General features: G+C 47.1%; 3 protein-coding genes and 1 long non-coding RNA gene across 5 annotated transcripts; 2 read left to right on the forward strand and 2 right to left on the reverse strand.

The window, feature by feature from the left end:
- Window positions 1–15,026: 15,026 nt before the first annotated feature.
- On the forward strand, window positions 15,027–16,445 carry LOC140189949 (uncharacterized). Its single transcript, XM_072246323.1, has one exon. It carries the CDS (start codon window positions 15,127–15,129, stop codon window positions 16,252–16,254), a length of 1,128 nt encoding a protein of 375 aa, XP_072102424.1. The 5' UTR covers window positions 15,027–15,126; the 3' UTR covers window positions 16,255–16,445.
- Window positions 16,446–24,770: 8,325 nt separating this feature from the next.
- On the reverse strand, window positions 24,771–60,559 carry LOC140189965 (uncharacterized). The gene is made up of 3 exons (XR_011883519.1): window positions 60,464–60,559; window positions 59,623–59,705; window positions 24,771–25,348 (listed from the first exon to the last, which is right to left on the reverse strand). It is a non-coding gene; the product is annotated as an uncharacterized lncRNA (long non-coding RNA).
- A 209-nt stretch (window positions 60,560–60,768) lies between these two features.
- Window positions 60,769–95,683, forward strand: lig1 (ligase I, DNA, ATP-dependent). Its single transcript, XM_072246309.1, has 26 exons — window positions 60,769–60,882; window positions 62,696–62,764; window positions 62,993–63,203; window positions 70,217–70,343; window positions 77,391–77,498; window positions 77,681–77,986; window positions 79,819–79,930; window positions 82,141–82,251; window positions 82,346–82,402; window positions 82,958–83,130; window positions 83,343–83,509; window positions 85,169–85,245; window positions 85,422–85,513; window positions 85,803–85,890; window positions 86,308–86,393; window positions 86,781–86,896; window positions 86,983–87,078; window positions 88,113–88,223; window positions 88,511–88,582; window positions 88,698–88,842; window positions 89,324–89,406; window positions 89,689–89,841; window positions 90,617–90,670; window positions 90,854–90,997; window positions 94,692–94,784; window positions 95,254–95,683. The coding sequence occupies exons 1-26, from the start codon at window positions 60,866–60,868 to the stop codon at window positions 95,338–95,340; spliced, it is 2,955 nt and encodes a 984-aa protein (XP_072102410.1). The 5' UTR covers window positions 60,769–60,865; the 3' UTR covers window positions 95,341–95,683.
- Window positions 95,684–114,591: 18,908 nt separating this feature from the next.
- On the reverse strand, window positions 114,592–128,698 carry LOC140189954 (uncharacterized). Of its 2 annotated transcripts, none has more exons than XM_072246332.1 (5): window positions 128,341–128,698; window positions 126,514–126,738; window positions 119,666–119,896; window positions 119,341–119,589; window positions 114,592–115,928 (listed from the first exon to the last, which is right to left on the reverse strand). In XM_072246332.1, exons 1-5 carry the CDS (start codon window positions 128,372–128,374, stop codon window positions 115,804–115,806), a joined length of 864 nt encoding a protein of 287 aa, XP_072102433.1. In that variant the 5' UTR covers window positions 128,375–128,698; the 3' UTR covers window positions 114,592–115,803. The 2 variants fall into 2 exon arrangements, with proteins under 2 accessions (XP_072102433.1, XP_072102431.1); XM_072246330.1 differs by having other exon boundaries at window positions 119,341–119,592.
- Between the last annotated feature and the right edge of the window lie 15,481 nt (window positions 128,699–144,179).

A 144,179-nucleotide genomic window follows, 5' to 3' on the forward strand; every position in this document is an offset into this window, starting at 1 on the left:
CCTATTCTCATAAGTCATGCTCCCCAATCCAGGCAACGTCCTTGCAAAATCTCCTCTGCACCCTTTCAATAATTTCTACATCCTTCCTGTAGTGAGGTGACCAGAAATGAACCTGGGGCGGGGGGGGGGGGGGGTGTTGTCTGACCAGGGTCCTATATAGCTGCGACATTACTTCTCAGCTCTTAAATCAGGCCTTTTAAGAGACTCCTGGATAGGTACATGGAGCTTAGAAAAATAGAGGGCTATGGGTAACTCTAGGTAATTTCTAAAGTAAGTACATGTTCGGCACAGCGTTGTGTTTGCTTTATATTGTTTTATAGATTTGCATTATATTCAGGAATGAGAAGTTTACCGTATGAGGAACGTCTGGCAGCTCTTGGGCTGTGTTCCCTGGAGTTCAGGAGAATGAGGGGGGATCTCATAGAAACATTCTGAATGTTATAAGGCCTGAACAGATTAGATTTGGCAAAGTTATTTCCCATGGTAGGGGATTCTAGGACAAGAGGGCATGACTTCAGGATTGAAGAGCGCCCTTTTAGAACTGAGATGCGGAGAAATTACTTTGGTCAGAGGGTGGTAAATCTGTGGAATTTGTTGCCACGTGTGGCTGTGGAGGCCAAGTCACTGGGGGTATTAAAGGAAGAGATAGATAGGTTCTTGATTAGCCAGGGTATCAAAGGGTATGGGGTGAAAGCAGGGGAGTGGGGATGAATGGATGAAGTGGATCGGCCCATGATTGAGTGACGGAGCAGACTCGATGGGCCGAATGGCTTACTTCTGCTCCTAAATCTTATGGTCTTATAGTCCTAAACTCAATCTCAGAGCTGACGAAGGCCGATGCACATAACTTCAGTATTAGCCAGGTAGTGCCTTACAAGGTGGGATGACTGAGTGACTCCCTTCCCACAGCCTACCTAGGTGAACGGCCTCACCCCAGTGTGAATTCACTGATGTACCCTCAATTTAGATGACCATGTAAACCCCTTCCCACAGTCTGAGGTGCTGTATGGCATCTCCCAAGTAGGAACTCACTGATGTGTGTGTGTAGGCTGGATGAACGAGTGAATCCCTTCACACAGTCTAAGCAGGTGAACAAACTTCCCTCAGTGTGAACTCACTAGTGTGTCTGCAGGTGGGTTGAGCGTGGGAATCCATTCCCACAGCTTTCAATCAATTCCCTCTCAATCCATTGTCAGGTGTAGTGAATGCCTCCTACAAACAATGCAGTTAAGTACTGATCTCCAGCGAACAAATGCTGGTGTGTTCTCAGCACCTGGGGATCTTGTGGATTTCACTGAGTTACAACAGAAAACCTCATTTCAGAGACAAAACACATCTGCAGCTGGGATGAGATCATTCTTCATCTCCCAGGATCAACAACTGATATATTGGTGTTACAGTGCAAATAACTGTTCACTCCTTAAATATCTGGACAGAGAGACAGCAAAACTGATTTGTCGTTGTGTTTGAGAATCCCTAAGACATTTTTTTGCTATCTCTAACCAGTAAAAATATTTACAAAATACATCAATGGGTGAAGGACAGCATTTCGTGAATAGTCTGTTCATACACTTTGGTAGGAGAAATAAAAATAGACGATTTTCAAAGTGGAGAGAAAGTTCAAAGGTCTGAGTGCAAAGAGACTTGGAAGACCTCATGCAGGATTCCCTAAAGGTTAATTTGCAGGCTGAGTCAGTGGTGAGGAAGGCAAATGTGATGATAGCATTTATTTCAAGAGGACAAAAATATAAAAACAAATGTTGAGGCTTAATAAATCACTTGGAATATTGTGAGCAGTTTTGGGCCCCTCATCGAGACAGGATGTGTGACATTGAAAGGGGTTCAAAGGAGGTTCACAAAAATGATTTGGGGTTAAGGCTTTTCATACGAGGAGTGTTTGATGGCTCCGGGCCTCTACTGACTAGAATTTAGTAGAATGCAACAGGACCTTAATGAAACCTAGAGAATGTTGAAAGAGTGAACATGGAGAGGATGTTTCCTATGGTCGGACATTCGAAGACCAAAGGACACCACATTCAAAATAGATGGATGTCCTTTTAGAATGGATAAGGAATTTTTCCAGCCAGTGTGTGGTGAATCTGTGGAGGTCAAGTGATTGGGTACATTTACGGCAGAGGGTGATCGACTCTTGATTAGTCAAGCCATGAGGGTGATACGGGAAGAAGGCAGGTGACTGATGCTGAGGGAAAGTGGATCGGCTATCAGGAAATGCCGGAGCCAAATGGCCTAACTCTTCTCCTATATCTTATACAATAATTTTCTCATCCTATATCTTGGTGTACCCCGCCCCCCCCACCCCAGCAAGCCTCAGGGTCGCTCAAGTCACTGTTGTCTAGGGAAACAGCCCTCGGCCCCGCCAAACTGGGCAATTAGTTTGTGAGGATGCTGTGTGATGTACCCCACCCCGCCCAAATAACAGACAATACACCAGATACGATTAAATGAATTACAGTTTATAGATATTACTGGAACTATATAATTAATAGAGAATAAAATATAAAACGTGCCACACTTATCAAAGTTCAATCTCTTTGTGCACAAACAGTTGGATCTCTAGTAACAATCCCCTCTTCACCACTCGATCCTCTCTGACCACCTCGACCCGCCACCTGGGACCAACCACGGTGGTCGACCAGACGCTCCACACGAGTCTGTCTCCGTCTCCTCTCCTCGCCGAAGACCCTGGGCCTCGGACTCCTGCTCGGGGTCCGACCCCGTTCGCAGGCTCACATCACCTTATCGATCCTCTCTCTCTCCATCGCGCCTTCTGCCCAAAAACCCGTGCATCACAATAACTTACAGACACACAAGAAAGAATAACATCTATCCCAATTGGTTCATTTGCTCTATTATCAATAATATAAACCAAACAAGCTGCTAGCAAGAGGACTTTTTCAGCATTTAACATAACAAAGAAGCCATTTTAATTAGCCTACGCAGTAACATAAAAGAAGAAACCCCTTACATTGGTTGCAGACATAGAAGAGTACAGCACAGGAACAGGCCATTCAGCCCACGATATTATGCTGAACCAGCTAAAAAGCTGATCAAAAACAACTAAACATTAATCTCTCCTACCCACATCATGTCCACATTCCTCCACTTCCTTACATTTATCTGCCTTTCCAAACATCTCTTAAAAGCCTCTAATGTGTTTGTCTCGACAAACACATCAGGCAACGCATTCCAAGCATCCATGACTCTCAGAGTAAAGAAACGTATTCCTCACATCCCCCTTGAATCTACCCCTCTCATCTTCAATGCATGCCTTCTGGTATAAGACATTTCAACCCTGGGAAACAGATTCTCTCTGTCTACTCTCTCTATGCTTCTTGTAAGCCTCCATTAGATCTCCCCTCAGCCTCTGACACTCCAAAGAAAACAACCCGTTTATCCAGCCTCTTGTATGATGGTATTCATAGTATTCATAGTCATAGTCATACTTTATTGATCCCAGGGGAAATTGGTTTTCATTACAGTTGCACCATAAATAATAAATAGTAATAGAACCATAAATAGTTAAATAGTAATATGTAAATTATGCCAGGAAATTATGAAATAAATCCAGGACCAGCCTATTGGCTCAGGGTGTCTGACCCTCCAAGGGAGGAGTTGTAAAGTTTGATGGCCACAGGCAGGAATAACTTCCTATGATGCTCTGTGCTGCATCTCGGTGGAATGAGTCTCTGGCTGAATGTACTCCTGTGCCCACCCAGTACATTATGTAGTGGATGGGAGACATTGTCCAAGACGGCATGCAACTTGGACAGCATCCTCTTTTCAGACACCACCGTCAGAGAGTCCAGTTCCATCCCCACAACATCACTGCCCTTACGAATGAGTTTGTTGATTCTGTTGGTGTCTGCTACCCTCAGCCTGCTGCCCCAGCACACAACAGCAAACATGATCGCGCTGGCCACCACAGACTCGTAGAACATCCTCAGCATCGTCCGGCAGATGTTAAAGGACCTCAGTCTCCTCAGGAAATAGAGACGGCTCTGACCCTTCTTGTAGACAGCCTCAGTGTTCTTTGACCAGTCCAGTTTATTGTCAGTTCGTGTCCCCAGGTACTTGCTGAAGTGCAACAGTGCAATAAAATCGAAAATGGTGACAAATACAGAACTGAATGTGTTCTATTTGAATGCGGAATGAGACCTTGTAACGCAGTTAGAGATTGTCAGACATATGTTGTGGAGGTCGAGGCTGAAAGAACCCACGGTGCTTGTGTGGCTTGTGGGATTGTTTGCCACCTCCCTAATTGTGAAATATTGCTCTCTGCACGGCACCCACAGCAATTGGCGGTGAGCGCAACCGATTCCCAACAACCCTTTTGTTCTCACACACCTCACAGTCACTCCGTGTCACTTCACAGGTAGGTGTCCATGGCATGTGAATCTCCTCCAGCATCTCATCTGAAGGCAGCACCTCACCCCAACACACTATGAAGTTCGGAGTTGTGGGGGGGGGGGCACTGTATGAGCGCGTACTGCACTGTTCGCTCTGCGTCCCAAAACTTCTTCACTTCCTTCAAACAGGAAGTCAGACTCCATGGGTAAGAGGATGTGGAAAGCTGTGTAGTGAGTTAAATGAACCTGACGCGCTGGATTATCGTGCTACTGGAGGAGTGAGAGTGCTTCGGCACTAACAGATGGAAGAGCTTCTCCACACGTGGAAATCCAAATGGAAAGAACTGTGCAAACGGCTACCCTCAGCTCCAGTAGCGAATATCCGATTCTGGTGTGGTCACGGAGCCCCGAACTGCATCCTTGTGATCGTCAAGGATTCCTGACAAATTTTCAATCCCAGATCTCCTCGAATTAAATCTGTCCTGAAATATACTGCAAATAGAACAGAGAAAACTGAAGAGGAGGACCGGCCCTTCGGCCCACAGTGTTTTGCCGAAACTTTAACCAACTCTAAGGACATTCTAAGGTTCTCCCTAGGCAACCCTCCATTTTTCTATCATCCATGTGCCTATGTAAGTTTCTTAAATGTCCCTAATGTACCTGCCTCTACCAACACTCTGTCAGCCCTTACCACACACTCACCATTCTCTCTGGAAAAGAAACATGCCAAACTCAACAACCCAAACAGATTGCGCGTCAAATTTGAGAGATCTATGGACGTAAATCTCTGGCCTTCCACACTTCTAAGAAGCCTGTCATTAGCCCTGCTTCTGCCTTCACATTTGTCCTTACAATGTGACACGTTGCTCTTTTAGAGCACAAGATATATGATCAGAATTAGGCCATTTGTCCCATCGGGTCTTCTCTACCATTTCATCATGGCTGATCCATTTTTCCTCCCAGCACTAATAGCCTCCCTTCAAGCCCTAACTAATCAAGAATCTATCAACCTCTGCCTTACCTATATCTAATCACGTGGCCTCCTCAGCTTTCTGTTGCAACCAGTTCTACAGATTCACCACTATTTGGTGAAAGAAGTTCCACCTCTGTACTAAAAGGACATCCCTCTATTCCGAGGCTGTTTCTCTGGTCTTAGATTCCCACACCATAGGAAACATCCTATTCACATCCACTCTTTCAAGGCTTTCACCGTTCGATATGTTTCAATGAAGTCCCCCCCTCATTCTTCTGGATTCCAGTGGGAAGAGGCACAGAGCCATCAAACACTTCACATACGATAAGCCTTTCAATCCCTGAATCATTTCTGTGCATCTCTTTTGAACACTCTCCAATGTCAGCACATCCTCTTAGATAAGAGGCCCAAAACTGCTCACAATACTCCGTGACACCTCACCACTGCTTTATAAATTGTCAATATTACATTACTGATTTTATATTCCAGTCGTCATAAAGTGAATGTCAACATCGCATTTGCCTTTCTCACCAATGACTCAATTGTAATTTAACCTTTAGGTTAACCTTTGAGGACTCCCAAGTCTTTTTGCATCTCAGGTTTTTGAATGACCTCTCTATTTAGAAAATAGTCTACATTTTTATTTCTTCTATCAAAGTGCATGACCATGCACTTCCCAACACTGTATTCCACCTGCTATTTATTTTCTCATTCTCCTAATCTCTCTGTCCTTCTGTTCTCTGCCTACTCAAAAATACATGTCCCACCACACAGGCATAAAGCCATCAATTCTGTCATCCACATCATTGGCATATAACAAAAAAAGTGATCCCATGTAGATCACGCCAAGTCACTGGCACAACCAGAAAAAGGCTCTCTTTATTCACATTCTTTGCGTCCTGCCAAACACCCAATGCTCTATCCATGCCATCATCTTTTCTGTAATACCATGTGCACTTAACTCGTTAGGCACCTCATGTGTGGCATCCTGTGAAAGGCCTTTTGAAAGTCCAAGTGCACAACATCTACCAAATCTTCTTTGTCTATCCTGCTTGTTATTTCTTCGAAGAATTCCAACAGATTTGTCAGGCAAGATTTTCCCTGAAGGAAACTACGCAGACTACAGCCTATTTTATCATGTGCCTCCAAGAACTCGGAAACCACTGTTTTAGGTTATGAGGACACACAGCCCTCTTTTATTGTCATTTAGTAATGCATGCATTAAGAAATGATACAATATTCCTCCAGTGTGATATCACAGAAACACAGGACAATACTATAACTTGATGGAGAGCAGACCATGGGCACAGTAAAAAAAAGTCTCAAAGTCCCGATTGACTCCCAAGTCCCCAAAAGCAGGTGGCAAAAGGGAGAAACTCTCTGCCATAAACCTCCAGGCACTGACAACTGCCGATGCATTGGAAGCAGCCGACAACAGCCAACACTGAGTACGTCCGTCCGAAAACTTCGCGCCTCCGAACAGCCCCTCTGAAAAAACTTCCTAAGCACCATCCTCTGCCAAGCGCCTTTGACCTCGCCCCGGCCGCCAGAATAAGCAAAGCCGAGGATTCAGGGCCTTCCCCTCCGGAGACTCTGGACCACACAATAGCAGCGACAGCGAAGCGGGCATTTCAGAAGTTTCTCTAGATGTTCCTCCATACTCTCACATCTGTCTCCATCAAATCAGACTTATGCACGGTACCCTACTTGACAGATAACAGATATCATTCACCGGAGTGGCTGCGCGCGCTGCGTCATGGCGTCATCTTCTCCTCCTCCTCTTTGTGTATACTAAGAATCTTCCCCAACAGTGAGACCCGGTGTATCCCTAATACATTCTTTGAACAAACCTACAACACTTGTCACCCTCTAATCCTCTGGTACTACTGAAGAAGGCAATAGGAATGCAAAGTTCATCGCCAAAAGTGCAGAACTATCTTCCCATAAAAAACTGGGGCACATCTCCTCTGGGACAAGGGACTTATCTATCCTGATGATTTTAAAAAGTTCCAGCTCATCCTTCTTCTCTATCCCACTGTAACCTTAGACAACCCTCACTTTCACCACACACCGTTTTGGTGTTGTCCACAACCTCACTAATTGTTTGACCTACGTTCTCCTCCAAATCATTAACACACGTGACTCCTGGTCTGCAACTGGACATTGGGCACCATTTTCAGACAGGTCCAGTTGGTGCATCTCACAGCCTCTATTGTCATCACCTCGACAGCAGCTTAGTAAAGCGACAGAAAGAGATGATGGTAGAGCTCAGCTCAAACAAAACAGACAAGCAAAACAAAGAGCAGGTAAAATGTCCAACTGCAGGAGATATGGCAAATCTCCATCCGATGTCAATGAGCTCTATCCCAGTGAACATAGCGAACATGGTCATTATAAAAGCCAGTGTCACTCGAATCCAGCCCTAAAGCAGATCAAAAGAGCACGATTCATACAAACAGCAAGCTTTCCTTGGGGCTCTAGATTTAAATAGACAAGGCTGCAGTACTACGGTTCAGTTCACCTCATCAATCATGGGACCACTTCGTCAAGCACCTCTGCACTATTCTCCACAAGCAGGAATTCCCGGTGCGCAAACATTTTAATTCACCATTAGCCTCCTCTTGAGCCAAGATGTGGCACCTTCAGAGTGGACGGGCAACACCTTATATTCCATTTGGGTAGCCTCCAAACTGATGGCATGAATATTGATTTCCCCTTCCAGTAGAGAAATCCCAAATCCACCCCCCCACTGCCTCTATTCCCCACTCTGAGGTTTTAGCTCTCACCAGCCCATTACTTTCCCCAGAGTCACCTCCTGCGATGGTCCACTCTCGTCTCCGATCAGATTCTTTCTTCACCAGCCCTTGACCCGCCTTCACTTATCACCTTCCAGCTAGCCTCTTTCCCTTCCTCCCACTTTTTCATTCTGGCATCTTCCCCCCTTGCTTCTCAATCCTCAAGATGCTGCCAGAGGGGCTGAGCTCCTGCAGTATTTTGTGTGAGTTGTTTTGGATTTCCAGCATCTGCAGACTCCATCGTATTCGGTGCAGAATTCACCACCCATGCCCAGGCGACCAAACGCGCATGCGTAAGGGCAACAGGCTGGTTCGGAAACTCGCGCATGCGCTCAGAGGACAAAAGGCTCGGCGATCGACAGCAGGTAGGACCGGGCACCAGGTTGGGTTTGGGCTCTCACTGGCGCCGGTGGCCGAACTGCGACCGGAGGAGAGTTATTGTGAGCTCTAGGCACACCGTGGCTCCGCATTGCGTGCCAGTTCCAGCCCTTTCCCTCTCTCTGAGCCCTAGAGTCCGTAGCCGTGCCCCGCTGATCGCTGACTGAGCTGGCACTATCGCCGTGGCGCATGCGCATCGCTGGTACCGTGGCAGATAGATGGGGCTCTCTTTCGTGGGGATCACTGGGTAAAAAGGCAGCCATTGGTGGCACTTTCTATACCAGTTCATTGTACGTGTTTGAAAGGGCAGGGGGCGGGAATGAGAGCAGATGGATCTTCCAGCTACTTCAGAGCTCCAGCTATCCAAGTCCAAGGGTTAAGAACTTGGAACAAAAATATAGCTCCTAGTTAATCTCGGATGAAGAGTTTACTTTCCAATCAATGAAAATGGCAATTAGTACTGCATGTGAAAACAGAACAAAACCATTCATCTGGTTTAGTTCTTGACAAAATCACCTTTGTTCTAACTACTCATGTGCTCTGCCCGTGAGAACCATAACACACAAGAGCAGAATTAGGCCATTTAGTCCATCAAGTCTGTTCCGCCATTCCATCATCGGTGATCCTGGATCCCACTCAACCTCATACACCTGCCATCTTACCATATCATTTGATGCCCTGACCGTTCAGGAAACTATCAAATTCTGACTTTGGTACATGGAGCTTAGAAAAATAGAGGGCAATGGGTAACCCTAGGTAATTTCTGAAGTAAGTACATGTTCGGCACAGTGTTGTGGGCCGAATGGCCTGTATTGCGCTGTAGGTTTTCTATGTTTCTAAATATATTCACAGACTTGGCCTCCATTGCCACATAGGCAGAGCGTTCCACAGGTACAGTACTCTATGCCTAAAAAAAAAATCCTCCTTACCTTTGTTCTAAAAGGTCACCCCTCAGTTTTGAGGCTGTGCCCTCTAGTTCTGAATATCCCCACTAGAGGAAACATCCTCTCCACATCCACCCTATCTGGTCCTTTCAAAATTTGGTAGGTTTCAATGAGATCCCCATACATCCTTCTCAATTCCAGTGAGTACAGGCCCAAAACTGCCAAACACTCCATATATGTTAACGCTTTCATGCCGAGAATCAACCTCGTGAACCTCCTCTGGACTCTCTCCAATGACATCACATCCTTTCTGAGATATGGGACCCAAAACTGTTGACAGTACTCCAAGTGCGGCCTGACTGGTGTCTTATAAAGGCTCAGTGTTATCTCCTTGCTTTAATATTCTATTCCCCTTGAAATAAATGCCAACATTGAATTTGCCTCCTTTACCACAGACTCAACCTGTAAATTAGCCTTCTGGGAGTCTTGCACGAGGACTCCTTAGACCCCCTGCACCTTTGTAGTTTAAACTTTCTCCCCATTTAGATAATAGTCTGCACTATTGTTCCTTTTACCAAAATGCATTATAACATATTTCCCAACACTGTTCCATCTTGTAATGTTTTGCCCATTCTTCCAATTTGTCTAAATCCTGCTGCAATCACATTGCTTCCTCAGCATTACCTATCTTTGCAACATCTGCAAACTTCGCCACAAAGTCATCAATTCCATTATCTAAATCATTGACAAACAATGTGAAATGTTGCGGGCCCAACACCGTGAGTCACCGGCAGCCAACCAGAAAAGGTCTCTTTTATTCCCACTTGCTGCCTCCTGCCTGCCAGCCATTCCTCTATCCATGCCAGTATCTTTTCTGTAACACCATAGAATTTTAGCCTCATGTGTGGCACTTATCAAATGCTTTCTGAAAATCCAAGTCAATGACCTCCACTGCATCTCCTTTTTCCAGTCAGCTTCTTACTTGCTCAAAGAACTCTAATGGATTTGTCAGGCAACATTTCCCTTTACAGAAACCATGCTAACTTTGTCATTAGTGTCCAAGTACCCCAAAACCTCATTCTAATTGGCCTATAATTTCCTATCTTTTGAGTTCCTCCCTTAAAGAGTGGAGTGACATTTGCAATCTTTCAGTCTTCTGGGACCGTGCCAGAATCAAGTGATTCTTGACAGATCATGACCAATGCATCCATTATCTCTTCAGCAACCTCTCTCAGGACTCTGGGATGGAGTCCACCTGGCCCAGGTGACTCGTCCACCTTAAGACTTTTGAGTTTGCCCAGCATTTTTTCCTTTGTAACAGCAATGACACTCACAGACCTCTGGCACACTCTGCTTCCACAGTAAAGACTTAATAAGTTGGGTCTGCCTTAGCAGTGAGCTGTGCATTGGTGCAGTTGCTGGACTGGCCACAGACCGTGTCGCTGCCTGTAACAGGAAGGCATCAAAGACACTGGAGTCGGTGTACAAAGGGGGTGTGCTGTGTAACGGGGGTGGGGGTTAACTGTCTTGATGTTCTTGTGTTCACAAAACTGATTAATTCACACTGACACAATTGCAATTCTAAGCTATATTGACTGTTCTGTTGTATACCTTACAGTACATACTACAGTCGACCTCCACTAATCCGACTACCTGTAATCCGGTTCCTTCGATAACCCGGCACTGATTTCAAATTTTCCGCGCAACTGTAATTTCAAATTTCGCGGGCCACCGTACTATTCTGCTGCGCATTGTTTTGGTTGCACTAGATCTGTTCACGTGTTGGCGCGCTCTTGTAAGCACAGACAGGTGGTTCCTGCTTGTTTTCCTGCATCTATTAATATCATTGGCTCTTTTTAGCCCCAGTGAGTAAAGGAAATGCACCTCGTGCTGTGAAGCGGAAACACTGCACGTTATCCATTAAAGATAAGGTTGAACTCTTGAAAAAACTGGACAGTGGTGTGTCGGTGAAAAGCTTGTGCGAGTGTTACAACATTGGCTCTTCCACAGTGTACGATATAAAGAAACAGAAAGAAAAACTGCTACATTTTTTTGCTGATAGTGGCTCAAAGAAACAGATGTGTGTAAGAAAAACAGTGAAAGACGGAAGAGGTTCGGAACTAGATAAAGTGCTGATAACGTGGTTTAACCTTCGTGTAGGTGAAGGTGTTGAACTATCTGGAGATATGGTGAAGGAACAAGCAAAAGTGCTTCATGAGGAACTAGGACTAGATTATGAGTGTGACTGTAGTGAAGGCTGGCTTCATCGGTTCAGGCAGCGTCATGGCTTACAGTTTCGTGCAGTGACTGGTGAAAAACGTTCAGCAGACAAGGAAACAGCAGCAGAGTTTGTTGACGAGTTCACCAAGTTAGCTTCCGATGAAAAAGAGCTAACTAATCCTGCTGCCAAGGATCTTGCATCAAGGTTCAGTGATGAATGGATGAATATCGATGAGGATGAGCCTACTGTTCATCATTCGGAAATTGTGCAGATGGTTGCACATCCAGAGAAGGAAGATATTGGAGGAGAAAGCAGTGATGAAGATGAGGACGTTGTAGCAGAGAGACTTTCTATTGACAGGTGAATTGCTGAAAGGATTAGAGCAACAATGTTTTATAACTGAGCAAGAAATAATGAGTGTTTATATGCTGCAGGATAAGCTAATCAGAGAGAGACCAAAATATATGAAACAGCTTACCTTGGAAGATAGGTTCAAAAAAAATTGCTAGAAAGAGTGCAACAGGGGAGCTAACACTTCAAAACGCAGTGTCATCAACGTCTGCTCACCCAGATGTGCTGCCACTAACATCAACAGTCTTTGAAGAAGCTGCTGTGCCAGTTTCAGCACCAGCTCGATGCTTCACTCACTTTTCAAGATGAAGATGCTGATGATCCTGACAGCCCCACACTTGCAGACATGTAACTTTGCCTGAAGGTATATTAAACGTCTCACTTTAGAAGCGGAAGTGCTCAACTTTTCTGTACAAGTTAATTCCTGTACATTTACCTGTACCCTTTATTTTATCTGTGCCTGTACAGTATATTACTTTATTAAAATTTCACTTACTACTCATTAATATTTCTGTTTCATTATTATCTAACTTGTATTGATTTATATGATATTTTTAAGGTATGATGAGGCGGTTAGCTATTGCTTCATGTGATCCTTCTGTAATTTGGCATTTTCACTAATCCGGCACTCCTCAGGTCCTAATGGTGCCGGATTAGTGAAGGTCGACCTGTAGTTACAAATCACTATAATTTGCACATTGCACATTCAGGCGGAGACATCATGTAAAGATTGTGACTCTGCGTGTAAGTGATAAAGTCAATTCCATTCAACAGAGTTAACAGTGCAACCATGCTCACTGACAGTGTAACTTGCCAGACGAACCCTCATGAGTGCTAGGTGACAGTGGCACAAGTACAGAATGGACCACTCATTCCCGTCTTAAAATCAGGAGAAGAAAATAAAGTTTTTCGACCGGAAGGTTCCGCTTGAGGGATAATTTGTGGATGGATCGTCATCAGTTCAGGATAGATAGAGACTTACAGGATGCTATATAAGACCAGAAAGCACAGGAGGGCCATTTAGCCCAACGAATCCGCTCCAGCATTAAATCGTGATTGATCCTTTTTTCCTCTCCTCAACCCCATTCCCCTGCCTTCTCCCTGTAACCTTTGAGGACGTGTCCAATCAAGGACCTAATGACCAGTTTTCCACAGCAGTCTGTGGTAATAAATTCCACAAATTCAGCATCCTCTGGCTAAAGAGCGCGTGGTGCGTAGAGTTCTCAAACCAGCACAGGCAGTTTAGGTTGATATTTTTAGGTTTCTGCATATTTTTCATAAATATATGTGAACCAGAATAGTCTTACTGTAAACTCTTCCTTCTTGTAGATCTCACTGGGTCTGTAGCGCCAATTGGTCAACAATCATCCGCTTCTGACACCATCACAAACAGGAGAAAATCGGCAGATGCTGGAAATCGGAGCAACACACACAACATGCTGGAGGAACTCAGCAGGGCAGGCAGCGTCTGTGCAAAAGAGTACAGTTGAAATTTTGGGCCAAGACCCTTCAGCAGGGCTGGAGGGAAAAAAAGATGAAGAGGAGATTGAAAAGGTGGGGTGAGGGGAGGGGGGAACACCAGGTGATCATTGAAACTGGGAGGGGGGAGGGATGAAATAGGGAGCTGGGAAGTTGGTGAAGGAGAAACAGGGCTGGAGAAGGGGGAATGCGATAGGAGAGGACAGAAAGCCTTGGAGGAAAGAAAAAGGAGAGGAGCACCAGAGGGAGGCGATGGGCAGGCAAGGAGATAAGGTGAGAGACGGAAGAGGGAATGGGGAATGGTGAAGGGGGGCCATCACCAGAAGTTCGAGAAATCAGTGTGCGTGCCGTCAAGTTGGAGGCTACCCAGGTGGAATGTAAGATGTTCCTTCAATCTGAGTGTGGCCTCATCACAACAGTAGAGGAGGCCATGGATAGACATATCAGAATAGGAATGGGAAGTGGAATTAGAATGGGTGGCCACTGGGAGATCCCGATTTTTCCGGCGGATGGAGCGTAGGTGTCCTGCGAAACAGTCTCCCAATCTACGTCAGGTCTCACCGATATACAGGAGGCCACACCGGGAGCATCAGGCACAATATTTGACCCCAACAGACACACAGGTGAAGTGTCGCCTCCCTCTGGTACTTCTCCCCTTTTCCTTCTTTCATGGCTGCCTGTCTTCTATTAGATTCCCCCTTCTCCAGTCCTGTATTTCTTTCACCAACTTCCCAGCTCTTTACCTCATCCCTCTCCCTCCCCGTTCCACCTATGATCTTGTGTTTTTCACTCCCCTCCCCCCAACTTTTAAAGCTACTCTTCATCTTCTTCTTTCTCCACTCCTGCTGAAGGGTCTCGTCGCAAAACATGGACGGTACTTTTTTCCACAGATGCTGCCTGGTGTGCCGAGTTCCTCCAGCATTTTGTGTGTGTTGCTTCTGAAGCCATGTTGTGTTTGTTACTGAGGGAGAGTGCAGAGCAGCATGTGGGATGCTCAACTGATAATCACGCTGGTACAGTATGTGAATTCTTTTGATGGATGGGTGCCTAACCGAGTGGAATAGAAATAACACTATTAACAACAACTTACATCTCCCCTTCTTGAAAGAAAAAGAAAAACTGGGTGTATACTTCTTGTCTATAGAGACTAAAATTATTTCATCTGGAATGCTGGCCTTCACCCATTGATGTCTTCTGTAAATAATTTTTCAGGTTACAAGGACCAAGAATTTGTGAATGGGAATCACAAAAAAACGACGACACATCAGTTTGCCTGTCTCTGACTGGATATTTAAGGAATGATAAGATATTTGCATCGTGACACCAGTATATCAGTTGCTGATCCTTGGAGATGACAAATGATCTCATCCCAGCTGGAAACGTGCTTTGTGTCTGAAATTTTCTGTTATAATTCAGTGAAATCTACTGGAACCAGGGTCTCAGTTCAGTGTGGATCGGGATTTTTTCATTCAGCCGAACCGCAGACACATTAGTGACTTCACAGTGGGGAGAGGCATTAGGGTATGGGACAGTACGCGACTCTGTGTACGGGACAGGATCTACTCAGTCATCCAGCCTGAAGATACATCAGAAAACTCACAGCAGCAAGAGGCCGTTCACGTGTTCTGTGTGTGGGAACAGACTCACTCACCCACTCAGCCCACCCAAAGAAACACCAATGAGTCAGTCAGTTCTCACTGGGGAGACACCGTTCAGTTGCTCAGACTGTGGGAAGAGGTTTACTCAGTCATCTGAACTGAACGTACATCAACGAATTCACACTGGGAAGAGACCGTTCACTTGCTCAGACTGTGGGAAAGGATTCAGTCAGTCATCCAACCTACTGGCACACCAGTCAGTTCACACTGGGGAGTGGCCATTCACCTGCTCTGTATGTGGGAAGGGATTCACTCAGTCATCCAAACTACAAGCACACCAGAGAATTCACACGGGAGAGAGACCATTCACTTGCTTAGAATGTGGGAAGGGATTCACTCGATCATCTGACCTACTGGCACACCAGCGAGTTCACACTGGGGAGAGGCCGTTCACCTGCTCAGACTGTGGGAAGGGATTCACTCGATCATCTGACCTGCTGGCGCACCAGCGAGTTCACACTGGGGAGAGACCATTCACATGCTCAGACTGTGGGAAGGGATTCACTCAGTCATGCAACTTACAGACACACCAGCGAGTTCACACTGGGGAGAGACCGTTCATCTGCTCAGTTTGTGGGAAGGGATTCACTCAGTCATCCAAACTACTGGCACACCAGCGAGTTCACACTGGGGAGAGGCCGTTCACCTGCTCAGACTGTGGGAAGGGATTCAGTCGATCATCTGACCTGGTGGCGCACCAGCGAGTTCACACTGGGGAGAGACCATTCACTTGCTCAGACTGTGGGAAGGGATTCAATCACTCATCAAATCTACAGAAACACCAGCGAGTTCACACTGGGGAGAGACCATTTACTTGCTCAGACTGTGGGAAGGGATTCACTCGATCGTCAAACCTGCTGGCACACCAAAAAGCTCACACTGGGGAGAGGCCATTCACCTGCTCTGTATGTGGGAAGGGATTCACTCGGTCATCTAACCTACAGACACACCAGTCAGTTCACACTGGGGAGAGGCCATTCACCTGCTCAAATTGTGGGAAGGGATTCACTCACTCATCCAAACTACAAGCACACCAGCGTGTTCACACAGGAGAGAGACCGTTCCACTGTTCTGTGTGTGGGAAGCGATTTACTCGGTCATCCCACCTTGTGGCACACTACAGAGTTCACATTGCCAAAGAAGTTTAAACAAGATGCATGCGGGATATTTAACCTTTACAGATGTAGAATGCAGAATTAAGTCAAAAGTGACTGTTTTTGCTAAACTCTGTAATTATTGCTGTTCTTATCAAACCCAGTTCTGCACGCTGGTCACTGGGCATAGGAGAAGTTTCTTCTGATATTCACCTTTAATGGGACTGGAGTTTACTCTTCTGAATCTGTTACAAATAAATCAGTTTTATTTTAGACTCTGTCTCAGGTATTTACTGAACCTACAACACAGCCAATGTACAGTCGGGAGTCACCTCAGTTCAGCTGGTCCCTGCCAGTGAATTTGTTCAACGATAGTTCTTTTATAGACAGCTATTTTATTAGCCTGACTTATGTGGTTGAAAGGATGTTGGAGTCAATTGTTAAGTATAAGGCTATGGAGTACTTGGTGACACAGGACAAGATAGGACAAAGTCAGCATAGTTTCCTTAAGGGGAAATCTGACAAACCTGTTGGAATGTTTTGAGGAGATTACAAGTAGGATAGATAAAGGGGATGCAGTGGATGATGTATATTTGGACTTTCAGAAGGCCTTTGACAAGGTGCCACACATGAGGCGAGGTTGCTTACCAAGTAAAGACTCCGTGGTATTGCAGGAAAGTTACTAACAATGGTTAGAGCATTGGCTGGTTAGTAGGAGGCAGTGAGTGGGAATAAAAGGATCCTGTTCTGGTTGGCTGTCAGTGACTAGTGGTGTACTGCAGGGGTCAGTATTGGGACTGCCTGCTTCTTATGCTGTGTATCAGTGATTCAGATGATAGAATAGATGGCTTTTTTGCCAAGTTTGCAGATGATATGAAGATTAGTGGAGGGGCAGGTAGTGTTGAGGAAACAGGATGCAGAAGGACTTAGACAGATTAGGAGAAGGGCAAGAAAGTGCAAATGAAATACAGTGTTGTCATGCACTTTGGTAGTAGAAATAAATGTGTGGACTATTTTTGAAATAGAAAATCCAAAAATCTGAGATGCCAAGGGACTTGTGTAGCACACCCAAAAAGTTAACTTGCAGGTAGAGTTGGTGGTGAGAAAGGTAAATACAATGTTAGCATTCATTTCAAGAGGTGTAGGATACAAGAGCAGGGCTGTGATGCTGAGGCTTTATAAGGCACTGGTGAGACCTCACCTTGAGTATTGTGAACAGTTTTGGGTTCCTCATCAACAAAAAGATGTGCTGGTATTGGAGGGGGTTCAGAGGACATTCACAAGGATGGTTCTGGAAGGGAAGGGTTATCATACGAGGAACGTTTGATGGCTCTGGGTCTGTGCTCCCTGGAATTTAGAAGGACGAGGGGGAATCTCATTGAAACCTTTCAAATGTTGAAAAGCCTAGACAGGGTAGATGTGAAAAGGATATGTCGCGTGGTGGGGAAGTATTGGACAAGGGGGCACAGCCTCAGCATAGAAGAGTGTCCATTTAACACAATGTGGAAAGATTTCTTTGGCCAAATGGTGGTGAATTTGTGGAATTTGTTACCACAGGCAGCTATGGAGGCCAGTTTGTGAGTGTATTTAAAGCAGAACTTGCTATTATCTTGATTCGACATGGAATTAAAGTTACAGGGAATAAGGCTGGGGGGTGGGGGAGTAAAGGATGACTGAATGGCAAAGCAGACTCGATGGGCCAAATGGCCTAATTCTGCTCCTATGTCTTATGGTCTTAAATCCATCCCTGTGTTCACTTCTCACTCTTCCTATGGTGATGGGTTGCAATCACCACTCTATAGGTGCAGAGTTTTGTCTTGAATTTCCTGCATGCCTTTCTACAGGCTGAAGAAGATGAGCTGACTGGGGTTATGTCTGACATGATCTTCGTCTGTCAAATCTCTGGGTGGAGGAAGAGTGACATCGGTAGTTAACCTCATTATTTCCTGCTCGTTTCAATGTTGTAGGTCATTTTAACTGCTTGCAGCTGGATTGTTAGAATACACCACTGTCCTCTAAAGTCTGAAAGCAGAATGGGGAACCATTAGTTGGATGTACAGTGGAGCATGGTTGGAACCAGAGACTTTGGGGCTCTGGTCAGTGGTAAAGCATATGACAAGGAGCAGAGAAACAGAGCCGGGGGGGTGTATGTGCAGGCGTGGTAATGAATGACAGGATGGCAACATTTGGAAGCTGATTGACAGTAAAATTCAGATAATTTTGACTTGACACACACAATGCCTGTTGAGTATATTGCTTGTGGGAGCTTGCTGTTCAACTGGCTTCTGAGTTGTCATAAAAATATTGATTGGATTGGTGCCATTTGGCAGAGGGAAAGGAATGTTTAAAATTATTTCAGTGGCATTGTTCTTACCCAGAAGCCGTTGAGCTTCAGAATGTACATGCTTTCAGTGGACAGAAGTTACGTAATGAGTACGCTGGACCTCCCATACACAGCTGAGATCCTGCTTTCTAAACCTGAGGATTTGGAACTGGAATGAAAAAGTTTCTGCAAGTTCATCTTGCATGAAAACGTATACTGTGTCTTTCACATATTACCGATTTTCTACCAGTTGAAGTGAATATTGAGATCAGGTTGGAAGGCCAAAATCAGCTGATGTCTAGATCTTGGTAATCAATGGGAATAGTTGAGACTGAGGCCTAAAAGAAGAGCTGTGTCCAACTTCCAGTGCATTAAAATGCCAATTATAGCCGCAAGGGTTAAACAAACTTGGCACTTTTGGTTCTTTAGCAGATCACATTTGTTGAACGTCATCTGGTTCTGGATCCTTCTGCCAAGTAAGACCATTGTTTCTTAGAGTCATAGAAAAATACAGCACAGAAACAGACCCTTTGGTCCATCTAGTCAGTGCTGAACATTTAACTTGCCTAGTCTTATTAATCCGCACTGGCCCTCCATGCCCCTGCCATTCATGTACCTACCCAAACTTACCTTAACCGCTGAAGTGAAGCTCACATGCACCACTTGCACTGGCAGCATGTCCCATGCTTTCACCACCAGAACTGTTCAGCTATAGTAATGGACAGAGACACGCTGAGGAAAATCACAGATAGATGACAGGCAGGATTTTCCCATTGTGATACGGACAGGTGAACCGTGATCGGATCGAAGTTGAGGATTTGTTCTCTTAACTTGTGTGGAGTCTTATTGTCGCCGTATGATGTCACAGGTCACCTTGGAGACTAAAGCTATCTCATCTGAAATGCTGTTATTCACCCATTATTAAGTTCTATAAACCTTTGAACAGGGTAGAAAAGGAAAAGGATTTGTGTCCAGCAATCTCAAACACAACACCTTATCAGTTCTGCTTTGACTGTCAGTTCACCAGTACCATCCATCCATCTTTGAATGTGGCATTGGAGGTGCTCGATAGCATCTGGATAGTACCATACCAGTCACAGCTACGTGTGTCGGTATACGGGTAACACTTGGATGAAGCAACATGAAAGTAAGCCTTGTAAGTTGTTTTCAGGTTACTGAAGAAGTGAACAGATATTCCTTTGTAATACCAGTATATCAGTTGTAAGTCCTGGGGGGGGGGGGTGTTGGAAAGGCACATCACATCACAGCTCAAGACGTCTGAAATGAAGTTTTCTGTTTTAATTTCTCTTTGAAAAACCCTTTGGATCCGGACATTCCAGCATATCCTCACTCGAGATCAGGTGCTCAACAACTTGTATGGGAGGGATTCACTACATTATCTGACCTGAAGGTGTACTAAGGAGCTCATAGCAAGGAAAAATCACTCCCCATTCTGAGTGTGGGAAGAGATTCAGTCAACTATCCAGCCTGTGGACACACCAGCGAGTTAACAGTAGGGAAGGGTCATTCATCTGCTGTGTGTGTTGGAAGGGATTCACTTACTCATCCAGACTACTGTTAGAAACCACTGCAACACACATCAAAGTTGCTGGTGAACGCAGCAGGCCAGGCAACATCTCTAGGAAGAGGTACAGTCGACGTACAGCATCCTAGAGATGCTGCCTGGCCTGCTGCGTTTGAAACGTCAACTGTACCTCTTCCTAGAGATGCTGCCTGGCCTGCTGCGTTTGAAACGTCAACTGTACCTCTTCCTAGAGATGCTGCCTGGCCTGCTGCGTTTGAAACGTCAACTGTACCTCTTCCTAGAGATGCTGCCTGGCCTGCTGTGTTTGAAACGTCAACTGTACCTCTTCCTAGAGATGCTGCCTGGCCTGCTGCGTTCACCAGCAACTTTGATGTGTGTTGCTTGAATTTCCAGCATCTGCAGAATTCCTGTTGTTTGCATTAGAAACCACTGATTCTTTTAATAATACTTTTAGCAAACTCATGCATTTTTCACACACACTGGCAGAAAGCAGTAGAGCAGCTAAACTAACAGTTCTTCTTTGGCTGAGGAATAGCTCATTACCCACGTGATGTAATTGTTTTAATTATGTAATCTATTAACCAGTTCATTCCTGCCTATAGAATTGTCCTTAGCTTATTATGGGATAGATTTTTTCAGAAGTATCATGTTTATTCCTTTGTCTTCATATACATACACTTAGCATCGATTCTCGGCTCTTTATTTAGTCTCTATACTTGTTTGTTTGTTTGTACCATACAATAAATGATTGTTGGAATTAAGACCATAAATAATAGGAGCAGATTGATGCCATTTGGTCCATTGAGTCTGCTCTGCCATTTCATCATGGCTGAGTTAAGACTGGTCATCATTCCTGACTCCTGGATGAACCCTAAGGATCAGGTAATAAACAGAAATCCAACACCCTGAACTATCAGGATTTTGAACCAAAGGGGGTAATTTCACTCAACTTCACTAACCCCGTTATTGAATAGTTCCCAGAACCAATGATCTCAGAGATCCAACACCCTGAGCCACCCGGCTTTTGAACCAAAAGGGGTAATTTCCGATTTAAGATGCCACTACCGAAGACATGGCACAGCTTACAGGTGGTTCGAAAGCAAAGGAATTTGACTAAAAACATTATTAATAATGGTTTTTAAAGTAAATTGTGGAAAACTATCACTGCAAACAATGACAAGGTGAGTAAGCAAACTTGAGAGGTGTGCGCTGCAAGATTGATGCATGGAGTTGGAGCTGTGCTGGTCGGGGTGGAGGATTTGGAGGGGAGAAGACAGGTCAGAGGAATTCCGATGCATGTCCAGCTAACCCGGGTAGATCGATTTGGAGAGATTGAGAACGGCTTCTTCTGGACAATCTAAACGCTGGCCCAGTTAGACTGGAAAGGCAAGGTGTTGAGAGTCACACGAGGTTGGCTTGCTCTGGGTGCTGAGCTGATTTGGAGAGGATTGTAAGGGGTTTCTTCTTTTATGTAACTACTAAGACTAATAAAATGGCTTCTCTGTGATGTTAACTGCTGAGCAAGTGGTTCTCTCTCTAGCAGCCTATTTGGGTTATAATTACTGATAATGAGAATTGTAATCATTTGCTAACCAATTGGGATAGATGTTACTCTTTCTTGTGCGTAAGCTATTGTTTTGGCGGGTTTTGGGCAGAAGGCGCCATAGGGACAGAGAGAGGAGACGCAATGCTGTAAGCTGGCTGATGGAATGGACCCCGAGCGGGAGTCTGATGCCCAGGGTCTTCGGCGAGGAGGGGAGACGAGGACAGACTCGTGTGGAGCGTCTGGTCGACCACCATGGTTAGTCCCAGGCGGCGGGTCGGAGGGGATCGGATGGTGGAAAGAAGACTCCGTTAATTGAGCTCCAACGGTTGTGCATGAAGTGGTTGAACTTTGATAAGTTTGGCGCCTTTTACTTTCCTTTTATATTTTATCTCTATTAATTACATAGTTCCAGTAAAATCTATAAATTGTAATCATTTAATCGCATATGGTTTATTGTCTGTTATTTGGCGTGGTGGAGTACATCACACAGCATCTACACAAACTCGATTACAGAGTTTGGCGGGGCCAAGGGCTGCTCCCCCTAGACGGAAATGAGCTGAGTGAGCCTGAGGTGTACCAGGAGGCTACAGGATGAGGACAGCTTCTTCTGGAGTGAAATGTAGGTCTGGAGCGATTCGCTGAGTGGCGAGATTTATGTCCTGAGTGCTTCGCCGTAGAGGCGCCCAGGGTTCTAATGAGAAGTACAATCTGCTTTAATATAAACACCTGCCAAGATAGTCTGGCAGCACCTCCCTCTGTGACACTAAGGCCATGAGTCTGCCCCCGGCCGCTGTGCTTTGTGTCTGAAAACTGTGCGGTGATTTGCCCTGCTAATATGATGACCTGAATGCTGAAGCTTTGGGCCTACGCTGGGATTTGGTTCGGAATGCTTTTGTTGCTCGCTTCCATTGTTTGCTTGATCTGTTTTGTTTTTTCTCTTTCTCTGTGGGCACTAGGGGTTGGTCTTTTTTAAGTGTTAGGGTTCCTTGCTTTGCGACTGCCTGTTTAGCAAACAAATCTCAAGGTTGTATAATTTATACATTCGTTGATATTAAATTCTCTTTAAATCTTTGAATCTAACTTCACTAGCCCCACCATTGAACATTTCCCATAACCAATGAACTCAGAGATCCAACACTCTAACCCTAACCCCGATGTGAAGTGTCTCGGTTCAAAACGTCAACTGTTTACTCTTTCCCATTGATGTTGATTTGGATTTACAGCATCTGCAGATTACCTCGTGTTTGAGATAATATCGAAGACCATCAAGTCAGCAAAGGATGATTTGAAATTAGTTGTTGCCAACATGGTGAAGCTAACAAGGGAAATTTCGAGCCCCTGCTGAAGATGTGGAATGGGATTTTGAGGTCCAAACAAGATCAGTACAGATCTTACAGGTCTCCACCTGCTAACCAACAGAACAAGTGGATTGGATGCAAATTATGTGGTAGAGGAGGACATTGGACTAGATCTTGTTGGCATAAGAAATCAACTTCACCACAGGATCAACAACAAACTCAATCCCCTATCTCACAAGGAAAGAAAAATGTTGATTGGACGGCACAACTTTGGCTGTAATTGCAGATGTAACGGCAATGTTGTCAAAATTGCAAAAGTGACTCTGTCCAGCACTGCAGCCTTTGCCTGCAGTGGAAGAACAAAAATCGGAGGGCATAAGTACACAGTCAGTGAACATGAAAGTCTAGAAGGATCAGAACAATAACATGCCAAGAAGGTGCAAGTTGTCAAAAAGAAGCGCCTTTGTTGGGCCAGGACCTGGTTCCTTACAGTGATGACTCTTCAACCATTGAGGGAGGAATTTGAATGGCTGGTTAGGCTGCTGTCTCAGAAAATGGGAAACATGGTTCTGGTACCTCTGCACAATGGGCAGAACTGGAAGCTTTAATTGAAGCCTGTAAACTGGGCGAAGGAAGATCGGCTAATATCTCAATATGCTTCGGAGTCGTTCATGACTTTGGAAATTTAAGGAGAAAAGAGAATTTCTTACAGCTGTGGGAACTCCAATCAGAAATGGCGAACCAGTACAAAAATTCATGGAAGTCATGTGACTACCATCAGAAGTTGCAGTAATAAAATGTAAAGGTCACTCTCAAATGACCACATGGAAAGCTGTGGAAAAGCTTTTGCAGACAAAACTGCAAAAAGGACAGCCAAAGAAGGAATAGAGAAAATTCCCAACAACTAAAACTAAGAAAGATGACCATGCGAGATATTCAAGAAATACAAGATCGGTGCTCACAGGATGGAAAACGGTGGGTGTTTAACTTATGATGGAGTATGGAGATACGGCACTAGTCATTGGTAGCCACAGCTCAGTTGCTTCCTCACCTGGCACAGCAGACACATTGGAATTTAAAAGATGGTTGACATATTCCCCCAGTGGTGGTGGAATCCAAAGTTCAGGATGCAAGCTCAACAAACAGTTGACAGATGTATGACATGCCAGGAAACAAGCCACAGATCAATAGAACGGCCACCTCAACTAAGTACTCCTGCCCCAACTAGTGCATTCTTACATCTACAAGTGGACTATATTACTTTACTGAAGTGCCAAGGATATTCAGATGTGTTAATGACAGTGGACTAACAGTGGACAAATTTTCAAGATGGTTGGAAGCCAGCCCAGCAAGAAAAGCTACTGCCACACACACAGCTAAGACTCTGATTAAGGACCATATTCTTCAATGGGGATTGCCATAGCACACTGACTCTGACCAAGGCAAACATTTCACTGGAAATGTTTGACAATAATTATGTCGACTGATGAACACTGAATGGTCTTTTCATTGTCCACATCTTCCAGAGTCATCAGGACAAGCTGAAAGAATGAATGACATTATAACAATGGCTGACTAATTATCTTGAGGAAGGTGTACTGTGGCCGACAGCTCTTCCTTTGGTTTTATGTGGCATCAGAACAACCCCAAACAAAATGGAGTCCATTTGAAGTGATGATGGGGCAACCTATATCACTACTGGGAGCTTTTGATCTCAAAGAGGCTGATATATGGTATGTGTTATTGCAAGTATGTTTATTATCAAAGAATATATAAATTATACAAGGATGCACAAAAATGCAAAATGCATTTTACACAAAAATTAGATTAGATTAGATTATGAGGACACGCAGTCCTCTTTTATTGTCATTTAGTAATGCATGCATTAAGAAATGATACAGTGTTTCTCCAGAATGATATCACAGAAACACAAGACAAACCAACTGAAAAACTGACAAAACCACATAATTATAACATATAGTTACAACAGTGCAAAGCAATACCGTAATTTGATGAAGAACAGACCGTGGGCACGGTAAAAAAGAGTCTCAAAGTCTCTTGAAAGTCCCATCATCTTACGTAGACGGTAGAAGGAAGAAAAAAAACTCTTCCTGCCATGAACCTCCAGCGCCACAAACTTGCCGATGCAGCACCCTGGAAGCACCCGACCACAGCCGACTCTTGAGTCCGTCCGAAAACTTTGAGCCTCCGGCCAGCCCTCCGACACCGAGCACTGAACACCATCTCTGCCGAGCGCTTCGACCCCGGCCCCGGCAACAGGCAATAGGCAAAGCCGAGGATTTGGGGCCTACCCCTCCAGAGGTTCTTGATCGCACAGTAGCAGTGGCAGCGATGAAGGCATTTCAAAAGTTTCTCCAGGTGTTCCTCCATGCTTCTCACGTCTGCCTCCTTCAAATCAGGATTGTGCACAGCCCCTAGTTAACACATACGATATCATGTAACTATATGTAACTATATCTGAGGAAAACTGGACAATAATATGGAGGTATCAATGGAAGTGTACCAGTTCACAGAAATGGAGGGAGTTTGGTTGGAAAAACCTGATAAGATATTTTATTACACCCTCTCAGAAATCCCATTATGACAGTAATCTCCCTGTTTGCTGGAGAAATTGTGGAAATCAAAATTCAAACCATTACCATATTTTCTGGGAATGTCCCATTATGAAAGACTATTGGAGTGGGATACACAATACCCTACAAGACATTTTAAAATGTGAAATGCCCTTAGAAAGTAAGACCATATATTTTGGTTATATACCTCAAAAATGGTCGAAAAGAGATAAATATTTAATGAATATACTGCTGGTGGCTGGTAAGAAGACTCTTACCAGGAAATGGTTATCACAGGAGAACCCAACTTTAAATGCATGGATGGAAATTACAATGGACATTTACAACATGGAGAAGATAACAGCATCTGTCAATCATAAATTGGAAACAATTTGATTCATACTGGGAAAAATGGTTTAACTACGTATCACCCCATAGGCCTGATTTTATTCTCACAAGTCAATGATAATGTTGTAAAAAAATCACTCCCTACTCGTACATAGTTTTCCTTTTGTTTGTTGTTTCTTTTCTTTTCTAAGGGTATACCTCAGATAAATACTATATGGAGATTTGTGGCAAACATGAATATATGATATATACATACAGAATCTGAAATGCATCTTATGGAAAATGTTTGTATGATGCTGAATTTCAATAAAAAAATTACAAACAAAACCTCCATATTCCTGCCTTCTTGCCATATCCTTTGATGCCTTGACGAATTGACAATAAGCTGGACTGGTCAAAGAACACTGAGGCTGTCTACAAGAAGGGTCAGAGCCGTCTCTATTTCCTGAGGAGACTGAGGTCCTTTAACATCTGCCGGACGATGCTGAGGATGTTCTATGAGTCTGTGGTGGCCAGTGCTATCATGTTTGCTGTTGTGTGCTGGGGCAGCAGGCTGAGGGTAGCAGACACCAACAGAATCAACAAACTCATTCGTAAGGCCAGTGATGTTGTGGGGATGGAACTGGACTCTCTGACGGTGGTGTCTGAAAAGAGGATGCTGTCCAAGTTGCATGCCATCTTGGACAATGTCTCCCATCCACTACATAATGTACTGGTTGGGCACAGGAGTACATTCAGCCAGAGACTCATTCCACCGAGATGCAACACAGAGCGTCATAGGAAGTCATTCCTGCCTGTGGCCATCAAACTTTACAACTCCTCCCTTGGAGGGTCAGACACCCTGAGCCAATAGGCTGGTCCTGGACTTATTTCATAATTTACTGGCATAATTTACATATTACTATTTAACTATTTATGGTTCTATTACTATTTATTACTTATGGTGCAACTGTAACGAAAACCAAATTCTCCCTGGGATCAATAAAGTATGACTATGACTATGACTATGATCAGGAAACGTACCCATGGATTTGGCCTCCACCGCAGTCTGTGGCTGAGCACTCCACAGATTTACTATCCTCTAGCTAAAAAAAAATTCCTCCTTACCTCATTCTAAAACGTCACCCCTCAATTCTGAGGCTGTGTCCTCTAGTTCTAGACACCCCCACCATAGGAAACATCCTTTCCACATCCACCCTATCTCGTCCCTTCAACATTCAATGAGATTCCCCACCCCCAGTTCTTCTAAATTCCCGTGAGTACAGGCCCAAAGCTGCCAAATGCTCATCTGTTAACCCCTTCATTCCCAGAATCATCTTTGTGAACTTCCTCTGAACTCTCTCCAATGACAACACATCCTTTCTGAGATATGGGGCCCAAAACTGTTGACAATCTCCATGTGGCCTGACAGGTGTCTTAAAAATGCTGAGCATTATCTCCTTGCTTTTATATTCTATTCCCCTTGAAATAAATGCCAACATAGCATTTGCCGCCTTTACCACAGACACAACCTGTAAATTAACCTTCTGGGAGTCTTGCACAAGGGTTCCTAAGTCCCTCTGCACCTCTGATGTTTGAATTCTCTCCCCATTTGGATAACACTATACTATTGTCTCTTTTACCAAAATGAACTATCCTACATTTCCCAACACTATATTCCACCTGCCACTTCTTTGCACATTCTTCCAATTTGTCTAGGTCCTGCTGCAATCCCATTGTCTACTCAGCACTACGTACCCCTCACCTATCTTCGTATCATCCACAAACTTTGCCACAAAGCCATCAATTTCACTATCTAAATCACTGACAACGTGAAAATTAGCGGTCCCAATACTGACCCCCGAGGAACACCTCTTCTGGGGCAGGTATGACCTGTACAAAAAGGATGGGAGGGTTGTACTTGAATCTGAGGGGGACCAATATTCTGGCAGGAAAGTTTGCTAATGCTGTTAGGGAGGGTTTAAACTAGATTAGCAGGGGGCGGGAACTGAAGTGAAGAGGCAGAGGGTTGGAGCACAAGTAGGGACAGCTTGTAGGGAGTTTGTGAGGAAGGATAGGCAGATGTTAGAGCAAAGAACCACTCAGACTGATGGTTTGAGATGTGTCTATTTCAATGCAAGGAGTACCATAAACAAGGTGGATGAACTTAGAGCGTGGATCAATACGTGAAACTATGACGTTGTGGCCATTACAGAGACTTGGATGTCTCAGGAGCAGGAATGGCTGCTGAATGTGCCAGGCTTCAGATGTTTCAAAAAGAACAGAGAGGGAGGAAAAGAGATGGGGGTGTGGTATTGCTAATTAGAGATAGTGTCACAGCTGCAGAAAAGGAGGAAGTCATGGAGGGATGGTCTACTGAGTCATTGTGGGTGGAAGTCAGAAATAGGAAAGGGACAATAACTCTACTAGATGTTTTTTACAGACTCCCCCCCCCTCCCCCCCAATAGTAACAGGGACATCAAGGAGCAGATAGGGAGGCAGATTCTGGAATGGTGCAATAATAATAGGGTTGTTGTGATGGGTGATTTTAACTTTCCTAATATTGACTGGCATCTCCTTAGTGCGGGAGATTAAGAAGGAGTGGAGTTTGTTAGGTGTGTTCAGGAAGGTTTCCTGATGCAGTATGTAGATAAGCCACTAGAGCAGAGGCTGTACTTGAAAGTGGTCCACAGCAGAGGTGATTGATAAGTTCGTGGCCTAGGGTAGAAGGAGATGCGTTATTAACTTCAAACTTTCTGCATAATCACTCAAAGAGTTGAACTACATGTGCATGCAAGGAGAGCTGTATAACTCATCTCCTTTCACCTTAGGCCACAAACTTATCAATCACACCTGCTGTGCACCACTTTCTGGAGGTCCAAGACGCCGACTTCTACAAAAAAGGGATCCGTATGCTCCACGACCGCTGGACTAAGTGTGTAAATGTAGCAGGGGACTATGTTGAAAAATAAATGTGCTAGGTTTTCTAAAATTGACTCCTTCTACTCTAGGCCACAAACTTATCAATCCTCCCTTGTAACTACTGCCAAGTGTCTCAACTCCCATCAAGCTCGTTGGTCCCTGTTTTTCTCAAGATTCAGTTTTACTCTGTCCTTCCGCCCTGGTTCCAAGAATGGAAAACCTGATGCCCTCTCCCAAAGATTTCCTTCCTCTGAGACCCCTGAGGTCCCCGATGTCATTCTCCCTGCTCACTGTCTCGTGGGTACAGCGCAGTGGGACATTGAATCCATTGTGCAAGCTGCTCAACAGAGCGAAGCAGCCCCTAGCCAATGCCCCACTAAATGTCCCCAGCTCTGTCCACTCACAGGTATTGCAGTGGGGTCATTCTTCCCGGTTATCCTGTCACCCTGGAACCAAACATACTCAGGCCTTCATCAGTCGGCGGTTCTGGTGGCCCTCCATGGGAGATGACATCCGCAACTTCGTCTCAGCCTGATCGGCCTGTGCTCAAAGCAAGAACTCTAATCGGTCACCCGCTGGTCTGTTACAACCCCTCTATCCCCAAGAGACCCTGGTCCCACATTGCCGTGGATTTTGTCACCTGTCTTCCCCCATCAGATGGTAACACCACCATTCTCACGGTAGGTGATCGTTTCTCCAAGTCTGTACACTTCACTCCCTAACCTGAACTCCCCTCTGCCAAAGAAACAGCCAGATTACTAGTACTGTATGTTTTTAAATTACATGGTTTACCTGTAGATGTTGTGTCAGACAGGGGCTGTCAATTCACACCCAGCTTCTGGAGGGCATTCTGTAATCCTCTGGATGCCTCTGTGAGTCTGTCTTCAGGATTCCACCCACAGACCAATGGCCAGACCGAGCGGCCCAACCAACAGCTAGAGACAGCATTGTGGTGTCTGGTCTCCCAGAACCCCTCTGCGTGGAGTCAGCAGCTACCCGAGATACTAGACACGAGAATACTACAGCACAGTACAGGCCCTTCGGACTTCGATATTGTGCCAACCCATATTCCTAAAAAAAAATGTACTAAACCCACACTACCCTGTAACCCTCTATTTTTCTTTCATTCATGTGCCTGTCCAAGAGGCCCTTAAATACCCCTAATGTTTTAGCCTCCACCACCATCCCTGGCAAGTCATTCCAGGCACCCACAACCCTGTGTAAAAAAACTTACCCCTGATGTCTCCCCTAAACTTCCCTCCCTTAACTTTGTACATATGCCCTCTGGTGTTTGCTGTTCGTGCCCTGGGAAATAGGTAACTGGCTATCCACCCTATCTATGCCTCTCATAATCTTGTAGATCTCTATCAAGTCCCCTCTCATCCTTCTACGCTCCAAAGAGAAAAGTCCCAGCTCTGCTAACCTTGCCTCATAAGACTTGTTTTCCAATCCAGGCAACATCCTGGTAAGTCTCCTCTGCACCCTCTCCATAGCTTCCACATCCTTCCTATAACGAGGTGACCAGAACTGAATACAATACTCTAAGTGTGGTCTCACTAGAGATTTGTAGATTTGCAACAATCTCTCTACTCTTGAACACAACCCCCCTAATAATGAAGCCTAGCATCCTACAGGCCTTCTTAACTGTTCATCCACACTCTTAAGTAACCCTGTACTCAGCCTTCTGGTTTGTCCTTCCAAAATGCATCACCTCACACTTATCCCAATTGAACTCCATCTGCCACTTTTCTGCCCAACCCTGCATCCTGTCTATATCCTCTTGTAACCTTCAACAACCTACAGCTCTATCCACAACTCCTCCAATCTTCGTGTCATCCGCAAGCTTACTCACCCATCCTTCTGCCTCTTCATCCAGGTCATTTATAAAAATCACAAAGAGCAGGGGTCCCAGGACAGATCCTAGTGGCACTCCACTAGTCACCGACCTCCAGGCAGAATACTTTCCTTCCACTACTACCCTCTGCTTTCTTGCTGTAAGCCAATTTTTTATCCAAACAGCCAAGGTTCCACTGATCCCATGCCTCATGACTTTCTGGATGAGTCTCTCATGGGGGACCTTGTCAAATGCCTTGCTAAAATTCATGTAGACCACATCTACCGCCCTATCCTCATCAATTTCTTTTGTTTCCTCCTCAAAAAACTTGATTAGGCTCGAGAGGCACGACCTTCCCTTCACAAAGCCATGTTGACTATCCTTGAGTAGACTGTACTTCTCCAAATGCTCGTAGATCTTATCCTTAAGAATCCTTTCCAATAGTTTGCAGACTACTGACGTAAGACTCACCGGTCTATAGTTCCCAGGATTCTCCCTATTACCTTTTTTAAACAAGGGAACTACATTTGCCATTCTCCAATCCTCCTGCAGCCAAAGAGGATTCAAAGATCATAGCTACTGCTCCAGCGATCTCTTCTCTCCCTTCCCACAGCAACCTGGGGTATATCGCATCCAGCCCTGGGGACTTATCAATCTTGATGTTTTTAAGAAGATCCAACATTCCTTCCTTAATCTCCACATTGTCCAGCACACAGGCCTGCTCTATTTCAACCTCACCCCGATCAAGGTGCTTTTCTCTTGTGAATACTGAAGCAAAGTATTCATTTAGGACCTCCCCAACCTCCTCCGCCTCCAGACACATGTTGCCTTCTTTATCCATTAGCGGCCCCACCTTCATTCTTGTCATCCTTCTGTTCTTCACATACGCATAGAACGCCTTGGGGTTCTCCTTAATCCTACATTCCAAGGTCTTCTCATGCCCCCTTCGAGCTCTCCTAAGTCCTTTCGTAAGCTCCTCCCTGGCCACCCTATATTTCTCATGAGCCCCTCCTGTTTCCTGCTTCTTATATCTAACATATGCTTCCTTCTTCCTCTTGATGAGTTGCCTCACGTGTTTCATCAGCCACAGTTCCCTTTTCCTACCATTCTTTCCTTGTCTCAGTGGGACCTATTCTGAACCCAGCACAAGTGGTCCCTAAACTTCCTCCACGTTACTTCTGTGCTTTCACCCTTGAACATCCGTTTCCAATTTACTCTCTTTTTTTAATCTTTTTATTAATTTTCAAGTTCATAAACGTAATAACAATAGTGATACAGAGATTGGAATTACCTTATTGTTAATAAACATATACAAAAAAAGACTACAAATAGTACAAGTGTTATAGACTTCCGAACTCTTCATATAGTTGATCGTGGAGAAAAAAGAAATAAAAAGAAAACGATATTGTAAAGAAAAACCCCCCAAAAAACAGGGAAAAAATATAAAACTAGTGGCTAAACCCAAAAATAAACCAGAACTAAACAAGGCTGAACCAATATATTAGATCGAATACACTCATTAATGTCGTCAACTCTGCTCCTCTATTCATATATTCTAAGTTAATAAAAAGGATTCGGAAAAGGTCAAACTATATCATATGAAAATGTTGAATAAATGGCTTCCAAGTCTCTTCAAATTTAACCGAAGGATCAAAAATGACACTTCTGAGTTTTTCTAAATGTAAACATGATATAGTTTGGGAAAACCATTGAAATGTAGTAGGGGGCTTGGTCTCTTTCCAATTCAATAAAATGGATCTTCTGGCCATTAATGTAACAAATGCGATCATCCGACGGTCTGAAGAGGATAAAGATCTATGTTCCGTCATTGGCAAACCAAAAATTGCTGTAATAGGATGAGGTTGTAAATCAAAATGCAAACCTGTTGAAATAATATCAAAAATATCCTTCCAAAATTTTTCCAAGAGAGGGCAGGACCAGAACATATGAGTCAAAGAAGCCACCTCAGAGTGACATCTGTCACAAATAGGATTCATATGGGAGTAAAAATCCAATTTACTCCCGCTAGTTCCTGCCTCGTCCCTTCATAGTTAGCCCTTCCTCAGTTAAGCACTTTCCCATTTTGTCGCTATGCTGAAGCTAAGGGAGTTGTGGCCACTCTCACCAAAATGCTCCCCCACCCAGAGGTCTGCCACCTGACCAGGTTCATTACCCAGAACTAGATCCAGTATGGCATCTCCTCTCGTCGGCCGGTCCACATACTGTGTCAGGAATCCTTCTTGAACACACCTGACAAATTCAGCCCCATCTATCCCCCTTGCAGTCAGGAGATGCCAGTCAATATGAGGGAAGTTGAAATCATTCATAACTATAACCCTGTATTTCCTGCACCATTCTAAAATCAGCCTTCTTATCTGCTCCTCGGTGTCCCGAGGGCTATTTGGGGGCCTCCAGACTACTCCCAGCACAGTGATTGATCCCTTCCTATTTCTGACTTCCACCCACACCGACTCAGTGGACACTCCCTCGCAGTGTCCTCCCTTTCTATAGCCGTGATACTATCCCTGACTAGTAATGCTACTCTCCCCCCACCCCCGCCTTCTCTACCTCCCATCCTATTCCTTTTAAAACACCTAAACCCCAGCACCTGCATCAGCCAATCATGCCCTTCCTCCAGCCAAGTCTCAGTAACGGCCACAACATCATAGTTCCATGCTCTAAGTTCATCCCCTTTATTCCTAATACTCCTGGCATTGAAATAGACGCACTTCAACTCCTCTAACTGGCTACATTTATGTTTTGTCCCCTGCCTGTCCTTCCTCACCAACTCAGAACACACAGCATCATGCCCTTGTCCTTCTACCCTAATCTCTGCACTCACATTCTGATTCCCACCCCCCTGCCAAACTAGTTTAAACCCTCCCCAACAGCTCTAGCAAACCTGCCTGCCAGGATATTGGTCCCTTTCCAGTTCAGTGCAGCCCATCCTTTTTGTACAGATCAGACCTTCCCCAGAAGAGATCCCAGTGATCCAGTAATCTGAACCCCTGCCCCAACTCTTCAGCCACGCATTCATCTGTCATAACTTCCTGTTCCTACCCTCTCTGTCTCGTGGCACAGGCAGCAACCCCGAGATTACCACCCTTGAGGTCCTGCTTTTTAACTCCTTTCCTAACTCCCCATATTCCTTCTTCAGGACCTCATCCCTACTCCTATTTATGTCATTGATCCCCACGTGGACCATGACATCTGGCTGCTCACCGTCTCTCCTGAGAATACAGAGAACTCGATTCGAGATATCACGGACCCTGGCACCAGGGAGGCAACAGACCATCCGGGATTCTCGATCTCTCCCACAGAACCTCTTACCTGCCCCCTAACTATCGAACCCCCTATCACTACTGCGCTCCTCTTTCCTCTCCTTCCTTTCTGAGCTGAGGGTCCAGTCTCGGTGCCAGAGACGCGACCACTACAACTGGGCCGAGTACGCCATGAACTCTCATCCGTCCTCATCCACCAGTCTGTTCCCCTTCGAGTGCTGCCTTGGCTACCAACCTCCACTGTTCCCTGCCCAGGAGGAGGAGGTTGGTGTTCCATCTGCCGAGGTATTCATCCACCGTTGTCAGCGGACGTGGAGGCGCACTTGCTCTGCCCTTCTCCGTGCCTCTGCTAGGATCAAGCGTCAAGCTGACTGCCATCACTCCGAGGCCCCACGTTACCGCCAGGGACAGCATGTGTGGCTTTCAACCTGACACCTGCCCCTCTAGGTGGATTCCTGCAAGCTCGGCCCCCCCCACTTCATCGAACCTACTCCCATTGCTAAAGTCATCAGCCCTGCTGCTGTCCAGCTCAAGCTCCCCTCCACTCTCCGCCGCATTCATCCCGCCTTCTGTGTCCCGCATCAAGCCTTTCATGATCCACTCCCTCTGTCCTGTCCCCAACACCCCCCTCCCCCACGGCTCATCGATGGGTCAGAGGCCTTCATAGTGCGTCAACTGCTGGGCGTCCGTCACTAGGGACGTGGTCTCCAGTACCTTGTGGACTGGGAGGGCTACAGTCCTGTGGAGAGGTGCTGAGTACCCGCCTGTGACATCCTGGACTTTCATCGCCAGCACCCGGCTCTACCTGCTGTGACGCCAGGAGGCGTCCTTGGGTGGGGGGGGGGGTTTACTGTCAGTACCTCCAGTTGATCTGTCTTTTTGTGTGTTTCCCCCCAGCTGTCAGTCTGTGGTTTTGTATTGCCATGTGCTCCTGTCCCCACTCTTGCTCTACTCCGGCCCCTGTATTACTGAGTACTCCGTCTCTCACCTGTTTCTCATTGTTACCTGTATCGCTGCCACCTGGGTCTCCAGGTACTCCACCTATCATCTGCCTCTCTGTGTATTGTCAGTGTGTTTCAGTCCTGTGTTTTCACCTGTTTGTTGCCGAATTGTGCCAGTGAATTTTCCTGAGCCTTTCCAGCATTCGTATCTGTACTCTGTCCGTCTGAATATCGACTCTGCCTGTTTCCCGATTCTGGTTTTTGGATTTCTCTGGATGTTTTGATCTCTGCCTGAACTTTGATGCCAACTTTGTTTGCACCTCAGGATTTGTTACTCAACTAATATCACTGTGTGCACAGTACTGGGTCTGCGATTGGATCCCTGCTCCAGTGCCCTGACAGGGTTATACTGGGCACAAATCAAACAATTCTTACCATATTGTTCTACATATCTTTGACATTTTGGCACTAACACAGATTCTTCAACTGTTTCATGGTCTATCTGTGCCCAAAATGCCACATTATCAATACATCATTTGGTTTCTTCCATTTCCTGGCACCACAATCTACCATAATTAAGTTCAATTCCAATGTGTATCAATATTCCTGGATATTTCCCATACTCTTCAGAATGCTATCCTTTCCTAACTCCTGACCATGTTGCTGTACCTTGACTAACTCTATAGGTATACTGTTTGCTGGTTTCTGTGTCACCCTTCCCTCTACATCTGTATTCCATTTCACCCTGCATCTTGCTCCTAGTTTGGCTGGGTCGTCTGCCATCCTTCAAATGAGACTTCACCATTTTTACTCCATAAGTGTTTCATAGAAACATAGAAAACCTACAGCACAATACAGGCCCTTTGGCCCATAAAGCTGTGCCAAACATGTCCTTACCTTAGAACTACCTAGGGTTACCCATAGCCCTCTATTTTTCTAAGCTCCATGTACCTATCCAGGAGTCTCTTAAAAGACCCTATCATATCTGTCTCCACCACTGCTGCCGGCCCATTCCACACACTCACCATTGTTTTGTTTTAAAAAAAACTTACCCCTGACTCTCCTCTGCACCTACTTCCAAGCACCTTAAAATTATGTCCTCTCATGCTAGCCATTTCAGCCCTGGGGAAAAGCCTCTGACTATCCACATGATCAATGCCTCTCATTATCTTGTACACTTCTATCAGGTCACCTCTCATTCTTCGCTGCTCCAACCTATTCTCATAAGGCATGCTTCCCAATCCAGGCACCATCCTTGTAAATCTCCTCTGCACCCTTTCTATGGTTTCCACATCCTTCCTGTAGTGAGGTGACCAGAACTGAGCACAGTACTCCAAGTGGGGTCTGACCAGGGTCCTATATAGCTGCAACATTACCTCTCAGCTCGTAAACTCAATCTCACCATTGATGAAGGCCAGTGCACCATATGCCTTCTTAACCACAGAGCCAACCTGCGCAGCAGCTTTGAGTGTCCAATGGACTCAGACCTCAAGATCCCTCTGATCCTCCACACTGCCAAGAGTCTTACCATTAATGCTTTATTCTGCCATCATATTTGACCTACCAAAATGAACCACTTCACACTTATCTGGGTTGAACTCCATCTGCCACTTCTTTTGCCTTCTCAAATATCTATTTCAACAATAGTTTACCACCTGCTGAGACATAACCTCTAGCTTCCCATTATGGTAAGTATTCAGTCAAGCTACCGCAGACATACAGACTAGCTGAGGATATGGTTGCTCCTGAGGATAGCAGTCTGGATGACTAACAACAAAAGCTGGAGCAGCAAGCACTGCCACTTGAGCACTCCTTGTTGTGGGTAACGTGATTTCAACATTTTCCATCTCTACTCTTGCCTCATCTGCTGCATTTATACCACATCCTGTAAGTCTCTCACCATCCTGCAGTGAGGATGATCTGTCAACAAATATCCCTAAAGAGGAACTTCCTGGTCAAAAAACTTCATTTTCAATAGACAATAGGTGCAGGAGTAGGCCATTCGGCCCTTCGAGTCAGCACTGCCATTCACTGTGATCGTGGCTGATCATCCACAATCAGTATCCAGTTCCTGCCTTATCCCCATAAGCTTTGATTCCGCTATCTTTAAGAGCTCTATCCGTCTCTTTTTTGAAAGCATCCAGAAACTTGGCCTCCACAGCCTTCTGGGGCAGAGCATTCCATATATCCACCACTCTCTGGGTGAAAAAGGTTTTCCTCAACTCCGTTCTAAATGGCCTACCCCTTATTCTTAAACTGTGGCCCCTGGTTCTGGACTCACCCATCAGCGGGAACATGCTTCCTGCCTCCAGCGTGTCCAATCCCTTAATAATCTTATATGTTTCAATAAGATCCCCTCTCAGCCTTCTAAATTCCAGAGTATACAAGCCCAGTCGCTCCAATCTTTCGACATACGACAGTCCCGCCATCCCGGGAATTAACCTTGTGAACCTACGCTGCACTCCCTCAATAGCAAGAATGTCCTTCCTTAAATTTGGAGACCAAAACTGCACACAGTACTCCAGGTGTGGTCTCACCAGGGCTCTGTACAGCTGCAGAAGGACCTTTTTGCTCTTATACTCAATTCCCTGATTTTAGGATGGGAATGAATGGTCCATTCTGTATGTTCTACAGTCACCTAAAGCTCATGAGGTTCACCCAGTAAGTTAAATTGTCAGCGAACATGGTTGTACTGTTAACTCTGTTAACAGCAACATCACGATCCTGTAATAACAATGTCCATTGGACTAGTCAATTGTGACTGGCTGTTCCATCCTTGATACAACCATCCAGTATAAGCTGAATTGGAGCGTGTTGGATGTCTGTTATTTCTGACGATGAGGTAAGGAGGAGTTTTACAGTGAAAAAGGCACTGCCCTGGGACTGTTCCACTCTCTCGGCCTCAGAAATTTTGGTTCAATGGTATGAAAAATCGTCACAACCGGAGACTTCCTCAGCTGAACTGGAATATGCTCTGTTAAAATGGTTAGTGCATTGAGACTCACAATATTAGTGAAGTGCTTATCTACCCAAAACAGTGCTAACAGATGACGCTCACATTTCCTATATTCTTGTCCTTCTGGAGAAAGCATTCAAGATGCATCACTGGCTTCAGTCGGCCATGCGTCTCCTTGAATAACACAGCTGACATCCTGTTACTGGTGGCACTGGTCTCCAAAGACAATAGCTGGGAAGGATTCGGGGTCTTAAGAGCAGATGCTACTGCAAGGCTAATTTTCAGGTCTGCCACTGCCGCTGTGTGTTCTGGCTTCCATTCCCATGAAACATCTTCCTTCAGGGGCTCTGTAAGTGGGTAAGCTTTAGTGGCAAAACCAACTACAATCCTCCACCAAACCTAGAAATGACCTCAACCCCCCATGTCATTGGGGAGAGGTAGTTTTACCACCACATCCACACGCTATTTATCAATCTCTCCTCTCCCAGGAATTATGACCATTCCCAGGTAACTAACCTGCTGCTTCATGACTCAAACCTTTTTAGGGTGTCACTCCACTCTAAGAAGGGAGGAAGACAAAAGGAAGGAAATTATAGACCAGTTAGCCTAACCTCAGTGCTTGGGAAAGTGATAAAGTCCATTATTAAGGATGAGGTTTCGGGGTACTTGGAATCTAGTGATAAAATAACTCAAAGTCAGCATGGTTTCTGCAAAAGGGAATATTGCCTGACAAATCTGTTGGAGGAAGTAAAGAAGAGGCAGTAGATGTAATTTACTTCGATGTTCAGAAGGCATTTGATAAGGTGCCTCACATGAGGTTGCTTAACAAGATAAAACCTTTAGTTACAGGAAACATACTTGCATGGACATAGGAATGGCTGGCAAGCATGAGGCAGTGAGTGGAAATAAAAGGGACGTTGAAGGTAAAATAAAAGTAGCCAGCAAGTTGGAATAAAGGTGGTGTTTTCTGTTTGGCTGCCGGTGGCTATGGTGTTCCTCAGGGGTTAGCATTGGGACTGCGACTTTTCACATTGCTTGTCCATGATTTGGATAATGGAATTGATGGCTTTGTGGCAAAGTTTGCGGATGATAGGAAGATAGGTGGAGGGGTATGTGGTGCTGAGGTAGCAATGTGATTGCAGCAGGGCTTCGACAAATTGAAAGAATGGACAAAAAAGTGGCAGATGAAATAAAATGTTGAGAAATATATAGAAACATAGAAAACCTACAGCACAATACAGGCTCTTCGGCCCACAAAGCTGTGCCGAACATGTACTTACTTTAGAAATCACCTGGGGTTACCCATAGCCCTCTATTTTTCTAAGCTCCATGTACCTATTCAGGAGACTCTTAAAAGACCCTATTGTATCCGCCTCCACCTCTGCCGCTGGCAGCTTATTCCACGCACTCGCCACTCTCTGTGTAAAAAACTTACCCCCGACATCTCCTCTGTACCTGCTTCCAAGCACCTTAAAACTGTGCCCTCTTGTGCTAGCCATTTCAGCCCTGGGGAAAAGCCTCTGACTATCCACATGATCAATGCCTCTCATCATCTTATACACCTCTATCAGTTCACCTCTCATCCTCCATCACTCCAAGGAGAAAAGGCTGGGTTCACTCAACAGTAGTGCAGACTATTATCTAAATAGGGAGAAAATTCTCTGCGCAAAGCGCTGAATCAAATATCTCTGTGATGATTGTACGCTCTAGTATCAATTGTTTGGCGACAATAAAGTAAACCAAAGTAATTCAAAAATCAGAGGTGCAGAGGAACTTGGGTGTCCTCATGTAAGACTCTCAGAAGGTTAATTTACAGGTTAAATACACAATAGACAATAGGTGCAGGAGCAGGCCATTTGGTCCTTCGAGCCAGCACCGCCATTCACTGTGATCATGGCTGATCATCCACAATCAGTATCCAGTTCCTGCCTTATCCCCATAACCGTTGATTCCACTATCTTTAAGAGCTCTATCCATCTCTTTCTTGAAAGCATCCAGAGACTTGGCCTCCACAGCCTTCTGGGGCAGAGCATTCCATATATCCACCACTCTCTGGGTGAAAAAGTTTTTCTTCAACTCCGTTCTAAATGGCCTACCCCTTATTCTTAAACTGCTGCCTCTGGTTCTGGACTCACCCATCAGCGGGAACATGCTTCCTGCCTCCAGCGTGTCCAATCCCTTAATAATCTTATATGTTTCAATAAGATCCCCTCTCAGCCTTCTAAATTCCAGAGTATACAAACTCAGTCGCTCCAATCTTTCGACATATGACAGTCCCGCCATCCTGGGAATAACCCAGTGAACCTACGCTGCACTCCCTCAATAGTAAGAATGTCCTTCCTCAAATTTGGAGACCAAAACTGCACACAGTACTCCAGGTGTGGTCTCACCAGGGCCCAGTACAGCTGCAGAAGGACTTCTTTGCTCTTATACTCAATTCCCCTTGTTATGAAGGCCAGCATGCCATTAGCTTTCTTCACTGCCTGTTGTACTTGCATGCTTGCTTTCAGTGACTGATGTACAAGAACACCTAGATCTTGTTGTGCTTCCCCTTTTCCTAACTTGACTCCACTTAAGTAATAATCTGCCTTCCCGTTCTTACCACCAAAGTGGATAACCTCACATTTATCCACATTAAACTGCATCTGCCCACTCACCCAGCCTGTCCAAGTCACCCTGCATTCTCATAACATCCTCCTCACATTTCACACTGCCACCCAGCTTTGTGTCATCGGCAAATTTGCTAATGTTACTTTTAATTCTCTCATCTAAATCATTAATATATATTGTAAACAGCTGCGGTCCCAGCACTAAACCCTATGGTACCCCACTGGTCAATGCCTGCCAGTCCGAAAGGGACTCGTTAATCGCTACTCTTTGTTTTCTGTCAGCCAGCCAATTTTCAATCCATGTCAGTACTCTGTCCCCAATACCATGCGCCCTAATTTTGCCCACTAATCTCCTATGTGGGACTTTATCAAAGACGTTCTGAAAGTTCAGGTACACGACATCCACTGGCTCTCCCTTGTCCATTTTCATAGTTACATCCTCAAAAAATTCCCGAAGATTAGTCAAGCACGATTTCCCCTTTGTAAATCCATGCTGACTCGGACCAATCCTGTTACTGCTATCCAGATGTGTTGTAATTTCATCTTTTATAATTGACTCCAGCATCTTTCCCACCACCGATATCGGGCTAACCAGTCTATAATTCCCTGTTTTCTCTCCTCCTCCCTTCTTGAAGAGAGGGACAACATTAGCCACCCTCCAATCCACAGGAACTGATCCTGAATCTATAGAACATTGGAAAATGATTACCAATGCATCCACGATTTCTGAAGCCACCTCCTTAAGTACCCTGGGATGCAGACCATCAGGTCCCGGGGACTTATCAGCCTTCAGACCCAACAGCCTATCCAACACCATTTCCTGCCTAATATAAATTTCTTTCAATTCATCCATTTCCCTAGGTCCTTTGGCCACTATTACATCTGGGAGATTGTTTGTGTCTTCCCTAGTGAAGACGGATCCAAAGTATCTGTTCAACTCGTCTGCCATTTCCTCGTTCCCCATAATAAATTCACCCGCTTCTGTCTTCAAGGGCCCAATTTTGGTCTTAACTATTTTTTGCCTTTTCACATACCTAAAGAAGCTTTTACTATCCTCCTTTATATTCTTGGCTAGTTTACCTTCATACCTCATTTTTTCTCTGCGTATTGCCTTTTTGGTTACCTTCTGTTGCTCTTTCAGGCACAAAAACAGCCACGCCAATATTCCCTAACCTCCTAAGATGAAGATCGCCTAACCTCCAAATATGATTCCAAACATCATCTCAAGAGCATGGACAGTCATATGTCCAATCATATAATAACATATATCATTCTTTCCCGTAGATGTCTAACCTGCATTAATAATAGTCTTCTTAAACTCTCACAATATGAAGTTTATATCAGTGATACTATCGTTGCTACAGCTCACTTCCAACGCATCAGGGTATCACTGAGAACATTACCCCTACGTTGTTTAACATCTTCACTTAAATGATCTTGATTATGAATCGCGGCCAGTAACACAACCTTCACTATTTCACTAACAATCATTTTACCCTCACCAATCAATACTAGAATATTATGATCCCTACGAACCTCCCTCCCCCCCACACACACACTTTCTTTACCATGGTCTGTGCCGTTTTACACTTAATAAGATCACTCGGAGACTGATAGTCCTTAACTTTCCTGAATGCCTTACTTCTCTCCCCAATTGCCTGCATACACACATCAGTCCACCATGGTTCAGACTTTCCTCTATTAATGCACCTTTTAATAGGAATCACTTCCAATGCAATTTAATGCATAACCTTCCATTACAAAAATCCACATTCAGCCCTGGTAAACCTTCAGCCCTGTCAGATGTTCATCATACAAAAGCTTAAACTTCTCCCAATTTGCTTTACTGAAATTCCAGCTCCTCAAAGTGGCTGCTTGTCCCCTATGTAAATCCAAACCCAAGTTTATAAATATAGGAACATGATCACCATCCCCGCCCCAGGTCTCATCTCCCATACCATCCTACACACTCACCTGAGCCAGTGTCCAAAACTAAAATTTAATCTGTAGCAGTTTCAGAACTATTATGTTCCACCCCATCATTCAGACACACAAGATGAGAAATATCGAACATCTCTTCCACAACCAAACCATTATCATTCCACAAACGACCCCACAGTGAACTATGTGCGTAAAAAATCCCCAAGCCATACAACCCTCAGTGACATGGAACTTTATATATTAATAGAAAGTTTTCCATAAGGATTGTAAAAACTAAGCAACTTAATACTCCTATCTGTTGAATCAAATATTTCCACAAGTGCCTGATTCATTTAATTTACATTCACACCTGTATACCCTGCTTCTTTCCTTATTAAACTGGTAACACCACCCCATCTACCAACTAACCTATCACACCTAATGACAATATAATCCTGCCAAGAAAAGAACTTGAATGTAGTAACAACAGGATTCTCAAAGCCAAATAACATCGGGAGGATCTGACAAATCAGAAGTAAACTTTTTAAAGTCTTGACCATTAGAAATCAGGCTTCTTGCATTCCACTGCAATATTTTAATCCCAGTCTGTACCTTCACAAGTGGACTGGGACACAGATACGTCACCAATCAGAGCTTCATTTACAGCTTCCCACATAACACCGTTATATGAAGATACTTTTCTGCAGCTTTCACAATAATTTTAATTTCCTCAATACGACTAGGTGTCTGAGCAGTACGATTCATCACATCCATTATAAACATCACAAACTTTATTTTATGCACCAGTAAATTATCTTTTATAAAGTACTGTGATGCCAACACATATCTACTGACTTCACACTCTGTTCTCTGACTTGGTAACACTTTATCAACACTCGGCTTAACTTTTTGCAAGGCCTTTGCAGAAGACACATCCAGACTGTACTTTAACCTGTTGAACTGCAGCTGCCTTCTTAAGCACTTCACATTCTCTATAAGCTGCACCATATTCTCCTCCACAATTACAACAGTTAAACATTACACCTTCTCCACAATCTTCAGACTTATGTTCTCCACCACACTTAGTTTCCCATGACATACTGCTGCAACATGCCCAAAACACTGACATTTATAACATCTAAGTGGTGGTGGATTATAACTAACGTACCCTAAACTTACTTTGTCAAGGGGCTTCACCTCATCAAAATAAATCAATACAGATAAACTATCCGTCTTTCCCTCATTTGTAATCACTTGCAATCTGCTTACCTCATTGACCTTACCACCCAATGAATGAGATTGAACCTCTTCTATTGAAATCTCCACTGGAACACCCATTATAACACCCCTAATACTCTATTTTCTTAAGGCAGCATAGATACTAGCTTATTACCAAGCAAAGTCTTCAGACGTAATGCCTTCTTACTCTGTTTCTTATCCTTACAAATGATTAACACATTCCCTCCTCTCAAAGTACGACCACAATCTATATCCCTTATAGCAGATTTCAACACTCTTGTTAACTTAATGGGATTGGATGAAGAAGGCTGATTTGGGTCAAATTTAATACCTTAAAGTCTTCCTTTATTTCCCCAAAAATCCAACCATTTCTCTCTATCACCAGAAATCACTCCAATATTATGTTTCTTAGTCTGTTTTCCACATCTAGATTCAACTTCATTCAGACCTCCTCCCACCAATCTGCGCTCATTCCCATTCTGATATGTCTATCCACGGCCTCCTCTACTGTAAAGGTGAAGCCACACTCAGGTTGGAGGAACAACACCTTATATTCCGTCTGGGTAGCCTCCAACCTGATGGCATGAACATTGACTTCTCTAACTTCTGCTAATGCCCCACCTCCCCCTCGTACCCCATCCATTATTTATTTATATACACACATTCTTTCTCTCTCTCCTTTTTCTCCCTCTGTCCCTCTCACTATACCCCTTGCCCATCCTCTGGCTCCCCCCCCCACTTTTTCTGCTCCCCGGACCTCCTGTCCCATGATCCTCTCATATCCTTTTTGCCAATCAATTGTCCAGCTCTTGGCTCCATCCCTCCCCCTCCTGCCTTCTCCTATCATTTTGGATCTCCCCCTCCCTCTCCCACCTTCAGATCTCTTACTAGTTCTTCCTTCAGTTAGTCCTGACGAAGGGTCTCGGCCCGAAACGTCGACTGTACCTCTTCCTAGAGATGCAGCCTGGCCTGCTGCATTCACCAGCAACTTTGATGTGCGTTGCTCTCCTCTAGCCTACTCTTCCACATGAACCTCCCCACCACGTGAACCTACACCACCACTTCGCAAACATCCCACACTCTTCACAGACCAGCGCCACCAACTGCCTTGGACTTCTCCAGCAAGAGAAGGATTTGCAGATGCTGGGAATCCAAAGCAACACACACAGAATGCTGGAGGAGCCCATCAGGCCAGGCGGGAGCTACGGAGAAGAGCAGCAGTCAATTGTTTCTGGCCGAGACACTTCTTCAGGACTGAGAACGAAGGGGAGAAGTCAGAGTAAGAAGGTGGGGGGGGGGGGGTGGCAGAAGTGCACGGTGGCAGGTGAGAGGTGAAACCGGGAGAGAGGGGAGGGGGGAAGTGAAGAGCTGGGAAGTTGATAGGAGGGGATAGGACACCATGGAAGAAAGGGAAGGCGGAGGAACACCAGAGGGAGGTGATGGGCAGGAAGAGAGAGAAGGTGAGAGAGGGAAACAGAAATGGGGAGTGGTGAAGGGGGTGTGGTGTGCAATTACCGGACGTTGGAGAAATGGGTGTTCACGCTATCAGGTTGAAGGCTAGCTGGACAGAATATCAGCTGTTGCTCCTCTAAGCTGAGTGTGGTCTCATCACAGAGGCTGTGGACTGACATATCGGAATGGGAATGGGAAGTGGAATTAAAATGGGTGGCCACTGGGAGATCCCACTTCTTCTGGCAGGCAGAGTGTAGGCGCTCGGCGAAGCGGTCTCCCAATCCGCGTCGGGTCTCACTGATATACAGGAGGCCACGCCAGGAGCATCGATCACAGTATATGACCCCAACAGACTCAGAGGTGAACTATCGCCTGGGGTGGAAGGACTGTTTATGGCCCTGAATCGTAGTGAGAAAGGAGCTGTGGAGGCAGGTGTAACACTTGTTCCGCTTGCAAGGATAAGTGCCAGGAGGGAGGTCGGTGGGGAGGGATGAATGGACAAGGGAATCGTGTAGGGAGTGATCCCTGTGGAAAGCAGAGGGTGGGTGGGGGGAGGGGGGGAATCTCTGATACACTGCCGAGCTTCAGCTATCTAAATCTAAGGATCAGGACCTTGGAACAGAAATATAGTTCAAAAGTTCAAAGTAAAATTTATTATCAGAGTACATGCATGTCACATACAGTCCTGAGATTCTCTTCCCTGCGGCCATACTCAGCAAACCTATAGAACAGTAACAGTAAACAGGATCAATGAACGAGCATGAGCACAGAAGACAACAAGTTGTTGAGTGCAACCGTAAATAGATAGCAATAAATATCAAGAGCATGAAATAACAAGATTAAGAGTCTGCAAAGTGAGATCCTTGGTTGTGGGAACATCTGAATTGATGAAATTATCTACTTTTGTTGAAGGGCCTGATGTTTGAGGGATAATAACTGCTTTTGAAGCTGGTGGTGTGAGTCCTGAGGTTCTTGTACCTTCTGCCTGATAGTAGAGGTGAGAAAAGAGAATGGCCTGGGTGGTGAGGATCTTTGATGATGGATGCTGCTTTCCTAGGACAGTGTTTCATGTAGATGTGCTTAATGGTTGTGAGGGCCTCATCCGTCACATACTGAACCAAATCCATTACCTTTGGTTGGATTTTCCGTTGAAAGGCATCGGTGTTCCCATACCAGGCTATAACCTCTGTGGAAGTTTGTCAACGTTTTTGATGACATGCCAAATCTCCTAAGCAAGTGGAAGTGCTGCCGTGCTTTCTTTCCAATTACATTTATATGATAGATCCAGGACAGGCCCTCCGAGATAGTGACATCCAGAAGGTTAAAGTTACTGATCCTCTCTACCTCCAGACCTCCAATGAGAACTAGCTAATGGACCTTTGGTTTCCCTCTTCTGAAGTCAATAATCAGTTCCTTGGTCTTGTAGATAACGAGTGAGTTTGTTGTTATGACACCACTCAGCCAAATTTTCAATGTCCCTCCTGTAAGCTGACTCATCACCAGCTGGTGGTGCCATCTGCAAACTTGAATATAGAAACATAAAAATCTACAGTTTAAATTTAGAAAAAAATAGAAGTGATATTTTTGATCCTTCAGTTAAATTTGAAGAAACTTGGAAACCTTTTATGCAACATTTTCATATGATGTAATTTGACCTTTCAGAATCTTCTTTATTAACTGAAAATATATGACTAGAGGAACGGAGTTGACGACATTACTGAACGTGTTCGATTCAAGATATCGGTCTAGCCCTGTTTTGTTCTGTTTGCTTTTTTTGGGTTTAGTATTTAGTTCTTCTTTTGGGGGGGTTTTCTTTGTATATTTTTTTTTCTTTTTATTTCTTTTTCTTCTTTATGATTAATTTCATCATGAGTTTGGACGTCTATGTTATTTGAAATCTTTTTTGTATATCTTTATTAACAATAAGATTATTCCAATCTCTTTGTATCAACATTGTTATTGTGTTTATAATTCTGAAAATTAATAAGAAGATTTAAAAAGAAAGAAATCTACAGCAGGTTACAGGCCCTTTGGCCCACAATGTTGTGCTGACCGTGTAACCTACTCTAGAAGCTGCCGAGAGTTTCCCTACCGCATAGCCCTCAGAGAGAGTCAAACTGATTGAAAACAGGCAGAAATGTCCCATTCTTATACAGACAGGAAAACTGATGGAAGACTTTGATAGTCAGTCCAGATGCCTGCACCGTGCCCAGCAGGAAAGAAGGTTTCTTCCCCCAGCTTGGGTTGAACCTCGCTGTAATAGTGTGATGTCATGTGTCAGATCTCCCGATGGGAGAGTATTTTGGAGTTAGTGATCACAACTCTATCTCCTTTGCCATAGGGCTGCTGTGTACATACATCTATCGAAGCTTCTGGACACATCTTCAGTGATGTTCCTGGAATCATCGGGTGTTTCGGGTCTTTCAACATCATACAACCTCCTCCAGGTGACCCAGCCGGGGCTGATCAGACCCCAGCTTGTGTCCAGATGGCTAGCTACTTATGGCTCCATGGCTCCCCTCTTTTGAGCCACAGCCATCTTGAGGCCCTCTCTGCCGCATCGGTGGTACTGCGGATGGCTCTCCTCTTCCTCTCTCCCTCGATGCCCAAAATGCTGAAGGCTCTAACTAAAGAACGGGCTACGAATCCCCTACAACCAACCTCCACTGGGAGACACCTCGCTCTCCATCCAGCCTGCTGACAGTTGCTGACCAGTCCTGCATACTTGGAGAGCTTCCTTTCAAAGGCTTCTTCCAAGCTATCTTCCCATGGGACTGTCAGCTCCAGCAGCACCACTTGCTTAGTAGACTCAGACACTAGGACAATGTCTGGTCGCAGGGTGGTGGCTGCGATATGGTTGGGGAACTTCAGCTGCCCTTCGAGGTCCACCAACAGCTGCCAGTTCCTTGTAGAGGTCAGAATGCCTGCAGATGTTCTTTTCCCCAGCTCTGACAAAGGCAATGGTCTGCTTGGAGGGTCGGGACCACTTCGCCCACTCAACTCCTGCGCTGACGGCTTCAGCGATTGTCTTCAGGACCTGATCATGCCTCCACCTGTACTGTCCCTCACCAAGTGCCCTTGCGCAGCCGCTGAGGATGTGCTCCAGGGTTCCTCGCTTGAGAGGGATAAGAGCAGACAATTTGGGAAAACATTTATTCGGGGAAGAGGGGAAATATCATGCAGGAACTTGGGAGTAGATGTTCTCATGGAAATGCATGTTAGAAATGTGGCAAATGTTCTGGGAACATTCACATGGCGGTTTGCATAGGTATGTTCCATTGAGGCAGGGAAAGGACGTTAGAGCAGAGGAACCATGGAGTACAAAGGATGTAGAAAATCTAGTTAAGAAGAAAAGTTTAGGGACCATGTTAGGGAACTGGAGATGCAGCTCGATGACCTTCGTCTGGTCAGGGAAAGTGGGGAGGTGATAGAGAGGAGCTATAGGCAAGTGGTCACACCGAGGCCTCGGGAGACGGATACGTGAGTAACAGTCAGGAGAGGGAAGGGCAGGAGTCAGATACTAGAGATGTACCTCTATGGCTGTCCCCCTTAGCAAGAAGTACTCCTCTTTGAGTACTGTTGGGGGTGGGGGGGGGGACGGCCTACCTGGGGGAAGCAACAGTGGCTACGCCTCTGGCACAGAGTCTGTCCCTGTGGCTCAGAAGGGTAGGGAAAGGAAGAGGATGGCAGCAGTAATAGGGGACTCTATAGTTAGGGGGTCAGACAGGTGATTCTGTGGATGCAGGAAAGAAACGCGGATGGTAGTTTGCCTCCCAGGTACCAGGGTCCGGGATGTTTCTGATCGCATCCACGATATCCCTCAGTGGGAAGGTGAACAGCCAGAGGTCATGGTACATATTGATACCAACAACATAGGTAGGAAAAGGGAAGAGGTCCTGAAAACAGACTACAGGGAGTTAGGAAGGAAGTTGAGAAGCAGGACCTCAAAGGTAGTAATCTTGGGATTACTGCCTGTGCCAAGCAACAGTGAGTATAGGAATCGAGTGAGGTGGATGATAAATGCGTGGCTGAGGGATTGGAGCAGGGGGCAGGGTTTCAGATTTCTGGACCTCTTTTGGGGCAGATGCGACCTGTACAAAAAGGACAGGTTGCAATGAATCTGAGGGGGCCCAATATACTGACTGGGAGGTTTGCTAAGGCTATTGGGGAGAGTTTAAACCAGAATTGCTGGCCGGTGGGAACCAAACTGAAAAGATGGAGGAAGGGGTGGTTGGCGCACAAATAGAGAAAGCTTGGAGACAGTGCAAGGAGGAGGATAGGCAGGTGATAGAGAAGGGAAATGCTCAGACCGATGGTTTGAGATGTTTCTATTTTAATGCAAGAAGCATCATGAACAAAGTGGATAAGCTTAGAGTGTGGATCAGTACTTGGAGCTATGATGTTGTGGCCATTACTAAGACTTGGATGGCTCAGGAGCAGGAATGGTTACTTAGAGTGCCAGGCTTTAGATGTTTCAGAAAGGACAGGGAGGGAGGCAAAAGAGGTGGGGGCATGGCACTGCTGATCAGAGAGTGTCATGGCTGCAGAAAAGGAGGAAGTCACGGAGGGATTGTCTACTGAGTTTCTGTGGGTGCAAGTTAGAAACAAAAAGGGGTCAATAACTCTACTAGGTGTTTTTTATAGACCACCCAATAGTAACAGGGACATTGAGGTGCAGATAGGGAGACAGTTTCCGGAAAGGTGTAATAATAATGATGAGAGGCATTGATTGTGTGGATAGTCAGAGGCTTTTTCCCAGAGCTGAAATGGCTAACACGAGAGGCCACAGTTTTAAAGTGCTTGGAAGAAGGTACAGAGGGGATGTCAGGGGTAAGTTTGTTTTTTTTTCTTTTACACAGAGTGGTGAGTGTGTGGGATGGGCTGCTGGCGATGGTGGTGGAGGCGGATACGATAGGGTCTTTTAAGAGACTCCTGGATAGGTACATGGAGCTTAGAGAAATAGAGGGCTATGGGTAACCCTCGGTAATTTCTAAAGTAAGTACATGTTCAGCACAGGTTTGTGGGCCAAAGGGCCTGTATTGTGCTGTAGGTTTTCTATGTTCTATAACAGGGTTGCTGTGGTGGGAGATTTTAATTTCCAAAATATTGATTGGTATCTTCCTAGAGCAAGGGGTTTAGATGGGGTGGAGTTTGTTAGGTATGTTCAGGAAGGTTTCCTGACACAGTATGTAGATAAGCCTACAAGATGAGAGGCCGTACTTGATCTGGTATTGAATCTGGCCAGGTGTCAGGTCTCTCAGTGGGAGAGCATTTTAGAGATGGTGATCACAATTCTATCTCCTTTACCAATAGCATTGGTGAGGAATAGGAACAGACAAGTTAGGAAAGTGTTTAATTGGAGTAAGGGGAAACATGAGGCTATCAGGCAGGAACTTGGAAGCCTAAATTGGGAACAGATGTTCTCAGGAAAATGCACGGCAGAAATGTGGCAAATGTTTAGGCGATATATGCATGGAGTTCTGCATAGGTACGTTCCAACGAGACACGAGAAGGATGGTAGGGTACAGGAACTGTGGCGTACAAAAGCTGTTGAAAATCTAGTCAAGAAGAACAGAAAAGCTTGCAAAAGATTCAAAAAACCAGGTAATGGTAGAGATCTAGAAGATTATAAAACTAGCAGGATTAAAGAAAACCCCAAGGCATTCTACAAGTATGTGAAGAGCAAGAGGGTAAGACACGAGCGAATAGGACCAATCAAGTGTGACAGTGGAAAAGTGTGTATGGAACCAGAGGAGATAGCTGATGTACTTAATGAATATTTTGCTCCAGTATTCACTACGGAAAAGGATATTGGCGCTTGTAGGGATGACTTACAGCGGATTGAAAAGCTTGAGCATATAGACATTAAGAAAGAGGATGTGCTGGAGCTTTTGGAAAGCATCAAGTTGGATAAGTCACCGGGACCGGACAAGATAGAAAACATAAAACATAGAAAACCTACAGCACAATACCCACAAAGCTGTGCCGAACACGTCCCTACCTGAGAAATTACCAGGCTTACCCATTGCCCTCTATTTCTCTAAGCTTCATGCGCCTGTCCAAAAGTCTCTTTAAAGACCCTATCGTATCTGCCTCCACCACTGTTGCCGGCAGCCCATTCCACACACTCACCACTCTCTGAGTAAAAAACTTACCCCTGACATCTCCTCTGTACCAACTCCCCAGCACCTTAAACCTGTGTCCTCTTGTGGCAACAATTTTAGCCCTGGGAGAAAGCCTCTGACTATCCACACGATCAATGACTCTCATCATCTTATATACCTCTCATCCTCCATCACTCCAAGGAGAAAAGGCCGAGTTCACTCAACCTGTTTTCAGATGTACCCCAGGCTGCTGTGGGAGGTGAGGGAGGAGATTGCTGAGTCTCTGGAAATGATCTTTGCATCATCAAAGGGGATGGGAGAGGTTCCAGAGGATTGGAGGGTTGCAGATGTTGTTCCCTTATTCAAGGAAGGGAGTAGAGATAGCCCAGGAAATTATAGACCAGTGAGTCTTACTTCAGTGGTTGGTAAGTTGATGGAGAAGATCCTGAGAGGCAGGATTCATGAACATTTGGAGAGGCATAATATGATTAGGAATAGTCAGCATGGCTCTGTCAAACACAGGTCCTGCCTTATGAGCCTGATTGAATTTTTTGAGGATGTGACATTGATGAAGGTAGAGTAGTAGATGTAGTATACAGTCGGCCCTCTGCATCCGCGGATTCAACCAAATCGAAAAGATTTGAAAAAAAATTCCAGCAAGTTCCAAAAAGGAAAATTTGAATTTTCCGCACACCGAGCACTACGCTGAATCCACACGAATGAAGTGATGTGTAGGCATACCCTGCTGTAGCCTCCCACCATTTCACAGATCCTCAGTCTCTCTCCAGCACTCGTTGTTTGAGCACTGTTCCCCTCGCGTCGCGTTCGTTCACTACTTGTGTTGTGAGTGAGAGGAAGGAGTTTAAGGCTAGTAAGGGATGGCTGGCTAGCTATGTAAAACGCTACAGCGTCAGGAACTTAAAGCTCACGGGAGAATCGGTATCGGCTGATGCTGAGGCAGCATCAGTGTTCCCAGAAGAGCTATGATGGTTGTGTCTGTACTGAACATGCACAGACTTTTTTTCTTGTCATTATTCCCTAAACAACACAGTATAACAACTATTTACATAGCATTTACATTGTATTAGGTATTATAAGTAATCTAGAAATAATTTAAAGTATACGGGAGGATGTGCGTAGGTTATATGCAAATACTACGCCATTTTATATAAGAGACTTAAGCGTCCGTGGATCTTGGTATCCGCGGGGGGTCCCGGAACCAATCCCTGTGGATTCCGAGGGACGACTTTATATGGATTTCAGCAAGGCATTTGATAAGGTACCCCATGCAAGGCTTATTGAGAAAGTGAGCAGGCATGGGATCCAAGGGGACCTTGCTTTGTGGACCCAGAATTGGTTTGCCCACAGAAGGCAAAGAGTGGTTGTAGACGGGTCATATTCTGCATGGAAGTCAGTGACCAGCGGTGTGCCTCAGGGATCTGTTCTGGGACCCTTACTCTTTGTGATTTTTATAAATGACCTGGACAAGGAAGTGGAGGGATGGGTTGGTAAATTTGCCGATGACAGAAATGGTGGAGGTGTTGTGGATAGTGTGGAGGGCTGCCAGAGGTTACAGCGGGACATTGATAGGATGTAAAACTGGACTGAGAAGTGGCAGATGGAGTTCAACCCAGATAAGTGTGAAGTGGTTCATTTTGGTAGGTCAAATATGATGGCAGAATATAGTATTAATGGTAAACTCTTGGCAGTGTGGAGGATCAGAGGGATCTTGGGGTTTGAGTCCATCGGACACTCAAAGCTGCTGCGCAGGTTGACTCTGTGGTTAAGAAGGCATACGGTGTATTGGACTTCATCAACCGTGGGACTGAGTTTAGGCGCCAAGAGGTAATGTTGCAGCTATATAGGACCCTGGTCAAACCCCACTTGGAGTACTGTGCTCAGTTCTGGTCGCCTCACTACAGGAAGGATGTGGAAACCATTGAAAGGGTGCAGAGGAGATTTACAAGGATGTTGCCTGGATTGGGGAGCATGCCTTATGAGAATAGGCTGAGTAAACTTGGCCTTTTCTCCTTGGGGTGACGGAGGATGAGAGGTGACCTGTCAGGGGTGACAGCAGGGTGAAAAGGGAAATGGGGATGTGGAATGGTGAAGTGGGGGGAATTACGGGAAGTTGGAGAAATCCACGTTCCTGCTGTCAGGTTGGAGGCTACCCAGATGGAATAGAAAGTGTTGTTCGTCCAAGCTGAGTGTAGCCTCATCACGGCATGGAATGACATATCGGAATGGGAATGAGAGAGCCCGAGTTTCCCCTGACTTCTCATCTCTTCTCCCCAGTCCTGATGAAAGGTCCCACTTTTCCAGACTTGCCACCTGACCTCCGAGTTCCTCCAGCACTTTGTGCGAGTTGCTCTGCGTTCTTTCTCTGTTTGGCTTCACAGCCTGGTCACTTCTTCTGCTCCCTCTTCTATTTCCGGCAGTTCAGACGCATCTCGGCGTTCTACTACCCTCCACAGCATGCAAAATTAATTATAGAATTTCAAGAACCTCAAATTCTCGAATGTAAACTAGTCGCACATATAAACTGAATAATAAACTCTTCAATCTTCTCTTGCTGGCCAGACAAGGATTTAATAGAAAAACAAAATATATTTAAGCCAGACAGCCTCTTGAACAATATGCTTCTTTCAATTCTGTATCGATTACAGCTCAGCAAAACATGCTGGACTGTCTCTGGACTACCACAGTCGCATACATAATCCAGTAGGATGTTTTCCCATTATCTTTAATAGTTTAGCCCACAATGCCCCAACCTAAATCTTGTTAATTTCACCATATCTCTACATTTAAAAAGTAACAGTCTGAGACCTTTTTAACTAGTGGGTGACTAGAAAAATAATACCTGCCTCTTAATTCATTTTTCCAATCCTCCTGCCACTTCTTCTCTATACCGTTTTTTATCCTACTTCTCATTTCTGCTCTGCCGAGGGGAACTCTAATTTCTACTTGCCTGGGTCTGTAAGGAAGACTTTGCAATACCATCCACAATTTCATTTCCCTCCACCCCAGCATGCCCAGGTATCCGTGTAAATCTGACTGTACAACCCATCTTCCCTACTCTAAACAACACTAAGAGAATCTTAACAACTATGTCAGGACGAGCTTTTGATTTACTCCCTTTTACAGCCTCTAAGGCAGCAGCAGAATCTGAGCAGACGATAACACTGCATGGTCGAGAGTCTTCTATCCACCATAAGGCCCAGAGGATTGCTAATAATTCTGTTGTAAAGACAGAAACACCATCTGAAACCGGTGACCAATCTTAACTCCAAGTTGAGACATATACATCCCAAATCCTGCCCTACTGCTCTCTGGGTCCTCTGAGCCATCAGTAAAAATCATCAGGTAAGATCCCCATTTATTATTTAAGTATTCATTTATGATCGACACTGATGAGATTGCTCAGCTTCCTTGAAACTGAAAAAGGAGGAACAGGTCTACTTCTGGTTCTGGCGAAAGCCAAAAAGGAACAGGTGGCAAGCAAATTTGGTCAGCTCTGTCTTCCTCGGTCAGTTTCAATTTCACAGCCCAGTTGTTAACCAAATCTAAAAATGGATATCTTTTAGTTTTACTTTGGCGCTCTGACCTCCCCTGCGAAGGACACTTTGGAGGACAGCTGTGATTCAATCCATTTAGTTTTACCCAATACTGCAGGCCCAACTGAACTCGTCTTAAATGTAGAGGCACTTCTCCCATCTCCACACATAACGCCGGGACTGATGTAGTTCTCAAAGCTCAACAACAGAGTCTAAGTGCTTTGGACTGCGCGGTGTCTAATTTTTCAAGCACTGGCGTAGCAGCGGAACCATAAGCAATACAACCATAATCTATAACTGATCTAATCATAGCTAGATATATTAAGTACATAGTTTCCCACCCTGCTCCCCAGTCACATCCAGCAATACTTCTCATAACATTTAAAACTTTCTCACACTTTCCAATTGTTTTATCTATATGAACTCTCCAAGTAAGTCTTTCATCAAACCAGACACCTAAAAACTTAAAAGGGCAGAAATCCTGCTTCGGGTTTGATTCGAAGAAGGAAGTCTGAGAGTCGGAGCGGGAGTGCGGAGAAAGACATTTTTGAAATTTTTGTTTTTTTTTCTCCAACGGCGTTCAGAGAGGCGGGACTGCGCAGGCGTGTGACGTCGGGCAGTGCAGGGCGGCAGATTTAAAAGGAACAGAGCCTCATACAGCGGGCAGCATAGTGAGCCGGGAGCAGAGTGAAGGCTTAAGGGCTTCGGCTCAACGGGCTTAGGCGGAAACGGGCGAGGCGAGGAAGGTTTGGTATTCATTTTCTGTCGTTATTTGAGGAGAGGGGCAGTATGAGTGTGAGGGCAGTTTGTTGTTCTCAGTGTTGGATGGGGGAGGCCCTGGAGTCTCCAAGCCTCCCGGACGTCTATATCTGCGCCAAGTGCATCGAGATGCAGCTCCTAAGGGACCGCGTTACGGAACTGGAGCTACAGCTCGATGACCTTCGTCTGGTCAGGGAGAGTGAGGAGTTGATAGAGAGGAGTTACAGGCAGGTGGTCACACCGGGGCCACGGGAGGCAGACAAGTGGGTCACGGTTAGGAGTGGGAAGGGGAAGAGTCAGGTAATAGGGAGTACCCCGATGGCTGTACCCCTTAACAATAGGTACTCCTGTTTGAGTACTGTTGGGGGGGACAGCTTACCCGGGGGAAGCGACAGTGACCGTGCCTCCGGCACAGAGTCCAGCCCTGCAGCTCAGAAGGGTAGGGAAAGGAAGAGGAGGGCAGTTGTAATAGGGGACTCGATAGTGAGGGTGTCAGATAGACGATTCTGTGGACGCAATCCGGAAACCCGGATGGTAGTTTGCCTCCCTGGTGCCAGGGTCCGGGATATTTCTGATCGTGTTCAAGATATCCTGAAGTGGGAGGGTGAGGAGCCAGAGGTCGTGGTACATATAGGTACCAATGACATAGGTAGGAAAAGGGAAGAGGTCCTGAAAGGAGAATATAGGGAGCTAGGAAGGGAGTTGAGAAAAAGGACCGCAAAGGTAGTAATCTCGGGATTACTGCCTGTGCCACGCGACAGTGAGAGTAGGAATGCGATGAGGTGGAGGATAAATATGTGGCTGAGGGATTGGAGCAGGAGGCAGGGATTCAAGTTTTTGGATCATTGGGACCTCTTTTGGCGCAGGCGTGACCTGTGCAAAAAGGACGGGTTACACTTGAATCCTAGGGGGACCAATATCCTGGCAGGCAGATTAGCGAGGGCTACTGAGGTGACTTTAAACTGATGGTTGGGGGGTGGGAATCAAATTAAAGAGGCTAGGCGAGAGGAGGTTAGTTCACAACAGGGGGATAGGAACCAGTGCAGAGAGACAGAGGGGTGTAAAGTGAGGGTAGAAGCAAAAAGTAGTAAGGAGAAAAGTAAAAGTGGCAGGCCGGCAAATCCAGGGCAAGCATCAAAAAGGGCCACTTTTCAACATAATTGTATAAGGGCTAAGAGAGTTGTAAAAGAGTGCCTGAAGGCTTTGTGTGTCAATGCAAGGAGCATTCGTAACAAGGTGGATGAATTGAAAGTGCAGATTGTTATTAATGAATATGATATAGTTGGGATCACAGAGACATGGCTCCAGGGTGACCAAGGATGGGAGCTCAACGTTCAGGGATATTCAATATTCAGGAGGGATAGACATGAAAGAAAAGGAGGTGGGGTGGCTTTGCTGGTTAAAGATGAGATTAACGCAATAGAAAGGAAGGACATAAGCCAGGAAGATGTGGAATCGATATGGGCAGAGCTGCATAACACTAAGGGGCAGAAGACGCTGGTGGGAGTTGTGTACAGGCCACCTAACAGTAGTAGTGAGGTCGGAGATGGTATTAAACAGGAAATTAGAAATGTGTGCAATGCAGGAACAGCAGTTATAATGGGTGACTTCAATCTACATGTAGATTGGGTGAACCAAATTGGTAAAGGTGCTGAGGAAGAGGATTTCTTGGAATGTATGCGGGATGGTTTTTTGAACCAACATGTTGAGGAACCAACTAGAGAGCAGGCTATTCTGGACTGAGTTTTGAGCAATGAGGAAGGGTTAATTAGCAATCTTGTCGTGAGAGGCCCCTTGGGTAAGAGTGACCATAATATGGTGGAATTCTTCATTAAGATGGAGAGTGACATAGTTAATTCAGAAACAAAGGTTCTGAACTTAAAGAGGGGTAACTTTGAAGGTATGAGACGTGAATTAGCTAAGATAGACTGGCAAATGACACTTAAAGGATTGACGGTGGATATGCAATGGCAAGCATTTAAAGATTGCATGGATGAATTACAATTGTTCATCCCAGTTTGGCAAAAGAATAAATCAAGGAAGGTAGTGCACCCGTGGCTGACGAGAAATTAGGGATAGTATCAATTCCAAAGAAGAAGCATACAAATTAGCCAGAAAAAGTGGCTCACCTGAGGACTGGGAGAAATTCAGAGTTCAGCAGAGGAGGACAAAGGGCTTAATTAGGAAGGGGAAAAAAGATTATGAGAGAAAACTGGCAGGGAACATAAAAACTGACTGTAAAAGCTTTTATATATATGTGAAAAGAAAAAGACTGGTAAAGACAAATGTAGGTCCCCTACAGACAGAAACAGGTGAATTGATTATGGGGAGCAAGGACATGGCAGACCAACTGAATAATTACTTTGGTTCTGTCTTCACTGAGGACATAAATAATCTTCCAGAAATAGTAGGGGACAGAGGATCCAGTAAGATGGAGGAACTGAGCGAAATACATGTTAGTAGGGAAGTGGTGTTAGGTAAATTGAAGGGATTGAAGGCAGATAAATCCCCAGGGCCAGATGGTCTGCATCCCAGAGTGCTTAAGGAAGTAGCTGAAGAAATAGTGGATGCATTAGTGATAATTTTTCAAAACTCTTTAGATTCTGGACTAGTTCCTGAGGATTGGAGGGTGGCTAATGTAACCCCACTTTTTAAAAAAGGAGGGAGAGGAACAGGGGAATTATAGACCGGTTAGCCTAACGTCGGTGGTGGGGAAACTGCTGGAGTCAGTTATCAAAGATGTGATAACAGCACATTTGGAAAGCGGTGAAATCATCGGACAAAGTCAGCATGGATTTGTGAAAGGAAAATCATGTCTGACCAATCTCATAGAATTTTTTGAGGATGTAACTAGTAGAGTGGATAGGGGAGAACCAGTGGATGTGGTATATTTGGATTTTCAAAAGGCTTTTGCCAAGGTCCCACACAGGAGATTAGTGTGCAAACTTAAAGCACACGGTATTGGGGGTAAGGTATTGATGTGGACAGAGAATTGGTTAGCAGACAGGAAGCAAAGAGTGGGAATAAACAGGACCTTTTCAAAATGGCAGGCAGTGACTAGTGGGGTACCGCAGGGCTCAGTGCTGGGACCCCAGTTGTTTACAATATATATTAATGACTTGGATGAGGGAATTAAATGCAGCATCTCCAAGTTTGCAGATGACACGAAGCTGGGCGGCAGTGTTAGCTGTGAGGAGGATGCTAAGAGGATGCAGGGTGACTTGGATAGGTTGGATGAGTGGGCAAATTCATGGCAGATGCAATTTAATGTGGATAAATGTGAAGTTATCCACTTTGGTGGCAAAAATAGGAAAACAGATTATTATCTGAATGGTGGCAGATTAGGAAAAGGGGAGGTGCAATGAGACCTGGGTGTCATTATACACCAGTCATTGAAAGTGAGCATGCAGGTACAGCAGGCGGTGAAAAAGGTGAATGGTATGCTGGTATTTATAGCGAGAGGATTCGAGTACAGGAGCAGGGAGGTACTACTGCAGTTGTACAAGGCCTTGGTGAGACCACACCTGGAGTATTGTGTGCAGTTTTGGTCCCCTAATCTGAGGAAAGACATCCTTGCCATAGAGGGAGTACAAAGAAGGTTCACCAGATTGATTCCTGGGATGGCAGGACTTTCATATGAAGAAAGACTGGATGAACTGGGCTTGTACTCATTGGAATTTAGAAGATTGAGGGGGGATCTGATTGAAACGTATAAAATCCTAAAGGGATTGGGCAGTCTAGATGCAGGAAGATTGCTCCCGATGTTGGGGAAGTCCAGAATGAGGGGTCATAGTTTGAGGATAAGGGGGAAGCCTTTTAGGACTGAGATTAGGAAAAACTTCTTCACACAGAGAGTGGTGAATCTGTGGAATTCTCTGCCACAGGAAACAGTTGAGGCCAGTTCATTGGCTATATTTAAGAGGGAGTTAGATATGGCCCTTGTGGCTACGGGGTTCAGGGGGTATGGAGGGAAGGCTGGTGCAGGGTTCTGAGTTGGATGATCAGCCATGATCATAATAAATGGCGTGCAGGCTCGAAGGGCCGAATGGCCTACTCCTGCACCTATTTTCTATGTTTCTATGAATACCTTGACTTTTTCTAATAGAAAATCATATAGACACAATTCACAATTCTTTCTTCTAAAGACAAAAATCATATATTTGGACTTAGAAGCAGAAATCCTGAAACCCCGTTTATTAGCCCAGTTTTCAACTGATCGTAAAGCCTTTTGTACCTGCCTTAATATATACTTGATGTTTCTTCCTCTTTTCCAGATTGCACCATTGCCTGCAAACAACGATTTGCCCAATCCTGTCCCTACCTGATCAAAGATATCGTTTATCATGACATTATAAAGAACTGGACTAAAGACGCTTTCGTAATTTATTTTTAATGAGTTTCATCATCAAACAAACATTTTCCGTAAGATATATTTCAGATACTGTGCACATATATCATATTTGTCACAAATCCCCACATAATATTTATCTGAGGCATACACTTACAGAAAGGAGGGGAAAGAAAGAACAATCGAAAGAAGAAAACTATGTACAGAGTACCTATTTTAACTGACTGGGAGCTTGTTCCGGCTATTCTTACTTGAATTGTCCTTTCCTTAAGAAAATCTTTGATCCAATTAAGCATTCTATCTCTAATTCCCGCATCACAGAGCTGAATTAATAAACCATCCTTCCAAGTGAGTCATATCAATATCTAGAAATATACTTACCATTACTTTTCTATTTTGAAACACTTTTTTAATATCATGATCTAAAAGGGCAATAGATTCTATTGTTGATCTTCCAGTTCTAAAACCATTTTGACAGGCAGCAAAATGTCCCCTATTTTCTAACAAAAATAAACAAGTCTGTTGGTGACCTTTCGTTCCACAGTGTTACAAAGCACTGACGTTGAAGCTACAGGCCGGTACGAACCAGGACTAGACGCGTCTGAACCTGGCTTTAGAACTGGAACTACCATCGCATGCTTCATGGTAATGTTCCTTCTTTCCACACTCAATTACACAAAGCTAGCATTTCTATTAATACAGAGGCAATTCACAACACAGTCCATCCCTACCAGGATTAGTGTCTGAACCTGGCTGGACAGCTTCCTGCAATTCCTGAAGGGAGAAAAAAACATTTATTATCATCCGAACTCCGGTCCAACTTCCAATTTAATTTCCAGCAGCCTGGTCACTGATTGGCTACAACTCTGAACCCCTGAACATCTTGATTGGCGTCGATCTCTGGACGCTGATTGCCTGTGCATCAGCTCCCCGTTCTAATTGGATGTTTCTTACGCATAGTTCAGGAGCTCTTGCTGTGATTGGATGCATGTGTGTGTGTGTCCGCACTGGCGCCCCTTTCGAGTTACGATTGGCTGGTGAGAAGATGTGACGGAAGCCGTGGAGCCATAACCTGGAAGTCGTATTTTGGCGCGCAGAACGGAGCCTGGTTTTACTCCGGATCGCGGGTTACCATGCAACGGAGTATCGCGTAAGGAGGGGGACAGGGGCAGAGACAGATCCCCGAGGGTGGACGTATTCCCCTTTTTTGGGGGGGGGTTATTCCCCTCCTCCTCGCCCTTCCACCCTCCTCTTCACCTCCCCTCCCCCTCCTCTTCACTTTTCCTCCCCTCCCCCTCCTCTTCACTTCCCCTCCCCTCCCCCTCCTCTTCCCTTCCCCTCCCCTCCCCCTCCTCTTCCCTTCCCCTCCCCTCCCCCTCCTCTTCCCTTCCCCTCCCCTCCCCCTCCTCTTCCCTTCCCTTCCCCTCCCCCTCCTCTTCCCTTCCCCTCCCCCTCCTCTTCCCTTCCCCTCCCCCTCCTCTTCCCTTCCCCTCCCCCTCCTCTTCCCTTCCCCTCCCCCTCTTCTTCCCTTCCCCTCCCCCTCCTCTTCCCTTCCCCTCCCCCTCCTCTTCCCTTCCCCTCCCCCTCCTCTTCCCTTCCCCTCCCCCTCCTCTTCCCTTCCCCTCCCCCTCCTCTTCCCTTCCCCTCCCCCTCCTCTTCCCTTCCCCTCCCCCTCCTCTTCCCTTCCCCTCCCCCTCCTCTTCCCTTCCCCTCCCCCTCCTCTTCCCTTCCCCTCCCCCTCCTCTTCCCTTCCCCTCCCCCTCCTCTTCCCTTCCCCTCCCCCTCCTCACCTTCCCTCCCCTCCCCTCCCCCTCCTCACCTTCCCCTCCCCTCCCCTCCCCCTCCTCACCTTCCCCTCCCCTCCCCTCCCCCTCCTCACCTTCCCCTCCCCTCCCCCTCCTCACCTTCCCCTCCCCTCCCCCTCCTCTTCCCTTCCCCTCCCCTCCCCCTCCTCTTCCCTTCCCCTCCCCTCCCCCTCCTCTTCCCTTCCCCTCCCCTCCCCCTCCTCTTCCCTTCCCCTCCCCCTCCTCTTCCCTTCCCCTCCCCCTCCTCTTCCCTTCCCCTCCCCTCCCCCTCCTCTTCCCTTCCCCTCCCCTCCCCCTCCTCTTCACCTTCCCTCCCCTCCCCCTCCTCTTCACCTCCCCTCCCCTCCCCCCTCCCCCCTCCCCCTTCCTTCACCTCCCCCCTCCCCCCTCCCCCTTCCTTCCCCTCCCCTCCTCTTCCCCCCTTCCCTTTGATGTTGGGGGGTTATTCCCCATCCTGTTCCCATTCCCCGGGATGAGTGGGGGGTATTTCTCATCCTGTTTTCCGGGGTAGGGGTATATTCCAGTTCCTGAGTGTGGGGTGTATTCCTGGTCCTGGGTTACTCATTCCCGTACAATGCATTATGGTATGAGCACGGGGACAGGGTCAGATCCCTGGAGGTGGAGGTCATTCCTGATTCTGTTGCTATTTCTGGGGGTGTATTCCCATTCCTGTGGGTGGTGGGATATATTCCCGTGCCCAGAGTGGTTGGGTTTATTCCTGTTCCTGGGAGTGGGGGGTGGGGGTTATATATTCCTGTTCATAGGGGTGGTGGGATATATTCCTGTTGTCAGGGGTGGTGGGGGATCTATTCCCATTTCCAGGGGTGGGTGTGCTGGGATCTATTTCCATTCCTGGGAGTTTTGGGGGGGGGGGAATATACTCTTGTTTCCAGAGGGGAATGGATATATTACTGTTTTAGGGGGATATATTTCCATTCTCAGGGTGGTTGGTTATATTCCTGTTCCCAGGGTGGGGGGATATATTTCTGTTGGTGGGGGGGGTGTATACGCCTATCCCTGGGGATGGTGGAGAGATGTATTTTCATTCCTTGGGGGGGGGTGTACTTCCGTCCCCAGGGGTGGTGGGGGTATAATACTGTTCAGAGACATGCTGGACCTGTGTGTTCAGTAACTGCCACTCATTCTGCCCCCATACAGATCGTTCTTTCAGCCCCGGAGGGGAGAGGGGCAGATCAACAGATGTCAGGAAGATCCCGCAGAAGGGCGGTGAGTCTTACCCTTCCGGTCTATTCCCCGACTTCCCCACCTCCTCTCTGCCAGCTGGAAAATCCCCTTTCCCCCCCAATGTAGAGTTCCCTCTCCCCTCCTGCCCCTTCTGTCTCCCTGTACTGCATTCCCTAACCGACCCCTTACCTCCCTGAAATTTCCCCTTCTCTATCCTGCTCCCTCCAGCCCACCACCTCCACTGACTGTGTCCTTGCTCCCTGTCCGCAGACGTCCCGCGTCCCCACTGAAGCCTGGGACCCTCCTGACTGAGAAGGAGGGGTCTGTGTCTCCGGTGAAGCCCCGTGGCCACAGGGCTGGCCGGGTTCTGGAGAGCGAGGATGAGGAGGCTGCAGTGAGTGGGAGCGATGAGGAGGAAGTGCCAGAACCAGCTGACGTCCCCTTGGATGAAAGGAAGACCTTGGCACCAGAGGCAGGAGAGGTGATCTTGACTCGTCCCTGTCCGGACCCTGGACCCTCCCATCCTGCCCCACTCGGCAGTGAGACCAGGCTCTGTTATCTGTGATGTAAATGTCACGGATAAAAATGTAGACGGTGGGGGGAGATGTTAGCAAGTTCACAGGCAATGCAGAGTTTTGTGATGTGGACGGTGTAAAACATTGCCAAAGGATACAGCGGGATAGCGATTAGACCATAAGACAAAGGAGAAGTCGGCCATTCGGCCCATCGAGTCTGCTCCGCCATTTTATCATGAGCTGACCCATTCTCCCATTTAGTCCCACTCCCCCACCTTCTCACCATAACCTTTGATGCCCTGGCTACTCAGATACCTATCAATCTCTGCCTTAAATACACCCAATGACTTGGCCTCCACTGCCGCCTGTGGCAACAAATTCCATAGATTCACCCCCCTCTGACTAAAAAATAGTCTTCATATCTCTGTTCTGAAAGGGCGCCCTTCAATCCTTAAGTCATGCCCTCTCGTACTAGACTCCCCCATCATGGGAAACAACCTTGCCACATCCACTCTGTCCATGCCTTTCAACATTCGAAACGTTTCTATGAGGTCCTCCCTCGTTCTTCTAAACTCCAAGGAGTACAGTTCAAGAGCAGTCAAACGTTCCTCATATGTTAACCCTCTCATTCCCGGAATCATTCTAGTGAATCCGCTCTGTACCCTTTCCAACACCAGCACATCCTTTCTTAAATAAGGAGCCCAAAGCTGCCCACAGTACTCCAAGTGAGGTCTCACCAGCTCCTTATAGAGCCTCAACATCACATCCCTGTTCCTATACTCTATTCCTTTAGAAATGAAAGCCAACATTGCATTTGCCTTCTTCACTACTGACTCAACCTGGAGGTTAAACTTAAGGGTATCCTGTACGAGGACTCCCAAGTCCTGTTGCATCTCAGAACTTTGAATTCTCTCCCCATTTAAATAATAGTCTGCCCGTTTATTTCTTCTGCCAAAGTGCATAACCATACACTTTCCAACATTGTATTTCATTTGCCACTTCTTTGTGCATCCTTACAATCTATCCAAGTCTCTTTGCAGACTCTCTGTTTCCTCAGCACTACTGGCCCCTCCACTTATCTTTGTATCATCAGCAAACTTAGCCACAAAGCCATCTATTCCATAATCCAAATCGTTGATGTACAATGTAAAAAGAAGCGGCCCCAACACGGACCCCTGTGGAACAGCACTGGTAACCGGCAGCCAACCAGAATAGGATCCCTTTATTCCCACTCTCTGTTTCCTGCCAATCAGCCAACGCTCTATCCACGTATGTAACTCCATGGGCTCTTATCTTGTTGAGTAGCCTCATGTGTGGCACCTTGTCAAAGACCTTCTGAAAATCCAAATATACAACATCCACTGCATCTCCCTTGTCTAGCCTACTGGTAATTTCCTCAAAAAATTGTAATAGGTTTGTCATGCAGGGTTTTCCTTTAAGGAAACCATGCTGAGTTCTACCTATCTTGTCATATGCCTCCAGGTACTCCGTAACCTCATCCTTGGCAATTGACTCCAACAACGTCCCATCCACCGATGTCAAGCTAACAGGTCTATAATTTCCATTTTGCTTCCTTGTCCCCTTCTTATATAGCGGAGTGACATTTGCAATCTTCCAGTCCTCCGGAACCATGCCAGAATCTATCGACTTTTGAAAGGTCATTGCTAATGCCTGCGCAATCTCCACAGCTACTTCCTTCAGAACACACGGGTGCATTCCATCTGGTCCGGGAGATTTATCTACCCTTAGACTATTTAGCTTCCTGAGTACCTTCTCTGTTGTAATTGTGATTGTGCACACTTCTCTTCCCTGACACCCCTGAGTGTCCGGTGTACTGCTGATGTCTTCCTCAGTGAAGACTGATGCAAAATACTCGTTCAGTTCCTCTGCCATCTCCTTATCTCCCATTACAATTTCTCCATCATTTTCTATCGGTCCTATATCTACTCTCACCTGTCTTTTGCTCTTTATATATTTGAAAAAACTTTTAGTTTCCTCTTTGATATTATTTGCTAGCTTCCTTTCATAGTTCATCTTTTCCCTCTTAATGACCTTCTTAGTTTCCTTTTGTAAGCTTTTAAAAACTTCCCAATCCTCTGTCTTCCCACTAATTTTTGCTTCCTTGTATGCCCTCTCTTTTGCTTTAACTTTGGCTTTGACTTGTCAGCCACGGTTGCATCCTTTTTCCCTTCGAAAATTTCTTTTTTGGAATATATCTGTCTTGCACCTTCCTCACTTCTCGCATAAACTCCAGCCACTGCTGCTCTGCTGTCTTTCCGGCCAGTGCCCCTTTCCAGTCAACTTTGGCCAGTTCCCCTCTCATGCCACTGTAATTTCCTTTACTCTACTGATATACCGACACATCAGATTTCGGCTTCTCTTTCTCAAATTTCACAGTGAACTCAATCATGTTATGATCACTGCCTCCTAAGGGTTCCTTCACCTCAATCTCTCTAATCACCTCTGGTTCATTACACAATACCCAATCCAGTACAGCCGATCCCCTAGTGGGCTCAACAACAAGCTGTTCTAAAAAGCCATCTCGCAGAACTTTCTACAATTCTTTCTCGAGATCCAGTGCCAACCTGATTTTCCAAATCCACTCACATGTTAAAATCCCCCACAATTATCATAACACTGCCCTTCTGACAAGTCTTTTCTATTTCCTGTTGTAATTTGTAGTCCACATCACTGCAGCTGTTTGGAAGCCTATAAATAACTGCCATCAGGGTCCTTTTACCCCTACGATTTCTTAGCTCAACCCATAAAGATTCTTCACCTTCCGATCCTATGTCACCTCTTTTTAATGATCTGATATCATTTCTTACCAATAAAGCCACGCCTCCCCCTCTGCCTACCTTCCTATCCTTCCGATACACCGTGTATCCTTGGACGTTCAGTAGACAATAGGTGCAGGAGTAGGCCATTCAGCCCTTTGAGCCAGCACCGCCATTCACTGTGATCATGGCTGATCATCCACAATCAGTACCCCATTCCTGCCTTCTCCCCATATCCCAGAGTTCAGCTCCCAGGGTCATGCATCCTTTAGCCAGGTCTCAGTGATGGCCACAATATCATACCTGCCAATCTGTAGCTATATGACAAGATCATCCACCTTATTCCTTATGCTGCGTGCATTTAAGTATAACACCTTAAGACCAGTATTTGGTACTTTTTGCTTTGATTGCACTGCAACTCATCCCAATGGCTGCAAATTTGCCCCATCACCTGCCTGTCTATCCTGACATCTTTACTGCTCACTATCTTAGGTTTATTTCTGTTTTCCCCTTCCTCCACTCTATCATTCCGGTTGCCATCCCCCTGCCAAATTAGTTTAAACCCTTCCTAACAGCTCTATTAAACCTTCCCGCCAGGATATTGGTCCCCTTCGGGTTCAGGTGCAACCCGTCCATTTTGAACAGGTCATACTTCCCCCAGAAGAGATCCCAATGATCCAAGAATCTGAAGCCCTGTCCCCTGCACCAGTCTCTCAGCCACGCATTCATCTGCCTGATCCTACTGTTCTTGCCCTGGCGAGCACGTGGCACAGGTAGCAATCCTGAGATTACTACCCTGGAGGTCCTGCTTCTTGGCTTCCTTCCTAACTCCCAGAAATCTCTCTTCTGGACCTCCTCCCTTTTCCTGTCTATGTCATTGGTACCAACATGTACCAAGACAACTGGCTGCTCGCCCTCTCCCTTCAGAATATTCTGGACCCGATCTGAGACATCCCGTACCCTGGCACCTGGGAGGCAACACACCATGCGGGTATCTCTATCAGGCTCACAGAATCTCCTGTCTGTTCCCCTGACTATGGAATTCCCTATGACTACCACATTCCTCTTCTCCCTCCTTCCCTCCCGCACAACAGTGCCAGAGACCCAGTCACCATGGGCGTCCCCTGTCAGGTCATCCCCCTCAACAGCATCCAGAACAAGATATTTGTTGCTGAAGGGAGCAGCCACAGGGGTGCTCTCCCCTATACGGGCATTTTCCTTCCCTCTCCTGACAGTCATCCAGTTTTCTGACCCCTGTAGCCTAGGGATGACTATCTCCCTGTAGCTCCTGTCTATCACCTCTTCACTTTCCCTGATAAGCAGTAGGTCATCAAGCTGCAGCTCCAGACTCCTAACACGGTCTCTGAGGAGCTGCATCTCAGTGCACTTGACGCAGATGCAGATTAGTTACAGATCTCTGTGAAGAAATGGCTGCTGGAGTTTAACCCGGGCAAGTGTGAGATGTTGGACTTTGGCACGTCAGCTGTAAGGGGGACAGGACGTAGTAAATGGCAGGGCCGTTATCAGTGTTGATCGCAAGGGTATTCTGGGGTCCAAGTACACAGCTCCTGCAGAAAGGGAGAACCTCGCAGACGATTGTCTACTCTGAGTCAGTGTGGGTGGAAGTCAGAAACAGGAAGTGAGCAATCACTGTATTGGGAGTATTCTACAGACCCCAACCCCAAGAGCAACAGAGACACTGACGAGCAGGTCGGGAGCCCGATCTTGGATGTGCTAAAATAGCAGTGTTGGTGTCGTGGGTGACTTCGACTTCCCTGATATTGATTGGCACCTCTTTAGTGGAAAAGGTTGGGATGGGCTGGTATTTAAGTGATTCCTGACTCGATATGTAGACAGCCCATATACTGGATCTGGTGGAGGGCAGTGACCAAGGTCTCGGTGGTTCAGCATTTCTGAGACAGTGATCACAATTCCCTGACCTTTACCACACCTTTGCAGAGGGATAGGAGCAGATGGTACGGGGAAGTATTTAATTGGTGGAGGGAGAACTATGACACTTTTCAGCAGGAACTGGGTAGTGTAAATTGGGAAAAGATATACTATGGGAAATGACAATGGAAATGTGGAGATTGTTTCAAGAGCACTTGTATGGAGTTCTGGTTAGGTTTGTCCCATTGAAACAGGGAAGGGATGAGAGGGTGAGGGAATCATTGACAAGAGATGTGGAACATCTAGACAAGAGGAAGAAGGAAGGATCAGATAGAGCAGGGGTTTCCAACTTTACTTATGCCATGGAACTGTAGCATTTACCGAGGGGTGGGAACCATTGCCTAGAAAGTTACAAGATAGCCAGGAAGAGGCTGAGCAATCGGTTTAGGAGAGCTAAAAGGGGCCATGAGAAGGCCTTGGAGAGTAGGATTAAGGAAAACTCCGAGGAGTTTCTGAAGAACAGGGTGAAGAACAGCAGGATGAGCAGGAGGGCACATGTGCCTGGAGTCAGGAGGTAGGGGAGGTCTGTAATGAATACATTCCTTCTGTATTCACCAATGAGAGGGACCTTGATGACTGTGAGGACAGCCTGATGTGCTTGAACATGTCAATGTTTAGAAAGAAGATAGGCTGGAACTTCTGGATAACATTAGGTGCAGGACAGACTATACCCCGGGTTATTACGGGAAGCAAAAGAAGAGATTGCTGCACCTTTAGTGATGATCTTTGCATCCTCACTGGATGTAGAAGTAGAACCAGATGATTCGAGGATGGCAAATGTTATTCCTTTGTTGAAGGAAGCGAGTAGGGATAACCTAGGAATTATAGAACAGTGAATCTTACTCCAGCTATGGGTAAATTATTGGAGAAGGTTCTTAGAGACAGGATTTACAAGCATTTGCAGAAGCATCACCTGACTAGGGATAGTCAATGTGGCTTTGTGAAGGGCAGGTCGTGCCACACGAGTACGATTGAATTGCTTGAGGATGTGACAGTGCGCATTGCTGAAGGTAGAGCAGTGGATGTGGTGTGTATGGATTTTAGTAAGGCGTTTGATAAAGGTTCCAGATTCAAAGAGTAAGGGGGCATGGGATCCAGGAAAACTTGGCTACGTGGATGCAGAATTGGCTTGCTCACAGAAGACAGAGAGTGTTAGATGGAGAATATTCTACTTGGAGGTCAGTGACCAGTGTTCAGTGATCTGTTCTGTGATTTTTATAACTGACTTGCCTGAGTAAGTGGAAGGGTGGGCTAGTAAGTTTGCAGATGTCACAAAGGTTGGAGGAGTTGTGGATAGTGTGGAGTGTTGTTGTAGGTTGCAACAGGATGTTGACAGAATGCCGAACTGTGCTGATGAGTGACAGATGATGTTCAACCCGGAAAAGTGCGAGTCATTCACATTGGAAGGCAGTATAAACGGCTAGTGGCAAGATCCCTCAAAAGTTGATACTGTGGTTAAGAAGGCATATGGTGTGCTGGTCGCCTTTAGTCAGGAAACATTTCAGAAGCCACAAGATGACATTGCAGCTCTGAAAAACTCCGGTTAGACCACACTTGGAGTGTTGCATTCAGTTCTGGTCGTCTCGTTATAGGAAGTGTGTGAAAGCTTTAGAGAGGTCCTGCCTGGATTAGAGAACATGTCTTATCTGTGAGCTAGGGCTTTTCTGTCTTTTTCCCAGGCTAGGACGAGAGGGCAACATTTTAAAATGATTGCAGAAAAATATAGTGTGGGTGTCAGAGGTAAGAGTGGTACATGTGTGGAACGCACAGCCAGGCAGGGGTGGTAGTTGGGCAGATACGTTAGGGACATTTGGGAAACAGGTACGTGGATGATAGACAAACGGAGGGCTGTGTTGGAGGGGAGGATTAGATTGACCTTTGAGTAGGTTAAAAGGTCAGCACAACATTGTGGGCGGAAGGGTCTGTACTATGATCATTTCTATGCTGCTGAAAGTGGCCGCACAAGTAGACAGGGCAGTAAGGACGACGTACAGCATGCTCGCCTTCGTAGGTTGGGGTGCTGAGTACAGGAGTGGGGTTGTCATGTTGCAGCAGTATAAACTCTGGCTGGGCCACACTTGCAGTATTGTGTGCAGTTCTGATCGCCCTTTGACAGGAAAGGTGTGGGGGTTGCGGGGAAGGTTCACCTGGATTGGAGGGTACGAGCTAGAATGAGCGGTTGGACAAACTTGGTTTCTTTTCACTGTGTTCCTGCTGGGTTCTGCACTGACCTGCTTCTCCTCCTCCTCCAGCCTCCCGGACGTCCAGCTGCCTCTTCGGTCAGCGCCTCTCCCCCACCAGCTTCTGCCGTGCCAACGGACGACAGCCCGGTAGACGCCGGCCTTACGACTCACTGCGGCTTCCCACGCCGCCGTACAGGTTGGCAGCGCTTTTCACTGATACACGTACGGTTGTCTGGGGAAGAGCTCACCGTGCATATTGTTCCTATGGTTCCAGTCGTTACACGGTGCACTGAGGTAGAATTAGAACTGATGTTCTGGTGTTTGCCAAGCTTGGCAATTAGCTTGCACGCACACGTCAAGGTGACAGCCTCAGTACTCAGCTGTTATTGTTTCTCTGGGTGTGCTCGTGTTTATACAGGCCCCTGTTCAAGAATTTTTAACAGCATGGTTCCCTTCTGATGACCCAAGCATGGTTCCCTTCTGATGATATCAACAAACATATCGAGATAGAAACCAACTATGAGCCCTGAAGAGCCATTGGAAGGCAAAGGTCAACTGAATGGTTAGCCAACCAGGAACAAGGAACTGGGGGCCTGTATAAACGTGAGCACTCCCAGAGGGAAATGCCAACAGCTGTGCACTGATCGTGGCTCCTCGACTGGTGATGAAGCGCCTGCAAGTTAAGTTCCAAGCTCAGCGGACGCCGGGATATCAAACGGCTCATCCCCAGCTCCCAGCATCCTAGAGAACTATGTTTGTCACGTGTACATGTCCAGCTGGGGGCGGAGACTTTAAAGAGAAGTTGCTCTCGCTTCTGCAGAGCGAGGGGAAGGAGTGGTCTGGTTTGGAAGGTTTTACTGAGTTCTCCGGCGAAGGGTGAGCATTCTGAGTTGGTATTGGCCCTTGCCTCCCTGGTGAATAAATGGCCATGTGCACAGGCAGAGCCCTAGTTACCATAGGCTGAGGATCTCGGGGAGTACGCCCACCCCTGATGGGGAAGAGGAATATGAGACTCAGACGCTGGATGAGTGGCAGTGCTCTGATGATGTGAAAAGACTGCGACTGGTAGAGAGTCTGAGGGGGCAGGCCGCTGACGTAGTGAGATCCTTAAAGAGACAGAACCTGTTTGCTACCTCCATGGGCTATGTGCAGGCGCTAGGAGATGATTTGGCACAACCGGAAGCCCAATAGAGCTTATGGGGTTTCGGAACATGTTTCAGGAGAAAGGGAAGAAACTCTCTGCCTACGCTTTCAGCTAGAGAGATGTCTGAGTTGCTTGCGACGTAGAGGGGGCGTCCGAACGGCCGAGGTGAATCGGGAAAGATTGGGCCAAGTGGGGAAAGGCGCACAGTCACAGGACATGATCGCCTGGGGTCTCCAAATGTCTTGTAAGATGTGCTCCCCTCTCTCGTTTGTCGAGCTGATCAGAGGCGAGAGGAGGAGAATGCGATGGAGGCCCGCGAGTTCTCTGTCAGCAGGGTACAGTCCTTGTGTAGTAGTCTCCTTTGCAGGGGCCGGTAGGGTTTAGAACTGAGATGTCCTGGTTGTTACCGGCGGGTGCAGCCACCCCACTTGACAAAGCCGACAGGGAGTCGGATCCCCTGAGAGGACGGACTGAGCAAAGGGCTGCTAGTGAGCGGGGTCCCGCGAGAAGGGGAGCGACTGGTATTGTCTGGTGTAGCTGGGGACGAGGGACACCAGGCGGGAGTGTGGAGGCCAGGAAAGCCTTTGGAGAGTGAGCCCCTAGGTACCTGAGTGAAGAGAGATCGACCCAGTGAGGGAATGGTCTGAGGTCTCGGGGGTGGGGGGGGGAACACGTTCCAGTAATATATAATATATCAAGGAACACCGTGAAGCAAAAACCCCTATCCCTGAAGGCTTAGTGGGGCCTCGCTCCAGTGTGTTGCTATGCATAGAGGGTATTTATGCTAGAGTAATACTTGACACAGGCTCCCAGGTTACTCTGCTATACCGTTCACTTTACAGCTGGTATTTGACGCATTTACCATTGACATCACTTGGTGCGCTAGAGATCTGGGGTCTTAGTACGGATGACTAGCGGTATGGATGGTGACTTGTTTGAAGCTGGAGTTTTTGGAGGCAGATGTAGGAGGAGCTGAGATCCTGCTACATTACTGTTGGTTTGCCCGGATCCGGTCGAGAAGGGGAAGGTTGGAGAGAGCTTTCTGACAACATTGTCCATTCACCCTTTGTTCCGAGCCGCTTTTGAGGAAGTGTGTGACCTCGCTGGGCTGGATGATGCGCATCAGTGAGGGACTGTGTGGTCCACCCAGTGCGAACCAGTGGTGCTACGGTCTGGGGAAGTAGCGAGAGTGACGGAATGCTTGATGCCGGGACCCTGCTGGTGGATGTGCGGGAAGACTGCGAAGAGGAGTCATGCTTACCTGCTGGGGTACTAGTGAGGCCCGAACTGCTCAAGCCCTCAGTTGGGCAGGTAACTAGGATGACAGTGATCGTCACCCTCAGGCGGGGAATGCTAATGGCATGCCACTTTCTGGTGATGGTAACATCTAGTGTCCCTGTGAGATAAGCTGGGGAGAAACTCTCCAAAAGAGGGAATGTTCACTGCCGAGTCATTCAACTGTGGGGACTCCCTGGTACCTGGGGATTGGAGGAGGCGGTTGGTAGAGAAGATGTTGAAGCTGGAAGATGTCTTTTCTACTGACGAGTTTGATGTGGGTTGTTCCAAGACCACTTGCCGCATCATCCGGGTGACAGAGGACACCCCGTTCACAGAAAGGTCGCAGTAGCTGACACCTGCAGAGGTGGAAGACACTTGGCAGCATCTGAGGAAGGTGAGATCATCGCTGAGTCCAGAAGTCCTTATGTCTCTCCAATAGTGGTGGCCAGGAAGAAGAATGAGAAGGTAGATGCATGGACTGTTGGACTCTGAAAAGCTGTACAATCCCTGACCAATACGTGGTCCTGAGAATCGAGGTCGCATTGGCCTGCCTTAGTGGTGTGAAGTGGTTCAGTATGTTGGACTTGAGGAGTGGGTATTACAAGATACCCATGTGTGAAGCTGACAAAGAGGAGAAAGCATTCATACGTCCACTGGCATCTTCCCATTTGAAAGGCTGCCCCAGGGCATATCAGGAGCCCCAGCGACTTTCCAGCATGTCATAGAAAAAACGATGGGGGATATGAACTTGCTTGAGATGTTGGTGTACCTGGATGATTTCATAGTGTTCGGGTCCACCTTGAAGGAACATGAAGCTAGGTTACTGAAGGTGCTGGGCCACCTGAAAGCTGAAGGGTTAAAACTTTCTCTAGACAAGTGCAAGTTCTGCAAAACATCTGTCAACTATGTTGGGCACATAGTCTCACGGGATGGAGTAGAAACATAGAAAACCTACAGCACAATACAGGCCCTTCGGCCCACAAAGTTGTGCCGAACATGTCCCTACCTTACCTTAAGAGGCGGTGACCACATGGCCAAGGCCCCAGACTGTGAGCACTTTGCGCTCATTCCTTGGAGTCTATGGGTTCATGAAGGACTACGCGAAAGTCTTCTGTGCAGTTACCCTCCCTTGGGAGAGAATGGGAGGAGGAAGAAAGGAGAAGATGGTAAGGATTATCTTAGCCCTCGGAGTGTTTTGGAGCGAGATGGGATGCGAAATGTGAAGAGGCCTTTCAGTTGCTGAAGGAGCTGCTGACGAAAACGCCTGTGCTCGCTTTTGCAGACTCCCAGTTGCCGTATGTATTGCATACAGATGCCAGCAGAGAGGGGTTAGGGGGTGTTCTGTATCAGGATCAGGGCACAGGGTTGAGACCTGTTGTGTTTGTCAGATGGAGTCTGTCACCCTCTGAGCGAAACTACCCCACCCACAAGTTGGAGTTCCTGGCATTGAAATAGGCTGTGGTGGATAAGCCCAAGTGACTATATAGTGCCAAGTTTGAGGTGAGGACGGACATCAACCCATTAACTTGTATCCTGACCTCGGCGAAATTGGATACCACAGGGCATTGGTGGTTGGCAGCGTCGTCTGCCTATGATTTCAGCCTGAAGGGCTGGATAGGGACGGAGAGTGGGAGAGCATTCCTGCCCCTGGAGTCAAAGCCCTATGCCAGTTTTCCATCACGGGGAAGACACAGAAAAGGCAAGGGCAGAGTCCAGCGGTGGATCAATTGGGAGCTCCTGATGGTGCCGTTCCACAGTCTTACTGCAGCCTGACTGCTCTGGAGACAAAGCAGTTGCCAGAATTGAGTCCTGGGGAAGTGGCAGCCGCTCAGCGAGATGATCTGTGTATTGGTACTCTTTGGTCAGCGGTTGTGAAAGGGGACACGGCCGAAGACGAAACACTGCGGTGTCTCTACTACAGAGAGAATGTCCCCAATTGAACCAGATCCCATACTGGGTTACGTCGCCTCCAGACAGGCCTTGGCGTTTCTGGCTGGTTCTGCCTGAGCAATAGCGGAGGATTGTGTTGAAGTCACTTCATGATGATTCCGGTCATTTGGGGGTTGGCAAGACCTACGATTGGTCAGAGATTGATTCTACTGGTCCCGAATGAAGCTGGGGGTCTCAGAGTCACTGCAAGTCATGCATTTGAGGAAGATGTTGCTTACGAGGGCCGCTCCATTATCCCACTTGCAGAGTGTGAGCCACTTGATCTGGTGTGTATGAATTCCTTTCAACAGAGCCAGATGCCAGCAACATGGCGAATGTCTTGGTTATTACAGGTCATGTGCAAGCCTTTCCTACCAAGGATCAGAGGGTGTCCTTGTGGCCAAAGTGTTATGGGAGAAATATTTTGTTTATCATGGCCTCTCCGGGCGGATACATAGTGATCAGGGACTGGATTTCGAGAGTATGCTCATACATGCTTGGAGTTCAGAAGTTGAGGTTTACATTATACCACCTGCAGGGTGATCTCCAGGTCAAGAGGTTCAATCAGACCTTGCTAGACATGCTCGGAACCTTGGAGATTAATAAAAAGAACAAGTGGAGTCCACTGCTACAATTGTACAGAGAATGAAGCTACCGGGTACTCGATGTATTATCTGATGTTTGGGCGTGAAGCAAGGTTGCCTGTTGACCTCTGTTTTGGGATTGGCGGGGAAGATTTACCACAGAAGACATCTGAAGTATGTGTGTGATATGAGAAGGGAGCTGAAAAGGGGTTATGAGCTACCTGTGGTCTTGATTTTGATTGGTAGCTGAGGAAATAAGAGGAGGTATAATTAGACGGTTAGGTTCTCCCAATTAATGCCTGGAGACCAAGTCCTCGTAAAGAATTTGGGGCTACCTGGGAAGCATAAGTTGACTGACTGTTGGGCAGCTACGCCCTATGTAGTGGAGAGTCAGATGTCAAACGTACCAGTTTTTCAGGTGAAACCAGAGGATGGGAATAGGCCTGTCAAGATTCTCCAATGGAACCACCTTCTGCCTTTGGGGCAAGAGGAACGTGTTGATCCAGGGCCTAACCTGGGCCCTACACCTCGTTAGAGGACTCTGCAGCCTCATGAGGAACCAGCAGTAGAAAGGACTAGACCGGACCTCCCCCCTGAATGTGATAGTGGACTTGGAGGATGAGGAAATGGAGGTGTGATGTATGCTGCCCTTTGCAAACTCCCCAATAATCCATGAAGAGACTCCCACCCCTTTTCACGCTGAGGCGAGTGAATGGGGTGGGGGGGAGTGGGGGAATGACTAGCAGTGGACAGGTTAGAAAATACAGGAGACTGGACTCCAAAGTACCTGGGCGTGAAGGCGAGCTCAGCCAAGTGATGAGGGGACCTGAGTTGTCAATAGGCATGAGTAATGGACAGGGAGGGTACTCCCCAAGTAGAAAGGAAAGAACCCAGGGGGTGTCTGAAGCTGAAGAAGTAAATGGGGTAAGGAAGTCCCAAAGAGTCAGGAAACCCGTAGACAGACCGGCCTATGTCGTATCCAGGGGACAGAGAACCCGTGGTGAGATATGGCACTGCCATTTACACCTGGGTTGGACCTTGTGCTTTGTGCGAAAGGGTGACAAATGATCTCACTGTCATGAGGACATGACTAATTTTGGTGGAGGGGGAGTGTAACACCCTGGGAAAGGTTTTACTGCTAACGTAATGTTTTCTGTTGAAGAAGTGTTTGGGTTATGGTTAAAGAATAATGGGTGCTTTGGAACGTGAGCCATCCAACCAAGGGAGTGGGCTTTTGTGTTGTGTGCCTGTGAGTGGGAGATGAAGAGAGAAGATGCAGGAGAGAACTGGTCATACGATTCAGCCTGGTTGGGGACTGTGATTTAATGGAGCAAGGTGCCGAGTCTGATGATTGGTGAATATGCCGTTTGGAAGAGCTGAGCTCCAACTTGTGCACATTTGACAGTTTAATTACAATGGGCCCATTTTGTTTTTCCTTTCTTCTCTTTAGTTAAGTTGAGATTCGTAAATATTCCTTTGATTGTGTGCAGTGTGCTGTCTCTTATTTCTTGGGACCCATTTGTAACAGGGTAGCAAGCTACACAGCATCCACAAAACTGGGGTCTGGGGTGGGAGAGCTGTGTCATTCTCACGGGTTTGACGGGACCTGAGTATGTACTCCCGAGACTTAACCCAAGGAAGTTGGTGGGGGGGGAGGGGTTCTATTTTCTGACATAATATTCATACAGATCAGATCCGTACAGTGCACTGAGGTAGAATCAGACTCTGCCTTATTACTACTGACATATGTTGTTTCATATCAGCAATACAGTGTTGGACATGAATATAAATAAAGGCATCTGTTAGTCTTGCGAGACCATGGATCTGCACCTGGAAAGTCTTCACTCTCTAGGGTGCGAGGTTGTATGGAAGACCGGCAGTTGCCCATGCTGCCAGTCTGCCCTCTCCACGACACCAATGTTGTCCAAGGGAAGGGCACTAGGGCCGATACAACTTGGCACCGATGTCGTCGCAGAGCAATGTGTGGTTAAGTGCCTTGCTCAAGGACACAACGCGTTGCCTCGGCTGGGGCTCGAACTCATGACCTTCAGATCGCTAGTCCAATGCCTTAACCATTCGGCCACGTGCCCACTGTTGGACATAAAAATTACCATAAATAACAAAAGTTATATACATAAAAAAGAAGTGGTGCTGTTCCCTAAACATTTGCGTGTATATCTTAGTGCCCCGGACCTCCTCCCTGATGGTAACAATGGGCAGAGGGTTGGGAAACGATGCGGAGCCACAGGGGAAGTGCGGAGCAAGCAGACTACAAGGTGCAAAACCATAATCTCCCTCTCTCCCTCAGCCCGCAAGCAGCTGCCTAAGCGGAAGCTAGACGTGGGGAGACAGGTTAATGGTGATACCGAGAGTCAGGAAGAGGAGGAGAACCCGGCAAAGCGGCAACGTCTGGAAGGTATTTGGGGAAATGGGAGGGAGGGGGGATTTGCCTGACTGGTGCGGTGGGTCATATTGGGACTGTAGACGGTCGGGGTAAATGGGAATGGAAGGGTCATGTTGTCTTTAATCCTTCTCTCCGGATCTCCGTGTTCCTCCGTGTGACCAAATTCCCCCATCGTACTCCTTGGTTGCTCCCAGCAGGTGAAGCAGATGATAAGATTTCTGAGATGGAGACAGAGGTCGGGGAGGAGACCCAGGGCGACCAGGAGCAAGATCTTACGCAGAATATGGAAACAACTGAGTGTGGGGAGATGTGTGCAGAAGCCAGGTGTGGTGAAGGTGTCAGGACGGGAGTGGAGCAGCAGGGTGCGGAAGCAGAACCCGCAGCCTCAGGCAGGTCGAAGGAAGCAAGCACAACGCCAGAGGGGTCCGCGAGCAGCGGGTCAAATATAAAAGGCCATGAAAAGGAGGGGAAAAGCAAACATTTGATCAACAACTTCTTCGGTGAGTGAGTGGGAAGGGTTGGTCCCATTGGGGGAGTGGACGGTGGATGTGAATGGGAAGGGGATGGAATTCTTTTGGGAGTGTGGATCATTGGTGTGAATGGGAAAGATTGGAATCCAATTGGGAGTGTGAATGGTGGGGGTGAATGGGAAGGGGTGGGGTCCCATTGGGAGTGTGACGGTGGGAGTGAATGGAAAGGGTGTGGTCCCATTGGGAGTGTGAACGGTGGGAGAGAATGGGAAGGGGTTGGGTCCCATTGGGAATGTGGACAGTGGGAGTGAATGGGAAGGGGTGGGGTCCTATTGGGAGTGTGGACAGAGGGAGTGAATGGGAAGGGGTTGGGTCCCATTGGGAATGTGGACAGTGGGAGTGAATGGGAAGGGGTGGGGTCCTATTGGGAATGTGGACAGTGGGAGTGAATGGGAAGGGGTGGGGTCCTATTGGGAGTGTGGACAGTGGGAGTGAACGGGAAGGGGTTGGGTCCCATTGGGAGTGTGGACGGTGGGAGTGAATGGGAAGGGGTGGGGTCCCATTGGGAGTGTGGACAGAGGGAGTGAATGGGGAGGGAGTGGGGTCCCATTGGGAGTGTGGACAGAAGGAGTGAATGGGAAGGGGTGGGTCCCATTGGGAGTGTGGACAGAAGGAGTGAATGGGGAGGGGGTGGAGTCCCATTGGGAGTGTGGACAGAGGGAGTGAATGGGAAGGGGTGGGGTCCCATTGGGAGTGTGGACGGTGGGATTGAATGGGAAGGGGTGGGGTCCCATTGGGACTGTGAATGGTGGGATTGAAGGGGTGGGTCCCATTGGAAGTGTGAACGGGAAGGGGTGGGTCCCATTGGGAGTGTGAACGGTGGGAGTGTGAACGGGAAGGGGTGGGTCCCATTGGGAGTGTGACGGTGGGAGTGAATGGGAAGGGGTGTGGTCCCATTGGGAGTGTGAACGGTGGGAGAGAATGGGAAGGAGTTGGGTCCCATTGGGAATGTGGACAGTGAGAGTGAATGGGAAGGGGTGGGTCCCATTGGGAGTGTGGACAGTGGGAGTGAATGGGAAGGGGTGGGGTCCCATTGGGACTGTGAATGTTGGGAGTGAAGGGGTGGGTCCCATTGGGAGTGTGAACGGGAAGGGGTGGGTCCCATTGGGAATGTGGACGGTGGGAGTGAACGGGAAGGGGTGGGGTCCCATTGGGAGTGTGGACGGTGGGATTGAATGGGAAGGGGTGGGGTCCTATTGGGACTGTGAATGTTGGGAGTGAAGGGGTGGGTCCCATTGGGAGTGTGAACGGTGGGAGTGTGAACGGGAAGGGGTGGGTCCCATTGGGAGTGTGAATGGTGGGAGAGAGTGGGAAGGGGTGTGGTCCCATTGGGAGTGTGAACGGTGGGAGAGAATGGGAAGGGATTGGGCCCCATTGGGAATGTGGACAGTGAGAGTGAATGGGAAGGGGTGGGGTCCTATTGGGAGTGTGGACGGTGGGAGTGAACGGGAACGGGTGGGTCCCATTGGGAGTGTGGACAGTGGGAGTGAATGGGAGGGGGTGGGATCCCATTGGGAGTGTGAATGGTGGGGGTGAATGGGAAGGGGTGGGTCCCGGTGGGAGTGAATGGGCAGGGGTTGGGTCCCATTGGGAATGTAGATGTTGGGTGTGAATGGGAAGGGGTGAGGTCCCATTGGGACTGTGAGCAGTGGGAGAGGATGGGAAGGGGTTGGGTCCCATTGGGAATGTGGACAGTGGGAGTGAATGGGAAGAGTTGGGATGGGTTATTCCAGATGTGTTTGCTGAGGAATGTCTGAGCAATCAGATGAAGCAGTGAGATTATGGGTTCATTTTGTCCACAGCTCCCAGAAAAGCCTGTTCCAAAGCGCAGACAGAGTCAAAGAAAGACTCATCAGAGAATGGTAACACGGACGACAAGCCCCTCCAAACCTCCAAAAAGACAAGCACCAGCAGGTAGGGTGAGAGTCGCCACACCGAGGTTGGCACTGCAGATGTGAGCTGTCCACTACCCTTTAAACCCACCGGAACTGGGACCCCATCTCCTGCTCTGCTGAAACCCAGTGGGGCCCCCACCTCTCATTCCCTTTCAGAGTCCCGGAAGCCTGCTGCCTGATTCCTGCTCCTTCTGACTGCCCGACAGCTCCCACTGCTCCCGCTGAGCACACTATGGTTGGCCCTAACCCACAGCCCCTCTCAGCGGCCCAATTGTCCACCTTCTCACAGGGTCCCTTCACCTCGCCTCCTGCTCCCCCTTAGCCCATTGGGACCCTGTCTCCTGCTGTCTTTAATTGAATGTTAGCCTGCAATGTTGTTCTGACCTTTTAATGTACTCCAAAATCAATACAACCCTTCCCTGCCACATAGCTCTCCACGTTTCTATCGTCCATGTGCCTATCCGATAGATTCTTAAATGTTTGCAATGTGTCTGCCTCCACCACCACCCTAGCAACAAATCCCACTCACCTACCACACTCTGCAAAAAAAAACCTACCTTTGACATCCCTTCAATACGTTTCTCCAATCACCTTAAAATGATGCCCTCTTTGTTTAAAAATGCAAACATGAAGAAATCTGCAGATGCTGTAATTTCAAGCAACACACATCAAAGTTGCTGGTGAACGCAGCAGGCCAGGCAGCATCTCTAGGAAGAGGTACAGTCGATGTTTCGGGCCGAGACCCTTTGTCAGGACTAACTGAAGGAAGAGCTAGTAAGAGATTTGATAGTGGGAAGGGGAGGGGAGATCCGAAATGATAGCAAAAGACAGGAGGGGGAGGGATGGAGCCAAGAGCTGGACAGGTGATTGGCAAAAGGGATATGAGAGGATCATGGGATGGGAGGTCCGGGGAGAAAGAAAGAAAACCCCAGAGGATGGGCAAGGGGTATAGTCAGAGGGACAGAGGGAGAAAAAGAATGTGTGTGTAAAAATAAATAACGGATGGGGTACGAAGGGGAGGTGGGGCATTAGCGGAAGTTAGAGAAGTCAATGTTCATGCCATCAGGTTGGAGGCTACCCAGATGGAATATAAGGTGTTGTTCCTCCAACCTGAGTGTGGCTTCATCTTGACAGTAGAGGAGGCTGTGGATAGACATATCAGAATGGGTGTGGGACGTTCCCATTCTTTGTTTAGCCTCCTGAGAAAGTAGAGGCACTGCTGATCTTTCTTAGCCATTGTGAAAGTGTGGTTGTACCATCGTCATTATTAGGTCGCATCAGGAATTTCCAGTTGGCGGGCGATTTCCCTCCACGCCGCTCTGTCCCACACTTGTCCAGCTTGGTCCAATCCTTGATGTTATCCAGCCACATTGTTCTTTGCCTTCCTCTTCCTTTCTTTCCATCCACCTTTCCATATAGCAAGTCCAACAAGATGTTATCTCTCCGCGTAACGTGTCCACAATAAGCAACTTTTAACTTCATAATCTTCTCCAGCAATATCTGTGGTCTATCAATCCGTGGTTGTACCAGGAGAGGCTACTGGTGATGGTCACACCCTCTTGGCCTCAGGGAGACGATGTTGATAGGAACAGGTTACACCACCCCTTCCCCCACCAGCCTCCTGAAGTCAATTACCAGCTCTGTTGTTTTCCTGACATTGAGCATGGTGGGCATGGGCATACTGTGTTGGCGCTGGAATTTGTGGTGGCCCCCAGCACATCCTTCAACATGTTGATCGTCAACGCAAAGAACATATTTCCCTGTATGTTTCGATGCACATGTAATAGTTGCATCTGAATCTGACACTGAGGGAAAGGTTGTTGTCTTGATCTCCTTCCTGTACTTGGAATCATTATTGTTTGAGATGCGCTCCACCATGATGGTGTCATCTGCAAACACGTAGTTGGAATTGGAGCAGAATCTAGCCTTGCAGCCCTGGGTGTACAGGGAGGAGAGCACTGCACTGAGGATGCAGCCTTGTGGGGGCATCAATGTTCAGAATAATCAGAGTGGAGGTGTTGCTGTCTGTCCTTAACGACTGTGGTCTGTTGGTCATGAAGTTGAGGTTCTAGTTGGAGATGGGGGTGTGGATTCCCAGATCTAGATGGCCACAGTGCCTGTGCTTACTGTTTGCTCTGTATATCCACAGTAACCCTAAACCTAACCCAGTCGCGGAGGGTGGTGTTCACTCCCAGATGGTTGCTCTATGCTGACAGTTTCTTTTCACAGTTTCTTCTCAAAATCCAAAGAGAGCGCGGAGCCCAGTGTATCACAGATGTACAATCCAGGAAAATCCCACTACCATCCCATTACAGATGCCTGCTGGAGTCAGGGACAGAGGTGAGGAAAGGGGATGGGTTGGCAGTTCTGACCTGAAGGTGGGGGAGGAGTTTGTCACTCTTCTATAGTCTCTGCATCCTCTCTCCCCACCCAGGGTTCCGTATCTGGCTGTAGCGCAAACCTTTGAGAAGATCGAGGCAGAGACGGCTCGGTAAGGCTGACCCCGGCGAGCTGGGTGATGGTGTAAGGAGGGGATTTCAGCATGATTGCCAGCAGTATGGGAAGGGATTTACACGGAGCGCTGACCTCCTCCAGTGGGGGGGTGGGGGGGGAGATTTCCCCGTGTCATCCAGCAGTGGGAGAGGGGGATTTCCCCGTGACGCATACAGTGGGGGGAGTATTTCCCCGTGGCACGTAAGCACTGCCCTCCCTCACGGGGGGGGGGGTCACTTTCTCTGTGACACCCCACACAATGCCTGTGAAAAGCACTCACACCATTGGAAGTTTTCATGTTCTATTGTTTTACAACATTGAATCACAGTGGATTTAATTTGGCTTTTTTTAACACTGATCAATGGGGGAAGACTTGTGTCAAAGTGAAAACAGATCACTACCAAGTGATCTAAATTAATTACAAATATAAAACACAAAATAATTGATTGCCACAGTGCAGCTTCTTTCACTCACCTGGTGAAGGAAAGTGTGCCAACGGTCTTCTTTACGACCCTGTGTGCCTGGTCCTGATCTCTGCCCTTCGGTCCCTCAGGCTGAAGAACATCGAGATGTTGAGTAACCTGCTGCGATCAGTGATTGCACTGACCCCTGATGACCTGCTCTCCTGTGTCTACCTGTGTCTGAACCAGCTGGGACCTGCCTACGAGGGACTGGAGCTGGGGGTGGGAGACACCATCCTGATGAAAGCAGTGGCCCAGGCCACAGGTGAGATTGAGGGGCTGCAGATGGACCCGCCTGTGCTTCCCTCCCTCCCACACCCACACCCCTTTTCCCTCTCAGGAATCACCCATCCCTCTCCCTCTCTCTCCCCCCCCAGCCTCCAGGACGTCCCAGCATCTGCCCTCTCTCGCGTGCATTTTCACTCTCTCTTGCTTACCCGCTCCCTGCTCCATCCTCTCTTAACTCCCATTTTGCAGGTCGCCAGCTGGAGCGGGTGAAACAAGAGGCGCAGGAGAAGGGGGACTTGGGGCTGGTGGCAGAGAGCAGCCGCAGCACCCAGAGAACCATGTTCGCCCCAGCACCCCTCACCATCCACACGGTCTGCAGCCGGCTGAGGGACATTGCCCATATGGGGGGCACTGCTGTGAGTGGGGGGAGATACGGACACTGCTGTGAGTGGGGGGATAGGGGACACTGCTGTGAGTGGGGGGGAGATACGGGACGCTGCTATGAGTGGGGGGGAGATACGGACACTGCTGTGAGTGGGGGGAGATAGGCGACACTGCCGTGAGTGCGGGGAGATACGGACACTGCTGTGAGTGCGGGGAGATAGGGGACACTGCTGTGAGTGGGGGGGAGATACGGACACTGCTGTGAGTGGGGGGAGATTCGGACACTGCTATGAGTGGGGGCGAGGAGATGGGGACACTGCTGTGAGCGGTGGGGGGGGGATACGGACACTGTTGTGAGTGGGGAGGGGGATAGGGGACACTGCCGCGAGTGGGGGGGGGGATACGGACACTGCTGTGAGTGGGGGGGGGATACGGACACTGCTGTGAGTGGGGGGGAGATATGGACCATGCCGTGAGTGGGGGGAGATAGGCGACACTGCCGTGAGTTGGGGGGGAGATACGGACACTGCTGTGAGTGGGGGGGAGGAGATAGGGGACACTGCTGTGAGCGGGGCGGGGGGGGAGATACGGACACTGCTGTGAGTGGGGGGGAGATACGGACACTGCTGTTAGTGGGGGGAGGAAGGGGACACTGCTGTGAGTGGGGGGAGGAAGGGGACGCTGCTGTGAGTAGGGGGGGAGATTCGGACACTGCTGCGAGTGGGGGGAGATACGGACACTGCTGCGAGTGGGGGGGCAGATAGGGGGCACTGCTGTGAGTGGGGGGGAGATACGGACACTGCTGTGAGTGGGGGGGAGACGGACACTGCTGTGAGTGGGGGGAGGAGATAGGGGACACTGCTGCGAGTGGGGGGGAGATACGGACACTGCTGTGAGTGGGGGGGGAGGAGATAGGGGACACTGCTGTGAGTGGGGGGGAGACGGACACTGCTGTGAGTTGGGGGGAGGAGTTAGGGGACACTGCTGTGAGTGGGGGAGATACGGACACTGCTGTGAGTGGGGGGGATAGAGGACACTGCTGCGAGTGGGGGGGAGATACGGACACTGCTGTGAGTGGGGGGGAGATACGGACACTGCTGTAAGTGGGGGGAGATAGGGGACACTGCTGCGAGTGGGGGGGAGATACGGACACTGCTGCGAGTGGGGGGAGATACGGACACTGCTGCGAGTGGGGGAGATACGGACACTGCTGTGAGTGGGGGGGATAGAGGACACTGCTGTGAGTGGGGGGGAGATACGGACACTGCTGTGAGTGGGGGAGATACGGACACTGCTGTGAGTGGGGGGAGATACGGACACTGCTGTGAGTGGGGGGGAGATATGGACACTGCTGCGAGTGGGGGGGAAATACGGACACTGTCGCGAGTGGGGGGAGAGGGGACAGTGCTGTGAGATGGGGAGGGCTGGGGTGTCGCAGTTATGAGTAAGGGTGTGAGCCGGGATAGTGGTTGAGTGGGGGTGGATTGTGGTGATAGAGTGACTGTGAAGGGGGAGGTCTTGTGAGGGGAGGGGATGTAGAAAGCAGGACAGGGGGGGTGGCGTCGAGAGGATGTGATGTGATGTATGAAGGGTGCGACAGCTAGACGAGTGGGGTGGGGGAGAGATGGTGAGGGTGGGTATTTTGGTCTGGGACCTGGTGTGTGAACCTGCTCCCTCTTTTCGCCCCACAGTCGATGCAGAAGAAGATCGAGGTGATCAAGGGTTTGCTGGTAGCCTGTCGTCACTCGGAGGCTCGATACCTGATCCGGTAAAGAGCGTGAGACCCCTCCCCTCTCCCCAGCCGGAACCCTGTACAGCACTACACCCGTCCCCTGTAAACCGCTCTACACCCCCAGCCCCATACAGCACACTCACCCCCTCATCCTTTGTCCCCCTGCTCAGCCACCGGCCCACTCGCGCTCACGGCCTCTCTCCCTCACCCAGGTCTCTTGGAGGGAAGCTCCGTATTGGTCTGGCAGAACAGTCAGTGGTGGCAGCCCTCGCCCAGGCCGTGTGCCTGACCCCCCCCGGGCAGGGTAAGTCTACAGTGCTTCAGTCTCTGTGTCTGCGCGATGTCTGGGTCAGTTCATATATCAGTGCCTCGGCTTGTTCCTGGCCTGTCCCAGGCAGGGTGAGTCTGTGAGACATCCTTGCTGCTGTCTGGGTTGTCTGTGTCTGTGTGAAACATCTGTGCACGTTGGGAGCAGGGCGGGTGTAGTCAGAGTCCAGGTGTCGGAATGTGGGCCAGATGTGCGGAGTGACTGGGGTCAAGGGGGCTGAATCCGGGCCCTGGTTTATCCTCATTGATCAGTCTTTCTGTGGCAGACGTGTTGGACGCTGGGAGGGGAATGGCAGCGGAGAGCCGCAAGGCCTGGATCGAGGAGAAGACCCTCCTGCTCAAGCAGACCTACTGGTGAGTGAAGTGAGGACAGATTCCTTCCCGGGACCGTTCCCTCCACGTGCCCCATCTTCCCCCCACCCTCAGTCCTCTCACCCAACCCCCACCCAGTCTCGTCACTGAGCCACCCCCAACGGGCCAGTGACCACCGCCCCACCAGCAGTGTGGGTAGTCACCTCCCCCCCTCCCTCCTACCACAGCGGCCTCACCGCAGTCGGTCCAGTCCCTGGCCCTCCGCCCCTCGGCTGGACAGTGGCCCCCATGCAGGTTGGACTGGTCACTGTTCCCCACTCCGCACTCCGGACAGTCCGGTCCCTGGCCCCGGTCCTCCGCTCCAGACGTTCTGCTCCCCACGTCCCCCGTCCCCTGTCCCCCCACTGCCTCAGCCGGTCCGGTCACTGGTCCTCACCCCAGTCAGTCTCTGTGTTGCAGTGAGCTGCCGAACTACGACCTGATCATCCCGGTTCTGCTGAAGGAGGGAATTGACCAGTTACCCCAGCATTGCCGTCTCACACCAGGTACCGCATCGTCATCCTCGCCTGGCTTTCTGACCCCCTCCCCCCCCCCCCCCCCCCCCAAACTACGTACCTCTCCTCCCACGCACTCACTCGTAGCAGCTGGCTGGGCATCTGTGATGGTAGGGTCAGCTTTGGGAAAGTTAAGGGGTGGATTATAGTGATCAGAGAGTAGCTCAGCCAGGGTCATGGGAGGTCAGAGTCCGGTAGGGGATTCAGTGGGCGAGGTTACGAAGAGGGAGTGGAGGATCGGGGGCAAGGAGAGTGATGGAAGGTGAGGGTGTTGAGAATGGGGAGGGGAGGTGGTTGAAGGTTGGGATGTGAGAGGATGAGGGTCAGGGAGGGTCGTGGATCACAGCCTGACGAGCTGATGCCCACTCTTTGCCATAGGCATCCCCCTGAAGCCCATGTTGGCTCACCCCACCCGGGGCATTGCTGAGGTTCTGCGGCGTTTCGACACGGCCCCCTTCGTCTGTGAGTACAAGTACGACGGAGAGCGAGCGCAGGTGTGTACCCTCCCCTCTCATGGAATCCCCGAGAGCCCAGAGAGTCTGTGCTCCATCCCTCCCTGACTTTGTGACCTCTCCTACAGATTCACCTGCTGGAGTCGGGGGAGATCCGAATCTACAGCCGAAACCAGGAGAACAACACGAGTAAATACCCGGATATCATCAACCGTATGGAGCAGGTGAGACAGCCACCAGACATTAGACCATCCGACAGCCAGGGGCTTGTACAGTGCAGCGGGGACTGCAGGAGTTACAGAGATAGATGGGAGGGGTTCGAATGGGAGGAATTTGAACAGGTGGTTGGTATGTGTAGGTATTACGGAGATGGGGACAACGGTATACTTTATACTTTATTGTCGCCAAACAATTGATACTAGAACGTACAATCATCACAGCGATATTTGGTTCTGCGCTTCCCACTCCCTGGATTACAAATGTGAAATATTAAAAATAGTGAAAATTAGTAAATATTAAAAAATTAAATTATAAATCATAGATAGAAAATAGAAAAATGGAAAATAAGTTAGTGCAAAAAAACTGAGGGGCAGGTCCGGATATTTGGAGGGTACGGCCCAGATCCGGGTCAGAATCCGTTCAGCAGTCTTATCACAGTTGGAAAGAAGCTGTTCCCAAATCTGGCCGTACGAGTCTTCAAGCTCCTGAACCTTCTCCTGGAGGGAAGAGGGACAAAAAGTGTGTTGGCTGGGTGGGTCGTGTCCTTGATTATCGTGGCAGCACTGCTCCGACAGCGTGCGGTGCAAAGTGAGTCCATGGACGGAAGATTGGTTTGTGTGATGTGCTGCACCGTGTTCACGATCTTCTGCAGCTTCTTTCGGTCTTGGACAGGACAACTTCCATACCAGGTTGTGATGCACCCTAGAAGAATGCTTTCTACGGTGCATCTATAAAAATTAGTGAGGGTTTTAGGGGACAGGCCAAATTTCTTCAAGTTTTCTCAGGAAGTAAAGGCGCTGGTGGGCCTTCTTGGCAGCCACTAAATGCAGGGGTTTATGTGGAGTGCTGGGGATTAGGGTTATGTTGGAAGAGTGGGGGTAGCTGTCACTGAACCGTGCACCGTTTTGGGTGAGGAAACCTTGTGTCTGATCTTACGTTCTGGACAGTTGAGGATTGGGGTTGATCTCCTGGGTAGGGATTTGACACGGGGTGTGGGGTTGCGGTTCTGGTGGTGTTGTTGACCCGTGCTCCGTTTCAGGTGAGGAAACCCGAGGTCCGATCCTGTGTTCTCGACACTGAGGCTGTTGCCTGGGACCGTCACAGGAAGCAGATCCAACCCTTCCAGGTGCTAACCACACGCAAGCGGAAGGTAAGTGAGGCAGGGGACTGGGCTGGCGGTGAGGCTGGTGGGTAGACAAAACCAGCACAGGGCAATAATTCAATGGGATACGATCAGTCCTCTCTCTGGCCCCCCCACCCCTTTGGAATCCCTTTGCGCCCCCTCTCCCTTGGTGCGATCTCTGTGCCCCTTGATCAGAAGGACCTCCTTGTGCCCCCCCCCCCCCCCGCTTGGCCATCTCTCTGCCCTCTTCCCTTGTACGATGAGTCGTCTCTGTGTACCTTCCTCAGTGGGATCGCTCTGTGCTCTGTCCACAGGATGTTGACGCTGCCAACATTACTGTCCAGGTCTGTGTTTATGCCTTCGATCTGCTCTACCTGAACGGAGAGGTGAGTCCCTTCCTCCGTCTGTCGCTTGCCGGCACTCCCTTCCGCCGCTGGTGAGGGAGCCTCCAATGTCCCCCTGCACTCACTCCGTTTCCCCTCGCTCTCTCCTCACATTCAGTCGCTGGTGAAGGAGCCATATTCGAGGCGGCGGGAGTTGCTGAGAACCTCATTCAAGGAGGTGGAGGGCGAGTTTGTCTTTGCTCAGTCCTTGGTCTCCAGTGACACCGAAGACATCGCAGAGTTTCTTGAGCACTCACTACGAGGTGGGTCTAGGGGGAGCGAGTGATCTCCACTCGGTTAGGGGGAGCGCGCGAGGGATCTCCACTCGGTTGGGGGGGGGCGAGGGATCTCCACTCGGTTGGGGGGGGCGAGGGATCTCCTCTGGGTTGGGGGCGAGGGATCTCCGCTCGCGGTTGGGGGGGGCGAGGGATCTCCGCTCACACGGTTGGGGGGAGTGAGGGATCTTCATTCACAACAGAAAGGGTGCAGCAAGGGGTGGGGGTGAAGGATCCCGTCATCAGGGGATGCCTGCAGTTGGTAATGTTTGCGGATGTAAACTGTGTGGTGAGTGTTTTCTGTTTTCCTGTTCCCTACCTCCCGGTAAGTGATCTGCAGGACTGATGATGTCTGTGGCCTATCCGTTTGTGGTATTTGTGCAGTGTCTGTCTTTGGGGTGTCTCAGGCATCTGCTTGTGGGATATCTTTGGGGTGTATTCCCCCTCTCATTGTTCCCACCCCTCACAGATTCATGCGAGGGGTTGATGGTGAAGACGCTGGACGTAGACGCCACCTACGAGATCGCCAAGCGCTCCCACAATTGGCTAAAGGTAAACCTGGCACTGGAAAGCAGCTTCAGCAATGGGCTGAACAGTAAAAACCATCCCTGGCCAACCCTTCGCTCTACTCTGAAGAAGTCCTCACCTTTCTACCTACCTGTCTGTTACGGCCCCTGCAGCTGGATCTGTGACCATGAGGTCCTTCTCCACACCCCTCCCACCTCCCACCCCCCACCCCCGGTGTGAGATCCCTCTCCACGCCTCTCTCCGTGCCCCTGTCCTCTCTCTCTAACTCACTTTCTCCCCTCTCCTCCTGGTCTGTCTGCCCTCCAGCTGAAGAAGGATTACCTGGATGGTGTGGGAGACTCTCTGGACCTGGTGGTGATCGGTGGTTTTCACGGCCGAGGGAAGCGGACAGGGGTCTATGGCGGCTTCCTCCTCGCTTGCTACCACGAGGAAGACGAGGAGTTCCAGACCATCTGTAAGGTGAGGGGTCAGGGGTCAGGGGCTGGGTGGGCATCCTTTTGTATACAACAACCGTTTCCCATCTTTCCAGGTAAGGTTTGGGGTTAGGGCGAGGGGTGGCCAGGCATCTTTCTGTCCCCAGCACCCCTCTCCCCATACCCCCTCCCTTGTAAAGTTAGGTTGGGTATTCTTCTATACCTGACCTTCTCCTCCTTCCATACTCTCTCCCTATTTCCCAAATACCTTCTCTCTCCCCCACTTCCACGTCCCACAGCCTCTCCCCTTTCCCACTTCTCTCCAACCCCCTCATACTCTCACAGCTCCTACTCCCGCAAACTGTCGTCTTTGTCAAGGCCCTGGTTCAAATTTAGTTATTTTTAGGTACATGGGGATGATTTTGGCGACAGAGGGGAGTTGGGGGTTGGGTTAAGGTTTAGGGATGGGATGTTTGCATGTTGGGGGCCAGGTTAGGATTTGGGCCCGAAGGTTGACCGGGTGTCTGGCAGTTGAGCCCCAAGTCTGTGAGTCTCTGCAAAGCTGCTGGGGAGGTTGAAGGCCCAGTGTCCGAGATGACTGGAGACTGGAGGCCAGAGATAGCCCGTCCTTGGGTTGGAGGACTGTGCATGTCTGCGGTGAGGAGGAGGAACGGGGAGGTTTCTGCTTTTTATTTTGTTGTGGACATGCGACGTTGGCACAAATGGTGACATCTGTGGGCCGTATGTTTTGTTTGAAATAAATCTGTACGTGATCCCAGCACCTACTAATGTCGCCCTCCCCTTCCCTCTTCCCTTCCCAGATCGGCACGGGGTTCTCGGACGAGGAGCTCGAACAGCACGCCAAGTTTTTCAGGGTAGGTGTGGGGCTCCCCCTCCCTCACGGCAGAGACGACCAGGATGGGATGCTGCTCGGGGTGGGGGAATGTGACCCATGCTGTGTCCCTTCCTACAGTGACCATCTCATCTGGTGCTCAGTTTGGAGCTCCCTTCTCTCAGCGTCCTTCCGTCCACTCACGCCCTCTTCCCCTGTCCTCTAGGACCACGTGATCAAAACGCCGCGGCCCTATTTCCGATGGGACGCATCGGTGGAGCCTGATATCTGGTTTGATCCGGTGCAGCTGTGGGAAGTGAAGTGTGCGGATCTGTCAATCTCTCCTGTCTACAGAGCAGCCCTGGGGATGGTGAGACATCGGGTGATCGGGGGTGGGGAGAGAGGCTGGGGTGAGCTCGTGCTCAGCACGGATGAGGGATTGGGGGTCTAAGACAGTCCAGGGGATGGAGAGAGAGGGATAGGGAGAGTGCAGGGGAGGGAGAGAAAGTGCGAGTGTCTAGGGGGGCGGAGAGAGGGTAACAGAGTCCAGGGGAGGGGGAGAGGAATGTAGACTCGGTGAGAGAAGAAGGATAGAGAGAGTCTCGGGGAGGGAGAGAGGTGGTCAGTCTAGGGGAGGGAGAGTGGGATAGGGTCAGTGTAGGGGAGGGAGGGGGGCATAGAATGGGTTTAGGGGAGAGAGGGAAAGGATAGAGAGTCAAGGTGCAGTGGAGGGGGAGAGCGATAGAGAGATCCTCAGGGAGGAAGGGACAGAGAGTTTCTGGGAGCGATAGTGTCTAGAATTAGATCTTTTATTTCACAACATGAGGGAGTAAAAATCTTTATTTTGTATCTCTGTCGCAATATATGAGCAATAACAAAGGGAAATGTGGGAGGATATTGCCCAAACATTGAGATTGTATACATAATTCTTGTGTAATTAAGAGACTCCTGGATAGGTACATGGAGCTTAGAAAAATAGGGGGCTATGGGTAACCCTAGGTAATTTCTAAAGTAAGTACATGTTCAGCACAGCATTGTGGGCTGAAGGGCCTGTATTGTGCTGTAGGTTTTCTGTGTTTCTCTGTATGTACAGTCAGATATGCAATCGGATCAATGTGTATAGATAACTCTGATTTTGATCTCCAAGTTTGCGGATGACACGAAGCTGGGTGGCAGTGTTAGCTGTGAGGAGGATGCAGGGTGACTTGGATAGGTTGGGTGAGTGGGCAAATTCATGGCAGATGCAATTTCATGTGAAGTTTTCCACTTTGGTGGCAAAAATAGGAAAACAGATTATTATCTGAATGGTGGCCGATTAGGAAAAGGGGAGGTGCAACGAGACCTGGGTGTCATTATACACCAGTCATTGAAAGTGGGCATGCAGGTACAGCAGGCGGTGAAAAAGGCGAATGGTATGCTGGTATTTATAGCGAGAGGATTCGAGTACAGGAGCAGGGAGGTACTACTGCAGTTGTACAAGGCCTTGGTGAGACCACACCTGGAGTATTGTGTGCAGTTTTGGTCCCCTAATCTGAGGAAAGACATCCTTGCCATAGAGGGAGTACAAAGAAGGTTCACCAGATTGATTCCTGGGATGGCAGGACTTTCATATGAAGAAAGACTGGATGAACTGGGCTTGTACTCGTTGGAATTTAGAAGATTGAGGGGGGATTTGATTGAAACGTATAAGATCCTAAAGGGATTGGACAGGCTAGATGCAGGAAGATTGTTCCCGATGTTGGGGAAGTCCAGAACGAGGGGCCACAGTTTGAGGATAGAGGGGAAGCCTTTTAGGACCGAGATTAGGAAAAACTTCTTCACACAGAGAGTGGTGAATCTGTGGAATTCTCTGCCACAGGAAGCAGTTGAGGCCAGTTCATTGGCTATATTTAAGAGGGAGTTAGATATGGCCCTTGTGGCTACGGGGGACAGGGGGTATGGAGGGAAGTCTGGGGCGGGGTTCGGAGTTGGATGATCAGCCATGATCATAATAAATGGCGGTGCAGGCTCGAAGGGCCAAATGGCCTACTCCTGCACCTATTTTCTATGTTTCTATGTTTCTCTGATGGCCTGGTGAAAGAAGCTGTCCCGGTGCCTTAACGCTGTGGTACTGTTTGCTGGGCGGAAGCAGCTGCAACAGTTTGTGGTTGGGTTGCCTGGCGTCCCTGATGATCCTCCGGCCCTTTTTATGCCTCTGCTGCTGTAAGTGTCCTGAATGGAGGAAAGCTCACGTGCTGGGCTGTCTGCACCACTCTCCGCAGTGCCCTGCTACTGAGGGTGGTGTGATTCCTGTACCAGGCGATGACACCGCCGGTCAGCATGCTCTCAATTTTGTCCCTGTAGAAAGACCTGAGGATTCGGGGAGCCATGCCAAACTTCTTCAGCCGTCTGAGGTGAAAGAGACGCTGTTGTGCTTTTTTCAGCACAGTCCATGTATACCACAGCTGGTAGAGGTGAGATCTTCGGTAATTTGTATACCGAGGAATTTGAAACTACTCACCCTCTCAACTACAGTTCCATTGATGTTAATGGGGGCGAGCTAGCCTGTCCCCGTTCCACCTGTCATCCATGATCAGCTCGTTTGCATTTTGGACATTGAAGGTGAGGTTGTTTTCTTGGCACCATTTGTCAGGGCGTTGACTCCATAAGCTATTCCATCATTGTTGGAAATAATGCAAATTCGATCAGCAGATTTGAGCTGTGCATTGCAGCACAGTCGTGGGTGCACAGGGAGTAGAGGAGGGAGCTCAGGACCCAGCCCTGGGGGTGCTCCCGTGTAGAGGTGCAGGGGTGAGGGTGCCCATCCTTGCCGCTCACTGGTGATCTGACAGGATCCAGCTGCACAAAATGGGGCGCAGGCCGAGGTCTCTTGAGCTTCTTGCCGATCCAGGGGAGAATTATGGTGTTGAATGCTGAACTGTAATCTAAGAACAGCATCCTTCTTCTCCAGGTGAGTGAGGATGGTGTGTAGTGCTGTGACTATGGCATCGTCTGTTGATAAGTTGTGTTGCTTGGTGAATTGTAGGGGGTCCAGTGTGGGTGGTAGCATGCTGCAGATGTAGTCCTTGATCAGCCTCTCAAAGCAGGATGCCAATCGTGCAGACGTGCAACCTTAGTTTTCTTTGGTACAGGGAAAATGGTGGATGTTTTGAAGCAGCAAGGCGCTACACACTGGGAGAGGAAAGATTAAACATGTCCGTAAACACACCAGCCAGCAGTGCCGCACACAGTTTGTATCCTCGCCCTGGGACCCGTGGCCTCGTGGTTGTTGACGCGTTGGAATGACCTATGAACTTCAGCCTTGGAGATGACCAAAGTGCAGGTCGCGACGGTGGCTGTCCTCGGGTTCAGTGTTAACAACTTCAAAATTAGCGTTAAAAAAGAAGATTTAGCTCGTTCAGGAGAGATGCAGCGATTTTGGCTGCATTGTTGCATTTCCCTTTGAAGTCTGAAATGGTATGGAAACCTTGTCAGATACCGTGTGTGTCGTTGGTGCAGAGCTGTGTCTGGAGGAAGGGGATAGAGAGAGCCCAGAGTAGGGAGGGAGAGAAATAGTCTAGAGGAAGGAAGGAGTGAGAGATAGTCTGGAGGAGGGAGGGAGAGATGGCTAGAGAGAGTTAGGAGAGGGAGAGGAATAGAGAGTGTAGGCAAGGGAAGAGAGTCTCTCAGTACGGGAGATGGATAGAGAGTAGAGAAGGTAGAAAAGAAGGAAGCAGTGTGGGGGAAGGAGGGAGAGTGGAACGGAGCAAGTGATAGAGATTGTCCAGGAGGTGGAGAGAGCATCGAGGGGGGGGGGAGAGAGAGTGTGTAAGGGAGGAATTCCCGGCAATGGAGGGAGAATGTATCCTTGGGAGGGAGGGTGGTATGAACATACTCAGAGATGGAGGGGGTCTTGTGCGGGAAGGCATGGACACATGATGGACGAGGAGTGGGGCACATTGCTGGGATTAGCTGTAGGACTGCTCCAACCTGCGCTCAGCCCTCATCCCGCATGTAGATGTGGGACAGGACTGATGGTGAAGGTGTAGGACTGCTGCAGTTTGAGCTGTACTGTTCTCCCACAGGTGGATGAGGAGAAAGGCATTTCACTGCGATTCCCTCGCTTCCTGAGGATTAGGGAGGACAAGAAACCAGAGGAGGCGACCACCAGCAGCCAGGTAGGTGAGGGTGGGAGATACGGAGCTGGGGCTGAGATATCTCTCTCTGGTGCTCCTCCCTCTCCACAAAATTACACTGTCTCCTCTCTCACGTGTATGTGGGCTCTCCTTCTGGTCTCCAACTCTCTCCTTCCTCCCCCCTGTCCCACCACTTCACTGTCCCTCACCCTTTCTCTGTAACTCCCAACTCCTGTCACTGCCATTCACCCTCCGTCCTCACTGCTCTCTCCATAATTCCTGACCCCTCACTGTCACTCCCCTTCTGTCTCCACCCCTCTCTCCATCACTTCCCTCCCCTTTTCTCGACCTACTCTACCATCTTTCCCAACACCTCCCTTCCCCCGTCTCTTTTCCACCACTCCTTTTCCCCACCCGCTTGTTGCCCCTGTTACCGTCCTCTCCCCCTTATCTCCACCCACACTGACGCCTCTCCCCTCTCTCACCCCCTTCCCTCTCTCCTCCCCGACAGGTTGCCGAACTCTACCGGAAACAGCAGCAGATTCAAAATCAGCAGGTGTCCGATGAGATGGGCGGCAGGGCCAACGATTCTGACTGAGGAGACAAGGAGGGGAGTGACAATGTTTGAGACTGACGAGGTGGGCAGTGAGGAATTGTTGTTTCCCAGGACTCCAGGAGACACCATCCACCTGAGACGGACGGTGGGAGCCTTACTGTGTATTCAGTGTCTGCCTCTGCCCACCGCCCTGCACCCGTGCCGAAATAAAACACAATGATTGTACACATCCATTGCAAACCCACACTGTACAGTTCCTGCTTGCACACTACACTCCTCCCCTTCCTCCTCCCCTTCCTCCTCCCCTTCCTCCTCCCCTTCCTCCTCCCCTTCCTCCTCCCCTTCCTCCTCCCCTTCCTCCTCCCCTTCCTCCTCCCCTTCCTCCTCCCCTTCCTCCTCCCCTTCCTCCTCCCCTTCACCCTTCCCCTCCCTCACCTACAGTGGTGCTAGAAAGATTGAGAACCCTGTAGAATGTTCTCTATTTCTGCATAAATATGTCATGAACTGTGACTAGATCTTCATGTAAGTCCTAAAACTAGATAAAGAGAACCCAATTAAATAAAAACTCAGAAAACATTATCCTTGTTAATTTATTTGAGAAAAATGATCCAATGTTACATATTCAGCCCAAAACGTCGACTGTACTCTTTTCCATAGATGCTGCCTGGCCTGCTGAGTTCCTCCAGCATTTTGGATTTCCAGCATTTGCAGATTTTCTCTTGTTTCCAATATTATATGTATTTGTTTGAAAAAGTATGTGAGCCTCTGGGGGATACAGCTATTTGGAGTCAGGTGTTGCAGTCAATGAGATGAGGTTGGAGATTGGAGGTATGGGTTGTAGAGGCGGCCTGCCCTATTAAAAAAGACACACAAAGTCAGCTTACTGACAGAGCCTGCTCTGCTCAAAGACCTGTTTATGTGTGCCTGACACTGTTATATGTGGTGGAAGGGGCATCATGATTTGGGGCTGCATTGCTGCCTCAGGGCCTGGACAGCTTGCAGTGAACAATGAATTCAAAATTGTATCAAAACATTTTACTGGAGAATTTCGGGCAGGGTAGTGGTCCATCACTTGAAGCTTGTATCAAGATATTTTACAGGAGAATGTTGGGCAGGGTAATGGTCTGTCACTTGAAGATTAATAAAAGTTGATCCAAAAGACAACAGAATGTTTTAAAAAGAAGGAAATTTGTGTCTGGGAATGGCCAAGTCAAAGTCCTAACCTTAACCCTTAGAAATGTTGTGTAAGGGTCTGAAGCAAGCAGTTCATGCAAGGAAGCCCACCGACGTCTCAGAGTTGAAGCAGTTTTGTAAGATATTACCTAAAATTTCTCCAACCCGATGTGCAGGACTGATCAACAGTTACTGGAAATGTTTGGTAGAAATTATTGCTGTACAAGGGCAAAGGTTCACACACTTTTTCCAAAAATCTAATATTGGATCATTTTTCTCCATAAATAAATGAACAAGTATAATGTTTTGAGTTATTTGTTTAATTAGGTTCTATTTGTCTAGTTTCAGGATTTGTGTGAAGATCTGATCACATTTTATACAATATTTATGCAGAAATAGAATTCTACAGGGATCACTAATGTTCTAGCACCACTGAATGGAGGATAGGATGTGGAATCTGGTGGAGAGCAGGTGGTGGGGGGGGTGTGGATGAGATGGGGAGCCAGAAATGTACAACAGGCCCATTGGCCCACAGTGTGTTGAACAGAATACAGGTTTAAACTGTACCTGTATTTGATCCATCTCCATTCCTGCGCATCCATGTGTTTGTCTAAGAGACTCTTCATCACCTCCCTACTACCACTCTGCCAGCACCCACCACTCACTGTGCCCCTCACATCTCCTTCAGACATTTTCCCCTTTCACTGTAAATACCTGCCTGCTAGTATTAGACATTTCCATCCCAAGGATAAAGATACGGGCTGTCTGCTGTATCTGTGCCTCTCATAATATTATAACCATCTGTCAGATCTCCCCTGTTGCTGCTCCAGAGAAACCAACCCAACCTCATAGCTCACACCCCCGGATCCAGGCAGCATCCTGGTGAAGCTGTTGTGCACCCTGATGGATGCTGCCACCTTTTGAAGTGCAGGAGAGGGTTACGATCATGATGGAGCTGGCTGGCTCTACACGCCTGTGTGTCCTGAGATCCTGTGCAGTGGCCCCCCCGTACCGGACAGTGATGCAACCAGTCAGAACACTCTCCACGGTGCACGAGGATAGCAGGCAGCTTGTAAACGGTGGGGAGTGCTGAGGGACAGAGGGACCTCTGTGCACGGGTAGGACACGTCATGAGTGGAGGGGAATGTCGATGGACGGGGGGCTTCTGTGTAGGAGGGTAGACACGCACTATGAACGGTGGAGTGTCGAGGGACAGGGGGGCCTTGGTGTACAAGGGTGGGACATCACAGGAATCAGAATTGGATTGAGGTTTAATATCACTGACGTAGGCCATGCAGTTTGTTGTTTTGTTGCAGCAGTACAGTGCAATACTGAGAGTGTGTCTTCAGGCTCCTGTACCTTCTCCCTGATACTAGCAATGAGCATGTCCAGGGTGATGAGGCTCTATTGAAGTACTAGCTGATTTTCTTAACCCTCACATACGGTTCGGGTCAAATTTGACCCATTTTGACATTTGATAGTAGCAAAAACACCCTAAATGCCACTTTTTTAAGCTGAAATTTTTTCATTTTTGCACATTTTGGGTGACTTTAGGAAAAGTCATCAAATTTCGGCTTTAAAAAAATGGCATTTAGGGTGTTTTTACTGCTGCCAAATGTCAAAACAGGTCAAATTTGACCCAAACAGTATGTAAGGGCTTTTGTATAGAGGCACAAGGGTTACCACCTAAGCAGTTTTAAAAAGTACAGGCTAGTACTCAGGCCCTTCAGCCCATCTAGTCTGCCAGACTTTTATCCTGCCCAGTGCTACCGACCTGCATCTGGATTGTAACTCTCCAAACTTTGCCCACAATACTAAGCTAAGGAACAGGTAGTTTTGATGAGGCAGAGTCTGCAGAATAGCTGAGACAGATTCAGAGAACAGGTGAAGTGGCGGGTGGAATACAGTGTTGGGAAGTTTATGGTCTTGCACTTGGGTAGAAGGAAATAAAAACACACTATTTTCTGAAAAAGGACCAAATTCAGAAAGTAGAGGTGCGAAGTGACTTAGGAGTCCTTGTGCAGGATTTCCTAACGGTTAACTTGCAGGTTGAGTCAGCGGTAAGGAAGGCATGTATTTTGAGACAATTAGAATATGAAAACAAGAATGTAATGCTGAGGCTTTATAAGGCATTTGTCAGTCTGCACTTGGAGTGTTGTGAACAGTTTTGGGCCCTTCATAAAGGATGTACTGGCGCTGGAGAGTGTCCCGAGGAGGTTCACAAGAATGATCCTAAAAATGAAAGGTTAACATGAAGATTTTGATTTCTCTGGACCTGTACATGCTTGAGTTTAGAAGAGGGGGAAATCTCATTTGAAACCTAGTGAATATTGAAAGGCCTACAGCAGATGTGGAGAGGTGGTTTCCAATGTTGGGAGAGTCTAGGACCAGAGAGTACAGTCTCAGAATAGAAGGATGTCCCTTTAGAACAGAGAGGAGGAATTGCTGTAGACCGAGGTTGTTGAATCTGTGGAATTCATTACTACAGGCAGTCGTGGAGGCCAAATCCTGGGGTATATTTGTGTTGATGTTTCAGATTGGTAAAGGTGTCCAAAGTTACAGAAAGGCAGTAGGGCAAGGTTGAGAAGGATAATAAATCAGTCATGGTGGAATGGCAGAGCAGACTCAATGAATCAAATAGCCTAATTCTGCTTTGTTTTAGGAACTTTTTTTAAAAGGAAAGTGATAAGAAATTAAAATATTATTTCTCAGATGTACAACAAAACAGTGATTATGCATTGTTTTGTGACAATGACCAATGAGGTTGTGCAGGGGCCAGCCCACAAATGCTGCCATGCATTACACCATCAACATAGTATGCCCACAATTTACTAAACCGAATGCGTACATCTTTGGAATGTGGTTGGAAACCATAGCAGCCGGAAGAAACACGCAGTCACGGAGAACGGACGAGCTTCTTATAGACAGGAATAATTAAATGCAGAACGGTGATCCCTGGCTCTGTAAAGCAGTGCTTTACATTACACTGCTACATTACACTGTTGCCGTATCGTTACAAATTCAATAATCAACGTTCATCTCTGCTCAAAATGGCACGAGAGAAATTTAAGAATATTATCACCAATTTGAGCACACGCTTAAAAAGACTCAACACTTGGCTCCACCCAGCTCACTGGATCCTGGTACCTTCTCTCTCCGCCCCCATTTACTCCCTTATTATAATAAAACACCCTCACTATCTCCTCCCCACCGATCGTTCCCCCACACCCACCCTCCAACATCCTGTTGCCCGTCAAAGGCAGAGTTGCTGTAGGAGACGATGGCGGCCGTATTACCCAGCATGCACTGGTCTGCGAAAGCCCTCCGGCTGGATGAGGTGGGACCGGCGATTCCGCCATTATCGGAGGTGCTGGAGGCGGAGGAACAGCGCCGAGGTTTGGCTAGGAGGCGGACTCGCTACAGTAAGAAGGTGCATGCTTCCCCGGATATCGGTTTTACCTGGGCAGGGAACGAACAGCGGTATTTACAGTGGTCGGAGTCTGCTATTTCCAACCCGGGTACTCGGACAAGGGTTGTCACGGGTGTTTTATCCCTGTGACCAGGGTTCGCAACTACCGCCTCGGACTCTGGGTCGCTCGGGACAACAGTAGGGGTGGGGCTACACCGGTTAGTGGGCGAGGCAACCGTGGAGGGGGAACTACAGAATGAACAGCACCGGGGGTGGGTCGATAATATAGGACCGCCTATGCTAGCTAGATTGGAGGGTACTCTAGATCGGGTTCTAACTCTTACCCCTCATCTCCGTCCCCTCCTTTCTTCCCTCCACATCCCACCCAATCGATCCTCCCCTCCACACACTCCCATCCATCTCCCTCCACACTCCCCCAATTCACTCAACGCCACACTCTCCCAAACCTTCCTCAACTCTACATTCCCCCCAATCCTTCAACGCCACACATCCTAATCCCTCAACTCCACACTCCCCCAATCTTTCCCAAACTCCACATGCTTCCCAAACCTTCAACTCCATACACCCCCAATCCCTCCTCAACTGCACACTCCCAATTCATTCAACGCCACACATCCTAATCCCTCAACACCACACTCCCCCAATCTTTCCCAAACTCCACACTCTTCCCAAACCTTCAACTCCATACACCCCCAATCCCTCCTCAACTGCACACTCCCAATTCATTCAACGCCACACATCCTAATCCCTCAACACCACACTCCCCCAATCTTTCCCAAACTCCACACTCTTCCCAAACCTTCAACTCCATACACCCCCAATCCCTCCTCAACTGCACACTCCCAATTCATTCAACGCCACACATCCTAATCCCTCAACACCACACTCCCCCAATCTTTCCCAAACTCCACACTCTTCCCAAACCTTCAACTCCATACACCCCCAATCCCTCCTCAACTGCACACTCCCAATTCATTCAACGCCACAAATCCTAATCCCTCAGCACCACACTCCCTCCAATCCTTCCTCAACTCCACCCTCCCTTTGGCCCCTCCTTCTCTACTTCCCCTTTCCACCTCCATACCTCTTCCTCCCACATCCCCGTCTGCAGGGGCCGCGATGCGACAGCGGGTGTTTTATGGAAGCTGGAGCCTCCATGTGGACGTGCGGCCGGCGGTGGATGGGAGCCGTCCGCCGGTGGAGGAAGAGCGGCCGGCCGAGGAGACGGCGCCGGCGGCGGGCGGACAGTTATTTATCTGATCAGTATGCGGCCGCGGGGTAGCCGGCGCCTCTCTCTTCCGGCGGGACCACGCCGCCCCGCCGGTGGACTGCCGCTGCCCGCAGTGTGGCAAGACTTTCACCCAGTCCTCCAACCGGTCGCGGCACCGGCGTATCCATTCGCGCAAGCGGCCGTTCGCCTGCGCCGTCTGTGGCAGGGACTTCAACCGGCTATCGAGTCTGCAGTAGCACCGGCGTATCCACACCCGCGAGCGGCCGTACGGTTACCATCAGTCCTCCAACCTGGCCCGACACCTGCACACGCATGGCCGCCGGCCCAAGCAGCGGGTCCCGGGCGGCGAATCCCCGCTCTCTCATTAAACCGACTCTGTGCACCTGACCGACTAACGGTGGGGTCAGTACCGGCAACCGGAGCCAGTCCGCGGAGTTTCCTAGGTTCTGGGAACGGGGAGCAATCAGGGATCTGATCCAGAGGTTTATATTTAGATTCACAGTTCTCTGAGAGTGGGTGACAGGCTGGGATCTAATCCAGGGGTTCGAGGTTTATTATAGAATAACAGATCCCCAGGAGTGGGTTTCAGGCTGGGATCTCACCCAGGGGACACTACATTGGGTATATTAAAAGCGTAGGGTGATAGGTTTCATAACAGTCAGTGTGTCAAAGTTACGGGGAGAAGGTGGGAGAACAGGGTTGAGGGGTGATAAATCAGTCATAATGGAATGGCGGAGCAGACACAATAGGCAGAATGGCCCAATTCTGCTCTTAAATCTTATGATTTTAGGGTACAACCCCAAACTAATCTGTTCTTGGTGCAACATTACAAGATTTGGAGGCAGCTGACGGGGAGGGTTCACTCCAACGGTACAAGAACTCTGTTGAGACGGCCTCCTGGGGCATCGTGCACGGGTCCGGTCTCTCTCCCTGAGGACGGGCCGAATCACTGCAGAGCAAATGCGGCTGGAGTTTCCCAGAATGATTCCCGGGAACGGCATTTGCCGAACAGGGGGAGAGAGAACAGAACGGGACTCTGGGAGAACGAAGGAAATCGTACTGAAAAGGCTCCGTGGTGAAGGGGTGTAGTGGTAGGCAGTCCAAATGTAAGGGGCGAGGGGGTGTTGTTTGCCCCGGTTTCCCCCCTCCCCCCCCCACCGGCTGAGGGGTCTGGGTCCGTGTTGCAGGGAGACCACCGTCTCAGGATAAAGCGTCGTACGTCCAGGGTTAAGCTGGGGGAGGGGTGATTTCGTCCGCCAGAGACGGACAGGGAGAATTAATAGAATTCAGACCCCCAGAAGCCCCGTCATCCAGTTTTCTGGATGTGGAAAGATGTGTTTTGGGGGGGGGGGGAGGATGACGCCAGGCTGGGGAGGAAGTGGGGTGGGATTTGGGACACAGGGAAGGGTGGCGGGGGAGCGGACGCTAGGGGACAAGGCTGGGTGATGTGGTATAGGGGAGGGAGGGCGGGATAGGGGGAGATGGGAGGGAGGTGATTCCGACATTCAGACTGCCGCCGTCGGTGTGTGATCTGCAGGGAGCGGCTGGGTCTCCGAGCTGCCAGCCATTTCATTGAATGCAGAGTTTCTGGAGATGAACGCCACGCATGTATACTGAGCTAACAAATACCCCAGATCCAATACACTTAGAGACTCCCTCCCATATCCAATGAAATAACAAACCCCACCCACAGCTATTTACTAACCAGTCCCCACCCATATCTACTAACCAAATTAACAGACCATACCCACATCAATTGAACTAACAGAATCAATCCACATCCACTGAACTAACAGACCCCCCCATATCCACTGACCAGACCCCCCCAAAAACACATCCACTGAACTAACAGACCCCCCCCATATCCACTGAACAGACTCCCCTGCAAAACACATCCACTGAACTAACAGACCCCACTCATACCTACTGAACTAACAGACGCCCACCCATCCATATCCACTGAACTAACAGACCCTCACCCATCCATATCTACTGAACTAACAGACCCCCACCCATCCATATCCAGTGAACTAACAGACCCCACCCATCCATATCCACTGAACTAACAGACCCTCACCCATCCATATCCAGTGAACTAACAGACGCCACCCATCCATATCCACTGAACTAACAGATGCCACCCATCCATACCTACTAAACTATCCAGTGAAACCATAGAAAAACTTCAGCACAGAAACAGGCCTTTTGGCCCTTCTTGGCTGTGCCGAACCATTTTCTGCCTAGTCCCACTGACCTGCAAACGGGCCATATCCCTCCATACACCTCCCATCCATGCATCTGTCCAATTTATTCTTAAATGTTAAAAAAGAACCTGCATTTACCACCTCGTCTGGCAGCTCATTCCATACTCCCACCACTCTCTGTGTGAAGAAGCCCCCCCTAATGATCCCTTTAAACTTTTCCCCCCTCACCCTTAACCCATGTCCTCTGGTTTTTTTCTCCTCTTGCCTCAGTGGAAAAAGCCTGCTTGCATTCACTCTATCTATACCCATCATAATTTTATATACCTCTATCAAATCTCCCCTCATTCTTCTACGCTCCAGAGAATAAAGTCCTAACCTATTCAACCTTTCTCTGTAACTGAGTTTCTCAAGACCCGGCAACATCCTTGTAAAACCTTCTCTGGACTCTTTCAACCTTATTTATATCCTTCCTGTAATTTGGTGACCAAAACTGAACATAATACTCCAGATTTGGCCTCACCAATGCCTTATACAACCTCATCATAACATTCCAGCTCTTATACTCAATACTTTGATTAATAAAGGCCAATGTACCAAAAGCTCTCTTTACGACCCTATCTACCTGTGACGCCACTTTTAGGGAATTTTGTATCTGTATTCCCAGATCCCTCTGTTCTACTGCACCCCTCAGTGCCTTACCATTAACCCTGTATGTTCTACCTTGGTTTGTCCTTCCAACGTGCAATACCTCACACTTGTCTGTATTAAACTCCATCTGCCATTTTTCAGCCCATTTTTCCAGCTGGTCCAAGTTCCTCTGCAGGCTCTGAAAACCTTCCTCATTGTCTACTACACCTCCAATCTTTGTATCATCAGCAAATTTGCTGATCCAATTTACCACATTATCATCCAGATCATTGATATAGATAAATAACAATGGACCCAGCACTGATTCCTGTGGCACACCACTAGTCACAAGCCTCCACTCAGAGAAGCAATTCTCTACTACCACTCTTTGGCTTCTTCCATTGAGCCAATGTCTAATCCAATTTACCATCTCTCCATGTATACCTAGCGACTGAATTTTCCTAACTAACCTCCCATGCGGGACCTTGTCAAAGGCCTTACTGAAGTCCATGTAGACAATATTCACTGCCTTCCCTTCATCCACTTTCCTGGTAACCTCCTTGAAAAACTCCAATAGATTGGTTAAACATGACCTACCACGCACAAAGCCATGTTGACTCTCCCTAATAAGTCCCTGTCTATCCAAATGCTTGTAGATTCTGTCTCTTAGTACTCCCTCCAATAACTTACCTACTACCGACGTTAAATTTACTAGCCTATAATTTCCCGGATTACTTTTCGATCCCTTTTTAAACAACGGAACAACATGAGCCACTCTCCAATCCTCCGACACCTCACCTGTAGTCAGCGTCATTTTAAATATTTCTGCCAGGGCCCCTGCAATTTCAACACTAGTCTCCTTCAAGGTCTGAGGGAACACCCTGTCAGGTCCCAGGGATTTATCCACCTTAATTTTCCTCAAGACAGCAAGCACCTCCTCCTTTTCAATCTGTACAATTTCCATGATCTCACTGCTTGTTTCCTTTAATTCCATAGACTTCATGCCAGTTTCCTTAGTAAATACAGACACAGAAAACCTATTTAAGATCTCCCCCATTTCCTTTGGTTCTGCACATAGCTGACTACTCTGATCTTCAAGAGGACCAATTTTATCCCTTACAATCTTTTTGCTCTTAATATACCTGTAAAAGCTCTTTGGATTATCCTTCACTTTGACTGCCAAGGCAACCTCATGTCTTCTTTTAGCCCTCCTGATTTCTTTCTTAAGTATTTTCTTGCATTTCTTATACTCCTCAAGCACCTTATTTACTCCCTGTTTCCTATACATGTCATACAATTCCCTCTTCTTCTTTATCAGAGTTGCAATATCCCTTGAGAACCAAGGTTCCTTATTCCTATTCACTTTGCCTTTAATTCTGACAGGAACATACAAACTCTGCACTCTCAAAATTTCTCCTTTGAAGGCTTCCCACCTACTGATCACATCTCTGCCAGAGAACAACCTGTCTTTTTAGATCCTTTCTCATTTCTTCAAATTTGGCCTTTTTCCAGTTCAGAACCTCAACCCTAGGACCAGATCTAACAGACCCCACCCATCCATATCCACTGAACTATCAGACCCCCACCCATCCATATCCAGTGAACTATCAGACCCCCACCCATCCATATCCAGTGAACTAACAGACACCACCCACATCCAGTAAATGAAGAACTCTGAACACGATTGCAGCCTCTCTGGGATACTCTGGTACCGGTTCAGGATTGCTGGTGTCAACATCACGTGGCCCACGTTGGAGATGAGGGTGGGAGAGGTGGGGGAGACAGGATGATTGGGATGGTGAAAATACAGAGATGCAGTGGTGAGAGAGGGGACTGAGGAAAGATGGGGTGGGTGAGAGAGTGGGGATAGAAGAGGAAACGATTGAGGAAAGGGGAGAATGAAAGAGTGGGTAGGGGAGGGAATTGAGGAACATGTGTTGGGTGTGGTATAAAGGGCGAACAATATAGGACTGAAAGTGCTGTATTTAAATATGCATAGTATTCGGAAGAAGGAGAATGAACTTGTGGCACAATCAGATATTGATCGGTACAACGTTGGTGTTGGATAGCTCTGGGCCACTATTCACTAGAATTCAGAAGAAGTGAGGCAGGACCTCATTGAAATCCATTGAATGGTGAAAGGCCTTGATAAAGTGGATATGGAGAAGATGTTACCTATGGTGGGGGAGTCTAATACCAGAGGACACAGCCTCAAAATAGAGAGGCAACCATTTTGAATTGAGGAGGAATTTCTTTAGCCAGAGAGTGGTGAATCTGTGGAATTCTTTGTCACAGGCTGATGTGAAGGCCAAGTCGTTACGTATATTTGAGATAGAGGTTGATAGATTTTTGACTGGTCAGGGCATGAAGGGATAAGGGGAGAAGTCAGGAGATTCGGGCTGAGAGGAAAATTTGGATCAGCCATGGTGCAATGGTGGAGCAGACTCGATGGGCCAAATGGCTTAATTCTGCTCCTGTATCTTATGGTCTTACACACTGCCTCTGTTGTAAACCTACTACCCCATCCTCAGCCCTATCACTTAGGTTCCCATCCCCCCACTAAATTAATGTTAACCCTCCTAAACATCTCTAGCTAAGCTGCCTGTAAGAGTATTAGTTCCCCTTGGCTTCTTCTTCTCCTGTTTCCGGCTGCTTTGCCGCATCTCGGTGTATTACAGCCCTCCGCAGGATGTATAATTAATTACAGAACTCCAAGGAACTCAAGTTCTCGAATACAACCTAGTCTCACGTATAAACTGAATGATAGACTCTTCAATCAGATGTTGATTCTCTTGACGGCCAAACAAAAATTGAATAGAAAACCAAAATAAATTTAAGCCAGACAGCCTCTTGAACAACATGCTTCTTTCAATTTTGTATTGATTACAGCTCAGCAAAACATGCCGGACCGTCTCTGGACTACCACAGTCACATAATCCAGTAGGATGTTTTCCTATAATCTTTAAATAATAGTTTAGCCCACAATGCCCCAACCTAAGTCTTGTAAATTTCACCATATCTCTATGATTTAAAAAGTAACAGTCTGAGACCTTTTTAACTAGTGGGTGACTAGAAAAATAATGCCTGCCCCTTAATTCATTTTTCCAATCCTCCTGCCACTTCTTCTCTATACCTTTTTTAATCCTACTTCTCAATTCTGCTCTGCCTAGGGGAACTCTAATTTCTACTTGCCCGGTCTGTAAGGAAGACTTTGCAATGCTATCCACAATTTCATTTCCCTCCGCCCCAGCATACCCAGGTATCCGTGTAAATCTAATTGCACAACCCATCTTTCCCACTCTAAACAACATGAAGAAAATCTCATTAACTATGTCAGGACGAGCTTTTGATTTACTCCCTTTTACAGCCTCTAAGGCAGCAGCAGAATCTGAGCAGACGATAAGCCTGCATGGTCGAGAGTCTTCTATCCATCATAAGGCCCAGAGGATTGCTAATAATTCTGTTGCAAAGACAGAAACACCATCTGAAACCCAGTGACCAATATTAACTCCAAGTTGAGATACATCCCAAATCCTGCCCTACTGCTCTCTGGGTCCACTGAGCCATCAGTAAAAATCTTCAGATAAGATCCCCATTTATTATTTAAATATTCATTTGTGATCAACGTTGATGAAATTGCATTGCTTCCTTGAAGCTGAAAAAGGAGGAATAGGTCTACTTCTGGTTCTGGAAAGAACCAAAAAGGGACGGGTGGCAGGCAAATTTGGCCAACTATGTCTTCCTCAGTCAGTTTCAATTTCACAGCCACCCCTTGGCTTCAGGTGTAACCCGTTCCTTTTGTACAAGATCTACCATGTGGCCAAGTGGTTAAGGCATTGGACTAGCGACCTGAAGGTCATGAGTTCGAGCCCCAGAATGTGTTGTGTCCTTGAGCAAGGCACTTAATCACACATTGCTCTGCGATGACACTGGTGCCAAGCTGTGTGGGTCCTAATGCCCTTCCCTTGGACAACATTGGTGTCGTGGAGAGGGGAGACTTGCAGCATGGGCAACTGCTGGTCTTCCATACAACCTTGCCCAGGCTTGCGCCCTGGAGAGTGAAGACTTTCCAGGTGCAGATCCATGGTTTCGCACCAATTCCTCAGCCATGCATTCATCCTATTCTTACCCTCACTGGTGCTGGCAAAGGCAGCAGTCCAGAGATTACTACCCTGGGGTTTATGTTTCTCAACTTTCTACCTAGCTCCCTAAAATCCCTCTTCAGGACCTCCTCACCTTTCCTACCTAGGTCAAAGTTGTCAATATGTCCCAAGACTTCTGGCTGCTCACTCCCTCCCTCCAGAACGCCATGGACCTGATCCAAGATATTCCAGACCATGGCACCTTGGAAGCAACATACCATCCGGGTGTCTCTATCGCGCCCATAGAATCTTGTCTCTCTTTCTCAGACTAGGGAATCTCTTATCAACACTGCAGTCCTCGTCACCTCTCTGCTCTCATGAGCCACAGTGCCAGATACCCGGTTGCTGCAGCACCCCCTGGCAAGTCATTCCCCTCTTGCGGGCAGATTTACTAGAGCTGTCGGAAGTGGTTTAAACTAATATGGCAGCGGGGTGGGAAATATGATAGAGCAGAGGATGAGCCAGCAGGTTGACGAGTAGATGATGGGTGTAACATGAATGTAAGGAAGGACAAGCCAATGATTGGGTACAAATACAGACAGAGCAAAGAGTTAAGTTGTATCACAGAGATAAAATTCAACAGGGCGAAGAATGCAGGACTGAAGGTGTATTTAAATTCAGGTAGCGTTCAGAATAAGGTGGATGAACCCATGGCACAATTAGAGATTGGTCAGAATGATGTTGTGGGTATCACTGAGTCATGGGTGAAAAAAGGCCATAGTTGGGAGCTTAACATCAAAGGATATACTTTATATTGAAAGGACAGGCTGGAAGGCATAGGTGGTGGTGTGGCTCTGTTTGTAAGAGATGGAATTACATCTTGAGTAACAGATGACATAAGGTTAGAGAATATCAAATCTTTGTGGGTGGAGTTAAGAAACTGCAAGTGTTAAAAGACCATAATGGGAATCATGTATAGGCCTCCAAATAGTAGCCAAGATGTGGGTGAGTTTGCAAATGGAGCTGGATAAGGCATGCAATAAGGGTAATGACACATTTGTAATGGGGGACTTCAATATAAAAGGAAAATCAGATTGGTGCTGGATTGCAAGAGAAGGAATTTGTTGAATACCCATGAAATGGCTTTTTAGAGCAACTTGTGCTTGAGCCTACTCTGGGAAAGGCTATCTTAGACTGGGTGTTGTGTAATAACCCAGATCTTATTAGGGAGTTTAACATAAAGGAACCCTTAGGAGGTAGTGATCATAATAAGATTGAATTCATGAGGCAATTTGAAAGGGAGAAGCATAACTCACATGTACCAGTATCATGATGGAATAAAGGGAATTACAGAGGTATGAGAGAGGAGCTTGCCCAGGTGGATTGGAGGGAATACTGGCAGGGATGACGGCAGAACAGAGATGGCTGAAGTTCTGGGAATAGTTCACAAGGAACAGGATAGACATGTCCCACAGAAGAAATTCTCAAATGGCAGTGGTGGGCAACCGTGGCTGACAAGGAAAGTTAAGGACTGCATAAAAGCCAAGGAAAGGGTTACATAAGATAGCAAAAGTGAGTGAGAAGTTGGATAATTGGGAAGCTTTTAAAATCCAACAAAAGGCAACTAAAAAAGCTATATGAAGGGAAAAGTTGAAATATGAGGCAAACTAGTCAATAATATAATGCAGGATACTAAAAGTTTTTTTTGCTATATAAAGAGTTAAAGGGAAGTGAGAGTTGATCTTGGACCACTGGAAAATGATGCTGGTAAGGTAGTAATGAGAGACAAAGAAATGGCAGATGAACTTAATGGGTACTTGCATCAGTCTTCTGTAAAGGGAAATCTTGCCTGACAAATCTGTTAGAGTTCTTTGAGGAAGTAACAAGCAGGATGGACAAAGGAGAGGTAGTGGATGTCATTAACTTGGATTTTCAGAAGGCATTTGATAAGGTGCCACACATGAGGCTGTTTAACAAGATAAAATCCTGTGGTGTTGCATAAAAGAAACAGGCAAGGATAGAAGAATGGCTGACAGCCAGGAAGCAGTGAGTGGGAATAAAAGGGCCTTTTCTGGTTGGCTGCCAGTGACTAGTGGTGTTCCTCAGGGGTCAGATTGGAACTGCTACTTTTCACATTGTTTTTCAATGATTTGGATAATGGAATTGATGGTTTTGTGGTAAAGTTTGTGGATGATACGAAGATAGCTGAAGGGGTAGGTATTGCTGAGGAAGCAATGCGATTGCAGCAGGATTTAGGCAGATTGGAAGAATAGGCAAAATCGTGGCAGATGGAATACAGTGTTGGGAAATGTATGATAATGCATTTTGGTAAAAGGAACAATAGTGCAGACTATTATCTAAATGGGGAGAAGGTTCAAACATCAGAGGTGCAGAGAGACCCGGGAGACCTCGTGCAAGACTCCCAGAAGGTTAATTTACAGGATGAGTTTGTGGTAAAGGCGGTAAATTCAATGTTGGCATTTATTTCAAGGGGAATAGAATATGAAAACAAGGAGATAATGCTGAGCCTTTATAAGACACTAGTCAGGCCGCATTTGAGTTTTAGGCCCCAAATCTCAGAAAGGACATGTTGTCATTGAAGTGAGTCTAGAGGAGGTTCATGAGGATGATTCTGGGAACGAAGAGGTTAATATGTGAGGCATGTTTGGCAGCTTTGGGCCTGTACTCACTGGAATTTAGAAGAATGCAGGGGTTGGGACTAGGTGAGAGTAAGCGTTTGGCACGGACTGGAAGGGCCGAGATGGCCTGTTTCCGTGCTGTAATTGTTATATGGTTATATCTCATTGAAACCTACTGAAAGGACTAGATAGGGTGGATGTGGAGAGGATGTTTCCTATGGTGGGGGTTAATGAATCTGTGGAATGCTCTACCACAGACTGTGGCAGAGGCCAAGTCCATGGGTATATGTAAGTCAGAAGTTGATTGTTTCTTGATCGGTCAGGGTATCAAAGGATATGGCAAGAAGGCAGGTGTATGGGGCTGAGTGGGATCCGGGATCAGCCATGATGGAATGGTGGAGCAGACTCGATGGGCTGAATGGCCTCATTCTGCTCCTGTGTCTTCTGGTCTAACTGTATCTGAAACAGCATTGAGGGAAATGACCGCAGTGATTCTCCGCACTGCAGCTCCTGTTTACCACTTCCTCAGTCTGCCCTGTGAGCTGAATGCAGCTCCAGGTCCTTAACACCTTCTCTGAGGAGCTGTAGCTTGATGCACGAGGTGCAGATGTGGCTATGTAGGTGACTATAAGTTTCCCAGGAATCTACATCTTCCAAAAAGAACCTCGCACTGTCCCTGCAATCATTCTCAATGCTCTGATTATACCCTAACAGATCCCAAAATATGTTGGGCCCAGGATAGGTTTTCAGAAATGTTGACAGCTGGGGATTTGAAATTGCTCACCCTTTCCACTTCTGATCCTTTGATGTGTTCCCGCGAGTTCCCCTGCCTGAGGCGTACCTTGGTCTTACTGACGTCGACTTGAAGGTTGTTCCCGTGACACCACTCACCCAGGTGACCAACCTCGTTCCTGTACTGCACCTCGGCAGCATCTGAAATTCTGCCAAAATTAGTCATGTCATCAGCAAGTTTACAGAGGCCTTTTGAGTTTAGCCAAGTCACGCCGTCACACGTGTAGAGAGAGCAAAGCACCCAGCCTTGAGGTGCGCCAGTGCGGATTGTCAGCGAGAAGGAGGTGTCATTTCCAATCTGCATGGGCTGTGGTTCCCCGGTGAGGAACTCGAGGATCCAGTTGTAGAGCGAGGTCCAGAAGCCCAGGTTTTCGGGCTTGTTGATCAGCACTGAGGGTATGATTGTGTTGAACACTGAGCTGTAATCAATAAACAGCAGCCTAATATAGGTATTGCTATCGTCCAGATGAACCAGGGCTAAGTGGAGAACCAATCAGATCACATCCACGGTAGATTTATCGTGGTGAAAGGCAAATGGCAGTGGGTCCAGATCTTTGCTGAGGCAGGAGTTGATTCTGGCCATGAACCACCTCTCAAAGCATTTTATCACAGTAGATTTTTTTGGTCAGACACCACCCCCCTCCCCCTTCCCCATTAGACGTGTCGTAGTCTGTTGTTTTGGTCACCTGTTCCAATTTCACTTCCCATTTCCACATGTCAGTCCATGGCCTCCTCTAATACCACAAAGAGGCCAACTCAGGTTGGAGGAGCAACAGTTCATATTCCATCTGAGTGGTCTCCAACCTGACAGCATGAAGACCGATTTCCCCAACTTCCAGTAGTTTCTCCCCTCTCCTCTCCTGCCAATCACCTTCAGTCTCCTCTTTCCCTTTCTCTCATGGTCTACCGTCCTATCCTATCAGATTCCTTCTTCTTCAGCCCTTTACCTCCTCCACCAATCACCTCCCTGCTTCTTACCACCCATCCATCTTCTCTCCCCTTTACCTGATCTCAGCTATCACCTGCCAGCTTGTACTTCTTCCTCCCCCCCACTTTATTCTGGGTTCTTCCCCCTTTCTTTCTCGTCCTGATGAAGAACCTAGACCCATGTCAACTGTTTATTCCCCTCCACCTGACCTGCTGGGTTCCTCCAGCATTGTGTGTGTGTTTCCGGAGTGGAAGACATGGTTACGGGGACCCTCATTGCTCCCCCTCCACCCACCCACCCACCCACCCACCACAGACACACAAACTGACCACCGTTTTTGTATACAACTCAAAGTTTATTACAGCCAGCAGGGAGGGACTCCCTACAAGAGTGTAGTGAAGTAGATAGTGGAGGGGGTAGTGTTTACTGGAACACAGAGAAAAGTTCAGCCAGGATTCAATTGGGAAGCAGACACGACAGGCCAAATGGCTTAGTTCTTCTCTGTCGTGTGATCTTCTGGCTTTGTCCTCCCTTCAGTTCCAGAGATCTCCTCCTCCCACTGTAGGTCCTGAGGTTTAGTGGGCCAAGTTGGGGGTTTACACTACCTTCCTAACTTCCTTTTCTTTCTTTATTAATCTTTTTATTGACTTAAAAGGAGCATAAATACAATCAAGAGGAGAATTATCTCAAATATATATACCAGTAACAATAAAATTTGACATCGTCAAAATCATAGATATTGTTAAACTAGTATAAAATAGATAATAAAAAATGAAAATAGCAATTCTCCTCTTATCAGTTTATGAAGAGAAAAGAAAAAACATTGAGTTTTAAATGAAGAGAAAAAAAACCACTACACTATATAAAAAAAACCCCAAAAAAAAGGACTGGGCAGTCCATTTTGAGGATATGACCAAAAAAGAGAAAGAAAGACTTTCTGATCAAATCTAAAACTTCAAAAAAAAATTGAAAAAGTACTAAATCAAATTAAATGAAAATATTGGATAAAAGGTCGCCAAATTTGCTCAAATTTAAAGGATGTATGAAATGTCCAACTTCTTATTTTCTCTAAACAAACAGGACATAATGGAGGAGAGCCAATAAAAGACCATAGGTGGATTAATATCCTTCCACTTCAATAAAATGGCTCTCCTAGCCTACGTTCCCTCTAAGCTCTGTGTGTGTGTGTGTGTGTGTGTGTGTGTGTGTGTGTATATATATATATATATGCGCACATTTTTCAACCAGCGCACAAAGGAAATTAATGTTCGCACTAAAGATTAGTTACCTAAAATAATGTAGTAATTAATAATTATACTTATTGAAAATAATCTCTCAGCTAAATGTTTCTGTTAACTAGTTAGTCAGTTTTTCAAATACCACAATGCACGTCACTAATTTACGTCACCTCACCTATCCTGTTCCGGGATCTGGGAGGCAATGTTTTGTGGAGTGAAAAAGTTAAAGTTTTGCTAAGCCAACAACGTGAAGAAAACATCACAGTAGATACAAGTTCGCTGTTGACCTTTATAAATAGTCTTTGTGTTCATTTAGAAGAAAGGTTTCCTGAAGATGAGGTACAAGAATGGGCAGCTTTTGATTTCTCTGCAATTGCAGATTGTGACTTCACATCTGGCGATGAACAAGTTAAGGCCTTATATCTAAAATATCATGATTTTCTAGTTGAAAATACTGTAATAGTTAGAAAGTTTAATGATTTCAAATTTTCCGTGCAAGAAAAAATTAAATCCAAACTGATTTCAAACTTTGCTCAAATGGTGGCATTTGTACTTCAAAATGAAGAGTTTTGTGACCTTGCACAGTTGATGGACATTGGGAGAACCTTTCTTGCACCTAGTGCGGACTGTGAGCGAGGTTTTAGTGTAATGAATCAACTCGAAAACAAGCTGAGAAACCGTTTAGGTGAATGTCATTTGGACATGTGAATGAGAATCAAAAGCCATCATAGAACCATAGAACATTGCAGCACAGAAACAGGCCTTTTGGCCCTTCTTGGCTGTGCTGAACCATTTTCCTGCCTAGTCCCACTGACCTGCACCTGGACCATATCCCTCCATACACCTCCCATCCACGTACCTGTCCAAGTCTTTTTTTCTTTTTTTTTGTAATTTTTTTTATTGAATTTCATCTTCAAACATTTTCATAAGATGTAATTCAGATACTGTACATATATTATATAATCATATTTGTCACAAATGTCCACATAATATTTATCTGATAGAAAGGAGAGGAAAGAAAGAACAATCGAAAGAAGAAAACTATGTACAAAGGAGGGAGTGATTTTTTTTTACAACATATTCATTGACTTGTGAGAATAAAATCAGGCCTATGAGGTGTTATGTAGTTAAACCATTTTTTCCAGTATGAATCAAATTGCTCCAACTTATGATTAACATATGCTTCATTTTGTAAATGTCCATTGTAATTTCAATCCATACATTTAGAGTTGGGCTCTCCTGTGATAACCATTTCTTGGTAAGGGTCTTTTTACCAGCCACCAGCAGTACATTCATTAAATATTTATCTCTTTTCAACCATTCTTCAGGTATATACCCAAAATATATAACGCCCCCGTGCCCCCCCCCCCTGTTTGCTGGAGAAATTGTGGAAATCAAAATGCAAACCATTATCGTATTTTCTGGGAATGCCCTGTTAAAAAAAACAATTGGAATGGGATACATAATGCCCTACAAGACATCTTTAAATGTGAAATACCCTTTGAGAGTAAGACCATATCAATTTGATGGAAGTTCTATTAGTCTAGATAGAGTTTACAAAGAGTGGGTTAATGCCAAAGACAGGAGAGAGAAAAAATAACAGAGTGACTTAAATATGTTATTTTGTTGTTATTCTGTGCAGTTTTATGTCAAATATTTTGTAAACCTACATAAACTGTGCCATGTGTGCATTCAGTGCGCACATACTTTTGTCACAGGAAAAAAATTTGTACAACATAAGATTTTTGCACACACTGACTGCTAAAAATTAGAGGGAACATTGCTCCTAGCCAGTAAGGTTGAAAAGGCTGTCATATGTTGAGCGGAAACAGGAATATTTCCTGCTTCCGATGGGCTAATCCCAAAAATTGCCGTAAACAAATTAGGATTCAGTAACACACACACACACACACCCTCATGAATTCCCCACCCCAAATTCCAATACCATGAATGCCTCAGAACCCACCACACTACCAGGTAGATGCGAAGGGCCAGAGTGTTTGATAAGGTGAGAGGAACTACTGAGGTGTGGTGCTCCCCCCACCGCCATAACCCCTGATGATTCACAGACCCCTCTGCCAGTCCTTCCCACCACGCATTCGGAGAAGGGTGGAAAACCCTGAGAGATTAGACGGCTCGATCTGGCCATTGGGCAGACCCATCAGCAGCTGCCGTCACCTGCCTGGTTAATGATGGAGTTGTCATTCCCGATCTGCATACCCACCAGTCCTTCAGTGATGATCTCCACGTCTGTCTCATGCTGTTCGGCACTGCCCCTGGGATCTCCTGGCAAGATGGAGGGAGAACAACAGTCAGGGAGCTCAGAGTGAGAGAGAGAGAGAGGTTTAAAGGGACAGAGAAAGACAGTGAGAGAAATAAAACAAGCACAGAAGAGGTCCTTTGGGCTGACCACAAACACCAATCACAGCTCTTTCGGAACAAACCATCAACCATCTGGTTCCTAAACCAATTGGTACAATCCTATTCACCACCTTAATGCAGCAAAATTGTGACCAACGACCCCCACCGTCCCTGTACACAATCTCCATCTCCCTGTTCCCCGTACACAATGTCCATCTCCCTCCGTTCCCCATACACAATGTCCATCTCCCTCTGTTCCCTGTACACAATGTCCATCTCCCTCTGTTCCCACTACACAATGTCCATCTCCCTCCAATCACCTTACACAATGTCCATCTCTCTCACTTTCCCATACACAATGTTCATCCTTTCCTGTTCCCTGTACACAGTGTTCAATTCCCTCCATTCCCTGTACACAATGTCCATCTCCTCCATTCCCCATTCACAATGTTCATCTCCCTCCAATCCCCGTACACAATGTCCATCTCCCCCCGTTCCCTGTACATAATCTCCATCTCCCTCCGTTCCCCATACACAATGTCCATCTCCCCCCATTCCCTGTACATAATCTCCATCTCCCTCCGTTCCCCATACACAATGTCCATCTCCCCCCATTCCCTGTACATAATCTCCATCTCCCTCCGTTCCCCATACACAATGTCCATCTCCCTCAATTCCTGTACACAATGTCCATCTCCCTCTATTCCGCATACACAATGTCCATTTCCTTCCATTCCCCATACAGAATATCCATCTCACTCTATTCCCCATACACGTCTATCTCTGCGTTCCCCATACACAACGTCCATCTCCCTCCATTCCCCGTACACAATGTCCATCTCCCTCCGTTCCCCGTACACAATGTCCATCTCCCTCCATTCCCCATTCACAATGTCCACCTCTCCGTTCCCCGTACACAATATCCATCTCCCTCCGTTCCCTGTACACAATGTCCATCTCCCTCTGTTCCCCGTACAATGTCCATCTCCCTCCGTTCCCTGTACACAATGTCCATCTCTCTATTCCCAATTTACAATGTCCATCTCCCTCCATTCCCTGTACACAATGTCCATCTCTCTCCATTCCCCGTACACAATGTCCATCTCCCTCAATTCCCGTACACGATGTCCATCTCACTCCATTCCCTGTACACAATGTCCATTTCCTTCCATTCCCCATAGACAATGTCCATCTCCCTCCGTTCCCCGTACACAATGTCCATCTCCCTCCGTTTCCTATACACAATGTCCATCTCCCTCCGTTCCCTATACACAATGTCCATCTCCCTCTGTTCCCTGTACACAACGTCCATCTCTCTCTATTCCCAATATACAATGTCCATCTCCCTCCATTCCCTGTACACAATGTCCATCTCCCTCTATTCCCCGTACACAATGTCCATCTTCCTCCGTTCCCCATACACAATGTCCATCTCCCTCCATTCCCCGTACACAATGTCCATCTCCCTCCATTCCACATACACAATGTCCATCTCCCTCCAATCCTCGTACACAATGTCCATCTCCCTCCATTCCCCATACACAATGTCCATCTCCCTCCGTTCCCCGTACACAATGTCCTTCTCCCTCCATTCCCCGTACACAATGTCCACCTCCCTCCATTTCCCCTACACAATGTTCATCTCCCTCCATTCCTCATAAACAATGTCCATCTCCCTCCATTCCCTGTACACAATGTCCATCTCCCTCCATTCCCCGTACACAATGTCCATCTCCCTCCATTCCCCGTACACAATGTCCATCTCCCTCCATTCCCCGTACACAATGCCCATCTCCTTCCATTCCCCGTACACAATGTCCATCTCCCTCCATTCCCCGTACACAATGTCCATCTCCCTCCGTTCCCCGTACACAATGTCCATCTCCCACAATTCCCGTACACAATGTCCATCTCCCTCCGTTCCCCGTACACAATGTCCATCTCCCACAATTCCCGTACACAATGTCCATTTCCTTCCATTCCCCGTAGACAATGTCCATCTCCCTCCGTTCCCCGTACACAATGTCCATCTCCCTCCATTCCCCGTACACAATGTCCATCTCCCTCTGTTCCCCGTACACAATGTCCATCTCCCTCCGTTCCCCGTACACAATGTCCATCTCCCTCCATTCCCTGTACACAATGTCCATCTCCCTCCGTTCCTCGTACACAATGTCCATCTCCCTCCATTCCCCGCACACAATGTCCATCTCCCTCCGTTCCCCGTACACAATGTCCATCTCCCTCCGTTCCCCGTACACAATGTCCATCTCCCTTCTTTCCCCGTACACAATGTCCATCTCCTTCCATTCCCCGTACACAATATCCATCTCCCTCCATTCCCCGTACACAATGTCCATCTCCCTCCGTTCCCCGTACACAATGTCCATCTCCCTCCATTCCCTGCACATCCATGTGTCTGTCTCAGAGCATCTTACCACCTCTATCATATCTGACTGCACCACTTCCGCAGGTAGCTCATTCCAGACACCCATCACTTAACGAGTAAGGTAACTATTCTGCTGCACATCTCCTCTGAGCTTTCCTCCTCTCACTTTAAGTGCATGCCCTCTGACATTTCCATCCTAACTGTGTACGCAATCTGTGCCGCTTAGAATCTTATAACCTCTCGCAGATCTCCCCTCAGCCTCTGCCACCGCAGAGAAAACAGCCGAAGTTTGTCCAGCCTCTCCTTGTAGCTCACACCCTCTAATCCAGACAACATCCTGCTCCTCTGCACCCTCTCCAAAGTCCACATCACAAATAACTATTGTACAAGACCATAGGACATGGGAGCAAACTTAGGCCATTTGGTCTATTACCTCTGCTTCACCATTCCATCATGGCTGATTTATTTATTTTCCATCTCAACCCTATTCTCCTACCCTCACACCCTGACTCATCATGAACATATCAAATTGCACTTCATATATACCAAATGACTTGGTCTCCACAGCCATCTGTGCAAATGAATTCCACAGATTCATCACCCTCTGGCTAAAGAAATTCCTCCTCATTCCTGTTCTAAATAGATGCCTTTCTTTCCTGAGGCTCCTAGATTCCTTTACTATAGTAAACATTTTCACCTCATCCATTCTATCTAGGCCTTTCAATATTTGATAGGTTTCAATAGGATTCCCCCCACCATCTTCTAAACACCAGCAAGTAGAGGCCCAGAGCCATCAAACATTCCTCATACCTTAACCTTTTCATTCCCGTGAAATTCCTCTGGACCCTCTCCAATACCAATATACCCTTTCTTAGATAACCGGCCCAGAACTGCTCACAATATTCCAAGTGTAGAAGTATTATATCTTTGCTTTTATGTTCTAGTCACCTGTCTGGGCGTTCTCCTCAGGGTCTTCTCTCCGGGGCACACTGCTGCCTCCCCTTTGCACGATGTTTCCTGATCCCACCTGTACGAAGCTCGTTCCTTGCACGTGGGTGGTGATGTAGTTGGAGGTGGTCCCCACTTGCTGGGTGGTACTGTAAAAATCTCCCAGGACGACGATACTGGTCACTTGTGTCTGCGACTGGCTCCTGTCCTGTCTCCCCTCTCTCGCCTCGTTCCGGGTGACCACAGGACCTGCTGAAGATGAACTTCAGTACGTGTGATGACAATAAATGAGAATTAATGGTCTCCAACTGATAGGATCGCTCACCTGCCCCCGCTGCCCCTCGTTCCTCACCGGTGTCCCCATCCACCTCGACCTCCTGAGGTAACCTCCAAAGCTTCAGTCCCACCTTCTGGACCCTGCTCTCTGCCAGGAGCTGGTAGAGACAGCGCTGGACGGCAACCTTCGGGCAGCCCAGCCGCCGGGACAGGGTCAGGGCCGAGGTCGGTTCTTGTCCCCTCAGTTCTGACAGGACCTTGGCTCTGTCGGCCTGGGGTTCTGGAGTGGAAAGGAGTCGGGTCAGGGTTACATTGCACCTTCCCCCTTCACCGCTTCCACCCACACCCCCCCTCCTGTCTTCACCCCAACTCTCCACTCATCTCCTCTCTCCCACCACACCACCCTCCTCCCAAACTCCTCATTGGCTACTTCCTCATCCACATCTTCTCCGCTCACCCCACCTCCTGCTATGCCTTCCCTCTCCCCCCACCCCTCAGAGAACAGAACAGCACAGGAACAGGCCTGTCGGCCCATCGATTGACCCTGATGGCAGCTGTATACAGGCCTCCAGACAGCAGCCGGGATGTGGATTACAAATGACAGCAGGAGATTAAAAAAAAGGCGTGCCAGAGGGCAATGTCATAATAATCGTTGGGGTTTAAACATGGAAGTGGATTGGGAAAACCAGGTTAGTACTGGACTTCAGGAGAGAGAATTTGTAGAATATCTATCTAAGGGATGGTTTTTTAGAACAGCTTGTTGTTGAGCCCATTAGGGGATCAGCTGTGCTGGATTGGGTGTTGTGCAACGATCCTGAGGCGATAAGAGAACTTAAGGTTAAGGAACAGTGATCACAATGTAATCGAGTTCACTTTGAAATTGAAATTAAATTCCAATGTGTCGGTATTTCAGTGGACTAAAGGAAGTTACAAAGGCATGAGAGGGGAACTGGCCAAGGTTGACTGGAAAGAGACACTAGCAGGAAGGACAGCAGAGCTGCAGTGGCTGGAGCTTCTGTGAAAAATGTGGGAAATGCAAGACAGATATATCTCAAATAAGAAGAAATTTTCGAACGGAAGAAGGACACTATCATGGCTGACAAGTGAAGTCAGAGCCAAAGTAAAAACAAAAGAGAAGGCATACAAGGAAGCCAAAGCTAGTGGGAAGATAGAGGATTGGGGAGCTTTTAAAAACTTGCAGAAGGAAATTAAGAAGGTCATAAGGAAGGAAAAGATGAATTATGAAAGGAAGCTGGTGACTAATATCAAAGAAGATACTAAAAGCTTTTTTAAGTATATAAAGAGTAAGAGAGAGTTGTGGGTAGATATAGGACTAGTACAAAATGACGCTGGAAAAATTGTAATGAGGGACGCAGAGATGGAACAGGAACTAAATATGTATTTTGCATCAGTCTTCAGAGTGGAAGGTGTCTGCAGTATACTGGACATTCAAGAGTGTCCGGGAAGTGAAGTTTGTGCAGTGAAAACTACGACTGAGAAGGTACTCAGGAAGCTTAATGGTCTGAGGGTGGATAAATCTCCTGGACCTGATGGAATGCACCCTCGGGTTCTGAAGGAAGTAGCTGGAGAGATTGCGGAGGCACTAATGATGATCTTTCAAGAATCAATAGATTCTGGTATTGTACCGGATGACTGGAAAATTGCAAATGTTACTCCGCTATTTAAGAAGGGTGGGAGGCAGCAGAAAGGAAACTATAGACCTGTTAGCCTGACATCAGTGGTTCGGAAGTTGTTGAAATCGATTGTTCGGGATGTGATTATGGAATACCTGGAGGCACATGACAAAATAGGCCAAAGCCAGCGTGGTTTCATGAAAGGAAAATCCTGCCTGACAAATATACTGCAATTCTTTGAGGAAATTAAAATAGGGTGGACAAAGGAGATGCAGTAGATGTTGTGTACTTGGATTTTCAGAAGGCTTTTGACAAGGTGCCACACATAAGGCTGCTTAGCAAGATAAGATCTCATGGAATTACAGGCGAGTTACTAGTGTGGGTACTAGCATTACTAGCATTGGCTAGTTGGCAGAAAACAGAGAGTGGGAATAAAGGGATCCTATTCTGGCTGGCTGCCGGTTACCAGTGGAGTTCCACAGGGGTCAGTGTTGGGACCGCTGCTCTTTATGATGTATATCAATGATTCGGACTATGGGATTAATGGATTTGTGGCTAAATTTGCCAATGATACAAAGATAGGTGGAAGAGCGGGTAGTCTTGAGGAAATAGAGGGTCTGCAGAGAGACTTAAGATAGTTTAGGAGAATGGGCAAAGAAGGGGCAACTGAATTACAATGTTGGAAAGTACATGCTCATGCACTTTGGTGGAAGAAATAAACGGGCATACGATTATTTAGATGGGGAGGGAATTCAAAATACAGAGATGCAAAGGGACTTGGGAATCCTTGTGCAGGATACCATTATGGTTAACCTCCAGGTTGAGTCAGTGGTGAAGCAGATGAATGCAATGTTTGAATTCATTTCTGAAGGTATAGACTCCTTTTCATTGACTACAGCTCTGCCTTTAATACCATCATTCCAAATAAACTGATTCCCAAGCTTCAGAACCTGGGCCTTAGCACTCAGATCTGCAGCTGGATCTTCAACTTCCTCACGGACAGGACCCAGGCTGTAAAAATAGGGGACAAGCTCTCCTCTACAATCACTCTGAGCACCGGTGCCCCACAAGGCTGTGTACTCAGCCCCCTGCTGTACTCACTGTACACCCATAATTGTGTAGCCAAGTTTCCATCGAACTCTATATATAAGTTTGCTGATGACACCACAATTGTAGGCCGTATCTCGGGTAATGATGAGTTTGAGTACAGAGAGGAAATTAAGAACCTGGTGGCATGGTGCGAAATCAATAACCTATCCCTCAATGTCAGCAAGACGAAGGAATTTCAGACTTCAGAAGGAGTAGCGGACCGCACGACCCAATTTACATCGGTGGTGCACAAGTGGAACAGGTCAAAAGCTTTAAGTTCCTCGGGGCCAATATCACAAATGACCTGACTTGGTCAAATCAAGCAGAGTTCACTGCCAAGAAGGCCCACCAGTGCCTTTACTTCCTGAGAAAGCTAAAGAAATTTGGCCTGTCCCCTAAAACCCTCACTAATTTTTATAGATGCACCATAGAAAGCTTCTTCTAGGGTGCATCACAACCTGGTATGGAAGTTGTCCTGTCCAAGACTGAAAGAAGCTGCAGAAGATCGTGAACACAGCGTAGCACATCACACAAGCCAATCTTCCGTCCTTGGACTCACTTTACACCACATGCTGTCAGAGCAGTGTTGCCAGGATAATCAAGGACACGACCCACCCAGCCAACAGACTTTTCGTCCCTCTTCCCTCCGGGAGAAGGCTCAGGAGCTTGAAGACTCGTACGGCCAGATTTGGGAACAGCTTCTTTCCAACTGTGATAAGACTGCTGAACGGATCCTGACCCAGATCTGGGCCGTACCCTCCAAATATCCGGACCTGCCTCTCGGTTTTTTTTCACTACCTTACTTTCCATTTTTCTATTTTCTAATTATGATTTATAATTTAAGTTTTTAATATTTACTAATTTTTACTATTTTTACTATTTAATATTTGTAATCCAGGGAGTGGGAAGCGCAGAATCAAATATCGCTGTGATGATTGTACGTTCTAGTATCAATTGTTTGGCAACAATAGAGTATAATGTATAAGACTATAAGGCATAGGAGCAAAATTAGGCCACCTGGCCCATCGAGTCTGTTCCACTATTCAATCATGGCTGATCCTTTTTTTACCTCCTCCTCAACCCCAGATCCCAGCCTTCTCCCTGTAAGCATTGATGCCATAACCAATCAAGAACCTATCAATCTCTTCCTTAAATACACCCAACGACCTCATCTCCACAGTTGCATGTGGCAGCAAATTCCATAAGCTCACCACCCTTCAGCTAAAGAAATTTCTCTGCATCTGTTTTGAAAGGGCACCCCTCTATCCTGAGGCTGTGCCCTCTTGTCCTAGACTCCCCTACCACGGGAAACATGCTTTCCATATCTACTCTGTCTAGGCCTTTCAACATTCGACATGAGATCCCCACTCATCCTTCTAAATTCCAATGAGTACAGACCCAGAGCCATCAAATGTTCCTCGTATGATAAACCTTTCATTCCTGGAATCATCCTTGTGAACCTCCTCCCCAATGCCAGCATACCTCTTCTAAGATGAGGAGCCCAAAACTGTTCACAGTACTCGAGCTGAGGCCTCACCAGTGCCTTACAAAGCCTCAGCATCACATCCTCGCTCCCATATTCTAGACTTCTTGAAATGAATGCTAACATGGCATTTGCCTTCCTCACCACCGACTCAACTTGCAAGTTAACCTTCACGGTGTTCTGCACAAGGACTCCCAAGTCCCTTTGCGTCTTAGATGCCTGGACTAGAAAATAGCCCACACATTGATTTCTACTACCAAAGTGCAGGACCATGCATTTTCCAAAGTCTGGTGTATACACCACGCCTGGTGTACAAGAGCAGGGATGTGATGTTAAGGCTCTAAAAGGCACTCATGAGACCACACTTGGAGTATTGTTTGCAGTTTTGGGCTCCTTATTTCAGAGAGGATATACTGACATTAGAGAGGGTTCAGAAGAGATTCACAAGAATGATTCCAGGAATGAAAGGTTTACCATATGAGGAACGCCTGGGAGCTCTTGGGCTGTATTCCCTGGAGTTCAGAAGAATGAGGGAGAATCTCATAGAAACATTCCGAATGTTATAAGGGCCCAAACAGATTAGATATGGCAAAGTTATTTCCCATGGTCGGGGAGTCTAGGACAAGAGGGCATGACTTCAGGATTGAAGGATGTCCATTTAGAACAGAGATGAGGAGAAATTACTTTAGTCAAAGAGTGGTAAGTCTGTGGAATTTGTTGCCATGAGTGGCTGTGGAGGCCGTCATTGGGTGTATTTAAGGCAGAGACAGATAGGTTCTTGATTAGCCAGGACATCGAAGGGTAGGAGGTGAAAGCAGGGGAGTGGAGATGACTGGGAGAATTGGATCAGCCCATGATTGAATGGTGGAGCAGACTCGATGGGCCGAATGGCCTACTTCTATTCCTATATCTTATAGTCTTATGTTGTGCAGAGCTAATTACAAACTTAATCCCTCATAAATTAATTATTTCTCCCTCCGTCCTCTGTACACAGTGTTCATCTTCCTCTGTTCTACATACACTGAGTCCATCTCCCTCCATTTCCCATACACAATGTCCATCTCCCTCCATTCCCCGTACACAATGTCTATCTCCCTCCATTCCCCGTACACAATGTCCATCTCCCTCCATTCCCCGTACACAATGTCCCCTCCATTCTCCATACACGATGTCCATCTCTCTCCATTCCCCATACAGAATGCCAATCTCCCTCCATTCCCTGATCATCCATGTGTCTGTCTAACAGCAACTAATCCACCTCTATCATATCTGCTTCCACCACCATGCCTGGGAGTACACTCAGGCATCCCACTCACCTTAAATGTGTCCCCTCTGGTACTCGATATTTGAACTTTGGGGAAAAAGATGCTTTCTGTCTACTCTGCATGTACATCTTCTAATCTTATAAACCTCCAGAAAGCCTCTCCTCAGCCTCCACCGCTCCAGGGGAAACAACCCAATTTGTCCAATGTCTCTTTGTTACTCACACCCTCTAACCCAGGCAGCCCCCTCGTGAACCTCTTCTGCACCCTCTCCCAAGCCCCCTCACCCGTCCAGTAATAGGGACAACCAGAACAGCACACAGTACTCCAAGAGCGGACAGACCAGAGTCTAACACGTCTGCAGTGTGACTTCCCAACTCTTGTACTCAAAGCCTGACCGATGAAGGCAAACAAATTGTCCGCCTTCTTCACCACCATGTCTATCTCCACAGGGCTGTGGACTTGAACCCTGAGATCCCTCTGTACATCAATACTGTTAAGGGTCCTGTCATTAACTGACTCTTTACATTTGACCTCTGAAAGTGCCTTCATGCAGCTGGGAGTGGCACTGAGGACAAGCTGCCACTACCTATTAAATGCTCCCAACGCCTTGCGTCTCAACTAGCTTCGAACAGCCAAGTCCATTTCCTGGGCTTCACATGTAGTCGAGCTGTTATGCCTGCCCGAACCCTTTCTACTGACAGGGAGAAGGGGCAGATGCGGGTTACTGGTGCCTTAAAACCAGCCGCTTCAGGCAGATGAGGTGTGCCAGCCATGGCTGGCAGCTCAGCTGGAAGGAGAACTCTGATCCTGAACCTCTGCTGCCTTGTTGGGTTGTGAGTCAACCCCGGGGAAAGATCTGGAGCAGGAGACCCTAAGGCAGTCCTACATTAAGTTCAATGCTACTTTCCTTTGGATTCAGCAGATGCGTGGAGGGGGGAGCTTACTGCACGGGCAACAGCTTGCTCTCCGTATCGTACTGCCCAGGTTTGTGTATCTAGACAGCTGGGATACAACATCCAGCGTCGACCCTGGCTAATGGAGGCTTCAGCTCAGCCCAAAGTGCAACACCTCACACTTGTCCAGGTTAAACACTATCTGCCATCTCTCTGCCCATCTCCGTAACTGACCAATATCCTGCTATATCCTTTGGCAATATTCTACATGGCCAATTCTTGTGTCGTCTACAAACTTACTAACCCTCCTGCCCACATTCTGACCCACTTCATTCTTCCGTCTCCTTCTGCCATCCACTCCTCTCCTCTCTCTCCCCATCTCCCCTCCGTATTCCTCCTAGCTTCCACCCTCCCGTCTCCCACGCACTCCTGTCTCTCCTCTACCCGATCCCTCACTGCCCTCCCTCCTCAGCATTTCCCCAGTGAGTGGGGTACTGTACAGTTTGGGAAGGAGGGAGATTGAGGTCACTCACCGATTGGCCCTCGTTCCTCACCAGTGTCCCCATTCACCTCTTCCTCCTGAGGTAACCTCCAAAGCTTCTCTTCCACCTTCTGGACCCTGCCCTCCGTGAGGAGCTGGTAGAGACAGCGCTGGATGGCAACCTTCGGGCAGCCCAGCCGCTGGGACAGGGTCAGTGCCGAGGTCGGTTCTCGTCCCCTCAGTTCTGACAGGACCTTGGCTCCGTCAGCATGGGATTCTGGAGGGGAGAAAGGAGTCGGGTCAGGGTTACATTGCATCCAGCAAGGACCAACTCCCTCTCTCTCACACCCAAACCACCCTCTCTCACCCTCTCCTACCTTTCCCTCCCATCCCCACACTGCCACCCTCTCCCCTTGCCACCCTCACCTTCTACTCCCCTCCCTGTCCCCACCCTCCCCTCCATCTCCCCTCCTGCCCCCACTCTTCCCTGTCTCACTTTCCATCCTCCACTCGCTCCTTCCCTCTGTGTAGTCTGAACCTATTCTCCATCCCCACTTCTCTTTGCCCCCATTTTCTCTCCCCCTCTCTGTTCCCCATATCTATCCTTTCCTCCTCCTCCCCCTCAATCCCAGTTTGCTCCTGCCTCCCTACTCCCTCCTATCCCCAATCTTCCCCCACTCCATCCTAACAACACACACACTCACACCAACCCCCTCTGTGTGTGTGTGTGTGTGTGTGTGTGTGTGTGTGGGGTTGGGAAAGAGGATGCAGATGAGTGTTCCCCTCCCCTGAATGCGTCCCCTCAACATCACCCAGAGCTCTCTCCTCTCTGCCCTGTCCCATGGCTTTCAATCCCTCTAGATCAGAGGGACCCTGGGGTATGGGGACACGGTTCCCTGAAAGTGGAGTCACAGGTAGACAGGGACCCTAGGGAGTGTTGTAGATCAGAGGGACCCTGGGGTACGGGGACACGGTTCCCTGAAAGTGGAGTCACAGGTAGACAGGGACCCTGGGGAGTGTTGTAGAACAGAGGGACTCTGGGGTACGGGGACACGGTTTCCTGAAAGTGGAGTCACAGGTAGACAGGGACCCTGGGGAGTGTTGTAGAAAACAGAGGGACCCAGGGGTACGGGGACACAGTTCCCTGAAAATGGAGTCACAGGTAGACAGGGACCCTGGGGAGTGTTGTAGAACAGAGGGACCCAGGGGTACGGGGACACGGTTCCCTGAAAGTGGAGTCACAGGTAGACAGGGCACAGATAGGGTGAATGTGCACTGTCTTTTCCTCCAGGGCTGGGCAATCAGGAACCAGAGGGCACAGGTTTAAGGTGAGAGCGGAGAGAGATTTAATGGGGGCCCGAGGGGCAACTGTTTCACCCGGAGGGTGATCCGTCTATGGAACGAGCTGCCAGAGGAAATGGTTGAGGCTGGAACATTAACGACATGTCCTTGGACAGGTAGACGGATAGGAACGGTTACGGGGCAAACGGCACCGGCTCAGCTGGGGCTTCTTGGTTAGTATGACCAGCAGGGCCGAATGGTCTGTTTGCATGATATTGCGCTGGGATGGGAGTTTCAATTGCTCCCGGTACACGGCAGGACTGTAAAACGAAACTGAAAGGGATGTTCCTGACTGGCAAGACAACCACCGCGGGTCGTCGGCGTCCGTGGACGCTGAACCTGGTTGGGTGGTCCGGGTGGACGTGGGTTTAACCCGGGATGTTAATTCGGCCTTAGTCCCCGTGTGGCTAGCCTCATTCCCCGGAACCTGACCGAATGTCGTTCCCCCTGTCTCCGCTGTGTCCGCCGGAATCAGTTCCGGTTACCGAGATCCCGATCCCGTGCCGCTGGAATACTCCCCGGAATCAGTGTCGGTTACCTGGACCCCGTTCACCTGGCACTCGAGCATCCATGTCTGTCGGCCGAGGACACCGACTGACCGGGCTGCTTCTCCCGCTTTGCGCCCGGGGCAGGTTCGGTTCCGCCCATGGGGCGGGACGGCGTCTCACCGCTGCTCCGTCAACCGGTCTCCGGGCTCAGATACTCATTACACACAGCCGGAGGGGTGGGGGGGGGCGGGGTTGAGTGGCTGTGAGTCACTCGAAGAAGGAGTCGGTCTCTGTCAAGAAGTTTGTAAAGTTGTACTGAAGTTGAAAACGGCGGAGACGAAGGGAACGAGCGGCTGACGAGAACTCGGGAGACGCTGGGTTCACAGCTGAGGAGGAAATGGAAAGAGTGGTGAGGGGAACACTCAACCGTCTTCACAGAGAAATGGAAGTTTGCACAACACCGACGCCGAGCTTGGGTTCCTTCTCGATGTCGAGGGACTGTGTTCCGGCGCCGACAGTAACGACCTAAAGAAGTGCGAACATTCGGGCGAATTGTACAGCTCTGATGAGAGCAGCTATGTGAAGAAATTTTTGGATTGCAGAATGTTGCTGTCAAGGCGGGTCAACATGAAAATATCAAGACCTGAAGAGCTGCTCGAACTTGTTGTTCAGTATGGAGATGAGAGCGTCTTCCCCAGAACATTGCTATTCAGATAATGCCAACCACCGCAGTTTCCATCGCCAGCTGTGGGAGATCATTCAGCAAGTTAAAACTAATACCTCCACGGGTCAAGGCAGACTCTGTGATCTTGCTCTGCTGAGCGTAGAAAGAGAAGAAACTAAAAAAACTGACTGAATTTGCATCACTGAAAGCAAGGAAGGTACAGTGATACTTTTCATGTAGTGCCATAATTTGTTAATTAAAAGATTAACCAGCTCGACTTGTGTTTTTGAGCTGATATTATGGTAAAGTTATCTAACGGATGGGTGTCAGATGTTTGGACAGGGGCGCAATTTCGGCACTATTTTCCGTAGGTACGCCCCTGTGAGGGGGTGGTGAGGGAGGTCAAGGGGTTGGGGGTGAGGGGGTTGAAGGGAGTGAGGTAGGGGTGGAGGTGAGGGCTTGGGGTGAAGGGGTGGAGAGGAGGGGTTCGAGGGGAATGGAGATGCGGGGTTGAGGGGTGGAGGTGAGGGGATGGGGACGTGGAGGAGGGGGATGAGGGAGAAGAGGGTGGGGAAGGGGATAATGGTGAGAGGGTGAGGGGGATGTAGGGAGGGAGGAATGGGGGAGTGGGGATAAAGGGCGATGGGGTGAGGGGAGGGGCTGTGGGGATGAGGGGGCAGTGAGGAAGGTCAAGGGGGGTGGAGGTGCGGGAGGGTTGAGGTGAGGGGGGTTTGAAGGGAGTGGAGGTGAGGAGTTGAGGGTGAAGAGGTGGAGAGGAAGGGTGAGAGGCGGTGGAGATGAGCAGTGTGAGGGGTGGAGGTGAGGGGCATTGAGGGAGGTGAGGGGATGTGGACGAGGGGGATGAGGAAGAGGGTGGGGAAGGGGATAATGGTGGGAGGATGATGGGGTGATGGGGAAGGAATGGGGAATGAGGGGGAGTGGGATGGGGCAGTAGGATGTGGAAGAGGGGGTGAGGGGGGGTGGGGAGGAGGGTGGAGGGTGATGTGGTTTGAGGGGGTGAGGGGGAGGGTGACGGGTGGAGTGGGGGATGGAAGGGGGAGTCTGAAGTGAGTAGATGAGGGAAGATAGGGAGGAGGGGAGATGAGGGGTGGAGGGAAAAATGATGGGAGGAGGGGGATGGGGAGGAGGAGGTTGGAGTGAGGCATAGAAGAGGAAGGTTGGGGAGTAGGTGAGGGAGGGGAAGGGTGGAACATGAGGACTGGGGAAGAGAGGGGGATTGGATAAGGGGTGAGGTGCGAAGAGGGGGAGGGGAAGACTGAAGACGGAGGGATGGAAGGGGGGAGGAACGAGAGAGCACTACGGGTGGACATGAACGGTGTGGGTCAAAGTGCCTGTATCCCGGCAATATGCTCTGTGAATTACTCTGTGAATTCAATTCTACCTGCTCCACATTACAGAGAAAGTGTGGAGCAGGTAGAATTGAAGTGTATTGGGATTTCATCAAATGCTCATAGGTGTGTAGTGGAGATGATCCTGATTGATTGCCTCCCAGCCTGGTTCGGAAACACTAATACCCAGGAACAGAAACCCCTTCAAGACGTAGGGGATATGGCCCAGTCCGTTGCGGGTAAAGCCCTCCTCATCACTGTCAGAAGAAAGCATCATCCATTGTCAGGGACCCCACCATGCAGGCCAGGCTCTCTTCTCACTGCTGCCATCAGGCAGGAGGTACAGGAGCCTCAGGTCCCACACAGCCAGGTTCAGGAACAGTTATTATCCCTCAACCATCAGGCCTCTGAACTAGAGGGGATAAGTTCACTCACCTCAACGCAGAACCGTTTCTTCCCCCAAGCCATCAGACTCCTCAATACCCAGAGTCTAGACTGACATCTACATCATTTATTATTATATTGTAATTTATCCCCTACTGTGCCTATTGTCTTGTTTATAAATTATTGTACTGCCCTGCACTGTTTTGTGCACTTTATGTAGTCCTGTGTAGGTCTGTAATCTAGTGTAGTTTTTGTGTTGTTTTACATAGTCTAGTGTAGCCTTGTGCTGTCTCACATAGTCTAGTGTAGTTTTGTGTTGTTATGATTATGAAGATACGTAGTCCTCTTGTGGCTAAAGGGATCAGGAGGTATGGAGGAAAGGCTGGTACAGGGTTCTGAGTTGGATGATCAGCCATGATCATACTGAATGGCGATGCAGGCTCGAAGGGCCGAACGGCCTACTCCTGCACCTATTTTCTATGTTTCTATTGTCATTTAGTAATGCATGCATTAAGAAATGATACATTATTTCCTCTGGCATGATATCACAAAACACAGGACAAACTCAAGACTGAAAAAACTAACGAAACCACATAATTATAACATATAGTTACAAACAATACCATAACTTGATGAAGAAGTCCATGAGCATAGTAAAGTTCAAAGTTTCTCAAATGTCCCACGTCTCATGCAGACAGGAGAAGCAAGAAAAACTCTCCCTGCCATGCCAACCACAATCCAACTCCAAAAACTTCAAGCTCTGATCAGCTCTCTGACACCGAGTACTGAGCACCATCTCTGTCCGAACGATTCAACCTCCTTCTTGGTCGCCAAAAGCAGGCAAGGCCGGGGGTTTTGAGGCCTACCCTCTGAAAGATTCACGACCACACAGTAACGACAGCAGCGAACGGGCATTTCAGAAATTTCTCCAGATGTTCCTCTGTGCTTTCACGTCCATTCTCCATCAAATCAGAATTGTCCACGGCCCCTATTTAACAGATACGATACCATTTTCACCGGAGAGCTGCGCACGCATGGCACGCTGCCATCTTCTCCTCCCGCCTACTGTTTCATGGAGCACCAGGGTTCTAGAGGAACATTGTTTTGTTTTTACTGTGTACTGTACCAGCAGCTAATAGACTTGCCTTGCCTTGAACGGGTTTCACAAGCTACAGACTTGTGTTCAAGGACTCTACAAGTCACGTTCTCAGTATTATTTATCGATCTCTCTGTGTGTCTGCACAGTGCACCTACCTTTGTCTATGGGTTGTTTTCAGTGCTTGAGTGCAGTTTATTTTTATTAATTCTATTTTATTTACTGCGAATGCCCGTAAGAAAATGAATCTCAGGGTAGAATTTGATGATGAACCTTTGAACTTGTAAAAGCTGGATGAGTGAATTGGTGAATCATGAGTATGTAAGAAGTCCGTTCTGGAGTCTGACAACAGTGGGAGCGAGGTGTGTGTCATTTGCCTCTCCTCCTGCCTGACCTCAGCTGGGGTGCCATCTCAGTCGGTGCCTATCACCGTATTTTCTGAGGTCTTCATGGTCACCGTCTGCACTGTCTTAACTCAGGAGAGCGAGGAGCATCATTTCACCTTGGTACCCAGGCCAGCAATCTTCCTCTGACTCTGAGTTTGGTAAAAAAACACATCAACATAAGGTACTGGAGGAACTCATCGGGTCAGGCAGCATCTGTGGACAGAGAGAGTGTGAGGGACAGTTCTCAACCAGAAACACCGCATGTCCATCTCTGTCCACTGTCTGACCCTCTGAGTTCCTCCTGCAATAGTTCTTTTTCACGCTTCTTTCTTCACTGAGAAGATGACAGAGCATCACAATAACTCTGTACCTACTCACCGTCTGAATCAGGCGACAGGGGTACAAACACCAATGAACCAGACATGTCCAAGCATCATCCCTGATGAAGATGGCAGAGTTTGTCATTGATCAAAATTGATACGTGTACCTGGTTGGAAGCCCAGAAAGAGTCCCTACTTACTTACCTATGAGTCCATCACGACTATGGGGTCATAGGCTGCCGATAGCAGCTCACCAGTTCTCTGTCCTGGGCAAGTCTCCATCTTCTGGTTGTAACCTTCCTCTCCCGGGGATGAGATCTTTGGAGCTTCTGTAGCTCGGGGTTTACACAGGATGAGGTTACTGGCCCCATGTGCATCCTCCTCCTCGATAGAGTGGGTGTGGAGAGGATGTTTCCTGTGGTGGGGGAGTCGAAGACCAGAGCACACACCCCGAGAATAGAGGGACGTCCTTTTAGAACAGAGAAGAGGAGGAATTTCTTCAGCCAGAGGGTAATGAATCTGTGGAATTCATTGCCACAGGTGGCTGTGGAGGTCAAATTATTGGGTATATTTCGATAGTTTCATGTAATATCAGAGAATACAAAATACAACCTGAAATTCTTGCTCTTCACAGACATCCACAAAAAAATAGAAGGGTACCTCAAAGAATGAGTGACAGTAAAAATGTTAGAACCCCTACTTTCCCTCCCACACACAAGTGGTAGCAAAGTATCCACCCTCCCCTTCCTCTCCCCCACTTACTACAGCAAGAAGCATTAGTACCCACCAAGCAAGCGATAGCAAAGCCCCTAAGAGAGATCATGTTCTGGGTATTGAAAAACTAATTGTTCACCCAACAATTAGACATGCTACAGGCACCCTCCCTAGCAAAGGGGCAGAGAGGTGTCACACTTTCCACAGTGAGTGGGGAGACTAACAAAACAAAAAAAAACTTGGTGATTACGATGCTAAAGTCTGCTGTGTCACTTTCTGAGTTCTCCGACTTTAAGGCAGAGGTTGATAGATTCTTGATTAGTCAGGCCATGAAGGCAGGAGATTGGGGCTGAGAGAAGTATTGGATCAGCCATGATGAAATGATGCAGCAGACTCGATGGGCCAAATGGCCTAATTCTGCTTCTATATCCCTTTTTTTTAATTTTATTTTTATTTGGATAAGGAATTCACAAGTATCATGTACTTTTTCCACACTTATAACCTTTTCCATTTTTTTATATGTATAAAACTATAATTACTTATACATTCTTAAGTACACATTGAGATGATATAAAAGGAAATTAGACACTTAAATAGGTAATTATGTACAGTGGTAATTCTAATCTATTAGGCTGAGTAATGGTATTAGTTGTTAAGAAACATAGTAACAATAGTTTCCATAAATCTCTTCTGGACCAATTCTTCTGGTCCAAAATGTTGTATGTAAGCCTATGTAACAACCATTGTAGGTGTTTATATCCTAACTTGTTCATGCTTGCTCCTGCCCGCAGACATAATTATCCAATCCCTATGTACTTATTTTCTTAATTTTATCATTTTTTATCCCTTTCCCAAATCTTTTCCTTTACTTGTATTAATTTTCTATTTTCCAAAAGAAAACAAAAACAGTAAACATTTAGACTGGGGGCGCTTACGTTAGCGATATTACTGTGTTGATGAGAAGAGCAGTATAAATCATTAGGAGAGCCATCTAAAGTCTGCTCGCATTGGGGTTATATATTCAATCCATTTATTCCAGATTTGATAAAATTTTTCTTTTTGAATTCTCAGGGAGTAAGTCAACTTTTCCATTTTAAATATTGCCTTTTTTTAAAAAAATTTTATTTTTATTTGGATAAGGAATTCACAAATATCATGTACTTTTTTCACACATATAACCTTTTCCATTTTTTTATATGTATAAAACTACAATTATTTATACATTCTTAAGTACACATTGAGATGATATAAAAGGAAAATAAACATTTAAATAGATAATTATGTACTGTGGTAAATCTAACCTATTAGGCTAAGTAATGGAATTAGTTGTTAAGAAAAATGGTAATAATAGTTTCCATATAACCCTTCTGGACCATTTCCACTGGTCCAAAATGTTGTATATAAGCCTATGTATCAACCATTGTAGGTGTTTATATCCTAATTTGTTCATGCTTGCTCCTGCCCGCAAACATAATTATCCAATCCCTATGTACTTATTTACTTAATTTTTTCATTTTTTATCCCTTTCCCAAATCTTTCCCTTTACTTGTGTTAATTCTCTATTTTCCAAAAGAAAACAAAAAAAACAAACATTTAGACTAGGGGTGCTTACGTTAGCAATATTACTGTGTTGATGAGAAGAGCAGTATAAATCATTAGGAGAGTCATCTAAAGTCTGCTCACATTGGGGTTATATATTCAATCCATTTATTCCAGATTTGATAAAATTTTTCTTTTTGAGTTCTCAGGGAGTAAGTCAACTTTTCCATTTTAAATATTTCCAAGGTAATTTCGTACCAATCTTCTAATGTAGGTGGTATTGGATTTAGCCATTTTCTAGTAATTGATTTCTTACTTGCCGCTAAGAGGGCCTGCAGCAACTTTATATCTTCCTTCTGTTCAAGAAACAATACATGCCCCAAATAGAGCGTCTCAAAGTTCAGAGGTATCTGGGACCTAAGTACCTTTACTAATGTTCTATGAATACCTTCCCAAAATAGACTTAATTTAGGGCAATCCCAAAAAATATGAAAATGATTTGCCTCCTTGGAGCCGCACCTTCTCCAACACATCACATTTGTATCTTTATATTTTTCCTGATATGGGGTCTTGAAGTATCTTATAATGTTTTTCCAACAATGTTCTCTCCAAGTCAAAGAATTAGTCGAGGACCATTGAAAGCTGCAGATTTTCTCCCAAGCCTCCTCTGAAAGTACCAACCTCGCTTCTTTCTCCCACTTCTCTTTAATATACAGTGTATTTACATTTTTAGCATGGGAGAGTGCATTATATAATCGAGAAACTGATTTACTAGGTATTGAACTGCAAGCTGAATTCAGAACAGGGGTTATCTGTGAGGCATAAAAATAATTTCTCAGGCAAGGAAGAACCATACCTCCTCCTTCCTTCCCTAACTGTTGATAGGTCTGCATATCTACAACTCTGGTTAACATAGTTTCGTACTTGAATGTACCTAAAAAAGTCATTATGTTCTAGGCCACGTTTGTCCTGCAGGATTTGGAAACTTTGTAATACTCTTTTATCTATAAATGAGAGGTAGGTTGTAAGACCTTTCTTTATCCATAGCTCAAATCTTTTATCTCCTCTGTTGGGAAGGAATTCAGTATCATATGCACACCATCTAAAGAGTTTTAACATGTTATTAATTCCACATGAATTAACCACCTTCTGCCATACTTTTAATGTAAGATTTATCCAAGCGTTTTTAAATTTTTCCAACTGGGCCATCAATCCTTTGTCAGCTATTGAGGCCTGAAGAGGAAAACTGTCAACTAATCCAAATTCTGTTTCCTTCCATCTAGCCTTATATTCCCTATTACACCAATATAACAGAGGGGTTATCTGTGAGGCATAAAAATAATTTCTCAGGCAAGGAAGAACCATACCTCCTCCTTCCTTCCCTAACTGTAAGGTGTTATATCGAATTCTAGGTTTCTTTCCTTGCCAAATGAAGCGGGAAATCCATTTGTCCTATTCCCTGAATTGATTATCATCCACCTCCACCGGTAAAGTATGGAAAAGATACAATAACCGAGGAAGAATATTCATTTTTATAGTATTTATCCTTGAATTTAAACTTAAGAAGGGGATAAGATTCCATCTATGCATATCTGCTTTTATCTCTGAGATTAATGGCCCATAATTTACCTGTGACAGTGTTGAAAGATCCTTCGGCAGGGTTATTCCTAAATATTTTAATGATTTAGCTTCCCACTTAAGATCATATGTATCCTGCAATTTTTTGGATGGTGTATAATTTAGGGACATAACCTACGTTTTCTTTATATTTATTTTATAACCTGATATTTTCCCAAAGTCATCCAACAGTGTAAACAATCCTATAAATGATTTTTCTGGTTCACTCAGATAGACCAAAACATCATCTGCGAATAACGCCACTTTCTGTTCAATCCCTGCCACCTTGATACCTTTTACGATTTCGCTCCGTCTTATTAGTTGGGCAAGCGGTTCAATATATAGCGCAAAAAGGAGAGGAGAAATTGGGCATCCCTGTCTAGTGCCTCTCTCTAAGATGAAGGAGTCAGAGAGGTCCCCATTTATCTTAATTCGGGCTGTAGGCCTGTCATATAGAGTCTGAATTACTTTAATAAACTTTTCTTGAAAGCCGAATCTTCCTAACACTGTGTATAGGAATGCCCAACTAACCGAATCAAAAGCTTTCTCACCATCCAATCCTACTACCATTGTCTCTGTCTCGTTCTTATTAACCTGTTCTAATATGTGCAGAGTTCTCCTTATGTTGTCCTGTGTTTGTCTTTGTTGAATAAATCCAGTCTGGTCTAAGTGGATTAGGCCAGGTAAAAGCTTTTCCAATCTGCGCACTAATATAGATGTAAATAGTTTGTAATCTAAATTAAGAACACTAATTGGCCGATAATTGTCACATTCTAGTTTATCTTTACCCTCTTTAGGAATAACTGAAATAATCGCTTCTCTCCAGGAAGGTGGAGTTTCTCCTCTCTGCAAGATCCAATTAAAGGTGTTAAGTAGTAATGGGGCTAACTGTGTCTTCAGGGACTTGTACCACTCTGAGGTAACCCATCAGAACCCGGGAACTTTCCAGCCTTTAACCTAGAGATGGCCACGTTCAGTTCTTTGACAGTTACTGGTTCTAATAAACTTTCATTTTGTAAATCTGTAAGTTTAGGTAGATCTAAAAAATTCAATACACTGTCTATATAGGGCTCATTGGGGGCCCGGGGTTGGGAGTACAGCTCTCGATAATATGTTTCAAAACTCTCTTGGATTTTCCCTATTGTACTCTCCACAAGCTTTGTCTTTGGATTCTTTATTTTATGAATTGTATTGTCTGCTTGTTGTTTTCGTAATTTATATGCTAATAATCTAGCTGATTTACCTCCTACTTCATAATTCTTTTGTCTCAGGTAAAGAAAATTTCTTTGAGTTTCCAATGTATAAATATCGTCAATTTCACTTTGTAATTTCCTAATTTCCTGTTTTCGATTTGAATTACTTTTGTTGCTAACTACAACTTGAAGTTGTTTTAATTTTCCTTGAAGGTCTGCTAATTTTTGTGCATTGATTTTTTTCATGTGAGTGGTAATGGAAATAATTTTCCCTCTCAGTACAGCTTTCAATGTATCCCATAAGATCACTGGTGATGTTTCTCCCGCGTCATTAAGGTCTAGATATTCTTTGATTTCTCCCCTTAATCTCTCCATTACCTTCGGATTATTGAGTATATGTGAGTTTAGCCTCCATAGTGTTTTCCTCATTTTCCTTTCCAGGATTAGAGACATAGAGACTGGGCTATGATCCGACAGATCAATTGTTGCAATATTACAGTTTTTTATCCTGAGTCTATCTGTATTAAAGATAAAGAAATAGTCTATCCTTGAATAGGCTGAATGAGGGAAAGAGTAATATGTATAATCTTTACTAGTAGGGTGTAATTCCCTCCAGACGTCTATAATTCCCAACTCCTCCATCAATGAATTCACTTTCCAAGTCAGAGGTTTATTCTGAATAACTATTCTTGAAGAATACTACCCCTTGAGAACTGACCATTAGGTCAAAAATGTGTCTATAAAATGACCATTCACAACCTGGAGGAGCATAAACATTCAGCAATGTTATTTCTGTACCTTCTATTCTTCCTGTGATTTTTACGAACCGTCCTTCTTTGTCTCTAGTCTCTGAAATATGTTCATAATTAAGAGTACTTGATATTAAAGTAGCTACCCCTCTTTTGTGACTCAATTTATATGATGAATAAAATACATGCTCAAAGCCCATTCTTTTTAATTTTCCATGTTCAGATTGGCTCATATGTGTTTCCTGGAGGAAAGCTATTTGTGCCCTCTCTTTTTTCAATTTAGACATAATCTTATTTCTTTTAATTGGATTCAAAACCCCATTAACATTATAGGAAATTATTTTTACCAATTCAGTTTGCATTTTTCTCTAGTAGAAAAAAAAACACTCTCCTTTTCTAACCAAACAGTAAGCAATCCCTTCTCAACAGTAAACCAAGACATATAACCACACTCTAGACATTTTTGAACGTGCAACATTTGAAAATTTTTCCCGACTTCCCACAGTGAGGCCTGAGCACCGACCCGCCTCAGTTCAGAGGGATAACTTCTATCTTCACCCTGTGTTAGAAGGCCCTCAGCAGTTTGAATAATCATAGAGAATTTTCTCCTATTTATGTCTCGACCATATTGCTATCATTCAAGTTATTCCGTCTAGTTTATTTTCAGTTACCAGTTTTCATTTTACCTTTAAGTCCGATTTACTCTTTTCAGTCATTTCTCTTAATTAATCTGTGTTCTCTGTACATTCGCGTCTGAATAGTTGCAGCTTTTCCTTGTAGTTTGACACTCTGGTTCGTGTGGAGCGTCCTCGCCCCACTAACTGCCACGACTTCTGCCGAATCCTCTCCAGTAGCGACTCCGATTGGGTGATAACTTTAATAGGTAGTCCCCGGTCCGCCAGGTCCAATGTTGCCTCCTCCACCGCAGCGTAAGTTTTTTTCCCTTCGTCGTAAAAGACTCTCAGCCGAGCTGGATACAGGGTCTGGAACTTGATGTTGTTTTCCTTCAGGACTCTCCGTGTTTCCGTATATTCCTTCCGTCTGGCAAGAATCCCCAGTGCGTAGTCGTGGTCTAAACTGATTTTACGGTTGTTCCGCATGAAACCTTTCTTTTGCCATGCCCTTTTAAGCACCTCTTCCTTCGTTCTGTAACTGAGAAATCTGACCAGAATCGATCTGGGCTGGGCGCCTGCTGGAGGCTGTGGTGCCAACGCGCGGTGAGCTCTTTCTATCTGTAGGTCTTTTGCGGCCGGTATATCAAGGTTCTCTCTAAGTAGCTTCTCCACGAAGGGAATCATCAATCCGGATTTACCTTCAGTTCCTTCGGGAACTCCGTAAATCCTCACATTTTCCCTTCTCGAGCGGCCTTCTTGATCTATTAGTTTCCACTGGAGCTGGTCTTGCAGCTTCAGCATTTCTGCTATCACCTCCTCTGCGTTTTGTAGCTTCTCTTCAATTCCAACAATCCTCGCTTCGGCTTCATCTATCCGCGAGTTAGTTTTTACTATTTCTCCTTTAATATCTTCCAGCTGTTTGCTGTTATCTTGTCGGAACTCGCGAATCTCTCCGAGAATCAAGGACAGAGTCACCGATTCCCCCTCATTATCTCCGTCCTGGCTTGCCGTGGGGGAGCTAGGCCCGTCGCCTTGCTGCGTCTCTTTATGTTTATCAGCCTTCGGAGCGGACTTTTTAATCTTGTTCTTAGACATCATCCTTGCCCCTTTTATTAATATAGTTATGCAATATTAAGTATCTGTCTAAATTCGATTATGGGGCAGTTTACCTTTTTTGTCGAGAGACCTTTTCCTTACGCCGCCATTCCCTTGATGACCCGGAAGTCAATCCCATTTTAAATATTTCCAAGATAATTTCGTGCCAATCTTCTAATGTAGGTGGTATTGGATTTAGCCACTTTCTAGTGATTGATTTCTTACTTGCCGCTAAGAGGGCCTGCAGCAACTTTATGTCTTCCTTCTGTTCAAGAAACAATACATGCCCCAAATAGAGCGTCTCAAAGTTCAGAGGTATCTGGGTCCTAAATACCTTAACTAATGTTCTATGAATACTTTCCCAATATATACTTAATTAGGGCAATCCCAGAAAATATGAAAATGATTTGCCTCCTTGGAGCCGCACCTTCTCCAACATGTCACGTTTGTATCTCTATATTTTTCCTGATATGGGGTCTGCTTCTATATCTCACGGTCTTTTGCAGCTGGGTTTGGGACCATCCATGGTGGAGTTTGGAATGAGAATGGCAGAACAATATGAGGGCAATGCAGAAGGGAGGAGGGGGGGCGTTGTTCAAACCACAGTAGATTGATCACTTTAAGAATTGGTGATGCAGCCTTTTCCTCTTGTGCACCAAAACCTGGAATACTTAGCTGACTGAGATAGTACTTTACCAGACTAATGCTATGGAACGTTTCAAAACACGTCTGAAAACCTACTTCTTAAATTTGATCTACTCATTAGATTACTTAATACCTGTTGATGTTGATTACATTTACATAATTTGGTATATTCAATTACTTTCTAATTCCATATGTCTGTCTTGTGATTTTTAATTTTGTTTGGTAGTTTTATAACTATATTGATTTAGCTTTAAATGCTATGTAAAGTGTTTTGTGTATGCATCTTAATGTATGAAACATGCTATATAAAATTATTAATATCAGGTATGTATATATATATATATATATATGTCACAATATACTACCCTGAGATTCATTTTAGACCATAAGACCGTAATACATGGGAGCAGAATTAGGCCATTCAGCCCATCGAGTCTGGCTGATCCCAGATCTCACTCAACCCCACACACCTGCCTTCTCACCATATCCTTCGATGCCCTGACAGTTCAGGAAACAATCAACTTCTGCCTTAAATATACCCACGGACTTGGCCTCCACCGCAGTTTGTGGCAGAGCATCCCACAGATTTATTACTCTCTGGCTAAAGAAATTGCTCTTACCGCTGTTCTAAAGGGTTGCCCCTCAGTTCAGAGACTGTGAGCTTTAGTTCTGGATAACTGCACCATAGGAAACATCCCCCCCCCATCTCGTCCTTTCAACATTCGGTAGGTTTCAATAAGATCCCCACATTCTTCTAAATTCCAGCGAGTTCAGGCCCAAAGCTACCAAACACTCATCATATGTTAACCCCTTCATTCCCAGAATCATCCTCATGAACCTCCTCTGGTCTCTCCCCAATATCCTTTCTGAGACATGTGCCCAAAACTGTTGACAATACTCCAAGTGCAGCCTGACTAGTGTCTTATAAAGCCTCAGCATTATCTCCTTGTTTTTATATTCTATTCCCCTTGAAATAAATGCCAACATTGAATTTGTTTTCTTTACCACAGACTCAACCTGTAAATTAACCTTTTGGGAGTCTTGTATGAGGACGCCAAAGTCCCTCTGCACCTCTGATGTTTGAACCTTCTCCCTATTTAGATAATAGTCTGCACTATTGTTCCTTTTACCAAAATGTGTTATCATACATTTCCCAACACTGTATTCCATCTGCCGCTTTTTTGCCCATTCTTCCAATTTGCTCAAGTTCTGCTGCAATCACATTGCTTCCTCAGCACTACCTACCCCTCCGCCTATCTTCATATCATCCACAAACTTTGCCACAAAACCATCAATTCCATTATCCAAATTATTGACAAACGTTGTGAAAAACAGTGGTCCCAATACTGACCAGTGGTCCAATATCAACTCTCAGCTCCCTTTTACTCTTTATATATCTGAAAAAACTTAGTATCCTGCTTTATATTATTGTCTAGTTTGCCTCATATTTCATCCTTTCCCTTGTTATAGCTTTTTAGGTTGCCCTATTTTGGATTTTAAAAGCTTCCCAATAATCCAAATTTTCATTCACTTTTGCTACCTTATATGCCCTTTCCTTGGCTTTCGTGCAGTCCTTAACTTCCCTTGTCAGCCACAGCTGCCCAACTATACCATTTGAGAACAACTTCTTCTGAGGGACGTATCTATCCTGCACCTTGTGAACTATTTCCAGAAACTTCAGCCATCTCTGCTCTGCCGTCACCCCCACCAGTCCTCCTCCAACCCATCTGGGCAAGCTCCTCTCTCATGCCCCTTTATTCCATTGTGATACTGATACATGTGAGTTATGCTTCTCTCTCTCGTACTGCAGTATGAATTCAGTCATATGATGATCACTGCCTCCTAAGGGTTTCTCTACATTAAATTCCCTGATAAGATCCGGGTTATTACACAGCGCCCAATCTAAGATGGCCTTTCACTGAGAAGGCTCAAGCACAAGCTGCTCTAAAAAGCCATCTCATAGGCATTCACGAGGAAATCTGCAGATGCTGGAATTTCAAGCAACACACACAAAAAATGCTGGTGAACGCAGCAGGCCAGGCAGCATCTACAGTCGACATGTCAGGCCAAGATCCTCCGTCCTCTTCCTATAGATGCTGCCTGGCCTGCTGCGTTCACCAGCCGTTTTTGTCGTAGGCATTCAACAAATTTCCTCTCTTGTAATCCGACACCAACTTGATTTTCCCCATTCCCTTACATATTGAAGTCCCCCATTACAATTGTGTCATTAGCTCATTACATGCCTTTTCCAGCTCCCTTTACAAACTCAACCCCATATCTTGGCTACTATTTGGAGGCTTATATATGATTCCTATAATGTTTTTCTTTACCCTTGCAGTTTCTTAACTCCACCCACAAAGATTTAAAATTCTCTGTCACCTCTTTACAAAGATGTACAGTAATTCCATCTCTTACCAACAGAGCCACACCACCGTCTATGCCTTCCAGCCTGTCCTTTCTATACAAAGTATATCCTTTGATGTTAATAGAAACATAGAAAATAGGTGCAGGAGTAGGCCATTCGGCCCTTCGAGCCTGCACCGCCATTCAGTATGATCATGGCTGATCATCCAACTGAGAACCCTGTACCAGCCTTCTCTCCATACCCTCGATCCCTTTAGCCACAAGGGCCATATCTAACTCCCTCTTAAATATAGCCAATGAACTGGCCTCAACTGTTTCCTGTGGCAGAGAATTCCACAGATTCACCACTCTCTGTGTGAAGAAGTTTTTCCTAATCTTGGTCCTAAAAGGCTTCCCCTTTATCCTCAAACTGTGACCCCTCGTTCTGGACTTCCCCAACATCGGGAACAATCTTCCTGCATCTAGCCTGTCCAATCCCTTTAGAATTTTATACGTTTCAATAAGATCCCCCCTCAATCTTCTAAATTCCATAGAGTATAAGCCTAGCCGATCCAATCTTTTATCATATGAAAGTCCTGCCATCCCAGGAATCAATCTGGTGAACCTTCTTTGTACTCCCTCTATGGCAAGAATGTCTTTCCTCAGATTAGGGGACCAAAACTGCACACAATACTCCAGGTGTGGTCTCACCAAGGCCTTGTACAACTGCAGTAGTACCTCCCTGCTCCTGTACTCGAATCCTCTTGCTATGAATGCCAGCATACAATCTGCCTTTTTCACCACCTGCTGTACCTGCATGCCCACTTTCAATGACTGGTGTACAATGACACCCAGGTCTCGTTGCACCTCCCCTTATCCTAATCGGCCACCATTCAGATAATCTGTTTTCCTGTTTTTGCCACCAAAGTGGATAACCTCACATTTATCCACATTAAGTTGCATCTGCCATGAATTTGCCCACTCACCCAACCTATCCAAGTCACTCTGCATCCTCTTAGCATCCTCCTCACAGCTAACACTGCTGCCCAGCTTCGTGTCATCCGCAAACTTGGAGATGCTGCATTTAATTCCCTCATCTAAGTCATTAATATATATTGTAAACAACTGGGGTCCCAGCACTGAGCCTTGCGGTACCCTACTAGTCACTGCCTGCCATTCTG

This window comes from Mobula birostris, chromosome 29 (genome assembly GCF_030028105.1).
Source record: "Mobula birostris isolate sMobBir1 chromosome 29, sMobBir1.hap1, whole genome shotgun sequence".
Classification (NCBI taxonomy): Eukaryota; Metazoa; Chordata; class Chondrichthyes; order Myliobatiformes; family Myliobatidae; genus Mobula; species Mobula birostris.

What these genes read in the sequence shown, in the direction of transcription:
- LOC140189954 (XM_072246330.1), bottom strand. Translation starts at nt 128,374, where the DNA reads ATGGATGCTCGAGTGCCAGGTGAACGGGGTCCAG. An exon ending in TGAGGAACGAGGGCCAATCG is followed by an intron (nt 119,897 to 126,513) that starts GTGAGTGACCTC and finishes TTTCCACTCCAG; the next exon opens with AACCCCAGGCCGACAGAGCC. An exon ending in TGAGGAGAACGCCCAGACAG is followed by an intron (nt 115,929 to 119,340) that starts GTGACTAGAACA and finishes CCATCTTGCCAG; the next exon opens with GAGATCCCAGGGGCAGTGCC.
- LOC140189949 (XM_072246323.1), top strand. Translation starts at nt 15,127, where the DNA reads ATGAGTCAGTCAGTTCTCACTGGGGAGACACCGTTCAGTTGCTCAGAC.
- lig1 (XM_072246309.1), top strand. An exon ending in AAAAAGACAAGCACCAGCAG is followed by an intron (nt 79,931 to 82,140) that starts GTAGGGTGAGAG and finishes TTCTTTTCACAG; the next exon opens with TTTCTTCTCAAAATCCAAAG. An exon ending in GCATTGCCGTCTCACACCAG is followed by an intron (nt 86,394 to 86,780) that starts GTACCGCATCGT and finishes TCTTTGCCATAG; the next exon opens with GCATCCCCCTGAAGCCCATG.